This window comes from Oreochromis niloticus, linkage group LG6 (genome assembly GCF_001858045.2).
Source record: "Oreochromis niloticus isolate F11D_XX linkage group LG6, O_niloticus_UMD_NMBU, whole genome shotgun sequence".
NCBI lineage: Eukaryota > Metazoa > Chordata > Actinopteri > Cichliformes > Cichlidae > Oreochromis > Oreochromis niloticus.
In genome coordinates this window covers 15,252,797-15,396,975 of record NC_031971.2, presented here as the reverse complement: position 1 = coordinate 15,396,975, position 144,179 = coordinate 15,252,797, and the positions used below count along the sequence as shown (strand labels likewise).

The window sequence follows — 144,179 nt, the reverse complement described above, 5'->3', positions numbered from 1 at the left end:
CACATATATATATATATATATATATATATATATATATATATATATATATATGTATATATATATATGTTAGGATTGGCATCTGTCATTTGTTTACTATTAACTTTATTTTGTAATGTGATGACATAACTCTGTTTTTCTTGTTTTCTTCATTCTTTGTCTTTGTTTATTCCTTCTTGTGCATCTGTCTTTATGTCGCTCTCTTTTTTTTACCACCTATTCAGCCTTTTCTACAGAAGTCAGGGGAGGTGGACTGTAATGAGGGGTCTGTGGAGTTGCTCTTCCTCTAATCTGTGGAGGGAGGGTCTGCAGAGGAGTCTGCTCCACTGATGAGCGTTATTGACGTGTACTGTGAAACTCAAAACCCTCTGCTGACAGGGGGTTTTGTCTTCCTGCTAGATATAAAACAAAGAGCATTATTGTTATAAAAGTTGTTAATGTCAAGAACATCCTAAAAATATTCTTTGTTGTTATTGCAGATGTTATGGTGACAAACTGAAATGTTGAGATTTCAATTAAACAAAGATATTGGAAGACTGTGCAAACGTCTTGAGGCACTCCTGTTTTTTTTCTTCCTTTTTTTTCTAAGGAGTCAGACTATTTTATTTTTTTAAATGGTCTTGAGTTCTCCAGACTTTCTGAAGGTCTTTGAGCATTTTTCTTTGGACACTGGCTGCTTTTTCACTCATTTTCAGTCTAGTCCTTGTAGGTGACTATTTTCAGAGGAACTCTTCCCCTTTTTCTTTGTTAAGCCACTTAACACTGACCTAACAATGAACGAAAGTGGTGTGTGCGGACTGCAACTTACGAAAACACCAGCAATAAGAAAAACGGTGCAAAAACACACAAAACACAACGGAAATAGGAAAAACGGAAATGGAAACATGAAAAAAGAAAACAGAAATAGAACAAACAAAAATGGAAATAGGAAAAAACAGATTTCCAAAAGCACAAGGGAAGTGTTTCTGGGGAGACAATAACCCGACGGACCAGTTGCAGGAATCAAAATATGCTAAGAATTGCACTGGGAGACACTTAAAAGAAGTGGAGGATCCATCGATTTTGTGGGGAAAGAGAAGATGAGAGGTAAGTGTGTTAGCCTGACTATTAGCCTAAAAATCCATCATCAGTATTAAATGAATCATGAGATTAAAACACACTTACCTAGCATGTTTTGGTTCCTGCAACTGGTCCGTCGGGTTATTGTCTCCACAGAAACACTTCCCTTGTGCGTTTGGAAATCTGTTTTTTCCTATTTCCTGTTTTCTTTTCATAGAGTCGGCTTCTTTTTTTCTTTTTTCTTATTCATTTTTTAGCATGGCAATGCAACTGCTAATGCAGTACAAATCTGAATTAAAAAAAACACAAAGCAGAGCACCTACAGTCTTGGAGTGGACTCTTCAGAGTCTGAACTTCTACATTACTGAAAGGATCATCTTTGCAGAGAAGAGAACAAAAAGCAGCCAACATCCAGAGAAGAGCTTTGAATGTCCTTCAAGAAGCCTGGAGAACTATTCCTGAAGGCTACCTACAGAAATGACAAGTAAGCTGCCTAAGAGAGTTTAGTGTTGAATATTAAAGCTGGTCATACCAAATATTGACTTTCAAGCTTGTTAGAACTGCACAAACTCTGTTTTTCCCTTATAAACTATTTTCCATGTATATTTGTTTCAATAAAATGCTGCACCTATTTCCTATTTTCTTAGAATATAATACAAAGGGATGAGACTACCTCACAGTACTGTTTAATTAAAAGGAATAGGGAGAGTGTTAAAAAACAAAAACAATAATGTGCCATGTTTCTGGGGGCTAGTGTCCTTATCCTCGCTTTTCTCTTTTTGCTCCTCTAACTCTCTCGCTCTCTACCTCTAGTGCTCTGCTTTTCTCACCACCTACTCTTACACAGGTCCAGTGACTGGTTGGAGGTCTTGAGAGGCGTGCCTCCCAGCAGCTGCAGCGGGGGTGTTTGCCCACCTGTCTCCCAGCGTCTCATCACCACAACAGTATTCAGAGCAGGCTTTCCTTCTCCACTGTAGCTGGACTTTTTTTTTTTCATTTTTCACAATAGAAAACCTTGATGTGTGTCCTTATAGCTCAAAAAAAATCTTTTGTTTGGTTTTTTTTGGGGGGGGGGCAGTATGGCACCATGGTGGTCAGCACTGTTGCCTCACAGCGATAAGATCCTGGGTTCAAATCAAATTATATAGCTCCAAATCACAACAGCCGCCTCAAGGCACTTTATATTGTAAAGTAGACCCTGCAATTATACATACAGAGAAAAAAAACAACAATCATATGACCCCCTATGAGCAAGCACTTTGGCGACAGTGGGAAAGAAAAACTCCCTTCTAACAGGAAGAAACCTCCAGCAGAACAATTATCTGCTTAGTGATTCGTGGACTTCTTTGAAACTGCTTCCATTGTCTGAGTCTATGTTTGGGTCGTTCTGTCTTTGGTCAAACTGGGCAAAATAATAAGTTCAATGGACTGATCCAAATAGTCAGAGATCAGGGAAGTACTTTTTAAAAAGTAATTTAAAAACCATTTTGTGATGCAGCAGGAGAATATTTTTCCACCCAAAGAGTTTGGGGCTTTTTTTTCTTCCTGCCTTTTCTAAACATATTTGTAAGTTTTTCTTTTTCTTCTTAAAGTTACATTTTTATCAGATAGTGCATCCTGCATATGAGTCCTTTTTTGACCACTGATGAGGCTCACTTCAAAGTCTTTACTGAGGAAAGAAGGTTCAGAAAGAAGCAGAGGGATTGGGCTCAGGCAAAGCCTAAAAACGAAGCAATCAAAACACTAAGAGACTGAGACAGAATTATCAACAATGTGGCTGAGAACTAACGTTAAACACACGGCTTAAATACACAGGGGAGACAAGTAGACGCAGGTGAAACACTTTGGGTGGAGCAGGTAATCACACAGGAGGGAGACACAAGAAGGTGGTTTTAAAACAGAGGACAAGAGTAAGTAAAAAAAATTACACAAGTGTCTGACGGATGCTAGGATGGGCTTGGTGGAAGACTCAGATGACGGCTGGCTTCAGAATGTCCCTGTCCTCCCAGTATACAACCCCTCAACGTCAAACAGCCGGGAAACTCTTAGGGCCACCATCAATAACCCAACCAGGCAGCAGGGGTTTGGAACCGCTGGACTTTGAGTGGTTTTACCTCAGCCACATGGAAAGTAGGATGGACGTGCGTGGAACTGGGGAGCTCAAGCATCACAGGAACAGGATGGATCCCTTTGGAGATGGGAAAGAGACCCACAAATCGAATCCACCTGAAAAGGCAGATCCTTTGTGCGAGCTAGATCCCGTGGCCACCTTTGTAGGCAGGTGCTTAAATGTACTGAAGGTTCCTTGTGTAGAGTTTCATAAGAGAGATCCCACCAGCATGCAGCCAAGTGCAGCGGCAAGGACAAACCAATGCCTGCGTTGAAGGGACACTGACTTTTTATTCTAGATCTAGGGAGACGGGAGCTTATCTGCTTCCCTGGAAACGTCAGGGATCTCAATAATACCCTTTTTTACTCTTCCTAGTTATGTGAAGTGGAGATAACTTTGTAATACAGCGTGTTTTTCAAAGCTTTCCCTTTCCTGGAAATACAGGTGTTTGGCTTAGTGGCAGGGATGCAATCATAACAATAAGCAGCACAATTGTGGGCCAAGATTTAATCATCATCTGCTACAACAAATGCTTCCTTCTGCAAAACAACATACAGGTGTGTGTGTGTGTGTGTGTGCGTGCAGACACTTTCTTAAACACACAATGAAATTAATGATGCTGGCCCTCTTACCCGGGCCTCATGTCTTCAAATTGACCATCAATGTGGAAGCGGGTTTCCCTCAACAGATGGCTCATGCAGAGGTTCAGACAGATTCATTTGTTCCCCTAAACAAAGATGTCGCCATCAACTGCCAGACTGCTGACACCAGACCCCTATTAGTGTAGTTTAGTGGTCTGGGCGGGAGACTGAACGTGAACTGACGCAGCAAAACGAAGCGAAAGTACATCCATCTGTTCTGCCCCCCTTGCGCTACAGTGAGCGGATCCATCTATCCTTTCATCCATCCACCATGCTTTCAATTACTTATGAGACATTAGCTCTGTATGTAATTAATTGGTGCTGTTAATAGTGGATGCATCAAGTTAATGATTGTTAATTAAGGAGATGTTTTGGTGTTGTTGATTAGGCCTACGGGGCACATATCTGTTGTGGTTTATGTAAACCGTCAAGCCTCCTTTTGTCTGCGTTTAATGAGCTAAGTCATGGTTCGGGCTGCCATACTGCAGGTAATACAGCACGAGGGGCTGTTTAATCTGGCAGCAACAGCTCAGATTGGTGTGTATGCTGGAAGTGTTAGATGACGACCAGGACAAAGGAGATAATTCCCTGTCATGCGGCTTCAAAACAAGTGGAACAGACGATTAATTTCATAAACATCTGACAAACCCTGTGATGTCTGCTCGCTGCGGTGTACGTCTCCATTCTTTTTTCTTTTTTTTTTCACCCCACTCAACGTGATCGCTCTGACCTTTAGTAATGGACGGCCAAAAAAAAATATTCCACAAACACACAATGATGACTGTATTTCTCTTTCTTGTGTCTCCGGGGACAAATTGTCATTCTCTTGCCACAGATCAAAGATTCCTGTCAAGTACAGTCACTTCCACAGAGGATCTCTTTAACTTTTCTAATCTCGTAGCACAGGGAAGCATAAATCAAGGACCGACTCGTATCCGAGCAGAGGCGAGGCATCAATTAAGCTGGTTTACATGAGATTAATGATTTCACATCCTCAGGTCTGTTTAGCTTAGAGTGTTCTGTTTTCCTTGGGCTCATCTGAGAAGCTGGATCATAGAGTAAGCTGTGGGCTTTTCATCTGTGTCTCTGTGCTGTAGCTCGGTGTTCGCCTGCCTTTTTTTTTCTTATTTTTTTCCATCCCAGTGCAGCAGCAGTAGTAGAAGTAGCAGCCTGTATGAGGACAGTTGGTGCATATCAATCAGGACGCAGGGCGCTTTCTGATGAAGACCCCATCCTTCTGTGTCTTGCTATTGTTACATGCAGATGCACCACAGGGCTAAATGAGAGAATTTAGAGGCTGGTGTTGCTTTTACAAATAGACCGAAGGGAAGGAAGTGTACTGTAATTTTAGATGATAATAGCACTGTCAGCATGTGTGGGAGTAAAGTATTAGGGTTAGCTGGTGCAAAAGGCACCATCTTGTTGGTAAATGATGGTTTTGGATGGCGGCGTGGTTGTGGCCGGGAACAGTCAGCAGTTTCCAAAATGTTCTGTGGTGTTGGTCTGTGGAAGTGGATGCCTCAACTTCCACCACACCCTCGCGTGTGTGTGTGTCTGTGTCTGCTGGTCTGTGTGCCTTTTTAGCATCTGAGGAGCATCAATGTTTAACTCAAAGAGTGACTTTTTAAAAGCAAAAGCACATTTCTGTGAGCTCCGCTTTCATGCTTGAATATCTGCTTCTTGAATTATGCACCTGAGCCTCTAAAATGAGAGCTTATTTTGATCTACTTGCTGCGAGGGGACTCGAGGTGCCGTCTGTGCCAGCATGGCGGCGACTGTTTGTGCCCTAAGTGGTGGCCGTGGTGGGAAACCTTTCCACTGCTTTTGTGTCTGCGTGCGTCATTCAGAGCCCTGCATCATTCATGCTGCACCTCAAATGAGAGCCTTCTCTGGCTAAATAAAGGCTACCAAGTCTTATGCAACCAAAGTCCAAGCGTGCAATAACAGTATACTGAGCAGAAAGAAGAGACACAACTCGTTGCTCTGAAAATATCACAAGGGCGTCACGCTGACAAGTTTCACGTAGTTACAGGGTGATTTAACTCTTGCTTGTTCACAGGCACAGCTGTTTCTAAGTATAAATTCATAAAGTTCAGAATCTAAAATTAAAATTTCCACACAAGACCATTGCTAAACAAATCCTGAAGCTGTGCTCGTCTTTATCTACAGGCGAAAGAGCAGCTTTGTTAGTTGGAATCATCGTCACCAAGCTGGTGCCAGTGTTACTGCTGAGAAGCTAATGCTAAATGAGCGGCTAATGGGTCGTTGAACAACAAATGTAGCTGCAGGATGCTGGTTTAATGTGTTAATTTAGTGAAAGAGATAAATGAGGGGTAGCGGGCAGCAAAACCTGACCAGATCACACAGACAACAATTATAGCGCTTAACAAGATAAAAAGGCCAAGAAACAGAAAATGAGTTTAAACAGGCTGCCTGTTAAATCCATGACATTTTGTGTACACGCTGAGAAAATGGGCTCAAGGAAAGAAATGTTATGAAAGACACTGCCTTGCATATTTTCCTTTCCTTTTCACGTCAAACTCCATTTAGTTTTGACACCTCAAATTATTTTTGTGGTAAATGTATGGTGTTCTTTATGTGTGTTTCATATAAACACCTCTTTTTTTCTTTTTTGAGTTATAGAACCTTTAGTTACATTTCTAGAGAGGGGATTACCGTATACGTTACAATGTAGATTACAGTTCAGGTTATGGTGTAGATTAGGGTGTTGGTTGCGAAGTAAGTGACAGCGTAGATTAACTAATTGTATGTTACAAAAATCACTGATGCAAAACCCCAGTTCAAAGTGGCTGCATTTGGATGGTGGAGCGCTAAGTTAGAGGCTAACACTAACAATAGGTACTCCATAAGGCACCAGGACCACAGCTGGTGGGATATGTAGCAGACAGCTGATGAACGATTCAACACCCACCTGTCAGTAAAGGCATCTATACCTCTAAATTTTGAAACTGTAAATATTAATACAGTTTAAATGAATCATATTGCTGTAAACTGTAACCATGTTTATCTCTGCTGTAAAGAGAGACTAAGACTGACTCACTTTTAGAACCAGTCTCAAGTGGCCAATCAGGAAACTGCAGGTTTGACCACTTCATTTTAATTCATTTTTTTTGGACTTTTTGCATACAGCTGCCACTAACACGTGAACATATGTGTATGGATACATGTAAATGTTATATTTACAGCTTGCTCAGCTGCCCCCAACAGCTTAAACTAGTAAGATAAATGCCCCTTCATAAGTTTACAGTCAAGATTTTGACCAATAAAATCAGCACAGATCTCATAGAATCGGCTTAGCTACATTTACTTTTTCATACAAAACCAGTTAAGTTTTGTGTACTACTTCCGAGCTTTTTCAGTGTTTTTTACAGTCCAACTACTTTTTGAGCTCCCTCCCTACAAGAAAGATCCCTTCAAAATACCAATTTACTGTGACTTTAAACTGTCACTTTAATCCACTATCTCGTTGTTGACAGACTTTTTCTCCAGGCTTTGTTTTCCTCCTGCTTTGCTTTTCCCTTTCCTTCATCCACTTACAGTATTTTTCGGCATAACCTCACATGCACTTGAATCAGAGCAATTGCCCGCCTCCTCTGCTGTAATAACAATGGTTAAGACAGAAAACAAGCCCTTTCCCTCTTGCTGTCTTTCAGTTACGGGATCAAAGATTGCTCGAGAAGACGTGGATGGGAGCATCTCTGACAACGCCATGCACATAAAGGCCGAACTAACAGCTCTGCATGGTTACTGCTCGCTGTTATCTCATGAGGGGAGAGCAGCTCTGAGAACTTTAGTAGGTCCAGGAAAACTCTGTGCACCAAAAAACCAGCCTGATGACCTCTCAACTCTTGGAATGGGTTGCTGTCACCTGGGTAGTAATTACCTGCCAATCAGGGCAGTAGATGGACCTGCAAAGAAGATCGGGTCCAGTCGCCGGGATAGAAAGAGGAAGAAAAAAATATGAGAAAGACAGAGAGGCTCATAATGAGGCCTGTGAAACAGACACAGCTGTCAGAACAGCAGAGTGAAACAGAGACAGTCGGGTTAGAAACACACACCCTTGTTCCTCATCCATGGATGCCAATTTGGGGGCTTTTATCTGGGGACACCATTGTGTTCCATTTTAGGGCTCTGATACTGTACGTTTGCTATTGTATAAGACAAACTGCAAAGGGATACAGCAGTCCTGCCTGCCATCGAGCAGATGATTAAAAAGAAAAGGGGAATGCAGGAACAAAGACCGAAAAACTAGGCTATTTCTTGAAATAATGTTTTGCCACCAGAAGACTATTTTGGAAATATTCGAGGATATAATGAACGGCTATGGATGATTCATTGATTTCACAGTTTTATTTTTGCTGTATTTTTGGAACCATTTGCTGCTACACATTTTGTTCTTCTTCTGAATTCATTATTTAAACCTGACCATCAATATTGCATCAGCCACAGTTCCTGGAGCGCTGATCTCGACTGCACATCAACTTTGACTTTCAGGCACTGTCGCTGAGGTTGTGAGGGCTCATGTAGAGCTTGGAAGCTCTCTCTAGTATATTTTAAAACCAAGTTTGGTGCTACAAATGGTGCATCTAAGTCAGAAAACAAAGGGTCTCAAACCACTTATCAGTGTTGCAAAGTAGTATAATTCATGCTATGTGTTACTTCTAACGAACAGTAATTGGAGACTGATTTTTATGCCAGTAGTTATTGTTACCTTGTGCAGTGAAGGTGGGATCTCGTTGGCTTTGGAACGGAGGGGGAATCTGGACTGTTGGCGTCTTCAAAGCTACATCAAGGGGATAATAAAAATGCAATAAGGTGGAGTCAGTCTGCAGGGTCAAGTTGTTAATTACATACAATCTACTTGTGATATTACAACAGTTAACTATGAAAATCTGTTGCCATCTTTCTCATACATAGAAATTCACGTTAAGCATAAATTCTTACATTCAGAGTCCAGCCAGAACTCCATAGATCTGAAAAGGAACTTCACAAATATTGATGTAGCTACTGCAGGAAGGTGATTTCACTGCAAAATGATGTAGGTCTTCAGCAACCTTGGTTTTACATAGGAATATAACCACAATACAACCAGTTGAGTCCAGTGGAGTTAACAATCCAGGATACTCGGGATTTGAGAAACAGATCCATGACTGAACAGGATTAGGCAGGTCTCTGAAAATGTCACATTGACGGTTTCCTTAATCTTCTGTGTGCAATATTTTAAGGTAAACTGTGGACAAAGTCATGCCTCACAACATCCATCAGCAAAAAGGTGCAATGCTGGGGCTGATCTGCCAGATGTTGGCTCTTGAACAAGTTCGATTGGTGATTTTTGCTGATAATGGATTGCACAAAGGCAAAAGTTAAGCCAGGTTTAGCTGCTTTTTGCCAGAGCTTGCTGTATTTAGGCACATCACTCACTTTTGTTCTTCTTTTTTCTTTCCGCTTCCTCTTTTCTAATGGGCTTGTTTTCTTCTCCTTTATTTTTCTGATTTTTGCAAATGTCACCGTGAACTCAGATTCGGTCTACAAGGACTCAAAGCTGTGCCTCTGTGAATTCCCCTCGTGCTCCAGGGCCTGCTGGTTGACTTTTCGGGCCCTTTCACGACACATTCTGTAAGTCAGCGATTCTGCGGGCTTTCCTGTGGGAAGTACTCACAATTAACAGCGCTCTAAAACAGTGACATTTCACTCGGGCACTGATCATGAATGTCACATCAGATTCAGTCAGCGCTTAGGGCTTTGACTGGACACTGGAACCCCTTCACTGAGAAGGGATAAGGGGCGGCATTTTTTTCCCCCCCATGACCTGTTATTGTGGTGGAAAGAACTGCCTCATCTCTGCAGCCTTGAAGGAGGGCTTGCAGGTAGCAGGTGGAAGGAGTGAGGATCAGTGGCCTGTGACGGACTGTGGCAGAAGCTGCAAGCAAAAGAGAACGAAAGGCTTTGGAGGCACCACACACATCAGACCGAATCCAAAAGAGGAGTAATGACACAAAGGGAACAGGAAGGCTGGAAGCATAAGCACTGATTAAATTTATTTCTGTGCTGCAAATGAATAATTTCTCACCAGTGTTACAATAGCTGAAGGCAGTAACACTGGAGAAAATCAGCAACAGCGAGGCTCATTTCACCTCCCAGTTAATCACTCATCATTGTAAAATCCCCGAGACCGGTGGCCACTAGTTTAAGCAAATATCACATAACAACACGTCAGCAATGTGTTTGATCCTCATCAAATATCCACCAGGGTGGTAAGAGGCCATGTTTAATTCATAGTTTTTGTGAAGTGAAGTGTTAGAACAGTGCTCCAAATTGCTGTGAACATGGGCAGGCAACATGAGACGATGAAAACCTCGCTAATTGTCATTTCCTTTGTTTAAAGTTTATGATTTTCTTGCAGAAGCCCGGCCTTGTGAGGGATGACAGCACTTCATTTCAGGCTATTGGGGCTGTTTTGATCTTCTCACTCTGTCACTGCCATTTCTGTCCTCCGCTTTGTTATCGTCTATCTCATTATGACCGCTGTTCCTCCCTCCTTGTTCTGCTTGGCTTGCTGGCTGACAAGCTCAGCGTAATGGAGATGGGTAGGAAAGGCTCCAAACGTCGCCCCCGAGCACAGAGATATGAAAGAAAAAACTGAATGGCTGTTAGAATTATGGTAATAGATTCATTTGGACTTATGATAGTTTGAGCTGGCTGCTTCCCTCTACTCTCTTTTTCTTGTCGTTTTTTTTTTTTTCTTATTTCTCATCCTCTCTGGCAGGATGCCAACAGGATATTGGGGATGGAGATGAGCAATGACTCACCGTGATTTGGAAGATGTACAAGAAAACACTGTGAATCCATGTTGCCTCAATTTGGGATCTGTGTCGCTGCTTTTATAAGAAAGAAAAGGTCCAGCGAGCTGATGTGCACTGAAGCAGGAAATAATACTGTAGCTATACGACTAAGCTGTGTTCACAGTAATGAGCCATTGAGTTTTTGAAGAGCTCGTACACACAGGAGAGGATCCTGTGCATACAGCAGAATGACTGGTGTGTCTCATTAGGGCTTTAACATGTAAGTCTGCACCACCCTTGTCCGAGAAAAGTTGTTCTCAGTCAAAAAAAAGAGCCCACAGTAATCTCCTGCACTTCTTCACCTTCTTCTCTTGCTTCCCCTCCCTCAACACACGGGGTGATGTTTTTTCGACAAGCTTTCGCTTGCTGCAGTCTGTCACATACACACATGTGCAGCTGCTGCAAAGTGTTTACATTATAGATCGACAGAGGGGGAAAAAACAGCGGCGGTAGATACCTGGAGGTGATCATTGGGAAATTAATTTGAGGCGACACAGGCGAGTGGCAATTGATTGTTTGCCTCCTGTGTTGCTGTGATGCCCGAAGGAAGGCAGCTCGCCTTCATCTGGAGCACCTCTACAATAAAAAGCATGCATTCACATTCACACACATATATATATACATATATGTATGCACACACACACACACATACACACCTCAAAGCTACAGCACCAGCATGAGACATATGAGGAATACCAACAGAGCCTTGCTGGAGCTCGAGGGGAAAATAAAAGAATCCAGGCTGACATACTACTTTCATTACACTGAGGATTGTAGAACTCATGTTTCTGTGCAGGGAGACTAAGCAGACAGCAAAAAGAAGGAAGAAGAAGAAGAGGTGAACTCTGCCGTTTGTAGTGATTGGTAATTTAACAGGTATCTGGCCTCGGATCTTTCACCATTTTTCTAGGAGGACTGCATAAAATAGACTGCTCATTACATGTGTCCGCGGCTTTGAAAATAAGTGCTGAATTAACATTACGAACCGTGTTTATGGATCTTTGATTAATGATGCTCCTCCCCGGCCGTCTGCTCCCTAATGCAATATGTATGCATTGTTTTTCCTGCGGTTTCCTCTGTGACTCTGAATGGACTCCAACTAATTACATGCGCAGCAAAATCAAAAACACAAACTGCTTTTGTGCTTTCAATTTGCATCAAATCAGGCTTTAATGTCACTTCAGTTGAAGCCTGATAAAAATAAAAAATAAAATCTGGTTAAAAACCTCCTCATGAAGATCTGTTTCTATTGGGGGAGGTGTGCATGCGTGTGAAGATTCAAATGCCTGCGTCTTCGCTTTGTTCCGGGAGACGTGCTCGACGTGGAACCGGAGTCGAGTCGGAGTGCTGCAGCAGAGCTCGGCTGAACCTCATTATAACTTTTCAATTAGAGGCTGATTGAAGTCTGGGGCAACTACAGAATCAGAAACTCTCCAACCAATGGGAGCCTTTTTAATCATTCCCTTTGGTTCAAGGGGAAGCTATAAATGAGAGACAGTAATGAATGGTACTGCACTGCAACAGAAAAAGGGAGTGCTAAATTTGTGTTTTTGTTGAGGAAGTTAATGTTTTTGATCAATAGAAGCTGCTTCGGTTTGAAGCAACCGAAAATGTGAACAATGTCATTCATGCGCACGTTAAAAAAAAGAATCTCTTACTGTACAAATGTGAAGATGTGATGAAACATCCCGCTTTTTATTCATTTGGGAGACACGAGCTGCAGCGGCGGCATCATCATCTATCTATTCCCCTGATGCCATCTGCTCTGCGCCTGCCTCATAACTGTCAGAATAATTCGATAGAGCCTTCCAGAGACGAGGCAAAAAAAGGGTGGCCGTGGGTATCACAGGCTCCTGTCCTAATCTGATTGGCCACCCCTGGTGCTCCACCACCCATCCTGCCAGCATTCCTTCCTTTCTGCTGCTTTGTACTGAAGTTATAAAACAAAAATGTCGAGAAACAATATTTCTTGGATGGGAGGTCAATTTCACCCATCTGTCAAAATGCCTTTGAAGAGCTGGTGTTCAGTCTGACTGAACTCTCTGCAGAGTGCCCAATTTAAACAAAATGGGGAGACTGTGGCCTGTAGTCTGCAGGGCTTTACTCTCCAGGTTGGCTGGTTGGTTTGTTAATATGTGCTCCTTCAGCCAATGGGATGGGGCACTCTCACTGATGGGACAATTGCCAGTTTGCTTTTATACGAAAATTTGGACTTAGTGGAGATTTCAGCTGTAGGGCTGTGCGATACTGCACACACTGACACCAAGTATCGACACGGGGCCAGTAATGCCAATAATTATATTTTTAACCGATAAAAGCAGCTCATGTATGGGAGACCAGTGTGTCATGAGATGTTATGAGATGAGTCATTATTAATTTGCAAATTCAGATTTTAATGACCCTTCAGTTTTTCATGTATTTTGAAACTTGTTTTTTTGGAAGCCTGGAGTGTAAATGTGCCTGTCTCTAAAGCACTTTGGGTCAGCTTCTGTTGTTTAAATGTGCTACAGGCTATGAATAAAAAAAGATGTGACAGTCAACACAAAAAGATTCAGATATTTTTCACAGTGCATGTTTGGGGGATATTTTTTAATTAAAAAACATATTTCACACAGTTCTGTGAGCTGCATACTGAACTTAGAAGACAGAAACAAAGTATCCTATGGCACCAATATCAGCCTTGGAATTGATATCACTGATATTTAAACTGATAACTTATTAAATGTCTACCATGGTTTCTGGATTGAAGAAGTTGCCTTTTATCTAATAAAAAAGCAGCAGCTGCAGTTATTTCTCCTTCTCTCATCAAAATGCAAAAATTATATCACTTTTTGTTTATCATTTGCTCAGTTCCTGTGCTGAGTCACCATTTGATATCTTTCTGTTTTCCCATGAATATTGGCAAGTGCCCAGCCTGTGGAGCAGTCATGTTATTCCTTTATTTGTTTTCATATGCACAAAAAAAAAAAAAAAAAAAATCATAAGAAGCCAATTCTGGGTCGTGTGCTAGACAGGAGTGAAGATTGTGTTTGTGTGACCAAAAGAGCTCCTGTGTGTTGGATGTTCTCCCTCAGATGCTTTGGGACATTAGAGAGGAGCTATACGGTGAAAGTCTCAAGTTCCAAAAAAAAGGCGGAGCACGCTCCTGGTCTCGCTTCTCACCTGAGGCGCTGCCTGCAGGCTCGGAGTCGGTGTACTCTTCACCTGGAAGCTACTCTGCTGTTGCTCAAAGCTAAAACTCAGTTCTCACTTTCAACAATGATCCTTGACACGAAATTTGGGTCAACCTCGAACGAAGTTCATGTTCGCTCCCTGCATAAGTTCAAGGTCTGTGACGAAATCACTGAATTCACCCAGTGCAAGTGGTCATAATGGGAGCAATCTAAATGTTAGGGGCTGCACTGGAATCTGTCTGGACGTACCAGAGATGATGCTGAATGGTTTTCATAGGCTGATTCAGCTTTAAAATGCTGAGGGCTCACATTAACCAAAGTGATGAGGGCGGAGCATGAGCAACAAAAACTCAGGTTTCATGCTGGTTTAAGTCTTGGTTTGACTAGTAGGAGTAACCCTTGAAGCTCTTTTCTGAACCTAGTGGTTTCTGTCATATTTTAGGCCTTTTTGAGTCTTCATTGAATACAGAGGAGGTCATCAGATGTCATCTTAATGAGGGAAAGAGTTAAAAATGTAATTTTTTTCTATGTTTGGCTCTGTGTGATGTCAGTGAGAGGGGATATGCTTAATATGGTCATCTCAGGCACACAGAACCCCACCCACCTGCCATTGTGTTTGCAGGGGGCAGCCAATCAGAAGTAAGCTGGCCTAAAAGGAGACGTGGATAATTAATTACCATGTGTAAGGTATGTGACAAGCGCAGACTCAGGTGACCATGGCTGATTTAGGTCATCTAGAGATAACACTGACATGTTTTTCCCTGCTATCATTGGGTACAGCTTCAATAAACTAGAATTTTCTTTTACTCACTACAGCCCAAGTGGATCAAAGTTTGCAGTGAAGTGAGGGAACTCTTTTTTCATTGTTGGAGGTAAAGAGACACAAAATTACCAAAAACCAGATTAACAAAACAACAAATTGTGAGCCACCAGATGTGAAATTGTTCCAGAGTGATGCACAACACTACAATCTGTCCTGCACCGAAAAGCTTGTCTGCTTTTTGACAAAAAAAATTAAAAAATTCAAGTAAAACTTATGCGTGCACTCTGAGAAACAGCAAAACAGCCGAAATCAGGACACCGTTCTGCTGTTCCTCTGATTCTGACAAGATACAGTATGTTTGGTGATGTCAACTCATCTCGTGTGCTGGCAGATCGTCTCATCCCACTCACCGCCTGACTGACATCCCTCTGTACTGCTTCCTGTCTCTTAGGTAAGTGGCAGGCGACGCTGAGAAATCTAACACGTTTTAAGGACGAATGTTTTGCCATTACGTGTGGGTGTTTTTGTCTTTCCCGTTCCTTTCACACTAATGGGCCTCCTCTGCCTTCCTCCCCGCCCTCCCCTCGTGTGAACGAGTCGTCCTCCGGTGCAGTTGGTGTAAGAGCCGGGCTCAGACAACACAAGCCTGCCAACAGTCTGCTGCAGATTCCACCAATCCCTCTTCACAGTCTTCTTATCCCGGGCCTCATTATCCCAAGGCTCTGGCAGTCACCAGCTGCACAGAAAACATCCACAGAATCTGCTCTGAACAGGCCCGCAGCATCTATATTGTGTGTTGAGCAAACCAGTCACATACATCTCGGTCCACTGGGGGGAGTCCCTTATGGACGCCTTACTTCAGTGGGATTTGGAGGAGTCCTCCCTGAGAAATAAGAGAGCCTATTTCTGTAAAACACCAGCCTCGCACTCATGCGCTCATTTGCTGTTTCTATGGTGAAGCCACTTTCTTTATTTCTCTCACCCTCATTTCAAACATTAATCTTCACATTTCATATTTAGGGGCTTTGATCAGTTTTGTGTGCTGCACATCATCATGCAAGTCGTTTCACACAGCCGGGGGCTACCATCATTATTATCAATCAAAGTACAGTGCATAGCATTACAAAACGCCAGCAACCAGCCGCACTTTTCTTAATTATACATCACATGCAAAGTCCTGCAGGCTTCAAAGGGTGAGAGCGAGAGTTTGGACAGTGTACCGTGCGCTCTTCGTGAGTGGACTTGAGCACCCAGGTGTTTCCTTGAAAGTGTTTGAGGGCATCCGGCTTCCGATGAAGCCTTTATATTCTGCTCCCTCAGACGCCCTCGCCCTGCTCTCTGTTCTCACGCGTTACGCCCGCCTGTGTGTTTGCCGTCTCTCTCTTTTCTCATTCGCCCCTTTGAAGTCGGGCTTTCTCGACAGTCTGAGCTTTCCAGCACTTGTCATTAGCAGCAATGCTCCCCCTTCCTCCCCCTCGTGTATGTCTCATTTCACCCAGCCGGGGATGGGTGGGTAGGTGGGTTATAGTCTCACCTAGCGACAGGCTGGGGGTGGGGTGTTGGGGGAAAAAGTGAAATACTGCAGCACAGTCGTCTTCTTCATTAGTGCCTAATTACATTTCCTGCTTATAGACAGAGACTGCTTCTTTGATGTAAAACTAATTAATTCAGATTTCTAAAAAAAAAAAAAAAAATGAAAGAAAATACAGTAGAGGGATTAGCAGAAGCACCGTAGTTATTAAGGTTGTGATTATCTGCTCTCTAAAATAGTATTTTAACAATTTAGGTGATTAGACAAAACGAGAACAATGAGAATCAATGGTGATTACAGAGCGTTTCGGGCGATGTCAGCCTCTGAACCTATATAACACTGCTTGAGAAATCCATCACATGCTGCAGACTGACAGAAAACCATTGGGTAGCAGAACTAATGTAGCAGATCCCACAAGTACAATGACTGCAGGTCACAGCGAGGTCAGAGAGGGCTGAGATAATTTACTGCCCTACCGGTGATCATAAAGTCATCATAACAAACTGTTAAGCTGAGCATTAAGGTTTGACCTTGACCAAATAATTTTTATTCCACGTACTACTGAAGTGTATTCTGGCTCTTTTCACCACGTCTTGCCGACTTCAACAGCAGCTTCGAGTTGCTCGTGACCTGAAGTTGGATTTATACAAGGGGGTTCTGTAAGGGTTAACAGCAGAGCTTCAAAGCTTGACATCCAAATCACACCCTGTGGTGGCGCCAGTCCATCTTCTTCAGTATTACAGCGTTTCCTCCAATCACACTTTTTACTTTAAAAAATGCACTTTCAGGCTCCCTTTTTCAACTTTAATAAACTGCTGTAGCTGACACCCCGCAGCAGTAATCATACATGTATATTCAGCCTGAAAGAGGGGTTGTGCAAAGTTTATGCATTTGGCATGGTGGTGGAAGATACTTTAAATATTTGAACATCCTGACGTGTCGTTGTGATCCAATGGTTTTCTTGTTAATCTAAATGCTTTGCTCCTGCAAACGAGCGTCTGCTGCACATAATTTTTTTTTTTTTTTTATGTAGTGAAATCATTGGGAGCAAAGCGGCTGCACTCCGGAGTCCAGCAGCACTGAAAATGTTCCTAAAATAATATTTTTCTCTGTAGATTAGATTCTGGGAAATAATCAGAAAGCAGGAATTTCCAAAATTCTGGCTATCTGATGATTTTGCAGGAAAGACCACTATTATTTCCTGGCTTCCAGCATACCGATTAGATAGGCTGTTTCATCCACTGGCCATTGTTTGTGGATGCATTGTTGTAAAACAAATGGAAATAGAGAGCCAGTGCTTTCAAGAATGCATTTCATCAATCCCTCTTTTGCTCTTCTCAGGGACTGTTTTGCTACATGTTATCTGTCTGCTCAAGACTGACTGGTCAATACTACACTGCACTATTCACTTCTGTTCAGTTTCATTTATGTAGCACCAGTTCACAACAACAGCCATAAGGTGTCATAAGGTGCAGACCTTACAAACCTTATTAGAGAGAAAACATCAACACAAACTTGGCTACAGTGGGAAAGACGAACTCCCTTTTAACAGGAAGAAACCTTCAGCAGAAACATGATCAGGGAAGTGCAGCCATCTGGTTGAACTAGTTGGGGGAAGAGAGCAAAAAGAAAGACAGAGAAAGAGAAAGACAAAAACAAGTACAGGAGAGAGAAGACAAAAAGTTAGTGGCAAGATAGTGGCAGTGAAAAGATGTGGGTGGAGAAGAAACACTTGGGAAGTTCCTCAGCTGCCTGAACCTATAGCAGCACAACTAAGGAATGGTTCCAGGTAATGTGATCCAGCACTACCTATAAGCTTTATTAAAAGGAGCATTTGAAGCCCTATCTTAAAGGAAAAGAGAGTGTCTTCCTCCTGAATTCAAACAGAGACCTCGTACCACAGTAGAGGGTCCTGGAAACTGGAAGCTCTGCCTCCCTTTCTACTTTTAGAAAGTCTAGGAACCACAAGTGCAGTCTGAGAGCAAAGAGCTCTATTGGGATAATATGGTACAATGAGTGCTTTAGGATGTGACAGGGCCTGATTGTTCAAGACTTTGTATGTGAGGAGAAGGATTTTCAATTCAATTCTGGATTTAACAGGGAGCCAGTGAAGAGAAACTAATACAGGGGAAATATGATCTCTACATCTAGTCGCACTTAGCACTGGAGGCTTTTTAGGGAACAATCAAAACAACCTGATAACAATGAATTACTTTAGTCTATCCTGAAAGACAGGATGTTTCTAATTTTAACGATATTGCGCAGATGAGAGAAGGGATGTTAAGGACATATCAGTGGCAACCCGCCAGGACAAGCAAGGCAAGCAGTGCTTGCTTCTCATAGTCCTCTCTGTCTCTGAAGGCGTGTCCATCCACCGTCTCCCCTCAACACTGACTGAAGCTGAGGGGCCAGCAGCTTGTTTTATTCTGGATGAGCCAGTGGTCTGAGACTGTAAACTCATGGGAGATAAGCTGCCGCTGGTCTGCTTTCACTGTCTGACAAGCAAGCAAGTGAACAAACTTTAGCATCATAAGAGATGAGTGTCGTGTTGTAACCACCATTGGTCAACATGTGTGACGTGTAGGAGATGGAGTGAAAAAATAGTGGATAACTTACATTAGCAAGGAAAACTCTAACCATGATGGCAAGCAGCTCTGATCATGTCCATAAAACAAGACAACACATTTTAATATTTTAATTCTCTCCATAGATATTGACAGCAAATGTCACATGCTGATCAATCTTTTAAATTCAGCTAATTTTTTGGAATTAATATTTTAATACACTTTGAAAAAAATTGAGATGTAGACCTGCATTTCTGACCTTATAAACAACAGTTTTTTGTTTTGATTTGTCAAATATCCTCCCAGGACAGCTACTGCAAACATATGCTTTATAGAATATGATGCTGGACATTAAGCAGCATATAAATTATTTAAAATGAGCTCAGTCTTAAACATATGCAGCAATGATATTAATCCATTTAACACTGATGGAGGGAATTTTCCACAGATGAATTTTTTTTACTTTTGAAACTTTATGCACAATTTTCCATTATTTTATTTTATTTTAATTTTTTGAAATGATGATGAACAAGATGTTTTCATGGTATTTTATTGGTTCTTTTCCCAAAGGAATAGTTTAAAAGTTCCTCCACCGCTAGTCATTTTCAATTAATTGTAAAGAAGTTTTGGTAATATTTGGTAATATTTTAATTTTTGGTAGATATCCACAATAAGTATCTTGTTAGACATCACTAGAGGTTGAAAATTACTGGGCAACCAGGCCTTACTGTTTTTAAGATATACCTGTAGTTTAATTGATTTATTTGTGTTAGCTGTTTCATAGAAAAATATAGCCAGACATCATCTGCATAGCAATGAAAATGTATGATAAGTGTTCTAACAATTGGGGGAAGTGTGTATAATATGAAAGTACTGGTCCCAGCACAGAAGCCTATGGAAGTCCATGGCTAACCTTTGTGTAAGACTCCCCATTTGCATGAACAAACTGGAACCTATTAGATAGATATGAGCAGAGGAGCATATTTCCTTTAATAACAGTGTATTCTAATAAATACTGCATTGAAGTCTAGCATAGAGAGTAACTGTTAGAGGCTGTAAGAAGATCACTGGTAGCCTTCACTGGTGCTGTTTCTGTGCTATGATGAACTCTAAGTCCTCATTGGTTCCTGAATCCTGATTTATAACAACTTGTCATAACGCCTTATTTTTGTGTCACAAAAACCGAGTCGTGTCTGTCACTTTCTAAAACCTTTCCTCTTGCTACCAGTAGAAGTGACTCAAAGATGCTGCTTCTGGTCCATGAATCTCTTAATTGCCTGGAGCCAGATTACATGTCTGACATGCTTTCAATTTATCAACCCAACAGCTTTCTCAGGTCACTAGACAGATGTCTCCTTCAAATTCCCAGACCTCATTCTAAATCTGGCGATAGAGATCAGTGTTTATGCACCCAAAGCACAGAACAGCCTGCGCGCTTGTTTGAAGCTTGCAAAAACACTATCTTTACCTAATTAGCGTTTTACATATCTTTTTACTTGGAGTTGTCCATCTCTGTCTATTTATTTGGACACTTTTCATTGTTTTTCTGACACCTCTGAAAGCCCTTTGCACTACTTCTGTATATGATTGCATTTGTCAAATTAACACCAACGTGTGCACAGACTGACTCAAAGCTGCTGTGACCTCTAACGGGATAATTCTCATGTTATTACACTGCAACACCTAACAGCAGCCAAATGCAGGCTTGTATTGGTCCCAAGTTGGATGAAAGCGTTTTCTCCTGAGGAAAAGTGTGATCACGATGAAAGCCTAACAACATGGCAGTCTCGGGAATCACTGCTGCGCAATATTTTGCAGATGGTGAGTATAATTAGTGTCCTGGTATTAAAGGCACTTCCAGTAATGGTTCCTTCCTGCTCTCACTGGCTCAGGGTAGCATTTAACCCAGATAAAAGTTTAATTTCTTTTAATTATTTCACTCATAGTTGCAAGATTTGTACATCTTGCTTGGGTACTCAGGTATCAGGTGGCACTGTCCACTGAATAATCATGCTGATTTATTGAGACTGGATTTAAATAACTAATGAGCATGCCAGCTGTATCTAAAGTGTGCAGATGTGTGCACTTCTGACAAAAACTTGGTCGATCCCCTAGACGCACAACAAGCAGCAGGGAAATAAAAATGCCTTGCCGAAGCTGCTCGTGGTTTGCTACTCAGAAGTCGTCCAGCAGTAAAAAGCTGAGAAAGGTTCAGCTTAATGGCAGTTTCCTATAACAGTCTGGTGATACCCATTTGCACCTGTGCTTTTAACGTCTCTGGAAAAAGAGGCACAGATGTTTTCTACTGCAGATGTTTTCTACTGCAGCTCAGCTTAGTTTAAAAAAGAAAAACAACTTAAGGGAACGCAGGACGATCCAGTCTCCAGTCAGTGGTTTCATAGTTCACTGATATGACTGTAGCATTAAGCACATGGACATTTGGAGACACTGATGTGGGCTGAAAGTTTGTCCTTCTGCAGTCTGCATGCCAGTGTGTATCTACTAAAGTAACTTTTCATTAGTGTTTGTGTTTTTAGGTCCTTTTTTAGGCCTCCATGTCCCAGCTTCTCCTGGACCTATTATCCACTGGGAACAGAGGTGCCTCTGCCTCGGTGTCTCTTTAGATCCAGATCAAACTTCAACATCTTTGAAAGTGAAACAGTAGTAGTTTGAATAACAGTCTGGGTTATTTCCTTGGGAAAAGGAGCACATGGCCCTATCATCTGTTAATGTGTTGTGGTAATCATCTTTGGTCCAGATGTTTATCACACTGGTGAAAAAGAAATACTACAAATACTACAAAGCTGACAGGAGGTTGAGGATCACATGTGGTGCCAGAGCCCGACTGGTCAGTAACAGGATCCTTCAATCATGAGTCACATGATTTCACATGTCAGGCTTGTTTGGAAACTAATAATTATGACCCAAAGTGTCTGTCAACATGTCACAGTTTGCGTGCTTCAAACAGCACTTCCTGTTCCTGACCTGAATTCTCGCTGCAGATGTTCATGCATGTGTTCTGTACAATGAGCGAATTTTACCATAATTTCATGAGCTCATTTATTCCACCTACAAATATTTAGATACCCTGACATAGTAACAGCTGTGATGGACTGCAGTCCCACTTGATTAGCCTGAATGACTTCATACTCAGCACTTGCTCATGGACTGTTTTTTTTTTGTTTTTTTTGTTTTTTTAACCTGTCCCGTTTGGTTCTTTTGCCATCAGAATTATTGTCTAAAGGCGAAGAAAGATGCCCAACGGATTTACTTTACCAAATGGACCATCCCAGCCTTGCCGTAATGGTCCATTTGATTCACCTTTTATTGTTTATTTTATTTTCACTTGCTGAATACGGGACAGACTTGACTGGGGGAAGGAAAGGGGAGAAAGAAAGAGGGAAAGAAAAACAGCGGGGAAGAGGGACGGGGGAAAAGGGCAAAAAACCAAAAACCAACAAAATAAGCAGACAAAAAATACATATATCGATCACCTGGATCACCTGTTGAGAAAGAAAGAAGAAAGCAAGCAGAAGAAAACGAGAGTAATAAACATCATCACAATGATATATGGGAATATGACAGTAAATACTAAATATTAAACATTATTGTGCAGTACGTAAGATCGACAGCGCACAGTGTGCTTTGAGGTAAGAGCCAAAAAGGGTGTAGTTTGTGTGTGTGATCACCTGTGTGTACACCTGTGAGCATGGACGCGCTTGTTTTTTTTAAAAGGTTCCTTCATGTAATGATCGGCTAGAGGGTGTGGGGGGCCACTGCCCCGTCCTCCAGGGCATGACCCAGGTATGGAGGAGATCAAAACTCTAGACATCCAGAGGCCCCCAGAACACAAGAGACCAAGGAAGACCAACAGAGGGGCAGCCGCGTCACTATCCCAGAAAGAGCTGAGGAGAGTCCCAGATGAGGGGTCACTCAGCAGCCGCGGAGCAGAAGCCAGGGGGGGTTGCAGTGACGTGCCCGTGAGCTCCGCCGGCAGCCAGCTGTGCCTGAGTGACCGAGCTCTGGGCCAAGAGGCCGAGGGCACCCCGCCTCCGAAGTGGCCCGAGCGAGCCCCAAGCTCCAGGCCCCGATAAGCAGCCGCCAAGGAGTGAGCCGGTGTGTACCTGGGCGCCCACCCCCGGACACACAGAACCACCAATGCACCGATGTCTGAGGGCGTCCGCCACCGGCAGGGGAAGTGGTGGGGGAGATAGGCCTCCAAACCTTGGAGGGCCTGAGATGTCCCCAGAGAGGTGGCGTCTGATACCCAACCTGACATATAGACACAGACATACAGGCACACACAGATAGAAACATCCATTTCCACCCTCATGCTCTCATAAGCAATTATTCCACACTCAACCAACGTGGAGACAGACATAAAGAGACGCTGTACACACAATCCTCATGGACTGTTAAAAGGAACAGACTTATCTCTGTGGTCCAACTACCCTGCCACTCTGTTATACCTGGCAGCAACCTGTGCTCACTCCCAACTCTGCTGTTGCTCATTCACAAACCGCTGGCCTCACATTGTGATGCACTCCGTACCCTTTAGGTATTCTCCAACATGCCAGTCCGACAGAGTTCAACATGACATATACACACAATGTTATTACAGTTAAAAGTGCTCCAGTGGTGGCCACTCTTGTGGAATGTGTAACTGTAGTAACCAAGGGCACATTGATCCAGTTTGACCAAGTCCACATTTGCTTAGGTTCCCTCAGAGACTGGCACCTGTTGGTCTTTGAAGGATCATGGGGGAAATCTCCAAACAGTGTATTAGTAAAATAGCATGGGAGTGATCGTACATGGTATGTAAGGAACAGAGGTCGTACAGATGCCAGAGCATGCCTTGACATCTCTTTGTGGGCTGTGTATGTTCTCCCTGGGCGTGCATGGGTTTTCTCTGGGTTCTCTGGCTTCCTCTCACAATCCAAAGATGTGCTTTTTAGTTCATTGGTGAACCTAAATTGGCCATTTATGTGAGGTAGATAACTTATTTGAAGTATATAGTTAAAGTGCAACTTGTAGTTGAAAGTGCTTTGGGCACCTGAGATGCCATTTCAGCGAGTGTGGGAAAAAGCATGCACAACATTGCTTTGAATGCACAGACTAATATACAATAAGTATTTGCAATAAGTATTTGTAAGTGTTAAATAGTGTTGAATTAATGTTGATAATTATAGTTGTAGGGTTTTTTATGATATGGTGATATCATGATATGATATGATTGGTCTGGGTCACCATACCGTAAAATATGAACAGTGTGTAAGGGTTAATACATGATGAGAAGAGGTGGGAGGGCAGGTGGGACGATGGCCTCAGTTTTCTGATAAACCAGTGTGAATCCACCCACCCATTATTAACAGTTTCTTCAATTACAGGAAATAAGACTCAGTTCGTGGTAAACTGGACAGGTCCTTTAAACGGTTAAAATTGCTTTCAGCCCGGGACACGCGCATTTTCAGAATTGTGCAGGAGGTCAGGGCATCGGGGATTCGAGCTCTGTTGAGTCATAAGCGTGCTCCAGAAGGGTTTGTCATGCCTGAGCTCTGCCTGCGGCACTCTCCTGCTCAGGAGCTGTCAGCAGCAGCGTCTCCCTGCCAAGCCACAGCGGGCAGAGGCAGGCGCATGAAAGCACCAGCTCCAACCTCCACACACACAAACAGACGCACATAAGTGCTTAAACCGGGAGGAAAAAAAAGAGTGTAAATAAAACTCTATTCGTCTGACATCAAAAATCCGCTAAATCCTTGAAACTTCTGTTCCATATTCATGCAAACATAATAAATCTATCTCGCCGATGCTCACGCACTCTGTCCTCTGTTGCAGAAAATTGACCATATAATTAGCACTTGGGGTGAATTTGCTTACTCATCTCCTCTGCAGATAAATGAGAGCACACACCGTTGCACACCTTGTGCTCATCAGTTACCCGAGTGAGACAGGTGGTGCTGGATAGTCAGCGTGTGTGCCCTCTCCATAGCAGTATGTGCTGGCATCCTCCCCTGCCACACTTTCGCCGCCTACGCACACGAGCGTTGCAGATGGGCCCTGGTGTAGCGTGAATGCTCCTTCGCAGTCCTCCGTGCAAGGAAAACACAAAGTCACTTGCTCACCTTTAAAGCTTACAAAGTCAAGGTCAGTAGCACAGAGGTCATTTGCACAGTTTACTGGTCAATTAACCCATTAGTGAAAGAAAACAAATGTGATTCATGTTTGCTGACTGTTAATTAATTAAAGTCATTCATCAAATAAACATTTACAGCTTCCTAGATGAGAGGATTGGCAGGTTTTCCTTTGTATTATTTTGGTATTTTGGGTCCTAACCATTTTAAATATTTTATGAAAGATGCAAAAAACATTTAATTGATTTTGACAGTAATCAGTGGCAGCTCTTCATTGTTTAAAAGCATCCTTTTAACATGTGTAATTGAGTGATGGCTTGTACTCAAACGAGAGTTACCTGTTATTATAAGAGCGTAACACAGGCGGGTTAAATGTTGGTGACGTGCCTCTCAAACTTCCCCTTTTAATAGTTTGGATATGTTTAACTGCTCTTTTGCCGCAGCACATTTTTTTCAGGGTATTAACACAAATTGTTCAATGTGTTAAATGTTAATTTTTTAAACAAATGTGATTCTCATTTACCTGTAAAGTACAAATGCAGATAGTGTGGATAAACCTCGTCAGGAATGGCCAAGGTATCTTCACGACCAGTGTCGCAAAACAAGCTATACAGCCATGACAGCAAGGGTCATGGATGGGTCAAGCGCCTGGACAGAGTCCTGATCTCAACCTGATAAAACACCTTTGGGATGAATTAAGAGTGGAAACTGTGGCTACGTCCACACTAATGGGTTTTCGTTTGAAAACGCATCGTTTTCTCTCCGTTTTGGCCTCCTGTCCACAGCGTCTTCCCCAAGGAAAAACGCAGCGTTTTGAAAACGCTCTCGAAAACGAATAAATTTCAAAACGGAGCTGTCCCGTCGCAGTGTGGACACCCGAAAACGCAGACTTTCTAAAACAATGATGCATTTTAGTCATGTGATGCAGTCATGTGACCGATTAAACAAAGATAGCGGAGTGCATTATACAGTGGTTGTTTTGATTGCTCTCAATTTTGACAGCCCTAAAAAAGATGAATATCAGTTTGTACATGCTCCAGATAGCTTTCCTTCAAATTCTTTAATTTTCACTCGCTTTTGCGCATGCGCAGGACTGGAACGTAAGCGTTTTCGGCCGTTTCAATGTGGACGCACAAATCTGTGAAAACAACTGAAAACGAATAATTATGTCTATAACTTCTGTTCCCTGAAGGAGAGGAACGAGGTACAACACATAAGTATGGGATATCACGCCCTCGCGTGTCCTGGCTGAAGAAACCTTTATTCACGCCTTTAAGGCAGATGACATGTGATGACACGCGCACGGCCCCGCCTGCACATATAGCCGCTGTCATCACAGTCATCCCTCAGTTCGATAGCCGCTCTTCACCGAGCCAAACTGCTCAGTGGGGCCACCTTGTGTTGTACCTCGTTCCTCTCCTTCAGGGAACAGAAGTTATAGACATAACTATTCGTTCCCTTTCAGTCGATTCACTCGGTACAACACATAAGTATGGGATATATATACACGCCCCGCAGAGCAGCCACCGAACCGGAATCGGGCCACCACTTCCTTAGTGAGTGGTAGACCCAGCAGAAAGGACAGCATGAGCCACCGAAGGGGCTGTAACGTCCAACCGATAAAACTGCACAAAAGTGTGCGGTGATGCCCAACTAGCTGCCGCACAAATATCAGCTACAGGCACCCCTCTAAAAAGAGCCCATGAGGTTGCCATCCCCTTGGTGGAATGAGCTCTCACCCCGTGGGGCAAAGCAAGACCTCTGGTGCCGTATGCCAGTGAGATAGCTTCTATAATCCAGTGGGACAGCCTCTGTTTGGACAGAGATCTACCTCTATTTGGATTGGCGAAGCAGACAAACAGCTGATCACATAAACGCACATTCTGAGTGCGCTCAATGTAGGCGCGTAGCACACGCACTGGACAAAGAGAATGCATCCTCCTCTGCTCCTCAGATGCAAAAGGAGGGGAGCAAAAGCTCAGCAACTCAAACTCCATTGAGCTATAAGATGCAGGCATGATCTTGGGAAAATAGGCAGCATTTGGATGCAATACGGCCTTGTGGCCATCAGGAGAAAACTGTGTGCAGGCGGGATGCACGGACAGCGCATGAAGGTCACCCACTCGCTTTGCCGAAGCCAAAGCGAGAAGTAATGCAGTCTTATATGAAAGAAATTTCATATCCACAGACTCGATGGGTTAAAACGGGGGGCTACAAAGGGCCTCCAGCACCAAAGACAAGTCCCAAGCAGGGACACTGGACTTAAGCACGGGTCTCAGCCGGCGAACCCCTTTCAGAAAACGTATGGCGAGGGGATGTGCACCTGGTGTCACCCCGTCAAAGCCAATATGACAAGCAGATATAGCTGCTAAATAAACCTTAATTGTCGAAAATGAAAGGCCCTTATCCAGCAGCTCCTGCAGGAATGTCAAAACATCCACAATAGAGCACTGAAATGGGAGAGTGTGGCGGTCCTGGCACCATTGCTCGAAGGATCGCCATTTGTATGTGTGAATGTGTGTGTGAATGGGTGAATGACTGGATATGTAAAGCGCTTTGGGGCCCTTAGGGACTAGAAAGCGCTATATAAATACAGGCCATTTACCATTTTACCATTTGTAAGCGTACAAGCCTCTAGTAGATGAGGCCCTAGCGCTCTGAATTGTCGCTATCACACTAGGTGGCAAACCCTTAGCAATCAAGTTTAGCCTCTCAGCAGGTAAGCATGAAGGCGCCACAGATCTGGGCGCGGATGAAACACTTCTCCTCCTGCCTGAGAGAGGAGATCCCTGCGTAATAAGCTTCCGTGTGCTTCTTCCTCAGATCGAATCTAGCCTGAATGGCTTCAAGTGAATGTCCGAATAACCCAGCCGCAGACACTGGTGCGTCCAGATACACAGCTCTGTCCCTATCCGGGACGTCAGAGAGGGTCAGCCACAGGTGCCTCTGCGCCACTACTGTCGAAGCCATCCCTCTGCCCAGGGAGAGCGCTGCACAGCGAGACGCACGGAGGATGTAATCTGTGGCGACTCTGACCTCGTTAAGAAGAGATGCCAAAGGGCTGTCATCAGGAACCAGCGATCCGAGCTCCGCCAGGCACATTGCCTGGTACGTCTGGAGCATGGTGACGGAGCTCATGGCGCGAGCAGTGCCGGCCTGAGCCCGATAAATCTTCTCCAGCTGCGAAGCAGAGAATCTGCAGTGCTTGGACGGCAGAGTTGCGGGGCCGCCGACACCATGGTTATGGGACGGGGCCAGATAAGCAGCCAGAGACGGCTCCATAGGGGGTGGGTTAGCTAAGCCAGCCCCCTCGGCGCCGTCCAACTCCATATGCTGTCCATAGCCGGTAGACAGAGGTTTGTCCAATGATGCTGTTAGCTCGCAGAGAAAGTCTGGGAACATGGGAAGGCAGTTTTTGGCCGTTGCGGGCTCCGGTGGGAGGAAAAAACCCGCGAACCGCGACGGCTTCTGAGCTGGCGGAGGAGAGGGCCAGTCCACCTGCAGCTTCTCAGCAGCGCGGCGAAACAGGGAAAAAAGAGAGGTGTCATCATGGCCGACCGGCGCAGCAGCGGCGGCACATTGGGCCAACAATGAGCTCTCCTGCTCATCCTCCGACAAACCATGGATGTCCAGGCCGATGTCCAGCACGTCATCGTCTTCCTGGGGAGCGCTGGCGGGCTTCAACCCAGGCTGAAGCCCGTCAGCGCTCCTGCATGGTTCCGGCTCGTCATCGGCTAACCCGTCAACATATTCCATGTGGTCAGCCCAGCTAATTGCGGGGACATCGACCGGGAAATCCTCGTCTTCGGACTCGGACGAAGCCGGGGCTCCAGACTCTGACAGGAGAGGGTCATGCCGTGCGACAGCCGAGCGTCCCAGCACTTTTTCCACAAACGTCACCCGTCTTTCCAGGGTCGAGCGCCGGAGCTGGCGACAAAACGCACAGGCTTCGGGCTCCGTCAACGCTCTCCTAGCATGGACGATCCCCAGGCAGACAGGGCAGGCATCGTGCTGGTCGCTGTCGTGCAAACAGAAACCACATCCCTGAGGACAGGGCCGAACCGAAGATTTCTGCTTTGCTCGCTTCGGTTTGGAGTCCATTCCAAAACGCAAAGCGAAACGCTGCACAGGAAAAACTTGAAATTAGCGCTCCGCGGGCAGCCTACACACCAACTGGGCGGTGGAGGCTAACACCAACAGGGGCAGTTAAGCTAAGTTCAAGTCGGCAGACAACGGAGCTAACTAGCAGCAGCTAGCTAGCCCAACTCAGCAGAGGTGTTCTCAGCGAGGTGAAGAGCGTAAGAACTGAGGGATGACTGTGATGACAGCGGCTATATGTGCAGGCGGGGCCGTGCGCGTGTCATCACACGTCATCTGCCTTAAAGGCGTGAATAAAGGTTTCTTCAGCCAGGACACGCAAGGGCGTGATATCCCATACTTATGTGTTGTACCGAGTGAATCGACTGAAAGGGAACGCTAGCTCGGACGCGGAGCGTTTTCAGATTTATCCGGGCTAGTGTGGACGTAGCCTGTGAGCCAGGCCTTCTCATCCAAAATCAGTGGCCAAACGCTGGTCATAAATTCCTTTAAACACTCCTAAACCTCAAAAAGTCTTCCCAGAAGAGTTGAAGCTGTTGTAGCTGTGTGGACTGACATCAACTCTATGGATTAAGAATGGATGTCACTAAAGTTCATCGGTGTGTGAAAGCAGACGAGTGAATACTGTTGGCAATATAGTGTAAGATCTGATGGGCCAGAATTGGCCCGGCGAAAACAACAGCCCAGTCCACTGGACAGCTCTGAAAAATGTGAACTGTAAGTATCTGTGTCATTCTCTGAATGATAAAGACCTCCCCCATGGTCACTCATACTACACCAAAGTAACTAACTATTAGATAAGCAACTAAATGACAGAAAGATTCCAGTTTTTTCATTCTGGATTACAGAAAACTTTATTTTATAATTGCAGAATATTCTGGACAATCAGCCACCAGAACTGTTTCTGTAATTTCAGAGTGGTGCTGAGAGATTTCTTCCATCTGCAACAGCATAATTTCTTTATGTAGAAAAGCTGAGATGTACTGTTGAAATTGCACCTTCTTTTTCTTATATGAAGAAATCACAGAGATTAAATGTGTAGTTAAACTTCTTTACACTGACAGAAAGGGAGTTTCACCGGTCCGGCCCACTTGAGATCAAAGTGGGCTGTATGTGGCTCACAATGTAAAATGAGTTTGACATCCCTGCTCTGTGAAGTTTTGTAGATCAGTGGCAGGCTGAGCTCAGGTGTTGTAGATTAGAAACAAGCTGAAAGAAATGTGTGCGTAAGATTTTAGGATTTTATCATCTGGATAAACTGATTTTTATATCCATGTTCATTCATGTTTATATTCATAATCCTTATATACAAAAAGCCATTAAAGTCATGTAGAAGGGGCTCTTCTATAAGTCTCATGTTTTTCTAATAGGCACCAGGCTGGGCTTCCTCTCATTGTAGAAAGAAGTCTGTAAGAAAATCATCCTGTTTGTCTCAGTGAACATTTTCCTGCTGAATTTATGACCCGAATCATAGTTACAGATCTTATTTAACAAAACACGATGTTCACTTTGTAAATGAAAGTAAAATATAGGATAAAGCAAGCTCTACTGTGATTGATAAATCACCACCACACGTGTGCAGTGTGATCGGTTCTTCTGTCAGAGCCACACCTCACTCGTCTCATCGGGCCTCAAAAAACCCACGATGGAGAAGACTCAAGTTAAAACTTCCCGATAATGTGTGTCAGACTGTGTGACCTGCATTTGTGGCCTGTATAGAGTGAGGGTTAAATTAAAACAGATTAGAGGTACAGACCAGAATTTATTGATTTTTTTATTAGATTTCATTTGTTTGCTTGAAGAAAAGGTGAAGATGTCACAAGGGAAAGTTGGATTCAAGGTTACTAAAACTAAACTAAAACTTAAAATGAGACATTAAAAAAAACTTGGAACATTGAAAATGATGTTGTGAATTTGGAAAACTAAAACTAAAATTGAGATCATGAGTTTTAGTATTTGTTACTTTGGTAAAAAGTGAAAACTTGCCTGATGAAGATCTATTGAGACTCTGGACATCCTCAGGACTGCTTATTGTAATACATGTGCTCGTTTTCTGACATATACCCTCCATACAATAATAATAAAAAAGACTAAAGCTAACACAGAAACTAATAAAAACTAAACTGAAAGAAGGAAATCCACTCTGGAAACTGAAACTGCACTGATTTAAATAAATAAATACAAACATGGGATCTGACAAAAGAAAGACAGGCCTGTAAACACACATGAAGAAGTGCGTGGGGGTGGGACAAAAGTGAGAACAATGAAAACAGAGGTGAAACTAATGAGGACAAGGCAGACAAACAAAGGGAAAGATCAGAAGCCTGCACTACAAAGCAGGCAACTTCACTAGACTTCTTCCAGTTTTTGATTGGTCAGAGGCCACTAACGTTACCGCTGCACGGTAGCTTGATTGATGCACCCCGGGTTAACTTATTGACTTGATAATAACCTTTGCGTGACGGCTTATCCTGCCGTTGTGAGGCCAAATGAAGTCAGATAACGGAAATGAATCCTGGTGGTGAACCTGCTTCGAGCAAGACACACGAGAAAGTAACCTTCAAAGTGAAACTAATAACTAACACTGAGGCAGGAAGACAAAACAAGATGACAGAGACAGAAGGACACAGTGGAAACGAGAAACTTGGAACAAACCTTAAAAAAAATCTAACAGGCAAAACAGAACAAATACATTACAAAAAGCCGGGACAGTGACATGCCAAGGTGCCCCCTGGGGGATGGCCCTGAACTGCTCTGTGCAGGGGGCTAGAAAAGAAACACTGAATCACTGATAGTGTAATGACATCCTGACATCTCCCTCCTCGGGCAGTTTGCTACCAATTGACACAGTAACTCATGCGGCCCTGAACACTGATGACTGCCATGTCCCCTCATGATTAACACATGACTAACACATGACCTCAGTGACCCACAGGCAGGGATGGAAGCGGTAGTCGGATCCTTAAATTAAGCATCAAAAGGAAAAACCGGGAGAAAACATCAAAGGTTTAAAGCAGAATTAGGACTACAAATCAGACCACGTCTATCCACCCGAGTATTTATTCACTAATTTGTTTGGAGCTTTTTCTCAAGACAGCGTGAGGTTGCATAGGGTGGGCTTGATTACAGCAAGACTTGTGTCCATTTTTATCTTCCATCAGTAGCCACAGATACTAGAAAACACCTCTGTGTAGAGCTTGTGACCTGTAATAATGGATTATATAGTGTAAGTTGATCATTTGAGTGTGTAAAGACAAAGAAAATACTGATCCTGCGTATGTAACATTTAACAATCTATTGCTAACTGGCCAAGAACAAAGTTATGTAACAAGAAGTGTAATGCATTACTTTCTGCAGGCCATTTTTTAAGCTAATAGTTACTCTGATATGTTTGAGAGTAACAGGCCCAAAACTGGTGTGAAATAAGTGTTGCATGTGGTTTTGACTTTGCCATTGGATAAAACAGAAGTTTTTTCCATAATTTAAAATAACAATGTGTTGTTGAGGTCCATGGCTCCGGCGTCGATATGAATGACGCCTGTAGTTTTGCCTCAAACTGACAGGCTCTTGACACTGAATTAGCAGCAGCCAGGCATGAAAACCATCAGGGCAATCAAAGAGCCGCAGCAGATCTGATCTGCCTCGTATTCACCTGGGTCTTATTAACCGTGCCGGATTTTAAAGAGAGAGGAGAAAGAAAAAAAAAAAGGTGAGTGAATATTTCTGCTTCTGTCTCTCTCAAACCGGATTTTTGTGCTCAAGAATGCCTCTGACACATCTCATTAAGAAACACAAGATGTGATTTGGTGCACTGCTGAGCTGTGATTAAACACAGGAATCCATTCAAATTGCCAATTTTGCCACTGACAAACCTGGCATTTCAATAGGACTTTCAAGAACTTAACGCTTCCCCTTCAAAACCGTTAAGTTTTGAAGAAGGTCAGACGTGTCGAGCTCATACAAAAACCTTGGAGCCAGAGTAACAGGGAACGGGTGTACCTGCTGACCTCCCTGCCTTAAACGTACGTGCTTATCCAGAGGGCAAGCATCAAGATTAATGGCAGACATCAGCATCAGCTCCCTTAAGGAGACAAGGGTGTTGCAGATCTACCTATAGGTTTATGGATCATTGGTGAGCTCAAGTACTGTAACTCCATTCAGCATCATCCGCTGACAACAGGTTATGGTGATTAAGTACTCCTTTATCAGTTCTCAGCCTACAACAAAGTCCAAAATAGGATTAAGCACAGAAGTGGAACGCTACCACTGCTAATGCTACGGCCCTTTGAGAATCCGCTGGCAATGAGGAGAGCCACGACGCTGCAGGGCAGGATTACTGAACAAAGAGATGGAGGGATATGGAATGAGGTGCGAGAGCCCCTCTCCACCTCTTCTATCGCAACATCCCGACCCTTAAACGCTCAGCAGGGGAGAATCCTTCGCTCGTTTCCATCTCTCATGTCGGCGGCGTGTTGTTTGTCGCTGGATGAGTTAGTGCTGAGGGCAACGGCAGACGTGCTTCTTTTGAGTGGTGAGAGCACAGAGAGGGGTGTTCATTCATCAAGAGGAAGTGCAGTGCAATCGAGGCAGTAAGTGTAAAGTAGATAAATGGCTAATAACCTCAAGGAACGAGATGATTCATCACTTCCTAAAATTAAGTTCATTAAAGGACTGCCTGTGGAGATACATCAGCGTCTGCTCTTAAAGACAATCTTGTTTGTTACAGTATGTGAACCGTGAAACATTTTCTCCAAGAAAAATACGATTTTGAAAAGACAGAAAAATCTGCATTGCAACACAGCTGCGACTAATGTTTTATTATTAAAATGTTAATTACTTTAGCAGTGATGTTCTTGACATTTTAGAATTAGATATATTAAATTATTGCCTTTAAAATGCAGCATGGAAATAAGAATCTTAAATAAAAGATGTTGCTGTGCTTTCTGCCAAAATACAAGCTGGATCAGGCTGAGATCAGGTGACTGAGTCGACCATTGCAGAACATTTCCCAAAAGCTCTCGAGTTCTTTCACAGTGTGTCTCTGGTCACTGGTTCACCTGCCACAGTCTGAGCAGAAAGTAAAGATCTGTGCACTTCAGAGTTAACCTTACCTTCTCATCAGGATGCCCCAGTAACCTGCTGGCATCCAGACATGCCCATTACATCACGCTGCCTCCTCTGGCTGTTTCAACTGATGATCTGTGCTTTGGATCATGAACCATTACAAGCGTCCTTCATATTGTCTCTTTTAGTCATCTCACCTTTCCATTAATGAGATCATCATTTTCCATCTTGTGGTGAAACCTCTCTTTAGCCTAAAATGATGAGTAAGTGTCTTTCCTGGAGATTGTTCTTCACGTAGCTGGATGCTGGTAAGGGTTTTTCGGTAGCACTTTATAATGTCACACTATTAAGCATTAGTAAGGTATTAGTAGAATATCGTTTATAAATACAGTTGTGTTCATCTGTTGCGTTGATACCATGTGCATTTCTACTACATCACTGATAGTAATAATCATAATCATAATATATCTGTTTTTTAAATGGCATAATAAGGTGGAGTAATGGTATAAAAATGAATGAATTAAGGACTTACTAATACCTTAATAATGCTTAATAGTGTGGTACAAAGTGCAGCTTTTTCTTACCATGGAAAGGATCCTGTGATCATGCACCAGTTTTTGTTTAATGTTTATGTTGCTGAGCTCATAAGCTATACTTGAAACCAGCTCTGGACTTTTACCTTCCTAAACTTTGAAGAAATAATAAAAGGGGAAAAAATCATCTCTGTTCAATTTCCTTTTGAAAAGTATTGTGCCAAATCTTCCTCAAGATTTCCTCATATTTGGATGGAACAACACCAAATTTATTAACTGCAAATTGAATATGTCTTGGTAAGTCGCCTAAATAAAAATTGTGACCTCATTCTATCATCTGACATACCAATAAAGCTCTGAACTCTACTGAATATGCATCTGTTTTTTAAGCACTAAAAATTTGAAATGGGATCATCTGTCTATAGAAACAGGATGATGTCTCTACTCAGGCAAACTCAGCAAGCTGTTCTTTGAGCTCCCTCCTATTTCCTTTGCTATGTATTTCTCGATTGTCTCCCAGAAGGCAAACACAAGTATGATAGGCATACAGAGAGGGGCAGGTGCATCTCAGAGCCTCATATCTTCATACCGAGAGTTTTTAATATCATCTTGAAATTTGTGGATGTCAGGAAATAAAATGAATCTTACTGTTCCAGCCTTCATAAAAGAATCATTTTAAGGAGTCTGATAATCTCGTTTCCTCATTTATCTGAAGCAGAACTGTAGCTTGGAGATGGAGACAAAAAGAGACAAAGCAAGGGAGACAGAAGGTTTTGCTTTAGATTATTTATGTACTTCTATTGGGCTGCTAATATTCAGAAAATAACCTACTGGGTGTTACATGTAGGGGGTGGGAGGGCCTTCTGTGTTCCCTAATGGAGGAGCTCTAATGCCAGCCAATTACTTCAGAAGCCTCAGAGTGTAATCGGGATTCTCTGACCGAACATTACAACACAAATGACCAACCTGTAAAAATCTTTTTCATGATACACTCAAGACCACACAAAACTGGCTATGCATAACTGCCTGCTTCTAATCCAGTCATTTAGTCAACGTGCACATCTTGAGTTACCCCTCATTTCTACAGTTTTGTTACAAGCAGCAAGACTACCCCGGAATTTTTAAAGTGGTCATGAAGAATAGTTTCCCAGACTTTCTGAAGGTTTTTCACAGTTTTCTTTGGACATTGGCTGCTTTTTCACTCATTTTGAGTCCAGTCTTTGTACTGGACCAATTTCAGAGGAATGTCTTTGTGTTTGTTAAACACAGACTGATGAAGTACTCTGGCATTTAAAAAAGGCTTATCTAATGTATCATCTGAAATTGTCTCAGTGGAAGGGTTGTTGTCAAGAAGTAAACAGGAACTGGCTTGAAAATCAGTGTCAAGAGGTCTGATGATTCCAAATTTGCACATTTTTGGTTCAAATCATCGTCGCGTGTAAGGAGGTGGTCAGGAGATACACGAGGTACAACAGTGAGTGTCCACAGCCATCTGTAAAACACAGTGGAGGCTCTGTCATGGTTTGGGACGACACTGTAGCCAGTGGTGTTGGGAATCTTGTCAAAACTGATGAATTACGAACACAGAACAGTATTCTCAGATTTTGATCCAACGTCTGGAGAGTGTCTGATTGGCAACGGGTTCATTTTCAGCAATTGACCCAACACATGTGAGATGCAATCAGGCTCTAGCCACTTCTCGTTAGTTCTGGTCACGCCTGGCAGTGGGGCAGTTTTTAGGATATTTCTTTCACGTGTGGCTATGACATCACTCCAGACTCCATCACTGGCCCAGAACCATTCCTGAAAGTGTATCGTTTCCTAACTCAATACCAGCTGTAGCCTGTAGCGCAATAACCATGCTTAAATGGAAATCAACAGCATCCTTATCTCACACACAATGGATCACGGATGTCAGGTCTACCTCAAGCTGGGAAACTTGCACTCGAGTGAACATTGATCTGCCTTTGCTTTACACTGAAAATTTCTAAGATGCATCAACAAATTCTCCATTATTTTGAGAACTAATTTGCTTCAGATTAAATTTAGAAAGCAATCAAAGAGAACTTTAAGTTCATGATTAGTGTATCGACTCTTACAAATGTAATACAATATCTAGTTGGGGCATCTTGTCCTGTTTATTTGATTGTAAGTACACTCTGAACTCCTCAGATCAAGAAAGGCTCAACTCAAAGTTGTAGCAGAACCGTTTGTTTTTTTAATCCTTTCTTCAACCTTCAGATTTACAAAATGCTATATTAAAGTCAGTTGGCTCTGCTGCGATGACCCTGATATTTCCCATGTGCACTGTGAGTCTGTCTCAAACATGCGGAGAGTGCAAACAGTTTTTGGTTAAAATGACCTGACTTTCATATCCAGGGTGATCACTGGTAGAGAGATCTGGATCCAAGCCTGGGTCCCAGAAACCAAACAGGAGGTTTCAGTGGAAGTTCAGGGTTTCAAAGGTCAGCTGGTTGAAGCAGAGTTCTCCCATGATTGCCATTTTCCACAAACACGGCACTGCATGGGTGTTTTCGGTCATCGCAACACAACGGTTACTCGCCACATCTCACCTCTGAAACTTTGTTCTCTTCCTCAAAATCAAATTGAAATGTTGCACATTTAGCAAAGTGAAAGAGATCCAGCATGACTTGCAAATGCACAAGTGCACGTGACTCTAATGGGACAGACGAGAACTGCACAACCAGATGTCCCTCAAGGCGATTAAATTAAATGTACCCCACCCCGATCCTTTAGGGGTGGGGTGATACTTGAAGCCCACTTCGCATATTTGGTGCCCTTCTGCAGGCCTGAAACCCAGCAGGAAGCTACTGGATTTCCTAACCATGTGCCGATTCTGTGGTTTGTTTTAAACGGCTGCTGAAAAACGCATTTTCATAGGTTACCTTCTCCTTTCAACCATTATTCAGGCTGTGGTTCACATTGCTGACTGTATATTCGACTGTGTGTTTGTATGTACACTTATCTACTGGATGTTTAATCCAAACTGTGCATCACTTTGCAACTGTGTGTTTCAGTTTCAGTTAAAACAAACCTGACCGACTGTTCTCAGTGTAAAGTGCACTCGCTCCCTGATACATGAATAACAATAGGCTACAATGTGTCACTCAGGTTGTTTACTGTGCTCCAGAGCAGAGGGGCTGCTTGCACGCCACACAAGTGGATCCTGGAAACAAACTGCGCATAACGTAACCTTTTCAGTCGAAGTGGAAACGCCCCACATGTCCATTCATGTGAGGATGAACAGCCCTCACTGCTTCCTCACAATGCTGTTTATACTCCGAGTGGACACCGAGCTCTGAGGCCGGGCCAGACACGAACTATTGCTAGGCAACAGGCGGGAGGGAATCTGGAGCACAGCTAGACTGCAACTGCTGCCACACGAGCTGTACGGACTCATGACTGATAACGTTTTTTGGGGGGGCATCAAGTGGGTCGCGTTTAAATCGCTCCCCAGCTGCCATTCACGGTGCTTTTATATACAGGAGCGAGCAGAGCAGAAAGAACGCAAAATGCGAAGCTAAACTGCATGAATTATCTTCACAGGCTGAAAAATAATTAAAGACTAAACAGAAAACAAATAGCTCATTAGCATTTTCGAGTTGCAACACAACACTTTGATAAAATTACACTTAGTGGAAGTGTGAATAAGTGTTTTGTCTAACACTTCAGGCTATCTGGATTCAGTTCCTTTTGAATATGTTACATAAAAGGCTCCTTAAAAAAAAAGGCGACATAACAAAAAGTAAAACCGGACTTACAAGAAATTTAAGGCAGATAATCATGGGACACTTGGGCCGCATTTCTACATTTGGGCCCATTGGGTGTTCGGTTGCAGGCTGACTGCAAGCAAACTGCTGCAGATTCATTTTCTGTCAGCTGCTCACCACTGGGAACTGTAACCAGTGCATAAAATACTGATGTACCAAAAGAACAGAACTGGCATTAGTCTTTATAACGCCTGTCAACAAATCCCCAGAGAAAATCATTCTACTACCACTGAGGCCAAAGTCACACAGCTTCCTCCTCTGAGGAGATCCTTCACTGTCCAAAAACTATTTAAAAACACAACAAGAGTTGTCATGTTGTTAAGCTGGCAGGCACGTTGCTTCATCACAGTGAACTGGTGTTTTTCACCCTCCATATAGTCAAACCCTCCGAGATTTCGCTTCTGCTTGAGTGCTTCTGTCTGAGGAGAATTTCTCAGTGTTTTTAAAAATCAAACCATTTTCATTTTCTGTAGGAAAGAGTAGTGATGAGGTCAAGTACCTCATGGTACTGAGCTAAAAGGGGGAACGCAGGGGCAGCACCAAGGGAGGGGGCACCAGCCACCTCTCAAAATTTGCTGCACCAGCCAACTAGGCATATAGTTTTTTTTCCTGTGTTGTGCCACCCCATTGTTTTTAGTGGCCCCCATCTGAAAAAATTCTGCAGGCACCCCTGGGTGAATGGCAAATAAAACATGAGGGACAAAAAGTGGAAACGTGGTGGAAATGCAGAATTAAAAGTTTGAGTAGTGCATTAAGTTGAGGGGGGGTCAGTGCGTTTTGTCATTTTGTGGGATTTCTTGATAATGTGACTTCAACAATAAACAGGAAACATGGGAACTGCTGCTGAGCTGGAGATGCAACCTGTTGAGCAACAAGCACAATCAGGAAGTTTAGTGACTAAGGTCTAACTTTATATTATTTATTGATACTGCTAAAAATCCTTTAAGGTCATTTAATTGTCCAGTTCCTCTGGATAGCATGAAGATATCCTGATTGCCCTCGAGAAGTCCCTTTATGAACCTTGAATCTGCACGTTTATGATTTTAATACATACCTGAAAATCTTGCTTCACACTGAGAATGACTGCTCCTTGGTATAATAGCCAAACACAAAGTTGGGTGCCCGGGAGCATGCTTGTTACACTAACATAACCTCATGGCTTAAACATGATTGTGCACTGGTCCTCTGGAGAGCCTGTGGATGATTTTGAGGACAGTCATCTACATGTCTGTAGCTGCTTACGATCAAACAACCAAAAGCCTCCTGCCTGTGCCGTTATTCAAAGAAAAATGCTGGCAGTGCCCTCGGCCTCCTAGGAGCTGCACCCGTGGTAAAAATATAAAAACCCTAAGTGATTTTTCATTAAAGCTGAATGTTGACCTTGACTTTGAATTCAAAGTCACAGAGATTTAAACTCATCTGAGGTTTTTAGTAGATTCCCCCATTGTTATCAATTTGAAAATACTATGTTTTTCTAACTTATCGTATTCGCAAACTTGGATCCACACTATGCGCTCACCAGTGAAAGTCAAATTATAATGAAGGAATGATAAACTCCCATCTTAGCTGCTCTTTTCATCACCAACTGGACATAAAGTGACTACTGTAAATCTCGCATTAGTCGACAGATTTGGCTCTCTGATACTTTGTCCCCTTTCCCAAATAAAATGTAAATAAAATAAAACGCAAATGTGCGTGTTTTAAGTGGTCAGAAGGGGACTTCCAGGGAGTATACAGGAAATAGCAGGAGTGCTGGAAATGGTGCAGAGTGACACAAGAAGACCATCTTGAAGGGGAGACTAAACTGAAGTCAGATATCCATTTTTGCCTTTTGTGAAGGTGCTCTGATCACACCGGCGACGAAACTAAAAAACTAAGACTGCGCTGTGATTAATGTTTAAAATTATTCCCTTGTGGATGTAATTACCAAATAATTTGCTTTATTGAACACATAAGATGCCTTCATACAGGTAACAAAAACAGACAACTGTCAGCTTGAAATGAAAAAAGAAAAACCCACATTTTATTGCACTTAAGTTATAAGAAAATAAAATTCTAAGTGAATCAAACAAATACACAATCCCTTTAAGGTTTTTTCTGTCCGTTTTCTTTTTTTGCCAGGCAGTTTACATGAACTGGAAAAAAAACAAAGAAAAAAAAAAGAAATAAAAACACCTGCAACAAATCTGATTTCTCAAACCAGATCATAAATTAAAATCAGAGGGAGAAAACAACAAGAGGAGATAGAGCAAGATTGTTTTCTTTTTCTTTTTTTTTTTTTAATATACAGTGTTATACCACTTTCACAGTTCAGCTTGAGTTGTGACTCTTGGAGATTGGGACGGTTTTTGTTTGGCTACAATGTTTCTGTTCATGTTTTGTTGCCTTCGTGGGATTTTTTTGTTTTGTTAAAATTTTTCCCCCATGACGACCTGCGAGACCGCGGCCGCTTGGGCGATTTCAACTGCGACACATGTAACACTAAGACTCCCGGCAGCTCCGCCTGTCAGTTGATGCTTGTGATGGTCTCCTCTGTTGCAGACATCTTTGAACGGAACAACAATCACACGCACGGATATGGACAGTTCTTTCATTCACCTGTTAAAAATCGATACATCTGCTAGGATCATTTTTTTTTTAATATTTTCGCTTTTTTTGTCTTTGCCAGTCTGAACAGCATTTGTACATTTCCCCAAAGAACAGGCCGAAAGAGCTTTGTCCCAAGGAATGTGTTTACAAGTTGCCCATTAACACGCTAAACACACGCACTCATGCACACGCACGCACGCCAACAGTGTACATCCCCTTGTTTCCTCTCTGCGGGCGCTCCCCGCCGGTAACTGTCGGACACGCTCCCTCCTCTCGGCCTCGTAGAGGCACGTTTGGCTCAAGTTTCAGTGGCAAAAACAAAACAGAAAATAAAAAGCTGGATGTTACCTTTTTTTTCTCATATTTTGTTTCTGTAAGTCCAAACATATAGAGTTCAATTTGGAATTTCGCCTGGGACTAAAACGTCACAGCAAGTAAAAGTTCCATCTCTCTCTTTCTTTTTCCCCATTCATCTAGCAGCATAAATACAGTTTGGCCACTGGGGGGGGAAAACGGTAGAGGGGAAGGGAGGGGGACGAGTGGGGTTCAGGGGGGCATTAATCCACAGCGCTTAGAGCAAAGGACCTTTTCTTCCTCTCGTCACAGCACTGGCATTGAGGAAACCACCCCAGCTAGACTCTGGAAAAATCTGGACAGCATTGATGTTCATGTGGAGACGGCGCTCCGAACCCAGGTATGTAGAAAACAGAAAGGAAAAACCAGGAAGAAAACAAATCAAAACAAAATAAACCCCTGTGACAAAGATGGCAAACCTAAACAGGGCAGGTTTCTAATACTGGGATTTGTTGCTGTTGGCAACAGTGAGAAAAGGCGAAAAAAACAAAACCTTTCATATGATAAACCAAAGAGGTGTTGAAATTCACAGTTGTGTTTGTGTGCGGTACTTTAAAGAAATCAGACTACAGAAGGGGAGAAACAAACAGGAACAGAAATGGAGTGACGAGAAACTAGCCTGAACAGGCTACACCGAGCAGCTCTTTAGGTGCGACTGTGTGTGGAAAATCCACCTTTCTCAGCCTTAACCTACGGTCAACGTTTCCCACTTTCCGGTCGGCCTTTTGAGTGTATGTGTGTGTTTTTTCTTTTTGGGGGGGGCGCACACTGATGGGAGGGGGTTACAGGGGTGGGAGGGGCTTTTAAAAAATAATATATCTCTGTACATGTCAAAATCTGTCAGGCTTGAGCGAAACTAAGTCTCTGAGTGAAGCTGCCCCCAAACTGAAAGGATTGAGAGTCACTTCAAAAGAGTTCAGTCATTTTCGGCCGTTTCTCTCTCTTTTTTCCCCTCTTCCTCTTCTTTCTCACAGCCAATCAAGGGACAGACCAGTCGTGCTCCGCCCTCCTCGCCTCGTTTTCAACCCGATCCCCCTTTCGGCTCCACCTTGTGCTGGTGGAAGGGGCTCGAAAGCAGGGGCTGAACAGGTGAGGGTGTGTCTCTTTGTCAGTAACATTTGCCCAAAAAAGCAGGGGTGGGGGGAGGGGGGGACGTGGGAAGATGATGGTAGAGGACAGGACAGCCCACTGTTGGTGGTTGTGGTTCTAGCATTTGGATGTTGGCTCTCCAGTTTCCAGGTTGCCTCGTCTCCCATTCCCTCTCTACTCCTTCCTGTGCGGTTCGCTCTCTTCGTCCTTCCCCACCGCGTCCCCTCTCACTTCATATCTACGTCAAAGTCCAGCACCAGCAGCTTGGTCTCCTCTGTGCCGTTGCGGCTACCAACCGCGCACACCAGCTTGGTGTTGGAGGCCCGGATGCGCCACACCACACCGCCGCTGCCGCCACTTTCCAGAGTCACCAGGTTACGGATGAACTCGCCTGTCTTCAAGTCCCACAGTTTGACCGTGCCATCGTCCGAGCTGGTGATGACAAAGTTCTTGTTGAACTGGAGGCACGTCACGGCGCTCTGGTGCTTGTGAGGACCTGAAAACACAAAGATAATTATATTTAGTGGGATGAGGTAAAGAAAAGTCTTTTTTTCATGGCTTAAAACATTTACACTTAGATTAAAATTTCCAGTAAATGTGCCTGGATCTGTCAGGTCCTAAAACCTGTAACATAGGGGAATCCCTTTCTACCAAAGCTCATGGAAAATGTTGGTCAAAAGTGCTAGTCTACTGGCAAATAAAGAATGGGCAAATTTAAAAATAATGAAGAACCCAGATACAGGGAAAGATCTGAAAGCAAGATCTCTGTCAGCCTGTGAGGTGAAAGAAGAGCTCTTACTCCTGACGGAGCTGTGACAATGAGATCTTCGTACAGCTGGCAGGCTTTAGGACGAGCTGCCAGGGCTCAGGCCTGTCTGTCACAGACGCTAAGCAGCTTCAGCTACACCTTTGTCTGGTCTGTTTGGTGCCAGTACATACCGGTTAAAGTGTGTAGTGGCTGAAGTGAGTTTATTTGTGACTGTATGTGTGACTCCTTCAGGCTTGAAAATCATACCTTAATTAAATCAATTAGGGCGAAAACAAAAACGAGTGCAGAGTCGAGTGCAGGCAAATGAACTGATTTTGACTGAATTGTGAGCTCAGACGCATTTAACTTGTTTCTGGATACACAACCTTTCACAGATGAAACCTGCTGAAATCTCTGAACAAGCGTTTGCATCTTTTCTGTTTCCGTCTCTGATTAGTTCAAAGGCTGAGTTATTTACCCGGCTACACAATACTGCTCTGCACCAACCCCCAACTTGCCTGTCTCTCTCCTCCCTCCGCTCTCCCCATTACCACAACAAAGCACTCTGCTCCATCATTACCTATGCTCTCTCGAGCTGACAGTGACAGCCTTGTTGTCGGCCTATTGTCTTATCAAAACACACTAATGAATGGCAGAAATTGTCTGCTGACCCAATTATATGACCTACAAAGTTCCCCGGCCCTCAGTCTTTTACTGTAGTCACCCCTCTTCACCAGACAGACCCACAGTCTGCCTCCCTGCACGCCGTCCCTCCTGCTCTCTTAAGGCTCTTATACGACCATCCTTTTGTTGGGCTGCTGTGTGCGTCGTGGACGCGGCACCCGCATGTGGGGTTTGGAGTTTGCTAATGAGGGCGGTTAGGAGTGGGGCACTGCTGGTTGCCACTGCTATTCAGCCAAAGGATTCCCAACATCCTGTGAGGCACCAGTGCTGCTAATGGAGTTAGAACTATTCAGACACAAAGGAAATGAGACTGTAATCAGGACCAGCAGGCTTGCAAGGTGTTGGCTCAGTACTGCTCCACTTACACACACAAACAGGTAATTTAGATGGATTTTTAATTGGACTGTCAGTATCAAACAGAGTCCCATCTAACGTGTTTTTTGTTGTTGCTATCCTCCAAGGCTAGCATTGCCACTTTTCTACACTTAAAGTCATTTATTCATGGATCTATAAGTCTACATTTCAGTCTGCATGCAAGTTGTTTTGCAGCCACCTTGGATGTAGCTGCTTTGACTACAACATAACCAAGTCTAGTGGTATGAAAACACTGCTGCAGTAGCACATCAGGACAGGACAGAAAGTTAAGAGAGAAAGAAAATATAAGAGTTGCATCCCCAAAATCTCTGATGTAGTCTGGCTGTCCTGTCACATGAGACCTTCTGCCATGTTCAACACTGCTTTACTGATATTAAACATGGAAGAAGAATCACAGCAATTGGCCATTATGTTTAACAGTTTAAAAAAAGAAGAGCGACAAAACAAATCTAAGACCTTCAATTCTGGGATTTTTGGTAATCAAATTACAATTTCCAGTTTTCTCATTGCCTCAGATTAAGGAACCAATAATATATAAACAATTTTTGTTGTACTGATTTTTTACCGTAAGGTCTGCTCAGAAAACTCGCATCTGAAATTATTTTATCAGAATAAAATAGCTAAGAGTTTGGCGTCTGATCTCATGACTCCCAGCAAATAAACACAGAAATTTGGAAGTGATAAGCAAACATCCTCCAACAACACCCAAAAATGTTGGAGCCACTAAGGTCAAACTCTTCTGTGTGGGAGACAACGCACCAGCTGCTGTGTGAGTACTCAGCTGAATGCAGTACGAAGAACACTTTTATTCTTTTAGGGTTCATCCAAATAGCAGTAAATGTGCAGCAGTTTCTCGTATGTATCCTACAACATGTTTTGCCCATGTGTGGTGCTGGAGACTTCTACCTGCAGCTTTGCCAACATGATGGACTCAGAAAAGTGTGAGATGTAATCATGAAAAGTTAAACCTGCCATTAAAATTTAATTAGATTTCAATAACGGGTGTAGTCTGAGAGACAGCTGAGACAGCCTCTGGTTTTCCTGAAGTTTTACAGTAACTCTCACACTGTTCATACTTCACTTTCCTCACCTTGCAGTGTTTGGAGGCACTGGCCAGTCTTGATATCCCAGATCTTGACAGTGGAGTCTGCATTGCCTGAGACCAGGATGTTGTCTTTGAGCTCCATGCCACTGGTGAGGGACTGGTGCCCCGTTAGCGTGTGGATGCAGTTGCCCGTCTCCACGTCCCAAACCCTTATAGACGTATCCAATGAGCCGCTCACGACGTGGATCCCGTCGAACTGCAGAAACAATGAATAAGTTTAAATTGTCTGAAAATCAAACAGCCGCTTCTAGATAACCAAAACTGTCACTTGAAGTTGGAGTTGACGGCAAAAGCACCTTCCATTTCAACACCGCGTACTTTGTTTCTATTAACCTTAGATTAAACCCATTTAGAATGGATGCGCAGTATTGATCTGTTAAAGCTTTTCTGCTGGTTCCCAAATCTAGTTGGAGAGAACCAACACTTTAAAAGTCTATCAAAGCAGCACGGCACAAAAACCAATCTATCAGTGCAGTAATCAGCCTCCTCTGTGAGGGTTATGGCACCAGCTAAAGTGCTCTGTCATCACACAGAGTGGATGAGAAGAGAGGACATCTTAGAGGACAAACGGGTATAAACTTTTTTTTCCCCCCTTCCTCCAAACGAACAAACATCACACATATATGCTGGGATATAATAAATTAAGAATATAGAATTGCACATGAATATGAGAAAGATAAAGGACTAAAAAATGAACGCAAAAAGACAGATTTGTTGTTTTTGTGCACCACAGATTTAAAGCAATTGCCTGAGCCTAACAAGAAATATTTCACCCCACAAAAGTCCTTGGAGGACATGCGGCAGTGAACTTCCTACAGTTTAGGACAGTTAAGAGGAAAATTGTACAGTAAAAAGGCCCGTTTAGAAGCTCTTCCTTCATTTAAAATTAACCTGTGTACTCTTAATAGCACAAACTACTCTGGTGCATCAAACATATGACATCTGCCATGAGCATGAAAGTATCTTTATGACTGTTTAGGACTGTTTTCCCTCAAGTGTTACTGCTTACAAATACCTATGACGCAACATAGGTGACCAAAGATTGGGGATCAAAAAAGAAAATTTTGAGGTAATCAATTTACTGCTAATTGCACTGTTATTTCAAGATTTAAAGAACAGAAGGTCAAACCTAGTTTTGTATTTGACATAACTAGTTTTCAGGATTTTCTCCACTTGTTTTTAGCAGAAGGAGGCCTTAAAACATCCACTGTCAAGGCACACAGTGCTTAATTTGCTGGTGTAAATCAAAGACAGCCTGCAACTATCAACTTAAAGAAATTATGCATGCCCACTGTGCCAAAATGTCTTTCAGCCCTTCAATTTTTGGCTTGTGGCTCTTTTCAAGAAGTTAAGCAGAGCTTTGATGAACGTTTCCTTTCACACAGAGTTGTAAGGCGTCATGTAAGGCGTCTTTCCCTCATGACAAAAATCATGAAACTTTCAGATTAATGGCAGATTTTTTCATGTCAGGACCACGGACAGCGTTTCTGCAGTTTCTCCACTCAGACTGCTGTGGTCATTTTACGTTACTCTACACAGAGACCTGATTAGTTACACCTGTTGAACTATTCACACACAAATATCTAACCAGCAAATCACATGACAGAAACTAGATATGACAAAAATGACCTATTCAAACACAACATCAGAATGGGGACGAAACTTTGAACGTGGTATGGTTGTTGGTGCCAAATGGGCCATTACTAAGGTTTCCCTCGCCACAACAATCGATACAGTTTACAGAGAATAATCTGAAAAAGAAACTATCCAGTGAGCAGAAGCTCTCTGGGTGAAAATGCCACCCACAGAACTTCCACCAATAGTGTAGGAGAGGTGTCGCATTTGCAGAAAAGATTGGATACTGTAATTTTAAAATGTTTATTTAAATTTTTCCCCGATTCCTCCAGTACATCATTATTTCTACCACAGAAAACTTCCACTGTCTCTGGCCTATGCTGCCATGCTGAGAGAGAAATGCATGCGTAAAACTAACGACTGTATTATGTTTGACAAATTGTAAGCAACAAGCTGTGTTTTTAGTAGATCACTCAAACCCACATGTGTTTGCTTGCCACCTTAATCTGTACTACTCTCGTTAAGGCTGAGATGAACTGGTTGCTCATAAATTCTGGTAGAAAGTCACGCACACAACCTGCTTGCTTTATGCTGATTGAAGCCTTGTGCTATTTCTTTTAGATTAGTAAATCCGGCCCTTTGACAATAGTCAAACATGGTTAAAGCCTCTTTTATGCTCACATCAGTCTTATAGACAGCCCTTACAATAATGTAGTTAGACGAGTTCTTACATATATGGACCTAAAAACTACCAACTGCACCTGATTCATTGCTTCACAAACAAGGATGTTTTACAAATAACAGATACGTAATATCCTATGAATATGAGTTCTCAAAGACTCTACACTTTCTATTGTGTGCAGATAAAACAAAGTAACACGTACATTTCATTTGGCTCCAAGGTTAATATACCAATATACACACCAGGCTTTTCGTTAATGCTGTGGGAGGCCTCACCTGTAATGAGTACACTCTGTTTGTGTGGCCTTGCAGCGTGTGGAGGCAGGTCTCCATCTCGGGGTCCCAAACTTTCACCATGAAGTCGTAGGCACCGCTGACCACCCGTCGCCCGTCATACTGGACGCAGCGCACCGCCGCCACGTGGCCCATGAGGACGTGTAAACACTGACCTGAATCAATGTCCCAGACGCGCAGCGTGGCATCACGAGATCCACTGACCACCCTGCGTGACACAAACGCAGACGGTGAGGAAGGTAACCGTAGCAGAAAACAGATTTTCAGGAGAGATTCAGGAATGAATGTTGATGAGTACGGGTGCAGTAATCAGTTCAAACCACCGTGAATTCAATAGTTGCCTTTATGCTGAGCTGCTTTCCCACAGATGTAACGTGCATTTTAAGTCATCCATTCTCCAAGATTAAATTCAATACTGCTCATTCATAATATGGTAAATGCACTGACAGTGTAATGAGGCAGGTATGCACGGATCCTCACTCCTCTGACAATGAGTAACCCACAGCATCACATTCATGTTCATACATGAATGTACAAATAAACCCCCACACCTGTCTTTAACAGCCGCCCTGATCTGTGCATTCACCCTGAATGGAAAGATATATTACCGGTTACAGGAAGAGAAACTCCCTTTAGAGTGACAGTTACTCAAGTTGAACATTTTTCAGATTATCACACTTAAGGTCAATACTTTCATCAACTTCAAGACACTTCAGTAAGGACTAAGACGGGCATCTCTCCACATTTGACCTTAAATTTTCTACGGGCTATTTCAATTTAGCCAAAAATAAATAAATACAATTAAATAAAACATGCTGTAGATACACACAGCCCATTCTCTATTTATTAAACGCCTCACGGTGCTACACAGATAGAAATCACCAACATGTTATTCACCGTCTACCAGCAGCTCACAGCATTTCCACTGAGTGAGTAATCAAATGCTACACAAAAACCTTGGTGGGCCCTAAGGCGAAAAGAGCACTTCCAGTCTCCAGAGTGTGATACTGAGTGAATAAGTGAGCAGCAGTTCACTTAAGTCGCCTCACAGGGTCCATTTAATCACTATGAAACCACATGCTCTCTTTCATAGATGCTGTCCTCCTTTACTGTTGTACAGTTGCTCTTATTTACCAGATGGGATGGCTGTAAATTTGGGTATGATGAATCATAGGGAAAATTCAAGGATTAATCTATCCTGTGTTTCTTATTGCTGAAAGTTATATGGTTAACCTTTTGTTTTTACACCAATTAAAACAAATATTTATCCCACAGAGTACAGTAGAGCCAAAAAACATCTAAAACATGAGTTTGTGAGCTTTGGAGATGCTGCTGCACTGTTTCTGCAGTGTTTCTGCCAAGCCTTGCTAACTAGATGCTCCCTGTAGCCTTACATCTAATAAACAGACAAAAGAGCCACTGGTGCCTAATATGCTGTATGCATGCACAAAAAAAAAGCTTGTTCCTATCAAGAACTTTCAAAATAAAAGCTTAGACTGTAGTAGAGGGACTCTTATGGTTAAGCCACTGGGGAAAAAAAGACTGAAGTAAAATCTTATCTTCAGTTATACAAATTAGGGGGAAAAAAAGGTTTCATTTAATTCTCATTAGTGCTTGAAGCCAATTTTGAAATCCATGAACAAAGTCAGGCAACATGTTTGGACCTTTTTCTACAAAAGGATAAAAAAAAAAAGAAAAAAAAGTAAAGTCTGTACTCCTGTATAAAACTGAACGACACACACAGACATCACAAGCTAACCGGTACTCATTTCAGCACTTTGCTCATGTGCAGATCAACTTTGATTTCAGGCACAGATCAGGCAGAGCCAGCATCCCTACCAGCAAGAAAACAAGAGTATTAAACAAAACATGACAATTTCTTAAACAGGAAGGCGCACACAGTTTCACACAGCACTACACAATTGGCAAAGCTCACTACAAAACTAAAATTGACCTATTTAAAGATGCCACTAACAAAACCATTATTTTCAGAGATTGCTTTATCAATAGCACAAAACGCTTCTCTGTTTATCTAAAACTCAAAGAAAATCAGTTTAATATCACACACGAGCAAATAAAAGCAACAATTATTAGATTGGAAACTGGTAGGTATTTGATAAGTTTAGCTTGAAAAAAACCCTAAACCTTATTATGAAAAAGATTTTCTATTCATTTCAGCTCAAGACTAATCGGATAAATCTTCATGTCACCGAAAGCATCATAGAGCCATTTTCAAGCTTGGGCTTAAAGCACAGCAGTGAGCTGCTCCGTACCTTTTCTCATGTAGGTGCATGCAGCGCACTGTTGAGGTATGCCCATAGAGGGTGTGGATACATTCTCCCGTCTCTGCGTTCCAGACCTTGAGTGTGCGATCAGTCGAGCCGCTGATGATAATGTTGTCTCGCATCTGGGATGACCACACGCCCCCTGTGTGGCCCACCAATGTCCGCAGACACTGAAGAGGAGAAGAAGAAGAGTCTTGATCAGGATTCCTGATGGACAGTACAGACTTCCGATGTTAGAAAAGTTCATTTGAAAGGCATTTGGGGTGATGACATTCATACATATCAAAGCTCAGCTTAAGAATTCATAAAATCTCATTCGGGATTTTCTCTTCCTGCATGCCCTCTCGCTGCCTTCAGGGGGAAAAAAAGGAAAATTTAATTTGACATTTTATGGGAAGGAAAAACTGAGTCCACACTTACTGCTGCCGTGCTGGGACAAAACCTCCCAGAGCTCTGCACGAGCTTTAACGTAACTTTCAGAAAGTGGCCAAATCATTTGCAGAAAGGGTTGATGACAGTCTTCACTAAAATGTCTCCATTCATCCTCATTAGGGACAGGAGATTAGTTATTGATTACAGCACTTATGGAAATCTTTCTGATCAACTGAGTCTGTGTCCAAGCATTTTGTCCCATTTGAGCCTCCCAAACGCATTAAATTTAAATTCTTTTAGGGAGGAAAAAAATGTAGAAGTTGCAGCTGCTGTGCTCATGTCAGGTTCAGAGTGGAGTCTGCCACTGAAATTTAACCCCCCCAGAAAATCGCGTTGTATCTTGAGGATTACTTTCGGTGTTTGTGCACACATTTTAATTTCCATTAGTGATGAATGAGCGATACCGCTGCGTAACACTCAACTACAGGCCTGCAGTTTATTACATCACGCTGGGGATACAATAATGCAGGATTTTTCCCATAAATCAAAGCCTCCAAGAACGAGAATCGGAGTGTGATTAGAGCCTACTCAAACACTACGTGGGAAGAGAGAATATCTGAAATGAAGGGCTTAGGCATCTTTATCTGTCTGTGAAACAAACATAAAATAAGCTGGTTCCAAAGAATGAAAGAAGATTAGCGCTCGTTTAATGAATGTGTGAAGGCCTGCCTTTTTTTTCCCCTTTTTTAAATAGATGAGGGCTTTCATACAATGCTTTACATTTGCTTCAGATCTCCTCTTGGTTTAAAAACTGTGGCGGGGGAGTATTCGCTTTAGCAACCTGAGAGCTGGCCTCATTGAAAGACAAATGCAGGAGATTTCCCTTTGTATTGAACAGCCCACCTTTCACGACCTCAAATATGAGAAAATGTGGGCCAGATGTGGGGCTCAACTTGGGGTTCAGCTAATGCTTAGCAAAGGTTAAAATAAACTGGCTCAGGTGAAGCCATCAGATAATTATAGCCTGATACCAGATGATTAAGAGATTACTGCGGCTATAGTTTCATTTCCATACTTGACTGTTTGACAGTAGAGGAACGAGAGGTTACAAATGTCTCAAGATAGACTATGAAACACATAACCAAAGCGGCAGGCTGACAGAGTCTTACTAATGTGTTCTTCCTGTTTCTTCCCCTCTTATTTGCCTTTTCCATGTCTTGTGTTGATGATTTGATGACATGGTTTTGATCTACTGTTTGTCTCCAAGTACTAAGTGGATAATACAGATGTGTCACATAAGTATGGGTAATCACACTGTGCTTCCTCCACAGAAAGAGAGAGAGAGGGAGAGAGAGAAAAAAAAAGAGGCTTCATCATGAATGCACAATATTCAATCAGCTGAGGATAAGAATCTTGATACAGGTTGATCTACATGGAGAAATAATCCATACTTTCATTTAAATAATGATTTCAGATGCTCGCTAATCAGTCTGTTAACCGTTCCAAAAGCCTCCTCTAATCTGTGGATCTCCCCTTGTTTTCAGTTAAAATCAGGAGACGTGTGTCGATGCGGCTAAAGCGTTTCGCAGAGGACACCTCTCCCTGAATACGACGGTAGTCCGCAGGTCTGCCATCTTAAATCTGCCTGACAGCTGAGGCTGCCTCTGACAGGCACCACCAAGGACACGCTCTGCTCTGTTAAGCACCAGGCAGCCACCTTTGAAGCAGCAAGATGTGTTTGTTTGTGTGCCTGGATGGAAGATTGACGTCCCCGGCTGAAGCTGGAGACAAGCAAAGACAAAGGTCCATCCAGCCAAAGACGGAGCCTTCAAGAACCGTCTACGCAACCGTTTCTTCAGCAGGAAAAAGAAGCTTTTTGAAGATCTGCTAGACCACACGTCTCCAAGATCCAGCAGATAATCTTATATTGTTTAAGCTTTAAGCACTTTTTGTTTGCTTCTTGCAGTACAAAAATAAAACCCACTGTCTAACCTGATTACTAGCTAGCAACCCAGTTTTGTTCCAGGTGTGGAAGTCTTTATATAAAATATGCTCATATAATAATTCCCTGATTACCTCACAGGGTTCAAGTCGCTGTGTTTTACATAACAAGATGAATCGAGGGGCAGGACAAAACTAGCTGCAAAGATGAAACGGCAAATGCTGGTTGTGGTGTTTGTTAAAGCTCTAGCTGTGCTGGAGTAACTGCATCTGATGAATATTTGTTGAGCAATTAAAAATTTAGGCCATGCTCATGCAAATGAGGCTTATTAATATAATGCATACTTTCTATGCTAAAAAAAATACCTAATGAGTTTGAAAAATACATAATTCACAAACAAATCTGGGAGAGAAGAGGGTATTGTCAACAGATTCATTAAACAGCTGATGGAAACATCTGATGGGATGCAGTATTCGGTGTAAAGACAACACAGAACATTTTGAATGTGGCAGCCTTTGAGTCACCCCACAGTATCCCATCACAGGGGAACTGTACCGATGCCTCTAAAGTGGAGGCAATGTTTCTGAGGCAGAGGAGCACAAACAGGAGGGAAGCGTTAATAGTGGTCGCTCTTTGGCACAAATTGTCTACGCAGTGACCAATTTCTTTTCCCATCCCGTCTTTTTAAATCATCCACCTGCAAAGCAAGCTGTTGCAGGTGGATCTCTGCATTCTCCTGGAGAAAAGGTAACCACGCTGATCTCTGAGCCAATTTACTTTTGTAATCTATAATCAGTCACCAAACTCATTACTGATTTGAGGGACTACTTCTGACCCCAAATCAAACATACCATCCTTTCAGAGCATGACGGGAAAAAAAGTATAACACAATCCCAGTTTCTCATCTCAGCTGATCACCATGCTGCAGTCTCTTATTGATCCAGGTCTCAGTAAGAGTTAAGTGGCAGGGCTGTAGAAGTAGAGACTGGGTGACGGTGCTTTGCTGAAGTTGAAGGATTTGTTTACAAAAAGGTGCCCGAAATTCAAATAAATCACTACAAAAAAATTACAGAGAAAAGATAATGGCTACAATCTTGGGAGACGTGCAATATGAAGACACCCCCCCCCAAAAAAAAACAAAAAGTACAAGAGAAATGATATTGATATGCACACTGGGAGTCACAGCAGCCATTGTAAGCTGTGTAACACTTCAAGATCACTGACAGCCACTTTACAGACCTGCATCTCAGAGACAGACTGAGGAAAAAGTAGCAATCAAGTCTTCAAATAAGCTGGCAAAGACTATAAAGAATTCTGACAGCAGGGAGAAAAAACAAATCCAGGGGCCGGTAATCTCATTGTATTTTTACTTTACAGTTTTACTGGCATCGACAGCCACTTCACCGAAATGGTCGATTCGGCTTAACTGGCCGTTCTTCTCCAGTGAGGGATTCACACTCTGTGGTGCTGAGAGCTAAGGAGGCAAAGAGATGAAATCCACAGAGGGGATGTGTGCTCTGAATACAGCAACCAAACATGGATTTAGGCTCATCTCGCCTTCATGACTAATGTAAACAAACAATCCTGAGGCAGATTAGCATTGTAGAAAGCGCATACAATAACCTCTGTCTGTGATGTCATTCTGAATGCAGGGTGGGTAGAGGAGGGGGGGGAAAAAAGCTTTAGAGCCTGCTGGTGATGTGACTCATCACAGGCTTCCACCACCAATATGGAGCTACTGCAGCTGTAATTCAGCAACCTGTCATCCAGATATTAGTCTTTGGGTGTAGGAGAGCCAAACTGTGCTCCATGCCTATCGGATGACCTTGGTGAGATCTGTTCAGATCAGCAAATGTGACTGTGACTGATATGCATGTAATCACCAGTTGGGGGAGAGCCAACTTTACTTTATGTGTTCGGCCGAATCTCCGCAGCAATGAAAAGCAAACTCAACTCTTTTACATGCGAAAGAAAGGCCGAAACGGCCACAGTGTGATCATGCAGAACATCTTTTTTTCCCCCTTTGAGAGGTTTTGCTTTGAAAGTTTTCATTTTTAAACACCAAGTTCAAGCCCAGCCTTATGTCATTTATCTGAGTAAAAAAGCAGAAGGGACCGACTGGGAAGAGAAATAATCAAGGACTTCTTGTGAAAACTTCTTTTGAGAAAGGAGTCCAGCATTGAGGCATGAAAGTGTTGTGATTTACCACGATCTGTAAAGCGCTCTCCAATATCACAGAGCAACAACTGCCTTTCTTTTTAATACACAGCGTAAAGCTGCAGCACAACGCCTGTGTGTCTGCACCAGCTTCAGCTATGAATACTAACACCGCGTGTGGACATGGGCTGTGTTACAAGTCTGCGAAAAAGATAAATATAAGAGAGGAGAGACTGGAACAGAGAGCAGTCTTCCCAGGAAGATTTTTGTGTGGTAGTGTAACGCAAAATTATATCAGTGGGAGCACTAAAGATACAGGATTTAAATCAATGCAACACAGTTGTTTCCTTCACTTCAAATCAATGAGTGTAAAAAGTAGTATGACTAACCAAACAGCCTATTATTCATATTAGTGCCTGCCTTCCTTTTCTTCTGCTCTAGGTTTAAAGCGTACTCCCAAAATGTAACAGTATTCAACTCTTACCTTTCCTGTGATAGCTGACCAGACTTTCAGCGTGTTGTCGTCAGAGCCGCTGACGATGCGATTGCCACAGAACTGGAGGCAGGTGATCACGTGGTCATCGTGGCCTTTGAGCACCTTTAAATGGGACACATGAAAAGAGATGAAGCGGGTAGGGCACGGAGGAAGAGTTGATGTGGAATGACAACGCAAATAATGATGCTGACAGTAACACTTCTTATGCATCAAAGTGAAAATGTCATCAAGCGCTGCAGGTGTACACAGCCCTTTAAGCAGTGCTGCATACATTCAGTCTCAGCTAGTGGGTCACAGGACTGCGAGCTCAGCAACTGACAGGGCACACTGCATATGCAAAGGACTATGACGAGCGTGGGGAACTAATTTATGCCAGTCGCGGCCTAAAATGACCTGCAGCTGTTTCACAAACAGCTACAGCGTACAAGGTCCATTAAGGATGAGCTTCAGCATGCTGGTCATGCTCTATGAGAAGCTTCTGAACAGGTAAAAGAGACGGCGAGTCTTTAATGTGAAGGAGAATAAGATTTTCCTGTGCTCCAGCTCAATTAATATTCCAAACAAATACCCGGGTGCACAGACCTGACCGTTCACTAACTTTCCATCAGTTTAACACTTCAGACTCTTATTGAACCATCGTTCTGTGCCTCAAGGCCATTTGATCAGATCTATAAAACTCCTCTAACCTGTGGGGAATTCAAGTTTGAAAGAAAAGCTACCTTAGGTGATTTGAGGTCCCCTCTCCTCCAGTTAGTGTCTATTCTGTGCTGCCTGATGTAGGCACTCTTCCAGGGGCTGTGAGTGAAGCCAGGCTTGACAATTTTTCTCTTCTTCAGGGTAAGGGGCTCATCGATACCTGTGAGAAGGGAGAAAAGAAGCCAGTTGGACTAAAATGTCCTTGTTTTTCAATAAAAGTGCATTTTTCCCAAATAGGAATAACCACAATTTTAAGCACAGCAGTTGCTTCAGACTGCTCCCGCTGGGCGACTGCATGGTGTCTGTCTGCCTGCATCTGTTGCAAACAGTTAGGCTCACCCTCTTCCCTGCATTTCTCCCTCCACAGCAGGTTGTCTTCTGCAAGGGTGCGCCAGTAGCGACACGTCTGTGCTGCTTGGAGGAGGTCCTTCGGTTCCAGGAATGACAGCACGTATAAAGCCAGCTGTTGAAAGACAAGGACGAGCAATGTGAAAGGTGTAAAGCAGTAATGGGGGGAGGAAAAAGAAGCTATAACTTTCTACAGTTGATGTAAACAACAGTTTAAGGTGACATACATGTCATACATTTTCAATAACCTAATGGTCAATATATGATGTACATTTACAATGTACATCATATATTGACCATTAGGTAAACTGGGCATGTGTGTGCCATGACAAACAGGAAACAAAGAGGGTCTGATATGAGAAAAAAAAAAAAATACTATGAACATTTGTCACTACTAAGAATGACAAATGCCAAAATGACCAACAATTTCTTCATTTTGACTGACGATTAAAAACAGACAGTAAAAAGTAACAGATGAGCCTGGGCGGTAAGAACAGACTAACAGTTTACAGCTTGACCAGGAGAGACAGGATTAGAAATGAGTGCATTAGAGAGACAGCTCAGGTTCAGCTGTTTGGAGACAAAGAGAGAGGCAAAGCTGAGACGGTTTGGACATGTGCAGTGGAGGGATAGTGGACATACTGGACAAAGGATGTGGAAGATTGCCAGGTAGGAGGATAAGAGGAAGAACGCAAAAAAGGTTCATGGATGTAGTGAAGGAGAACATGTAGGAGGTGGTGTGACAGAAGAGGATGCTAGGGATAAGATGAGATTGAAGCTAATGGGATTAGCCAAAAGCAGAAGATGACAGGTCTACTTTTTTGTCTTGTGAGATGAAAACCTGGATGATTGTTTCCAGAAGTCCCGTTTCTGCCCATCCAAACTCAAATGTATGAGTTTTCAAACTAAAACTGGTCTAACAGCACCCCTCAAAATTCCATTTCATGGATTAAAGTTGTGACGTGGTGTGGGTTCTAGGCATAAACGCAGCACACATGATAAAATTAAAGTGTTTTAGTGTGGATGTGCTGAACAAGTTAACTGAATAAAAAAAAAATCTAAGAAAACAAATGTAGGATAATTAGTGCAGCTTGTACAGCAGTCATTAAGATGAGTCAACATGTTTGTAGAAGCCTTAAAAAAAGATTTTACATTGAGCTTCTCAGCGCAGGTAATAATGCTACAGCTCATTGAACCAAATGAGCATAAACCAGAAAGACAATCACCTGCTTTTTCGTTCCACTAACATATTCAAATACATATATATTTGCACAAAAACAATGAGCTGGATCACCTGTTAGGTCAAGAGATTGTTGTGCATCTGCATAAAAAAGGATTACGGGTTCATTTGACAGTATGAGGCGTAAGCTGCTGTGTAAATATTGTCCTTTCATTATCCAACAACAATACGAGATGACAGCGACCCCACGACAGAGTAACAAATTCAGGTGCGCTGCCACGAACATCAGCATGGAGTCAAATTACTTAGGATGGTATCCAGCTGTCAATTATTATTGATCTGAAAAGTTTAGAGAAAAATTTATAGACATCATATATAATTTCTGACAGCTCAGAGTGATGTACTCGTATTGCTTTTCCATCACAGTCAATTAATCAGTTCTTCTCCATTTTAATTAATGATGGATCCATAATAGTGACTGAGAATCTGTCTATACTATATTCAGCTATAGTGAATTAATATGCTAGATTCATCCACACAAAATTAATTAGTCAAAAGTTCAATCATCTCTTCTCCTTGGTTTAAATGTGTTACAGTACACAGTTAGGTCTACTTCAAGTCATCGTTATACCTGAATCACCCCAAAGCCCATCTAAGCCGGCCATCATTACAGGCCGGAGGATATTTTAATAGTTTTATAAATCAATCTCAAATTGCTTTTAAAGTCTGACACTCAGCCTTCTGCAGAATCTGTTCATAGTTTCAATTTCGACTTTATCTCAAGTGTAACCCACAGGGACCGTCCTGCTAAAATTACCTGACAGCCACACCTAATATTTTTCCTGGAGCTGGATCTAAGAGGAGAGGTGGGATTATCAAAAGAAGTCAAAGCTGCTGGTTGTTGTTGTTGTTTGGTTTCTTTGCTCATTTTTCTTTTAAGGAGCAACAGAATGAAAGGAGAGCTGTCCTGTACCGGTGCAAACACACATAAAGCTGTTTGTATATTTGGCTTTAGAGCAAGTGACACAGACACCTTGAAATGTTGCATCCTATTGCCTCACTCTCCACACTACCCCCACCCACCCCCAATCCTGACACCTGCCAGACAAGGTGTGAAGTCTCTGATCTGCTACACAAGCTTCAGCAAATTGAGGCCGATTTGTTAAGAATCCCCTATGTGACATTATCAGCGTGCCACTTTACATTGTTTGTTTTGTCAGTTATGATGTAGAGCAAAAAACAAGACACCCACTATGGATGCCCTAAAATGATGCGGGAAGACCGCGACAGACCATCAAGGCTGAGACGACTGCCTTGTGTCTTTTTCCAGGTGTGTTCATTCGAGAACAAATATAAAAGCTTCTTGTGGGAGTTCGGGTCAGAATACAGAGGACGCAGAGGAGACGAGGTGCGTGAGGGGTACTCACTTCTTTGGGCAGCAGGGAGATGAAGTCTCGCTGAAACTGCGGCTCGATCACCTGCATCATATGCTTTACTTGTGTGGGCTCACAGCTGTCAATCAACTCATCCAGCGCCAGCAGCTTCTCTGGGCCAGTCCAGCTCTGGAATACACACACATACACACACAAGGAGAGAGAAAATTGAAATTATTCAAATGACTTTACTTTGAAGAGGGGAACCATTAAATGTGGCTGTTTCAAAGTGGAAGCCTGGGTCAATGGGGAAAAAAGGGCCAATTTAATAGAAAACACCAGAGGTGCAATGGTGTCAGTCATGTACAGAACATCACAGCAAAATTTAATGTTATTTTAGATCAAAACTTTCTCCTTCGCCGCTGCATTATATATTGTGCTTGGGAAAAAAATGCACGACAAGATGTTAATTTTAAATCTAGGGTTTACAGAGCTTCTAGCCGGATTTAATGACTTTGCAGCAACATAAAAAAAAAGAGGTGCTTTATGGAGTTTTCTTGTAATTTACCTTGAAGCCTAATGAATGTGGTGAATGCATTTGGTTTCCCATAAAACAGATGCAAAGCTTTTCTTCCTTCAATTTAAATATAGGATTGTGTCTCGTGTGTGCATGAGGAGAGGAAAGAAAACAGTGACCCACTTGTAAAAACATTTCTTTGCTGCCAAAGCTATGAGGCAAGTTAAGAGATTAGCCAGAGGAACCGAAGGTTTATGTTAAAATAATATGACTTTAAAGTGATTTTATGAAACTTTGCTTTTATTTATCCAACCACAATAACGTCCCTGCGACTTTTACAAAGATTACAGGTACCTTCCCTGCTTTTATTGTGGTCTGTTCCTCTGAAATGTGTGCTTTTTTCTTTGTCTGGTTGCTCTAAACCACCTGGCAGTGGACTAATTTAACACCATCAGCAGCATATTTGGTATACATCCACAAGTAGCACAAATTGAAAACAGCATTGGGGCATTGTGGGAACAGAATGACGCCTACGTGTTCTTGTGTAAGTTTTTCTTCCAAGTCTGAACTTGGATTGGAGCGCCTTGGAAGCATCCTTCCTTGTGCAGGATGTCTGACACCTTAATGTTCCCTACGTGCCCTCCACTGCAGCACCGGATTGCTCGAGGCACCTGCATATTTCCAGCAGTGGAAAATGTGAATACGGGGAACTAGACTCCATCAAGACCATTATTAGTAGTCAGCATGCTTATTTCTTCTGCTTGAACATTCAGTTACTGCTGAGCAGCTCTCTAACCGTATGTTGGACCCCACAGTCACAGTTGTTTTCCCCTCTGTGGCGCGCTGAAATCCAGACAATGATTACAGGCTACGAGGCAGGGTGGAAAATCTGGCATACGCAAACCACCTGTAATTTGGCAGCTAAAAGCTTTAGCCAGAGGTGTTGGTTCTAAAGCTAATCAGGCAGTTAAGAGACCCCCTCCCTGACAGAGGGGGGACTGTGCAACAGCTACTTATGTGTTTTCACAACTGATAATTTGCACTCCAACAGAAACCTGAATACCAGAGCTCCACAGTTCCCAACCAGAGCTGAGAACCTTTTTGTCCAGTAAACTTTCAAACTACAGCCTGCAGTGTTTTTCAAAGATCCTTTTTTTTTTTAATTTAAAGCTTGACAAAGTTTTTTTTTCTTAAAAAGGAAAACAGTCCGTAGACCAGACCTGGGCAACATAAACTCCCAGGCGACTCAAAAAAACAGTCCAAGCTTCTCATATAGCCCCTCAAACTAAGCGCTTTCACTTTCTTTAAAAAACAAAAAATAAAAACTGCGAACAAAACAGATCACAACAAGGAGGATTTCTACAAGCTATAAAGACTAAGGAGGCAATCATGTCATCTCTTACACCAGTTCTAATGACAATAACAATTAACACTGAGGCCCATTGTTTTTACACTTCTGCTCGAGTATAAATTAAACAAAGGAGATATGCTAATGAATAAGCTTTAGACATTAGTAGGTGGATTTTGTTACCTTTAACACAGTCATCTTAAGAGTTTCCCTTTGTTGCCACTCTTTCTGCAAAGCTAATGTAATTAGCCACTTGCTGCATCTTTATATTTCATCTAAAGACATGAGTGGCAGCAGTTTCCTCATTTAACTCGCCAAAAAGGAGAAATAAGCCCATTTCTAAAAATCTCCAACTAATCCCGGGGTGCGATATGCAAGGTTTCGGTGATCGTGCACGTATGTAAGAGGTGTTTCTCACTAACGGGAGCTACATGCAGGCTTGGACTGGACTGGGGAATGTACAGAATGTGAGCTTGAGGTTTATCTCCCTGTAGCTTCAGTTGTACGATTAAAGAGAGCAGACTGATGTTCTGGCCTGAGGACTAATATATGTAAAACAAACACCAAGGTGTCACGGGTTCACCCTGCTGTTCAAAGATAATAGGTTTAAACTCTTAGGTAATGAAATCCATGGCAACCCATTATATAGAAAATCAGAGAGGCCCAATCCAGGCTAATATGTTTAAATGACATCCTATTTCCTTGAAGTCATTAGCGCTTAAGTTTAACATGAAAGAAATGACTATTAGGTTGTATCCATCAGACAATGACAACATAGGAAATTTACCATAAATAGGGGGTAAACTATAATATTACATCATGTCTTTGCTAGTCTCTAGAGTAAATGACACTTAATTACTTAAGTGGCTAAAAAGAGGACAAAAGTTTTTATGCCAACTTTGCTCAAGGAAGACATTCACACTGAAGTAACGTCTCCATTTCAGAGGATCACAGAGGAAAAAAAGAAGAAGAAGAAAGCACAGGCCATAACTTCCTTTAAAGGGATTTTAATCCCAGCGGGAGTTCCTGGTTAAATAAAGGTTAAATAAGAAGTCTAGAGCAGACTAATGTGATCTTATAACTCTGCTTTTCAGTCTGAACAGGTACGGCTAATCCCAATTCCACGCTACAGTGCCTATGGTAATGTGCTGGGCCACAACAACAAGGCAGCAATTATCTCTGAGACTAAGTGAACATTGATTGGACGCAACATCTGCTTTGTGATGAGCTTTTCCTCGAGGGTTCAGAGTCGCCCAAGAGTGGGGAAAAAGAAAGAAAAAGAAAAAGACTCCAGAGCGCTCACCTGAAATGTTCGGAGCCATTCCTGGAGACCCGTGGGTGGCTGAATTGAGGTGATACGTCGTCTCTGTTGCCCCTGACCATTGGCTGTTCTGATGTGGCCAAATGTGGTGGGTGTGGCCGGACATGGGACAATTCCCGTCGGGCTGTAATTTAAAAAGGGAGGAAACAAAGCACCTTGAAGACCAATGCTGATATGAGACCTTTAAAGACAAATAGAGTAACTAAATTGCAGTCTAAGTAGGGGTGTGGAGGCTGTAAAAGCACTGCTGTCACTGCAATTAAGAAAAACACATGTAAATATTACAGATCCCAGCATATTCTTAATGAGAATAACAGGAAGCACATTATGAAGGAGCTTTTTAAATAAGCTTTGCTGCAAACTCTGCTAAATCAAATCAGGCATGGACAAAAAAAACCTTTTTACACTCAACTTCCTGGAATCTTTTGTGTTATCTCTGACAATTATGACAGCAATCAAGCCCAAGCTTTTATTTTGCAGGCAAATTTAATTTTAATTTTTAATTTTTTTGCTTTAGTGCACTTTTCTTAATTAAATCCGTTCTTAGTTATTATTGGCAAGTCATAGGTTAAATCAATTAAACTGACATTTACTTTAAAAATGATTATTCTTTTCAAGCTAATCAGCAACTCTACAAGTAGATTTGGGCATCTTTATCACATTATTACTTTCAGAAAAAAATAATTATTTGCAGTAAGAAAAAGTTAGTCTTCACAAAAGCATTGCAATTAAAAAAAAAAAAAAACAAACAGTTGTCCACCTTGTCTGTGTGAATTAGCGCCGACTGATTAACACAAGGCCTCTCTGTATAATGCAATGCAATTCATCACCATTCAGCAGCACAAGCTACAACCTCCAGAATGTGCATTACAATGAATCAACACCTCTTTAAAACCATTTCAACAAAAACTGATCAATACAACCTTCACGGAGATGGGATTTATTGCAGAGGTGCATTTGTTCTCGCTATGTATACTTAATAAAATGGCAAGTCTTATTTCTGACTCAGACTTCAAAGTGTGCACAGTCCCACATATTTCTATTCAGGCCCAGAGTCTCCTGCTGTATCTGGATGCGGAAGGCAGCACAGGACTTCAAAGTGTACCCATGTAGCCTTGTAATGTAAGGGCAGCAGCAGAAGCCATCCACTGGGCACCCTCGATGCCTCACATTCTGCTTGCTGACAGCAAAATGGGAAGCTGGGGGTCGATTTCATTATTGATTCATTTTTAATGGGATAGGAAGCTGAGACGGAGCGAGTTACATAGCAACATTTACAGTTAAGTGGCTGTGTTCAGTTTGAATTTTAATGGAGCTACACGTGAACACGGGCATTAAATATTCAGGGTAAGAGAAACATCTGGGACCACTGGCTGGTTGGATGGTGCAGACAGAATGGAAGAGGGAGCATTCCTCTGTTTACACATATACAATGCAAACCTTTGTTCATGCCTCCTGGCATTTTTTACTCCTCGCCTTGGTAGTCCCAATTATAACATGTTCAGCATTAAAACAATGGAGGAAGAATTTTTATTTTATAATTTCTACCATAATATTTTTGATCCTAAGGTGATAAACAAAAGTACAAGGGAAAATGAGTCTCTGTGGATAGCTGGGGTGCCTTATGAGAGAAAAATCTCTTACCTCGGATACTCTGGACCTTTGCAGGGCTTTTTTCCTGAAGGGAAAGATCGGACCTCGGGACCATGGTCCAACTTTCTCTTCATCTGAGGAAGAACAAGGGGAGAAACAAAAACCTTAGTAACAATGAAAGCACAAAAGTGGGAAATTCTGTATTTAAAAGCTAGAGGCAACCTTTTGGACATGAATTCAACTCCATTCTGGTAACTTTCCTTTAGAAACAAAATCTAAACCAATTTAGTTCTAAGACACTAGCCCTTGAAAAGGAAATCAAGAAGGGACACGGGTCAGGGAGCTTTTTATTATTTTTTTTTTTAAACTGTGCTGGAAGCAGAAAATGACTCCTGCAAGTTACAGACTTTGTTAGCATAACGTCTGAATTTTTGCATATTAAAATACAGACAGCACAGTCTTGCAAAAGCTTTATGCAAATGGAAAATTAAACTTTTATGCATGGGCTGGAGATTCAATAATTAACATGTGCCATAACAAAGCACAGAGACATGACCAATCTGTCCGTGGCACAGCTCAGCATACACTCTGAGATGGCACATCACAGAAAAGGTTTGTTTTTCAGTGCTGTGTTTAATTTTGATTGAGAGAACTGAGCAACCAGAAATCCAATAATATGCAATAATAGGAAACCGCATTCACACCCAAACTCAAAGGATAAAGCATGCCTGTACGCACAAAATAACCACAAAGTATAACAAGTTTCTCAAGCAGGTATTAGGGTTTATTCTTTGAAATGCGCCAATACTTCAGCAGGAAAAGAAAAAACAAGCAAGTCAGTTCTTTATTATTCTCCATCACCTCCACGTACGCAACACCACCCAGTCCCTGTTACCACCTACCCTACCGTGCAAACAAAGGAGCCTGTGTAGAGGCCCGGGCAAGCCAATTTTCCTCATCCCATGCCTGCCACTTTCTTTGGCAAGGCTTCTCAACACACATGCAAGTGATCACCATCTCATCTCCAGTCCCTCATGAATAAACAATCTAGCTGAATAAATGAACACTGATTTTTAGTGTCTGGCCAAAACAATATACAATCTAACAGCCTGGCCTTGTTCTTCTTAATATTTAAATATATTTCATATTTCAGTGAAGGCTTTTGTAGATTTAAAAGTAAACCCATGGATTCAAAACCAAATCCTTTCCCGATCCTTATCCTTGTAGCCCAGCTCCTTTGTAATATCAGCAAAAGTATGATGTAAAAAAAAAAAATTAAAAAAAAATATATATGCATCAAGTCTGCAAGAAACAAGTATTTTCATTATCAGTTTATAAGCTTATTATTTTCTCAACTTATTTTCCATTAATTTTCTTTTATATTATTCATTAAAAACAATAAATAAAGTGTGTTAGTTTCCCAACTTTTTAACATCAACTACCTATCGATGGTACCGAAACCCAGTATTAAACACGTCCTGGGGCTAATTTGCTAAGGAACGGAATATCAGTAAGCCCTGTTGTCATCAGTATGGTTTTCAATAGTGGAAATTAAGAAAATATATTATTGGTACAAAAATTATGTTATAAATTTTACCTGCCCAGTTGCATTACTGACTGAGACATTAAGCTATGATGCAGTTCCACTAGTTCCCATGCAGAAGAGGATTCTCTGTATCTTCCTGAGAGCCTGCACGCAAAGGGTGGGTGCAGCTCCGTCTCACCCATTCATACACAGACACTGATCTTTGTGAGGATGGTAGGGAGAATCAAACACTCAAAAGTGTGGCCGCACTTCGCTGATGGTGCTTGTTGCCACAAATGCAGCAGAACTTTTTCTTGTAAAGGCAGAAACACAAACAGCCTGTCGAAACATTTAGTGAAAATCCATCACATTCAGGCGAGGGGATTCAGCTGGAGGTTAGTGATGTAATCTCTGCCTATACAGCTTACTAGAGCTACCCTTGGAAAACATGTAACACATTGTAATGATCGTCAAACTACATCTATATTGATATTAACTGGGGTGTCAACTCATCGTCGTTATGGGGGGAAATAGTTATGTTATATACTAATAAACAATATCTTGTTCTTAATTTGACTCATCTCCAATAAAGTATTGACAATGGAAGCACCATAAAGATAAGCAGTGCAGCTAAGAGTTATAGTACTGTTAAAATCTCAAGGATACCACCAGCTCAGGGTTAGGGGTCACGTTAGGTCAACACTGGCGAACGGTAATGCTTAAAAAAGGGGGGGAAAAACTAAACAAAAAACTGCAAGGCCAACAGCACAAGAGACTTCATTTAAAAGGTAATAAATTCTAACCTCTGAAAAGGTATTTGTTCAGCATGTGGCTGAAACACATCCAAAACCCATCCCCGAATATTTGTCAGGGATCTGATGGGTGTAAAGATGTTGGAACCAAATGCTAATGTGTGTTTTGTTCACTCAGCCATCCAAAAGCATTAAAAAACAAAACAAACCCTGAAATTGAAACAAATGACAGGTGTGGGGTGATTGTTTTCTTATGGTAAAGTAAAAATGGCAATCCATCTCCTAACCCTACTATTGAACTCATCACTGCAGTTCTAACATAAATGATTTTCTCACAAGATTATAGTACTTGTGGCGCAGCAGTTTAGGGTCAAAGGTATTTAGCAACAGTTTGTTTACAGTTACAGTCCAGCCTGTTGTGCTCCAAACACACAACCTGAAAGTTTGCTCCTTGAACCCTTCTGCGACTGTATAATCGGACGATTATGCGTAGAAGCCAGAAACCAAAAGTAAATTTAACTTTTTTCCCCTTTGACACAAACAATGCATTTTTTTGGGTGTATTATTGTAGTTCATATGCGACACAGGAAAACACCACTGGACATTTGACTCCATACTGTCTGGCGCTACTGTGGCATGATTACATGCTTCTCTTCAAGATGTGTGTTTTTTTGTTTATCACTATAATTTTGTGTGTGTGTGTGTGTGTGTGTGTGTGTGTGTGTGTGTGTGTGTGTGTGTGTTGATGTTCACTGTGTTTTAAATGTGAGGGTTGCTCATGTGAATGTTGAGAACAGCAACCAAGAAAAAGAATGTGGAAGCAACATTTGCCTACAACTTGAGAAATGCTGAATAACGAGCAGCACATCTGCACTGGCAGCCATGGACTTCTGATCGATACGGGATTCCTACCTTAGTTTTTAATGAGCTTTACAGACTCTGTGCCTTGAAACTTCCGACAGGCAACCAAAGTCTGAGCTTATACAACACATGCGCATGATTAGCACATCAATGTGCACTGCAGGTAAGGTGCCTGCTGGACACCACACTGTGATCTGACCAATGATTTGTGATTCTTTCCTCACAACTCAGCTCATGCGTGAAGCCGCTGAAAGCTCCAAGGGAGGACCCATAAAAACCTGAAGTAATTCATGAGGGGGAAGTACAGAAAAGGCACTCGAAAATTTGGCAACAAGAATGCAAACGTAGTCCAAGCTAGGCAGGTACATAGCTTGTGTTACATTTGTCTACATTTATAGCTTGTGTGATTGCTGAATAATATAAAAAGGGGTTTATAAGATATTCAGGGTTGTTAAGACCGGGCTCTTAAACCTAACTGCCTTGTTCCTAAAGTGGTGATCTCACTGCAATGGCAGTTCAGTAGCCAAGGAGAGCCTGGGTGTGTGAATGCATGCAGAGGGTGTGTGTGTGTGTGTGTGTGCGCGCGTATGTTTTTTGTGTGTGTGATTCCGAGTGTGAGAGAAGAGAGGGGAGTGCTGGCTAGCTTTGAGTGTGTACGCACACATGTAAGAAAACCTCAAACTAAATGCGGGCATGAAAAAATAATGTGTAACCAGCCTGTTCTGCAGCTTCAGCCTGGGAAAAGGTAACCAGAGAACACAGCGTTTGTAAATCACTACCAATCAGCCGTCCCCCTCCTTCCTCTGGCTTCCCCACCACCCCCACTTCCCTATCTGGCCAAAAGCACGACAGATGGATATGCAGAGAGTTAATGATATTTTAAAGACAGCGATCATTCTTACATAATGTGTTGATTCATTTTAACGGCGACTACATCCTGCAGCATCAGTCACGAGAAAAGGCTTTTCTCATTTTTCAAATAGTGTTTTCAAGCACTCGTCAAAGAGTTTCTCCTCATTTCAATCAGCATTGTTTGAGGCACGGAAACGCTTGCGATCTGAGAGCTAGTTGAAGGAGTTTTTCAGGACCAAAACTGCAATCAAGTCAGAAAGACGGGTTTGAATTCATCCTCAAAAATGAGAGTCTGCCACTACGAGCCCCGCAAGCAGCACTAATATATTTGCGCTCTGCAGGATGACTTGAAAATCCTGATACATCTGAGAATGAGTACATCCTTAAAAAATGGATGGAGAATACAAATGAGCATGAACATTCAAATCAATGAAGCGCTATTCATCTATTAACAACACTCTCGCGCAATTATTAGGATTAACTGGATAAAAATCCCCCACCACAAGGGATATTTTGAGCCACGTTTTAAAATTATACACGATTAACAAATTTGTTTACATTGTCTGAATTATAAATTCTCTTTCATGCTTTTTTTTTGTTTGTTTTCCCGCGTTTGTTTGTACTCTGCATTTTCCAGCTAAGGGAGGACGATTTTTATGGCTGCAATCCAGCATAATACACCCAACATCCTTGAGGATATTCCACCTCACGCTGTCTGACACAGTGACCCATTATCTGTAGTTGAAGCCTGAGGCAAGTGCACAGTGTCAGGGAATTGGCTACTCCAACAGGCAAATGCAGGCAGACTGATGCATGCATGCATCTCAAGCAGTTACTTTGGTCAGTGGGAGATAGCCACTGCTGCATAATGTACAATAATAACAACCCTGCAAACTGGGCAGGACTGCAGGGGAACCTGGGCGTCTTTGAGCTTGAAGCCCTTATTTCTGAATGTACCTAAGCATACATGGTGCTCCATCAGCGCTGTATTATGTAAAATGTGTAATTGCTCAAGCATCTACTAGGGTCTGTGAAAGGGAGGACCCACAGTTGATGTACAGGTGCACAGCATCTTACCAACACTGCTGGGAGGTAAGGTGGAAAAATACATTAAAAAAATAAAATGGGGGCTTCGTTACATTCAGGAGTGTATAACGCCTAATTATAAACACATTTTTATCGGGGATTGTAGAATTAAGCACCCCCAAAGCAACAACAAATTCACCAACGCGATGAATGTCACCCGGAACCGCGGCGGTGGCGGCGTTTATTTACACAGCCGAAGTTACTATGACGGAAAGGACGTCAAACGGCTTGGTAGCATATTAAAAGATTTTAACGCAACGCTAACACAACATTACGGCCTGAGCAATTAAAGAGGCGTCTCTGGGGGTCTGCTACAAGGCTGTCCATCCTCCGCAGTGGCCGTACGATCTGCCGCGAGAGGCGCGTCAAAGATAATGTGGGCGACAGAGCGAGCCAAACACACGGAGAGAAGATGAGGATGTGCCGGAGGTGACACGGCGGATAATACGAGCATAAATCCTACTCACTTTGTAGAAAATCATCTTTAAAGTGCCGTAGAACCCCATCCTTGTAATCCGGTGTGTTTCCCCCCTTTTTCCTTTGCTTCTCAGTGACAATCGGTGAAGTCCAAATCTGCGTGCGCGGCGGCGAGATCGCTCTGACAGTGTGAGGGCAGTGTACTCTCAGGTAAATCCGACGCTGGCTCTGATGTGAACATGCTCGGGCACGTCACCGGACTGGCGTGCATGCAGTAGATTCCACCGGTAAAGACATTAGCAGGGGAAAAGAAAAAAAGAAGTAGTAGAAGAAAGAGAGAGAGGGGGGAAAGCTCCGTCGTATCACGTCGACTTAAAGGGGCTAGGTCGATGGGTGAACAATGCACTGCGACGATTCCGGAGGCTTGTGCGCCGCCGAGCAGGGAGTGAACAGATGAGGGGGAGAAAGAGGGTGATACTCAGCAGAAAGGGGGAGGAGTGCAGGAAGAGAAGCGTCAGAGCGCAGAGCAGTGCCCTCTTCCTCTTCGCAGGCTGCACGACGGCTCCTCCGAACGGGATCGGATTACAGCCTCCCCGCTGGAGACGACAGGAATGGTGCAGTCCAGCATTCAACACTGTGCGCAGCGCATCCCTCCGCGAGCGGAGCACCCGGGGACATATGCGTAGCAGGCGACAGGCAGCACACACACAGAGACCAGGTGGGATACGGACTTGTCTTCACTCGTCGCGTCAAAGGCGGACCCCCCGTCAAACACACACACACACACACACACACTTGTTGCAAGCTCCAAAACACACACAGGAGGTATCCTCTGCGTCAAATTATACTAAAGATGACATTTATGACGCACTGATGGAAAGTCAAAGTCCTCTCACTTCCCATAACTAAAAACTGTTTTAATTTTTATTTTATTTTATTTTTAAATTAAACGTAACAAAATCTGTTTATTAAATATTAGCGCTGTAAATGATCTGGCTATTTTTAGGTTATTCTAATATTTTAAAATATCAGAAAGTGCAAAAGCTGACCCGTGACAATTTTCCGGGCTTCCTTTAATGCAGGGGTGCCCAATCCCAGTCCTCGAGAGCTACTGTCCTGCAGCTTTTAGATGCATCCCTACTCCAACACAGCTGAATCAAATAGTTGGATTACCAACTCGGCATGCCATCAAGTCTGGCAAAGGCCTGATAACGAGCCATTCATTTGATTCAGGTGTGCTGGAACAAGGACGCATCTAAAAGCTGCAGGGCAGTAGCTCTCGAGGACTGGGATTGGGCACCCCTGCTTTAATGTATCGTTTTATTCCACTCACAGCACAAAGCCAACATGTATTTCACTGTCATGTGAGAAAACTTAAAAGTTGAGAGCTTAATTGGCTGTTTCTGCCTAGAAAAAGTGACCCAAGTGATTGATATATTAGTACTACCCAAAGGTATACATTATAAAAGACGAACAAATTAGCTAAATATTGGCAGTTCAATTCTCACTAGGCACTCAGACCGCACACCTCTGCCAAAGCCGATGCACAGTATTGCCATTTTAAAAGAGCAATTTGGATTTTTACAGGAATTTAACATATTCTTTCCACATGCTCTAGCTCTATGAAGGGTTTACACAGATACTGCACCGGACTGCTGCATTAAAATGACTGTCAACAGATCACATGACAGAAAACAGTCAGCCATTAAAACCAATCAGGCAATATGTGAATGGCTCTATATCTGCTGCACCTGCTTCCTGCAGGACAGTATTTGCATTTCAGGATGGCAGATAATAGCCAACTGCACCTGTCCAGTTACAAACACTATGTACTGCTGATAGCTTTACAACTCTGATTAGAGATGGGAAAATCCACAACCTCAAAATGGGAGCTTTAGTTTGAGCAGGTAAAGATAATCTGTCAAAACACATTCAATGTTCCAGTGAGATTTCTGCTCACTGGAACACTGAACCAAGTAAACAAACCAATGACTATGCTCCTCTGCTTAGCCGGTCACGATAAACACATTCAAGTGCATTTGTTTGAGTAATTCGGACAACATGACTGGTCACAACAATCCTTTCTGATTTCTCAACATTTTCTCCTACAAAAAGGTTTTTGACACTCGGTGCAGAGTTTGTACTACACCATTTGTTTCAAGTGGTATCCAACATTTGCAACGCTTGACCTCATACGACATCAGCCTCAGATCATCGAAACTGCGGAGACAATGAAGGGTCATGGGATGGGCTCTATTCACAGGTGACTGAGCACTGAGATCTGGCAGCCTTTCAGACTCTCCTGGCTTACACCTGTAATTACAGAGTGACCTAGCACAGGTGGGAATTTTAAAGCTGGCAAAGAAGAGATGCCTGGTAAAAATCTACCACAATCCGAGTTAGATCTTGAGGCTTATTTTGCATTGTAATGTGCCTAAAGGGTACTGTACGATACATGATTTATTGTTTTATACAAGGTATACTGGGACTTGGCTAATCTAAGCATTACAGACACTAGGACACCACAGCAATACCGACACAAAGGATTTCAAATCAGTGGACGTCAGGGTGCATGAGACAAAGCGGTTAGGAGCTGTGTGTGTGTGTGTGTGTGTGTGTGTGTGTGTGTGTGTGTGTGTGTGTGTGTGTGTGTGTGTGTGTGTGTGTGTGTGTTTTTAAGGTGGCTCTCATGAGAAAGGCTCTCTCGATGCTATCGGCCGGCCCAACCTTTACACAGCACATTGGAATGCTTGGTATGCGAGCGGGGTTGCACGGTGGCCTTTGAATGGTCCGTGGCCTCCTTTGTCGCTCTCCTTCTGCCAGTTGGTAAAGCATTAACAGGCCCCTTCCCTGCTGATACCAGTCTCCTGCTTATCAAAACCAAAATCCTGCACAAAGCATGTGTCGTCTTCTCAAAGCAAACTGCATTTTAAAAATCTTGTTCATTATAATCAACAAATGACAGCCAGGTTACAGCCCTCCCATCAGCCAGTTGCTGATGGGAGGGCTGGAATATTTAAACAGAGGAAGATGTACAAAAATAGTAATTTCGTTTTAGCACAGCATGCTTGTGGGTAAATGCAAATGCTGTGTTATTCGACTGTGCATAAATAGACAACTTCGGTGCCAAGCTTTTAGCACACTGCCTCAGATATTGTACAACTCTGCAGGTAAGATGAGCATCCTCGGATTGGCTACCTAGTCTGATCTTCCCGTCAATCTAGTTTTTGATAATCTTTGGATTAGTATATACCTAATATATGCATTAAAATATACAGATTTTAGAAGCAAGGCCATAATACTGACATTTAAAATGATGTCAGACATTGCCTTAAGTCCTAAACAATTACTAGATTAATCATAAAGTACAGAATTAAGGAACAGCCATCAAAGCCCTCTAGCTGTGGCCTCTCAAATACAAAGTTTTTTATTGTTCTGTCAGCTAACTGTAAATATCTCTGGCTGTTAGGCTGCTGGTCACTCAAACTAAACTTTTGAAACTATCTGTACAACTTGGGCTTAAAAAGGAAATGGAAAATGTACACCAGAAACCAAACAATTAAGCAGAAAATAAGAAAATTTGAGAAAAATAATCCTTAATTAGGAAGCTGTCACAATAATTAAATTGCTGCACTTTGTGATAAGTGAAACACTGACTAATTAGAGGAGTAATAAGTAAAGCCTCACAGCTGTTTTCGCAGGATTGGTGACTGGAACGATTTCCAATCAACAGATGTTGGTGGGAAAAAAGCCGAACTACAGGAGAAAGGGGCTTTCTTGAGAAAATGTTTAATGTGAGGTGGTGAACTTGAAGGAGGCAAATACTTCTTGGGCAGCGATGCATCACTAAATAGGGTCATGTCATTGTGCGATTGTCATCTCTGGACAACAACAAAAAAAAAAAAAAATGAGAAGCAGGGGGTCTGCATTCAATAGATTTTCCTCAAATGGGTTAAATGTGATCCCCATGCCAGACTGGACAGATGCAATCCGTGTGGGGGAGGTTTAATGAATAAGGAAATCATGGATCATGGCATTCTGTGGTGGATAATAATGGCATCATCTGCATGGAGTTGAATTAACATATCCTACAGCCACCCACGCGACTGAGACATTCAAGTTTGAAGGGGTCAGGTCAAAAAGAAAAAAATTAAAGCAAGAGGATGAGGCATCTCCCCTGTGACATCAATAGGCTTAAATAAAAATAAATGGAGAACAGAGGTCAGTATTTGCAGTTATCAGCAATTATTTAGAAAGTGGAAGTGGATGCAGATGCAGCGTTTTAAAATGTATAGAAGTAGAGGAGCTCTGAGAAAATAACAGGCAAAGGTCATCACAATGAACATGAAGACAAATATATATTACAGCTCCAACACTAAAGTGAGAATGATTACATTCAAAGAACAGTATCCAGTGTTTGTCCCTCAGAGGCACATGTACATGCACTATAAAGGCTGAAGACATAAGAGCAAATACTGGCCAAAAATAACACTGCATTTTACTTGGTATTCACCACTTAACAGAACCAAAACAGGAATTTCTCCCTTGTTGATGAAGTTAGCATAACCTGGTCAGCAGAAGACATGTAAAAGTTTCATATTTTTGTACTTGGCACAAAAAGGAAAAATTGTCTTCTGTGGTGTTTGCAGTAAAAAGTAGATAAAGATAAAGCATGCATCACAAAGGAAAGCTTCCTGAATATAGTGACCATTCTTTTATTCAAAAGAAGTTCAGACTTCCTGTGCACTTCTGCTCTCGTTCGGTAACTACAAAGATAAACCTGTGATGGTGCTACATCTCATGCAGAACTGGGATGTCCAGATCTGTTCAGCCTCCATGTTGTCATAAAACAATATTATTGGAAACAACAGCCATAATGTCTCCTCCCTTTGTGTACAACTGACACTGACCACAGAAGCAATCGCAGGGAAATAGCAGACGCAGCTAATTTCCCCATAGAAAACATTGTGGTCTAGTGTGGGTGCTTAGGTAAAATGACAATGTGGCCTCAACACGTACCCAGAATAGATGGAAGTCTGCAGACTGAAACCCAAAATGCGTAACAATTGTTCACACTTTATAAATGAGTTGACCAGTAGCCTTTCTTAATTCACAGCTTTGCAAATCTCTGAAAGAATGGCAACATAACCCAAAATCTGGGGCATAATGACATCTGATAAGAAATAATAAATCTACACATACTGCTTTTCTATTTTTCCTCTAAATCCCCCATTCAGACTTCTAAAATTGAGACTTGGCACATTTTAACTGTGTGTATACTGTGGTAATTTTAGCGCCAGAAAAAGCATTATCAGCTAATCTCTTTCATGTATAAAATAAAGCAAAAGTACAGTTCTGAAGTTTGAAAATGACAGACGCAGAAAAATGCACGTCCTGGCAAACTACAGCTTCTATAACTTTAGATGGACTCAGTTTCATTGGTTCTCCCAAAGGGTTCATTTTATAGGAGCACAGGCAATGAAGACAAAGTAATCAATGACTGAAATTGTGTCGCTTTGCCACTTAATGATGCTCTCAGTCATTATGTTGTCCAATCAAAGGCATCATAGCTAAACCCTGAGGCCATCAGAGTGCCCAAAGCACATCAGTAGCAATCAGTGAATATCCCAAGCTTCAGCCAGCGGGTGGAGGAATTGGTGATTGCTGACATGGTTCGAGTAGGACGCGCATCTTTCAGCTTAATTAGAGGCATTTTTTTTTAATGATCCTGACTTTTATTACCTCGTTTTGTTGTCTGAAAAAGATTATACTCATACTGTATGTTACAGAATATGGAAAATCTCTGCAAGAGAAAAAGGTGACAGAGTCTTTCTTACACGGCACACAGTCTCCTCTTTGGGAAAAATCACCAAAACAACACTGCACATGTGCAGACAGTTCATTCACAGGTGATACTGCCCGTTTCTCTGCCACTCCCTGTACAGAGTGCCGCAGAGAGAAAATGTCTGAGGCAGGAGAGCAAAATCTTGTGGAGTTGTTGCTAGGCAAGTTTTGAAAAAAAAAAAAAAAGTTATTAAAGGGGTATGAACAGTCAGTAAATCTAGCTACAAAGTTAACAAGGCAACAGTGAGATGAACTGAAATATACTGAGCAAGATGCCCAGCACCAAAGGTGAGATTGTATATATTTACAGTTAAAAAAAACCTGAATCCCAAAATTAAAAACTAAATGTCAAACCAAAAGACCTGAAAATTTGGGTAAAGCTCTAGATGATAATGGTAGCTGGTAAGTGTCAACATTTATTTAGGGATGCTTTAAAATAGCTTTTGGCTCTATTCATTTGAAGGAATTAAACTTATCCGTCCAATAACTTTCTAATAAAAAAGTGCCCTTAAGTTGTATATGTCTGTGCATACTTGTGAAGGCAAACTGTACAGGAAAAAGGTCAGTATTACTGTTGCCCTCTCTTTTTAATCCTCTTCCAATGATAGGCCTATGTGGGTTTTGCATGTGGATACAGCCTGGACTGTCATATCTCATTGACAAATGAAAGAATGTTATGGAAATGTGAGAGATGAGCCAGGTGAAACTTGGCCAGGGCTGGCATCAACATTTACACAGAGCGAATAAACCTCTTTAATCATCCAGAATTATCACTCTCCTATCCTAGATGAAGCAGAGAGCGCCAATTTGTGCTGCCTGTCATCTGAGGATCCCCAAATATGCTTGAGAAGGTGGCGGCAAACTGTGTGGGGGATATTCTCACAGTGGCTCGGTTGCTTGCCTTGACCTGAACTTGCTACACAAACTTGCTCATCAAGCTGGCTTTGGTACTTCCCCTCATCTGATACTGATCTCATCTGGAACACAGTCTACACATACTACTCTTTATCTCTTCAACAAAGCAGTAATTTGCTTCTTTGCCGTTCCAAATAAAAGGTTTCAGAAGGAAATGTGCATGTGAAACATCTGAAGTGAGATTTAACCTTTATCTAAGCGGATCAGAGATCAGAGATTAGAGGATGCTATTGAACCGTCTGGTATAACCAGTGAATTAAGCACAAATAATGAACATTTACCCTTCTTTTAAGCATTAGCGTCAAGATTTAATAGGCAAGGTAGCAGCGCGGCTCTCTGTATGGCAATGCTGATTTTAACAAAATATGGATGGAGTTACGAGAAGATGAACTTTTCTTCTAGCACATCTAGAATGTAAAGTGTTACTTAAAAAGTCAAAAGTACCAAATGGATTGAAATTACATTTAGTACAAACAGTCATCACATGCACACCAACTCACTGTGGCTCCATAAACATGCCTTTTATTCAGCCACACTGTGTATATTACAGGTGGGCAATATGGCCTCAAAGTTATATGATTTATGATGACATTAAAAGAAAACGACTGAACAATGTTTCATCAGTGGTTACAGTAATAAATACTGCTGCCTGCCAGATGCAAACAAAATGAAGGGCACTTTCCATCCTCCTTTTACAAGGAGCTACTGTCATTGATGACAGGCTACCTATTCGAGTGCGAATGTACTGCTACCAGGTGCCAGCAGCATTACAATGCAATAGCAGTGACACAGCATAAGTAAAATATAAGCAAAACAGTAGCCTAGGCCGCACTCTCTTGGGAAATTCGAAATAAAAAAAAATAATACAACTGTTTAACACTTTAGCAAAAACTACTGTAACTTAGCCTTGTAACTGCAGGAGCTGCACATTAGTGAGACAAACTGAAATACATTTTCTACCTGGCATGTCAAGTCGTTTAACCAGCTGGTTTTAAATCACTCCTTTACCACCATGTTAACAACATCAACTGCTGTAGAACTCGCAACTATGGTGCAGCGATGCTAACCCTAACCCCAAATCATCATCAAATGCTGACACCTGTTCTCACCCCTTATTTTGTATATTTTTATATATAATATATTTATATTATTTGCATTCATATTTAAAAATATAAAAGCTTTTTTACAAGCCATTGAAAAAAATAAAATAAAATATTGGCCAATAAAATGCTAAGCCACTGACCTGAAGTTTGTTAGGTTGGACACAGAGTTATCACTATTAATTAACCATCATAACGTCTTGTTTTCAGCAGCATCAAAGCACAGGGCAGTCTTCAGAATGCTGATATGCTCACTTCTCTTCACTGCAGCCACCACATTCTCCTTTAAAGGCTTACAGACACACTCATTCAATTGCACACTTTAACACAAAGACACATGTACAAAAACTCACAACGCCTTCGAGGAAGACAGTAAAGCTACATTTTTTTGCTTTAGTTTAGACTGCATACATATCTTATGTTATTTGACTTTGACTGTACTTGAGTGTATTTAGATAGCTTTGCACTTAAGGAAATACTTTGTTTAAAAAATACATACATTAAAAGTACACTTTTATCATGGCAGGTAAATACAATACGTTTGGTTGACAGATGAACCAAAACACACTGCAGTTTCTAAAATGGAAACCTATGAGCAGTTCATTTTGAAAGACATTTATGTTTTCACTTTTGAATATTAGTTATTGCTGATTCATGAGATTTCTAATCTGATTAATTGCTGGAATATTTGATAGATTACTCGATTACTAAAATAATTGATAGCTGCAGCTCTATTACAAACTGTAACATCTTCATCGTAACAATCAGAAAAAAGAACAAAGATTGCATGGCAGCTTTCTCACACTGCCATTGTCTGGAGGACAAGGTGTAGCTCCAGCCTCTGCCTTTTCTGAGAATCAAACTAAGGCGAGTCCTTCTGGCAGGTGAGCCTGACTGATGAGCTAATCTGGAAAAAATGCAGGCCGAACATCTTTCAAGTTTGCTCAGCTGAAAGTTTCAAACACAGCCTTTGTTTGGTCAGTCTTATTCAAGCTAGCCGAGGTTAGTGGAGAGGTGAACAAAATAAACATTTGATAGCAGTGAACTACGTGACTCCCATTTTGATGCGCAATACAGTTTGCGATAAGTGGTGGGTACATTTGATCTTGTTTAGATGTGTCCACCGGCCATGTTGCGAAAGCCAAGGCTCTTGTCTAAAGTGTCTGTTCGGGATTACCGTTATCTGTGATGGGCCACCAGCAGAGTGGGTGACAGCAACCTTTTTATTGCTAGACTTGACTGCTATCAACTCTCATGTCTGATGCCACAAAGTGAGATTCAAATGACTTTATTTGGAAAGAGAGAGATCAAACAGGCAGCACATGAACATTTAGACATTCTGACATGGGCCTCTGTTGGTTAATAAGAATGACGCAACATAAAAGCAATGCAGCTGAATGCAGAGTGTGGAGTGGACATGGCCTCAAATATCAATGACTAAAGCAAGCATGTTTTTGTGATTGCTATACTGCTGTAAAAGCAGGTTTTTACAGGACTGGCATGCTGAACGACAAGCATATTACTTTAATTTATGCACAATTTTTAATAAATCTGGTTAAATGTATCCTACCTACCTACCTTATCTAGACTTGTTCCACAGAAATTTATTCCCTCCCCTATTCTATGTCCTACAAATTATAAACAGGAAAATCAATGAATGATTGAGATCAATTCCTTTAAGGAAATTATTTTCCTCTGTATTAACCTGCTATTGTTTCTGTCAAATTCTACTAAGGGTGTACCGCAACTCAGAAATGGTAGTCAAATGTTTCCTGTAACGCTTCACATTAACAAAAAACCCCACACAAGAACAGTGATCGCAAAGGACATGGGACTATTACTTAACAAAACAGCCTGAGGCAAACTAAAAAAGTGCTCCAGGATGAAGAATGCACGAGTAGACAATCACAAGGAAAGCAATGATTCAGGAAGTATACGAGCTATGGGATCGTATTCACCATTTAATTTGCCGTACTGGTAGCACTGAGGATTGAGTGACCTTTATGGCTCAGGCAATGCAAGTTAAGAAAAGAAATGTTGGTTAGATATTTTATATATTAGGGAAACACTGGACCTTACTGTTTTCAAAAAGATCTGGTCATGCTATAATGCATTAAAAGAGGAAACTGATGAATTTTTTGGAGCAAGATAGATAGATGATAGCAAAACAGAGATGTCTCCCAAGATTTGAAAGGCTATACAGAATGACAAGGATCAAGGGTCATAAATGTTTCATTTCAGGAAGGGAAGAGGAGCTGTGAACCATGAAGGGCTTTGCAAGCCTATTTGTATCCCCTCCCCTATAATGCAAAAGCAGACAAATATCAAACTATTGTAGTACCTTTAAACAAGAGATGCAATGATTATTGACATATGCATTGTTCAGTCAATCCAACAAATAAAGATCACAGATAGAAAATTATGGTAAGATCTTCAAAAACTAGAAGTGGAAGAAAAAAAAAAAAACTACTGCAGCAAAAAAGACAGAAAACAAACAATTAACACAAACTGGAAGCTTAGTGTAAGAGACAAATGTGACAGTTTTAAAACTTGCTGGGGAACAGGCACACAAATTTTTTAGTTGGTTATTAGAAATACTGAATAAAATTTTAGGGCCAGTGTTAGAGGTTTTGCCATATACCCAGTAAAAGCTGGGATGGAAAGACTGGAGTTGCAACACGTGCTGAACAACACAGAGACAGAAAGGTGATGAAGAAACGAGCAGCGGATCTTGAGTTGATGGACACCTATTTCATACTTCTATTGGTTAGGGATTTGTGCTAAAAGATTACATTTTGCCATGTCAGTTGGCAAAACACTAGCCAAACTAATTACTGATATTAATGTAAAGCACCTGCTGTAAACACATTACATAACACCAGCTGTACAATAATAACATGTACAGCAGCACCCCTGTCTCTGCGTAACAGGATGTTGTGAACAAGAAAAGTGGTGCGACAAAAGAGAGGGAGAGAGCGGACAGCCCTGTGAGCCAGCGTGATTCTGCAGTATTTTTATCTAGAGAATGAACGGCACCGTCAGAGTAATCTAGCATATAACCAGCTGATCAATATGAAACCACATTTCCCACAGGCATGCAGACATTAAACGGCAAGAGAACAAGGGTGACGTTAGCCACGCTTGGCACAGTAATCTGAGATTATGTCTGAGAATTCTTTTAATTGTCATTGAAACCAGTGAAGAACCCGAGAAACTATTTTAAAAGGCTCTTGTATAAAAATGCAATATTTGTATGGACACTCACTAGAATGTGCATAATCTTGCGTGTTTTCTCACTTCTAGAAGTTCAGTTGTTCCCTTTAATTTAGTCTCTTTCAGGCAGCTAGGAAATTGGATGTATGGAACATCCTTAGTATTTCTACTAAATCCACTACTAAAATTTCCATTTTAATGATGATGTCCTGAGTTACTGGATCTGTAGCCACATGAGCTGTTATTCAGACAACATATTTAGCGCATTTTCATATATATATTTCACATTTCATCAGCACAAATTTCAACAACATAGCTCAAAAGTAAGAATCCAGACCCTTAAACTGCTGAGCAGCTGAAATCCTTTACCAAGTAAATATTTTGCTTTCAAAATTACAAAAAGGTTGGAGACTGGACGTGGTTTAAGCTCACTGATTCGGTTCAGCCTTTGTTGCAGTCTTTTCCCACTGCCGCCTCCAACTCAAACAGCTTCTGACATTTCTTCTAATACTTGTAGATCCCGCCTACACACCAAAACTACACAAGCAACACCACTTTTCTACTTCCTAGTTTGCACAGAATAAATAGGAAAATGCTGTACAGGTCATATGGAAAGGCACCTCAAGCAGCTGTAGTACGTGTTTTTTTTCCCGATTTATGTGCTAATGTGTGGTGTTCATGCCATACATAATGAATATCATCAAAGTCCCCAAGAGCACCTACAACAACAAAATATAATGCATACACTCATACATCAGGCAGCGCAGTGCAAGTTCCAGGTTTGGGTTGATTAAAAAAAAAAAAAAAGAAGAAGCTGCACAGCTTGTTTCACTTTTTGGCTTCATCAGCCACGTACTTTGTAGGCACTTCTCAATATTAACACAGTACATGTTATTAGCATTTTGATCGTATTATATTTGCTGTTCTGAAATAATTGGGCCTAGATTATATGCCTAAACCTTTTGCTGATGAATTCTGTGTAGAGATGCAGATGGCCTGGATTATCAATAGACAACCATCCTGCTAGTAACTGCACTGTAAACAGGGTTGTTGGATTAACTTGAATACTTGGGGTCAAACTACAAACATGCGAAATTTAACCAGCCATGATGGACGTGCATCGTTCATTCAAGCTGTCCCACACACTCAAATGTATATGAGATGATATAAAATCATCATCTCACCTGAGAGAAGCAAGTGAAAGCAGAGCAGAATCTGCAGACACAGAGGCAACAGATGGCATGACAAAAGTAAATATGCCTTCCTGTTTTAATAGTGCAAGCACTCCCGAAGCCAAGAAGCAAGCGCAAACAGTTTAAAGTTTAAAATATTGTTTTTAATTTTGCTATTCATGTCGGGATTGTTAAAACACAGCTAAAAAGCTTGTATATATCGAAATGGCATAGCAGCAGGCGACCATAATGTGCTTTAGAGACACAATCAGGGGACTTTGGTCTCTGTCGAAGGGGCATACTCATTACAGATTTCCAGCTGCCATCATTACCACACAATCTTCTACCTCTTATGTTGGGTAGACAGTTGACACTTCTTTATTTTAGAGGTTTAGTTGACATGTCATGCTGTCACTTCTTTTCCTCTACTTTTCCCCACAAAGAGCCGACACTGCCAACGGCCCAGTCAATGAAATGAGCACAAAAGTGGAAACTGGAAGTGAGGTTGGAACAATTTCCCAAAAATAGACTTCTCTGCGCGCACAGCGTCATACTCGCACACCGCAAATAGCATGGGTGGCTTTCTTTTTTTCTTTTTTCTCCGCTGCTAAGAAACCACGCCATCTTCTTTAAGGGATGTTGCCCTGCATTTCAAAAATAGAGGCACACAGCTGGGGGTTGGGGGGGTCAGTACCACACAGAGGAAAAAGTGAACTGAACTAGCACAACTAACAGAGTTGGTTATCCAAGCCTCTCAGTCTACGTGGTGCCTGAATGTTTCCCAGGAGCAGACATCTGACGGGTGTTGACAAAACTAATTTGGTTTATTCAGAGTAAATGAAATGAACTTAAAAATTAATACAAGATCGCGATCTGAAGTTCATGAACCCTCAGCTAAACTGAGCATCCTAAGCAAAGGATGTTCAAGTCAAAGGGCATTATTATTCCAGTCAATTTCTATTCTGTCTTCCATGTTTCATGACCTTTAAGTAAAATTCAACCTGAAACTCATGACTTCAAATGTCAAGGAAGGGGAGCAGCTGCTTAGAAAATGGTTCCTAAGAAGTGACGGTTGAGCATTTGTTGTGATCCGTGTTACAGCAGTATTTTGTTTGAAACCAAGCAGTTGGGGATATATGAGGCTGAAATGAATGTCTTATTCAGAATGTAGACGACAATTTATTTTACACTTTCACTGATGACAACACATTATGCAAAGAGTGCCTTCAAGGTAAACTGACATTTTAGTTCTGAAATAATGCATACTGAAAAGTGCTTTGCCCACATTCTTTTTGCATCTCCTTTATCAGTCATTTAATATTACGTTGGCTGCACATTTGTTCTTACCCAACTTCCACTTCAAGGCTTCCCATCAACTATAAAACAAACCTTACAGGGGTCTTTAATGACTTTTCCCTTATTGTCAAAACCTCAACTCTTGGTACTTTCTGTCATGTCCAACCTTTCTAATCCTACAGTCAGGTTGGGAAAACAGTGGTTGGAGACCACAGGACGACCAACATTACTGTGACTGTGTGCAATGAACTTGCAACTTTGAAATGGCTCCGTCAAAGATGGGGGACTAGCTCTGCAACCACTCTCAATCAATAGCCATCTTCAACTTTGATGCATCAAGATGTCAATAAAAGAGCAATAAGATGGATACTGTCTGCTACGACACAAGTTGGCAGTGACATGCAATTCATTTGTGATGATACTGATAAAGTGGTGAAAATCACGAATCTGTTGCCATCTGCATACACACAAATTCACATCAACTACTTTCAGAAAGCAGAAAGAACCTCAGACATTAAACAGAAATCCAGAAATTCCTACACAAATAGTGATAAAGCACCATCCTACAGAAACTGTAACTGCAAAGTGATATAAGCACTTTGAAACCTTGCTATACAACCAGAATACAACAAAAATTGGTCCCCTATTGCAAAGAGACAACGCACGTGAGTTGTACTCGTTGGCGTACATCACAACCTGTTGACTGCAGTTATTTGCGAACCTTTGCCATACACATTGCCTCCAAAAGGTGGCCTGTACAATCGCCTTGCAAATGAAAGTATTTGCTGTAACTATTTGTGGTCAGTTTCTGACCGCAAATTGAAAAAATAAATTCAATGCAACCACCGCACAGCCATCTATTTTTCTGAGTCGCATGAAGGTTGTTGTCCTACTGTTTACTTAAGTGTGACTGTGCCACAAATTCTCATGTTCATACTTTTCTTTTTAAGATTGAAATCCTTACAGATCACAAAAATACAGCTTCATTAAATAACACCTCACTAATTATTTTTTTTTTTAAATACACACCCAGGTAGAATATAGAACTCAGGATAAATCCACAGCTGTTTCAGTAAACTTCAGCGCAAGCTTTTCAAAGAAACATTCAAGCCACTGCAGATTTCTACAGACCAGTAAGTAAAATGTCACACACTGTAAGGATTAAAAATATATATTTATTTTTAAATTATTAATTTTTTAAATGTATTTTTATCATTTTAGTTATTTATAGTATTAAGTAGTTGTACAATGTAGCTGATGGAGAAAACTAAACCTACTCCTCCTGTGTGTTACTGGCACTCTTGCATCCCCTCAGCAAGCAGCACTGATCAATGTTCCTGACAAGCCAAAAAGCGATCATTAGCAAAACCTTCATCAATACAGTTCATTTATAACAGGCGGGGCTCATCACAGCCATTCAGCCTTGACCCTATAGATGACCTTTAACATTCACAATAGGCAGCCCACAATAGCTGCCATGTGCCGATTGGTTTAATCTCCCCAGCCCATCTGCTGCTGCTGCTGGCTGTCACTTGAATCGGGGGAGAGGAGAGGGAGTGCCCAACTTCCCTCTGAAGCTCCTGGGTGTCTGTCTCACTACATCCTGTGGGACAGCTGTATGTTAATGTGCACAAGAGGCCGGGGACAGCAGCAGTCACTGGGATTGCCAGGCAGACACAGAACAAGGAACCCCTTCTCAGTGGGCAGCCAAAGGCATGAACTTGGCAGATTAGACATTCAGGAAACAAATAAGGCTCAATCACAGAAGGACACCTCAAACAGCCACCACCAAACACACAAGACTACAGACAGCCACCCACTCCTCCCCCCTCCAAAAAAAAAAAAAAAAAAAAAAAAAAAAATCTAAAGTGAGTGATGAGACTGAAGACGTCTTCCTGCTGCTTTGTTGTGTTTTCCTTTTGAAAACTAAATACATGCAGTAATGGGCACACAACAGAAATCCCAGTCCTCCTATCCCTTCACGGTAAAAGAATACTAAAGAAAGCAAAAATAAGCATCTATTTTTTAAGCCAATAAAACTGTTGTAAAGTATTTTCCTCTCTAGTGGACTGTGTTTCTGAAAAAGAAGCAGACAGTGACAGGAGACAGGAGTGTTCAGGTTGGACCTGCACAGTAAAACGTTGATGCCTGGGCGAAATCGAATCAATAATTCAAGGCTAGGCAAGTTGCAGACCCAATCCTGACGTGACGATGACGCAGGGGTTTGAGCAGCCATGGAGGACCCCGGTAATAGCTCCCCCCTTTGCCTGTAAACTGTTGCCTGGCAACAGGATTCGCTCTGGCTGGCCTTCAGGCTGCAGTGTGCTGCCTCTGGCCTTGTCCAGGAATAAGGCTCTTGTTTGCTATTACAGTCAACCAATTCTGGCAAAGGGCGCACGGCTCGCTACTCATTTTTGAATTCAGCAGAGGTTCATAATGAGGTTGACAATAAAAGCTTCAATTTCCAAAGAATAAGGTCAGCTTCATAACTCTTATGACAGAAATTTTCTGAAAAAGCTCAGTAAGCAAGTTTCTTGCATAGATGTGATGACTGTCAGCTAACAATGCCATGACGCACAAGACGTCGCAAACAATCATCTTTAAAAAGGAAACGGCCCAACTTCCAGAGTTTCATTTCTTTTATCGGCCATGCCATACGTCTCTGATGCAATTACCGACAGCGTTGCTTCCAACAAATGGATTGATACTAAGCAGCCAGTCTCTCAAACAGCCATCAGTCATTGTTTTTTCCCCCTGTACTATGCTTTAAGGCTTAAAATGTGCGTCATGATTAAGATAATGTCACAAAATGGTAAAATGCTTTAAAAAAATTGATACAAAGATAAAAGTTACTGGAAGATGAGGCAGAAAGAAGGTGGTGTGTTCAGCAGTATCAGGGAAGACAGCGTGCTCACTGGGGCAGAAAAAGGGAAAAAGACAGTTTGAACTTTTGGCCTCGCAGACTCACGTAAGATGCACCTGAAATAAACCATGTGCACTTTACCTGCCGGCAAAATACTTTCCGTAAGTAAAAGTAAGTGAATAGGTAAAAGTCATACAGTTTTCCCAGAGGAAAAGCATTCCTGAAGCGTCTTTGAAAATTAGGTGGGCGTGTAAATCTCACATAAATCACTGTCACTTAATGGATTCATGCACCAAATTGCACTCTAGAGCCCCATATGCAGTCTTTAATATAGTGCAAGTGAAATTATGGGCTTGATTCACCTAACCTTTGAGAGGAAAATCTTTTTCTTTTTTTTTTTAAAGTAACAAATGGGGAAATCTGTACAAATATAAAACTTTGAAGATATCTACTTAAAATCTGTGACGATTACTGGTTTTCCTCCTTTCTCCATAAACAAGGACTGGATTCATTTTAAAGTTCACATCGGTACCTGCAAAATTACTAAAGACATTACAAATTAAAGACACACTCTGAACCTTTGACCCTGTAGCGATGGGATCCAGGCCCTTTTTGTTGTCATGGTTTTAGTCATCTTGTCCCTATTGAAGTAACGGTCACTACGAGTGAACACCTTTATCCTAGTGTGGTGAGCTCTTCCAAGAAACAGATGCCCCCATACATAACACAAGGATTCACTCAGTGGTTCTATGACTATAAAAAGGATGTGAATCATGGACTTCAGCTTCTGAGACTTTGGACCAAAGTGTTTAGGCTCCCTCATTAACAAATAAAAGAATATGTTTTAGAAGAAGAGTGATCGATTAGTTTCCAGAATCAATTCCAAAGTGCACTGAAGCAGTTCTGGCAGCATGACACATCGTACTTACCCACTTTATTGCATCCTAAATGACTTAATTCTTGTTTTCACATCATCTACGTAAGAAAACAACACATTTTGGGGCTTTTAGTATTTTTTTTTAAATCCTAAAACAGCTCCAGGGACAAGAAGAAAGACAATTTCCTCATAATTACAAACGGTAAAACAAACAGATGCACGCATATTAAAATCTGAAAGATAATATGGCTATAGTTCTTTGCGACCGACCAGCAGTATGTGTGTACATACGCATCTTGTGTTTAAAACTTTATCTGAGTATTTATGTTTTTTGGAAGAATTTAATTTTGTATGTGTTCAATAACCTCTTTGCGAGATTTTCACTTATTAGAATATCACTGACTTTTTTGTGATCTTGCCCTCAACTTTCTGCAATCTCTGCAAACTTTTGTAACTCTTTAAAATTTAGGATGAAACTGAAAGGTAAGACCATCTGGACTCTTCTGCCCTCAGTCTGCCATCTTCATGTAATCTTCAGTAATACAAGACAATTCTTCACATTACTGGATGTTAGCTTTAACGTTTGCTTCTTAAATTCCCATTTTTCTTTAATAAGTACTGAAGACAAACATTGTACTTTGTTACTGCCACTGCACAAAAACAAATACTGTGAAATTAAATGTCTTTTGTGATTACTTTGAAAAAACCCCAAGGTTTTACAACATAGTTTCCTGTTTCACGGTTTGTTAAAGGTCCATAAATGACAAAATGCTATAAAAGCCTGGCAGCTCTAAAGGTTGTAAAAGCTTGAACTGTAAAACTTAAATTTGTACACTGGCACAAGTTGGGAGCTCAGCTTGAAAGATGAAAAGACAAAGTAATATAGCCTAATAGTAAATAAAGGTCAGCTGATATGCATTACCTTCACATTAAAGGCTGATTTTACCGGCAGCACCCAATAAAAGCGACATTTTCATATCTCTACACACATAAAAAGGCAAATTCGATTCAAACTGTGCTTCTCTTAGTGGTGGTGAGAACTTTGTAGCTGGCGCTGACTTGGCAGATGAACGCTGTTTGTAGATTACAGCTCAGCATTCAACACCATCGTTCCCTCGAAGCTGGACAGGAAACTGCAGGATCTAGGACTGAGCAGCTCCCTCTGCAGCTGGATCCTTAACTTCCTGTCTGACAGACGCCAAGTGGTCAGACTGGGCAGCACCACCTCATCCCCCATCACACTGAACACTGGTGCTCCACAGGGGTGTGTACTGAGCCCTCTCCTGTACTCACTCTACACCTACGACTGCACGGCCACTAACAACTCCAACATCATTGTGAAGTTTGCGGACGACACTACAGTGGTGGGTCTTATCACCAACGGTGATGAGACGGCCTACAGGGAGGAGGTCAGCGCCCTGACCCACTGGTGTCAAGACAACCATCTCACCCTCAACGTCGCAAAGACAAAGGAGCTGATAGTGGACTTCCGGAGGTGCAGAGGAGTACACACCCCCATCACCATCAACGGCGCCGCTGTGGAGAGAGTGAGCAGCTTCCGCTTCCTTGGTGTACATCTGGCTGAGGATCTTACGTGGTCAGTACACATAAACAAGACAGTGAAGAAGGCGCAGCAGCGCCTCTTCTTTCTCAGGAGACTGAAAAGATTCGGCATGAGCCCCCGCATCCTCAGGACCTTCTATCGCTGTGCCATTGAGAGCATCCTCACTGGATGCATCACCACCTGGTATGGCAACACCACCGCTTACAACCGCAAAGCTCTCCAGAGAGTAGTGCGGTGTGCTGAACGGATAATTGGAGGTGAGCTTCCCTCCCTCCAAGACATCTACAGGAAGCGGTGCCTGAGGAAAGCGGGGAGGATCATCAAGGACTCCAGTCACCCCAGCCATAAACTCTTCAGACTACTTCCATCAGGAAGGAGGTTCTGCAGCATCCGGTCCCGTACCAGCAGACTGAGAGACAGCTTTTTCCACCAGGCCATCAGACTGCTGAACACGTCATAGACACCTCACCCTCACTACTGGAACTTCAACATTATGCACTCCATACTGTACATTAATGCCACTGTTTTGCACATACCTACCTCTGTATATTTTATATTTTATATATCTTATTTTATTGTTTACTCTATTTCATTTGTAAAACATGTATATACACACTCACACACACACACACACACACACACACACACACACACACACACACGTAGAAAAACATATTTAGTACACACATTCAGTAATGTATATACCTTTATATATGGTACATATATTTATTACTTTTTAGATTAACCATTTTTATATTTTGCTTGTTGCACGTTATTGTATTTTGCACAACTCTGTTGCTTGTGAAGCTTGCACACAAGAATTTCACTCGCATGTACTGTACCAGTGTACCTGCACATGTGATGTGACAATAAAGGTGATTTGATTTGATTTTGATTTGATTTGATTTGAACCTACAGCTGGCTAGGGGGATGGAGCGGCAGCACAACCTGGCCACAAGGCGCACTGGGCTCCCGGTGGGGTCCTACTCTCCCACACTCATCACAAATTAAAGAGGCCAGTCGGACCAAATCAGCACTTTCTGAGATCCACTGTAGCATGCTGATCTGAGGAGGTGTGGAGAGAGGCCCTGGGAAGATCAGGGGAGATGAAGCATGAAGCACACAATGTGGGTAGCAATAGCCTTAAGCGACTGCACTATATCAAACTTCATCTCCACTGACTTTTATATGCATGAAAACTTTGTGGATTTAATATTGTGCATTTTCTGGCTGAAGGATTCAATCTGACATTTTGCAATCTGAATGTTCAGAAAAATGCTCCAGTAGGATTATAACGTAGATGGTCTAATTTCTCAGCTCTAAATACACTTTTTTCGCACATTTTGATTGACTACATGTGCCAGTGGTGACAGAAATGATAAGCATGTCGTGCAAATCCCGGTTCCTATATCCATCAGCCTGAGGCACAGTTATCGTTCTTGTCTTACGGTTTTAAGAGAGTAATCAGGTTTAATTGTTTTGTTTAATTGTGTTCAGGCTGATCAGTTCATGAGAGGGATAATTCCAACCAAGTAATATTTCAGTTTGGGCCTATTTATTCTGATTAAGGTGTAGGTGAATTTAATATTGCCCAATCAAGCTTTTTAGGGTGGATATTAGGTATAAATTTAAAAGGACCCTGGGGGACTAAAAGTAGCCCAATCGACAATATCTTGATTTCCTCCACTAAGGAATTTTAGCTATTAAAAACATGATTCAGGTTTTTGTTATGGCCTTTGCAAATGTCTTATGAGGAACAGAAAAGAATTCAGTGCGTTTGCAGGATCACAAGAATCACATTTAAAAATACTTAAAGCATTGTACTCATTTTGATAAAATACAACCCACAACCTAGAGTATTTTATATAAGCCACAATACAGTATATTATAATATAAGCCAAAGGGTTTCGTCTTTTGTTTTTTTTGTGGGGTTTGTTTTTGTTTCGTATTTTTTAAATTGGGCAGGGTATCTGAGTAGAGCAGGTTAGACCCCTGGCTGCTCCAGTCTGCGTGCCCAAGTATTCCTGCGCCCCTGAACCAAGTGTAGATGTGCAGAAAGTATTTTGTATAACATGCCTCAGTACACCAAAATACTTTGAGTGCTCAAGTAGAGTACAAAAGCGCTACATAAGAACCAGTCCATCTACCATAATATAATGCAGTATATTCCCAATTATTTTTTGTGTAATTTCAGAGTAACGTAAATTTGGATAACCTGGAAGGTTGCCCCATTATGGCCGTGTTTTTCCATTTTGTTAATGGTAAACAAAGTGGGAGCGGTAAGAAAGAGGAATGACGCAGCACTAATTACATCAGATCTCTGTTTAAATGAAAGGCCACAGATGTTGCTGCCCAGTTAGGAAACACAGTTGGAAAATCTAATGTAACCATAGAATCCCCTCCACTGCCATCCATCACAATAATATAGCAGACCGCTAACACAGTTCCAGCGGGTCAGCGCCCATGTGCATCACTGTGTGCGTTTCTGCATGCGAGGAACCCATCATTGATTTTCCATTCTGTATTAGTAAATTAATCTCAACAACGTGCTCCCTCTATTCTCATCAGAGAGGAGAGGATATTGATTGGTTTGTTATACTGCCTTAAGGAGGTCTTGAATTGCTAATCAAAATTCACATTCAGCAGGGAACTGCATCAGGATAAATATTCAATTCCTGGCCATGCAAAAAAAAAACCCCAAAAACAAACAAACTGAGCTAAACTGTTGGGAGACTGAGAAACACAGTACAGTCACAAGTTGTGACCTTGTGTAATTAGTTTTCATTCAAGTGTTCGTTTGGAGTCGTAACTTCTAAGCTTATGAAATTAAACAAACATGATTGTTTTGGTTTGGTTTTTTTTAGGTTTTTTTTTTTAAAGATCTAGTTTTGAATCAAAATCCTTAGGGGAGGGGTGCTAGATATAAGGCCAAGAGGCCAGAATCTGTCCCACTGGCCTGCTTTGGCAAGTGTGATAAAGCAAACACTGTTGTTCTTTCAACAGGATTTTCATACATTTTACAGTTTACCCTATTGATAAAGTTTACCCTATTTGCCATGCCTATTCATAATACACAAAAAGTAACTGCCATTTGTTTAACTATAACCTCATTACAGTTAAATAAATCCCCCCCCTCCAAAAAAAAAAAAGTTTTCTATGAATTAGAATGACATGCCAGAAGCTTTTCTATAATTTTACAATTTAGGCCCAAATAGCCATGCTGACAGATTTTTTACATTTACTACAGCAGAATTTCTTTATCTTTATCAAAGGGGAGTTTCACTGGTCTGGCCCACTTAAGATCAAAATAGGCTGTATGTGGACCACGATGTAAAATGCATTTGACATCCCTGTCCTAGGGGAACAACCACTGATCACTAGCATGAATCTATAATTTTCAGGATAATACTCCTTTAATTGCTCTCTTTATCTAATAAACACTCCAAACCTTTAATCTACTAATCACTCACTAGCCACTTGTTTGGCCTTTACAGGTCATCTTGACCTAAATACATTTAGTTGCTGCCATGTGACTGGCTGAGACACTTGAGGAGCGTTTGAACAGGTAAATGTAGCAAAGCAGCTGTTGCGTGTATATTTTGTTGTCCATCATACAAGACCAAAGCAGGAAAACAGCAACTCCTCATAAGAGATGAAGAAAGGGGAAATATTAAATCAGTTTAAAAGTTTAACTCATCTGCAAAAGCTAAGTAAATTTAATACCATCACAAGTTCAAAGGTTTGGTAATACTCCAGCTCATATATCAAGAAAGAGGTTTTGCAGTGTTGGTTCAAATAACTTGTTTTTATGTGCAATGGTTTAGGTTTTCAGTGGCTGAGAATTCTCAATTAAAACGGTCATTTCTCAAAAAAAAAAAAAAAAACACAACCAAAACACATTACATAACTGTTACTGTCACTGGGAATCTAAACTGTGCTGTAAAATGGGCGAGAAATTCTAATTATAATAAGAAACTGAACACCATCTTGGTGGAAGAATACACAAAATAATTAATTGTGACATGCTTTTTGGGTCTATGGTCTAATTTCTGAGCAATATGAGAGGGTGATAACATCCGAGAGAATAGTGGAGGGTTTCAAGTAGTGCTGTTACACACCATTATTGTGCCACAGCAGCAAAATAATTTTCTTTCATGCCAAGATAAAGTGTGTATACTCTGGCATATGCCCTCAGGCAGCTGGGTGAATATAAGAATCGATATGAGAAGCTGAAATGAGATTCTTACTCTTCTCTACATGGACAATGCTTTTATTAAACGTGTGGTGAAAGCAGTCCTGAGCAGTAAGAATATGTATGGGGGGGGGGATTGGATTAAGTTTTTTGTGTTTTCTCACCTTCTTATTTAATCAGAAATCACATGCGCGCACACACACGCACACACACACACAATCAATCAGGCTATTCATGATTTGAGTATTTTGTGTAGTCTGATATGACCTCAGCATCACTGCAGAAAGTCTGTCTGGTTATGCTTAATGACACCTTGTTAGTATACTTGTACTGACAAGTGTCAGTGTTGCACATAACTTAAAACATATTGGAAGTTTCAACATGAAGGATACATTTACAAAGAGCTTCAGGACACACCACGAGGTAAGTGGCTGAATATAGAGCTGCATCAAGTGTCAGATGAGGCTATACGGTGCTGTGCAAAAGTCTTGAGCCCTCATATATTGATAGTAAAATTCGAAAGTAAAATTTCAACAACAACACCATTTGTTGTTGTTGGTGGTGGTGGTGGTTACAGCATGTAAGGGGAAACGTTCGTACAACTAAGTCACCTTTATTTTTCAACACAGCCTGAACACTCTCAGGCAAATTTTCTTCTAATTTCTTTAAGTAGTCTTCAGGAATAGTTCTTCAGGTTTCTTCAAGGACACTCAAAGCTCTTCTTTGGATGTTGGCTGCCTTTTGTTCTGTTCTCTGTCAAGATGATCCCACACTGCTTCAATAATGTTGAAGTCTGGGCTCTGGGGAGTCAAATCCATGACCGATGGTGTTCTATTGTGTGTTTTTCTATCCAGGTATGCTTTTACTGCACTGGCAATGTGTCTGAGGTCATTCCTATACTTTGGTATTTCATGGTGGCTCAACATGTGATCGTATTTTTCTGCATTTATAATTCCATCAATTTTACAGATGGCTGTAGACGTTCACTGTTGGACCTCAATCCTAACCACCTGACAACAACGTAAACCTAAATTTTCAAATGTGGACTTGTCACTCTAGAAGAGCTGTTTTCCCGTGACTTTCGGTCCAGGTCTCGTGTAATTTGGAGTGCCTGACATTTGATAACCAAACAAAAAAAAAAAAAAAAAAAAACTGACTCGGAAGCACAATATAAAGAAATGAGGGGTGGTTAAAGACTTTGGCACAATGCTGTATAATACAAGCTACACTTATGTAGAAAAGAAAAAAGAAAAGAAAAGAAAAGCTGCCCGACAGAGTTCAGGCTGTGTTGAAAAATAAAGGTGGTCACACCAAATATTGACTTGTTAGTTGTACAAACGTTTCCCCTTACATACTCTAACCACCACCAACAACAACAAATAAGACTGTTTCATTTGAATATTACATTAACAAAAAAAAAAAAAAAAGGTTTTCATGGATTATAAATAAAGCAAGAAACCTGAGCAGCTTCCCAATCAGTGTCCCTGATGGGAAACCGTGTCCCTATCAAAAGACAAATTAGCTATGATTAATCTTTCTTATGAGTAGCACTATCCATTTTTTTTTTTACTCATGAGCAGAAAATGAGTTAATTTTATTTGAAACGGGCGACTAAACATTGCAAAAAATCTCAATAAAGGGAGAAGAACTATGACACACTGATAACCCTTGTGAGGCAGAGGCTTTTGAAAAACAGAGATTCAAGTTTTAACCCAAATTGAAAGAGTAGTTTCACCAATGTGAACCAGGTCCCCAGCTATCTGGGCACCACTACATGCTCAGTTGTACAGATTACAGCCACTTTGCATCTCATGTCTCACACCCCACCAAACTCTTGAACACCCAAGCGAATATTTCCAAAAGTCTAAGTCTACTTTGTCACTTTAGGAAAATTAAGACCGCAAATTACTGTAGACTGATAAATGCAAAGCAAAGCAGTCAGCAGTGCCCATGAGCTTAAATGAACCAGTTGTTGCCAACAAGATGTAAAATTTAGACAAGCTGTAGTCATGAAAGTGTAGAAATCCTGCATTTTTTCCCAGATTAGTCTGAACTATTAACAGAACTATTTGAATGGATTGTTGGCATTTTACCTTTTATTTTGCTGTCAAATGTAAGTCGTTTCTCAAACCAAAACTCTAATGAACGCAAATCAACCTTTTAGTACCGACCTTGCTGGGAAACATTTCCCAAGAAATTTTCCGAGTTTTTTGGGGGCCGAATAACCGCTGAATTACAGCTACAGAGATGTGCAACACTGTGAACAAGAGCTTCTTTAAACTGTTAATGTAGTATTGAGTGTTGCACTCATAGTCATCATAAAAACCTGAACATTTATTGAAGCTCTTAGCCGGTAATGTCTGCCTGTGGAAAATGAGTGAAGAAGAGAGAGAGAGAATTGGTGCTTGAAAGACAGCGGACGCTACCCTGTGGGGCACATGCACTGCTTCTGCATATTAATTCTCATAAAATGAAGATATGGGTGCAAAAAAATGAAACCAGTCATTTAATATTAATGCACAACAGAGGTGACTGACAAGTGCCCATGATTTCACAACTAAACCATAACCATGGAGAGCCACTAAGATACAAAACCAACTGCAGAAACAACAGCGAGGACTCAGAGTTTGCTGCACTCTTTCCACAAAGCACAACCAACACACTCACCAAAGCAAGGCAAGGTTAATCCAACAGATGCTAATTAAGCTGCAGCTTTAATGCACAAATTGTCTAAGCGATGTCTGGACATGGGACAGAACTCCTAAAGCTGCCACAGCAACCATTTAACATTTAGTTGATGCTGCCCCCTAGAGGCAGCAGAGCAGCATTCCGAGTTGTTTCAGAACAAAAGCACATTGGGATACTATTACTTAATTTCAGTTGCATATGATGGAAATAGCAGCACTAATAACCAGACAGAAATGAATAAAGACGACTTCTTCTTTTTTTTTTAAAAAAGGACTTTTGTCTTACCTGAATGTTAACAGCAAATCATGAGGAGGAGGACAGACATGGAAGAAAAGAAAAAACACAAAACTGTATTAGTGAAAGTGCTGTTTTTAAAAACAGATATAGAAGATACACATTTTTGGTTTTTAGAGTGTAAAGCCACTGCAGAGAAAAAAAAAACAAAATTTGGGGGGGGGAGAGACAACATACTTCTCAAACTCCTTCTCCAACTCCTGCTGCAAATAAATTAAGTATCTTTTATCTAATAAATGAAAATCAACCAGACTTTCAATAAAATTACTTTTATTGGGCAGCTGTTTGGGCAGGATGTTTGATGTTAACCCAAAAGAGTCCGCTGAGGGGCAGGCAACCTGTCCTGTAACCAACCGGACAGATGAAAATCCAACAGCAGTGACCAAATGAAGTTTCTAGGGACTCGTTAGTGAAATAAATTGCCATGAGCAGTTTTTGGTTAAACTACTTTGTACCGATGCTTTGAAACAAGATAAAATTTGCATCAAAACTTGTGTATCTGCAGCACAGAATCTTAGTTCAACCAGTTCTTAAAACAAGCAGGACCTTTAAGAAAGTATCTAGGTATTGGTCCAGAAATAAGTCTATTCTGATTTGAGCTGATTTGAGCTGATGAATGCACCAGCAGCTACAATTAAAGTGAAAAAAGTGGATAAAATGTTAGGCTTGTGAACAACATTAAAAAAAATATAAAAATTTAAAAAAAAATCTATAAAACATAGATTAATGAAGTCCAGGCCTTATTTAGCCCATAGACAATAAAGAAAATGCTACAATTTTTACTTTTACACCAACCACTGGTTGGAAACAACATCCCATCAGAGTTCTTGTTAGCGCTGTGGATGCCAAACTGAAGAAGGTAGTTACCCTCAGGTCAGATTTATACTAGTTTGCCAATGCAAATCTTTTTGGAGTCATTCTGAAGGATGCAGGGTTAGTTTGAGCATTGCATTTTAGTGTCACAACATATGCTCAGAGCCTCGTGCTCATCCTTTGATGACAACGTTAAACCACATCGACCTTGCCACACTCCTGGATGCAGAAAGTACTAACACCCACGTCAGTGTCCCCAGAGCTGTTCAATCTGAAAGCCCCATCAACTCACCTAATTTAGAGCCAAGAGCAAGTGAGGCCACAAACAGTTGCATTTCTAGATAAGACTGCATGTAATTCAGAATAATACTTTGTGGGTGGACTGAGCCTTATATAGAGTAGGGTTGTTACTAAGATGATTACTACATTATGACATAATTACACAAGTTTTGAGTACAAAAGGTTCTGATCACAGCCATCTAACTCTGCTTACGATTTGATCTCAACCACACTAAGGTTTTTTGATTGTATAGTGTCCGCAAATACCCACACAAATGCCTCCCAATGCAATCAAAGACTCCTTTATTATAATAATATGTTACGGACCTAAGGAAATGTTTGTGTGGGTATTCAAAAAAAAAAAAAAAAAAAAAGACCTGCCTGGCTTTTGTGAGGCTGTATTGCAAATACTACAAAATAGTGGGTTTCACACCTCTATAATAAAGGTGTGTGTAGTGGGTGTCTGATGCAATATTGTGAAGGTGATGAAGCAATACTCTTTTGGCTCATCGCAATCGATTTTGGTTTCTTAGTTTCTTCACCAATTGTTCAGAACAGCATCGACAGAAATGGACTCGGCACTGAGCCTTTACTGCACCGACCGCTGAAAGGTAAAAGCAATTTCTGTGTTTGGCTTAAAAGCAACAAACCAGAGCTGAAACAATCAAGAACAGTGCTACTGTGGAGTAGTCTGAAAGCAAGCCGTGCAAACTACAACTCCCACGCAGAAGTCATAGAGGTCTGCATGCTGTGAGAAGACCAAGGCATCTAGTCACAGAAATGAAATTGCAATTATTTTTCACTTTCTCCCCCCACCCCCACTTTACTTTTAAATCATTATTTATCTTTTACTTTTGTCACCCCACTGATTCTGTTTAAAGCTCAACTTCTATACTTTGCAAACATTCAAGCTGAAAGATAATATCATAATTACCAAAATACTTTAAATCCAAACACTTTCTCAAAAGCAAATCAAGACTTTTTAATTAACAGAAATCAGCCCAAAGACTTCACCAACAACTCAATCCAGTGTCACTATGACTCAGCCACTCCCTGCTTTGTTAGCGGGTTGCTAATGCTTAATATTTTGTTCAGTGGCTATACAGTTTTAGCAGCTGAGGTCTTATCTGTATTGTAGGCACATGCAGTTCTATGTCAGCATTGAAACAACTCCATTTTTAATGCAGTGTAGGTATCCCTCCATCAGAAGCAGAGCGAAGTAAAGCAGTTTTGCTGATGTGTTCTATTAAACAAAAACAATTTGTGCATTTTTTTAATTTATTTATTTTTCTTTAATAATAAGCAGATGCTGAACAATCCTCCTTTTTGAAACCAAGATTTGCAATGACAATTTTATTCAAAATGATGCAAAACAACCATAAGCTCATTGGTAAGCTCATGTTTACAGGGACGAGAAGCCAACCACAACTATCACCATCTGGTGGCCTTCAGACAAAATGCAGCTTCGCTTTTCCGACCTGGAAGCAACATCCATATTTAAAACCATCTATGGAATGAGAACTCAAGGATACTGCACAATCATAGGGTAGCAACTTGTCAGACACAAAGCATACCATGTTTTCATGTCTTTTAGTCTAATGGGTCTGTAATTTACAAAACAAACATCAAGGTTAAAAAAAAAAAAAAAGGAGGGGGAATAACCAATGCAACAACCCAAAAAAATTTTAAAGAGTGATTTTTTTGGGGTTCACATCACTGTTTGATTACTGTTTGTTTACTACATGAGGGACTATAGAACAACTCCAACAGATTTTGTCCTTAATGTAATAGCAAGCTGACAATTTCAATCTGCTTAACCGATAAAAATAAACAAAAGTAGTGATTCTGACCGGTTGCGCAGCTGTGTTTTTATCTACTATTTATCTATAATAATGCCTTGATAGCTGTGCAGTAGGTCACCAAACTTTAATGTCAGTTATCAATAGCCAAACGTATAGAAGATAAAGTTAAATGTCCCCCCCCCCAAAAAGTATGAAGCTACATCAAACCTCCCAGGAATCTGCCTCCTTCCCCATCTTAAACCTAGGATCTTTGACGTGTTAAGCGAATGCATCAACCACTACCTCAAAAATGTTCAATATTTTCTTACCTTTGCCCGTCTGTGCAAGGCTTACACTTGTTGCAATGACACTCTTTGGGGAAATTCTCACTTATAAGAAACCATTTCTACTGAAACGCAATGACTTCATTTATTTAGAACAATAAGAAGCCCATCCAGTGTAAAGAGTGACGGTCTAGGCTCTGCTGCTCAGAGATAAGGCCAGGCTTCACCTTTCCTGATGGAAGAATAACTGAATATATGAATGAATGAGAGGGGAAAAAAGACTGCAGCAAGAGAATTATGAAAGTGATATAAGGTAGGCAGAGCGTGAGTAGATGTTTTATGAACAGCGAAATCAGTACTCTGCCAGGCATGCACTCATCCTCCTTCTGTTCTGTGCCCACAGAGGGCAAACTGAAAAAGGTGCAGTAATTTCCACTTTGCTATAGTGTTAATGACATAAAGGAGAGCCATGTCCTTGGAAGAGTAGAGATGCTTCTCTATAGCACAGGAAGGATTCATATTATCCACAGTCATGAACATGAAAGTCAAATTAAAGTATGAATGCCACAGTGAAAAGGCCATAAAAATCAAACAAGCCTGATTATGACTGACAGCAACATGTCATAAACAAAGGTCCTCTGCTACAACGGGCTATATTTGTCAGGCCAATACAGACAAGTGCGCGCTCCTGAAGTTACTTTGTAACGTCAACTGTGTTAATTCTATTGTTTACCTCATGAACATTGTGACTGAAGATCAAACGACAACCATCGTGATCACACCGGAGATAAACAACCCTTCCCTGGTGCGGCATTTAGCGATGTGATAAGCCTTCAAACTCACTGATGTTCTCCTGAAACTAAACCTCTTAGATCATATTTCATTTTCTCACTGTACCTGTAGCAATGTGGCCCCTTGTGGTTTTTACAGAATGCTATTTTTGGCCTGAACTTGGCCTTAGATGTCAGACCTGGAGGTACAATACATCACAGCGAAGGTCATTTATAAACTGAGCAAATTATAAACATGGATGTCATGGCCGAAACCTGGCAGTCATCCATCATCGCTCACGCTGTACATACTGCTAATCAATGTCAGATGATGAATCAAGTCACATGGGTTTAATATGGACACTTTGCCACAGGCAGCTATTGTATGTCTCAGAGGGTATTGTGTTCATTTCAATTCTGGTGTTATACCTGAACATCACGAAGCATTATACAGAGATTAGAGCTGCACGGTGTATTAGAGAAATATTAGGCGTTCTTTTAGGCGCTGAGAAAATTCTACTTCTTTAAGAGAGCTCCGAAAAAGAACATGATCTTCACTTAAAGTATAAAATGCAGGATCTTTTAGTGATTTATAGTTTGGTTAAAATAAAAATTTGTTTCTTTGTTTTTTTGAAAAGAGGTTCGCCTGTGTTAGTTTCTGATTTATCTGAAAAAGTCCAAAAATCAAACCAGGGTGTTGTGAAAAATGACTTCAGCTGAACTGCTCCACTACATCACCACAACTTTTATTCATCCGTCCTTCTATCCTATCTTATAAAGGCCGACTGCTCGCCTTGCCCTGCTAGAGACCTTGTGTTCCTCAGAGAGTGTAATCCTCTTGTTGCTGAGCAAATATTCAAATTTCTTCTCAATCTCTGAACAACAGACCCCTCTGGCACCTGGTAAGGTATGGACATGCATACCTCACCTTACCCTACAATACTATGCCTGCAATTATAAAAGTTGGATCTGATTTATCAACTGTAGGTTAATTTATTTATTTATTTTTTTTAAAAGACCCAAGTTCAGTGTTATTTGCCCTTACAAATACTCCATATGAAACTCTTCAGGGTGTAAAACAGACCTGACTTTTACTGTCCTTTCTTTGAGTTTTACAAACCTCTCAAAGAAACCTCCCTCACAAAGTAAATGTCAGATTACAGATAACGCTTTACACAGCGTAGCAAAAATAAGGAAAAGCCCACAAAGCTGACATTAGACACTGACATTTTTGCAGCAGTTTGACAGTATGGGGAGTCACAGTCTGTAATGTCCAGACTGCACTGCAGCACATCACAAGTGCACATTAAAGCAGGGCGACCACACACTGACTCAGACAGCAGGGTTCATACACAGATTAGACGAACTATGCAGACGGTCGCATCAGTTACTGCCAGTCAGTTATCCGTTCACAGTCTGTCTTCACTGATGTCCAGATTACAGCGAGCAGGACGCTGTGAAAGGCACAGCAGCGGCTCGCTGAAGGTCAGTGATGAGAAATGCTGATACTCAGACAGGGGTAAGACACCAGACAGCTAAGGCCCTGTCATTTCGAAACACTGTTTTAAAATTAAAATCGGGGTTAACACCACTGACGCCAAAAACAAAACACAGTCAGCATGGTTACAACCATCATCTGAATTCTACACCTTATACTTTGCCCACTGAAGTCAGACACTGTTATGTAGGCAGTAAGACGGTAAGTCTGTTCAGAAAAAGTAACACCAGTTCAATGGCACAAAATAATGTGCACTTATTTATACATCATCAATGATGCAACACTGCAGCAAACATGCCACTGCACACTTGACATGAAATTCAACATGACCAATAAAAAAATACTTTCAATATTTTTTTTGCCACTGTACAATTTTTAATTAAACGTAGGGTTCAACTGATCTGCAAACCATTGTACAGTTTCAATTTCAAGGAGAAAAACACTCATTTTTAAGTGGTCTTGAGCAACAGTTCTCCAAGCTTCCTGAAGGATGTTCAAAGCTTTTCAGTGGACATTGGCTGCTTTTTCACTCAGTTTCAGTCCTCATACTTTACAAGAAGATACTTTAAAAAAGATGACGATCCCAAACACCCTGTTTAATGCAGTAAAGCACAGCTGGATAGTAAAACACACTGGAGCACTATCAGTCATGGATTGGCCTCCCCAGAGACCAGACTTCAACATTATTGAAGCAGTGTGGAATCATCTTGACAGAACAGAACAAAAGACAGCCAACATCCAGAGAAGACCTTTGAATGTCCTTCAAGAACCCTGCACAACTTTTCCTGAAGACTGCTTAAAGAAAACAACAAGAAAGGTGCCTAAACTGACTTCCAAGCTCATAATTGTAAACATTCTGTTTTTACCTTATATACATTGTATTTAAAATTATGTTTTTCTGTTCAATAACTTGGACTTATTTCTCATCTTCCTAGCCAAATATAGTGGAATTGGTAGTGATTAAAGACTTTTGCACAGCACTGTATATTTCTTAACATTTTCCAGAGTTACATTTATAGTGAAAACGTTTGAAAATCAATTAGTATAGTTCTGTATTTGTATTGAATCTTTATTTTGAACATGTTAAAATAGTGCCATTTATTATATTCACCCAACCTACCAAAGCAGGTTCAATTAGCAATTGTAACAATCCAGAGATTTCTAACCTGCTGACAGTCTTATAACGAAGACTACTGCAGAAAGATATTAAAACATAGCACTCTGAAAAATGATTTAATTCATTTACGTTTCATTTTTTTCTAAAATTTAATCCAAACTACACTTCAAAAGGACCAGTGTGAGACGAGTAAACCACTCTGTAGACCACAAGAAATGTTTGATAAGCTCAACACTGGATAATTGACAAGTGGGTTGTACTTAAAAAATAAATGGTTGGGGTGATAAAGAACTTGGTGCAGGGGTTAAAAACAAACTAGAGTTGGCTCGGATTTAAGGCTATGGAGCATCCAATTGTGCTGAATTATGAAAGAGGAATGTGTTCCATACACCACAACTCAGATGAATTATTTAACCAGTAAAGAGACGTGGGTGTGCATTTGTGTGAAAGAAAGTGTTTGAGGTTTTATTTTGCTTCATGTTTTCAGTTTTAAAAGGCGATGTTTAGGAGCTGGGACACTAAAAGGCACAGTTTATCTCTTCTCGGCTCCTGTCTAACAGCGTGGGAAATGTCAGAGCCTTCAGGCAGCCCTGTGGCAGGTGGAGGCACATTGCTATGCAGCACGCTCTGTATGTAAAGCACCACAACACTACAACACTGTACACCAGCAACTTGAACTCGAGAGGTATTTGGTTCAGGCTCAAGTTAACCGATCAGCTATCATTAAGGGCAACTTGACATTGGAAATTACATGCAAAATAAAATTAAGAAGAACAACATTTTCCTTTTCATTTCACGTTTCCCCCACAAAGTCATAATATTTAAAAACGCCCAAGCAGACTTAATTTAGTCACAAGCAAACCACATAGGCAGTTTCCTGCCGCAGTGTTGAGTCTGCTTCACACGGGTAAACAAAAGTGTTTGGCTGATGTGAGTAGTGGGTAGCTATCCGACTGGATCTGTATACTCCCTGGAATGGGACTCCTTCTCAGAATAGCCAATGGCAGATGCCTTCCCTCTGTTATTTGCAGCGAAGGGCAATAGAATCCACTCTCCTGCAATGCACTGTGGTTTGGACCTTAGTTCAGGAGAGAGCGCTTGAAATTTGGAGCACAAAAATCAGTCAACTTTCAATTATTACTTCATGTGAGAACTCAGTTTTAAAAAAGCTTTAAAGAAGTCCAACAACTGTGCAGCAAGCAGATACTTCTGACTTTAGGCATTAACACAGTACAGCAACATGTGCAAATGCATGCTACTGCACAACAGACCATTTAAATTTAGACTGTTAATAGTCTAAATTAACAAATTAATTAACTAAATTAATTTTGCTCCATCTAACAGCTAAACAGCACTTCAACTGAAAACCTAGTTCCAGACCGTTTGCATCTTTGGCTACAGAATGACTAAGTCAACATAATAAACAAGATCTCTTGAACATAGCTTTGGTTTTAGAAGAAATGCACAGTTCAGTTTTTTTCTGCTTTTCGGGGTTACTGCTGTAAGATCCAAACAGAAAACTCAAATACCTAACATGCCATGAAGTACATATCCATGTACGTTTGCAAGTGCTCGAGCACTTTCATCAACCAGTTCAATAGCAACACCAAACAAAGAGGGGGCTCTCTCTGGAGCTTCATGCCAACCTCCCTCCAGTATGTTACAACGCATTGCATCAGTAATAGAAAGGAAAGAAGAAGGAACAAAAATAAAGGATGCAAACTTCAAAAGATTAATTAGCTTCTTATCCTGTCAAACACAATATTCTGTATTTGGCTATCTGCAAACAGGACGAAAATGGTTAAGATGCCCGACTGATGCCGTTTGTGGAACTGCATGATGCTGTCAGAAGGGCTTTAGTTTATTTAAAATGCTTAAGCCGTTTCTTGCGGGCAGGCAGTGATAAGGTGATACACAGAGTACCACTGAACAAAGAAGTCTGGTAGCAACTTTTAAGGTGAAAAAAGAAAGTTTAAAATTAAATTATTCCACATATGCTGGGCACTCAGAATAATTTAGCTTACTTAAAGTGAGCAGTGCATAATAAAGATCAATTAAATGGTCTTGCTGATCTTGTTAACAGAGTCCGTATTTTTAAATCAGGCAATTTAAGTGTTGCTATAGTTGTGTTTTTGCTGTGGCCGTTTCTCATTATAAAAGCAGCAGAGAACGGCATTTTGCTCCTGTTACACCTTCTTGTAAATAGTACATCTAGTGCGTACCATCAAACATTTAATTGGGAAGCCAAGTTCTGTCCTCCTCTGCTAAAAATAAGCAAGCACAGTCAAAACACTGCAGTTAGCTGAGGTGAAATCAAGGTTTCAGAACGGAAAACAGTTGACTAAAGACAAATAACACTTGAGCCTCCATCAGATCATCTGACCTCCAAGGAGCAGGATCCGGTGTGTATATCATGTCACCCTAGTTGTCACGTACCGGTCAGGGACACACGACTCGAATCGAAAGTGAGCGCGGCCTCAGTGTCTCCAGGCACATGTTCTCAAAAATAGACAGGAAACTAGATTTACCGACCTGCGCATGTATGCCATCACCAACTAGTCACGCTAGAGTTTAATTCTATGCATGTCCGCAGTCATAATACACACAATGAAGAATCGTGTCTATTATGACCAATTCTGTATCTGACTACATATAAAATATGACTACAATCACACCCGATGTTCCTAAACTATATGTATCATCATAAAGCTGATGACACATAGTCTCACAGCGCCCAAGGGAACTAGGAGAGAAGGCTATAGAGATACAACCTGAAAAACAAGCATCAGATCATTGCCACCATAACCACCATAAAGGTTTTTCATAACTGTAGCAGGTTTGTAGTTTTTCTAGAAGAGAGCAGTTAAAATGACAACAACGCTATCTGACTGGAAAAGTCTCAAACCAATTAACCACTGGTATAATTAAAATTCACAATCCTAACAAACAGTCTAAGGCAGGCCAAGAAATAGATCTGTATCACTATTGAACTTATGGACAACTTACAGGAGACTGAGGTGTGAGAAACCCGCTAAAGAAAGTTGTAACATGCCCGGAGCACCTGCTCAAACCACAGATGCTTCTTGCTGATAGCCGTTGATGCAGGCATAGCTGCTATGGGCAAGAATAGATTGCCTTACTCAACAGCCCTGCAGTGCAGGGTGTGGTGGCTGAGAAAATTAATACCCCAACTAAAATGTCCTGCTGTTAATGTTCTATATCGTGACTGTGTTTCCGGCAGCCAGAATAGATATCCAGCTGTTGGAGGAGATGGCAGTGCGGATTCCCCATGTCACCTTAATACTGGAATAATTCAAGACTATTTTTATCAGCACAGCAGTGGCTCCAAAGTTTAGTGGTTTATATGTTTGCCTCACAAGTGAAAGATCTCAGGTTTGATCCCGGGAGGAGACAAATCCCTTTGGGGTGTGTCAGAAAGGGCATCTGGTGTTTAAAAAAAAACAAAACAAAAAAAACAAAACCAACATGTGGAGCTACCCGCTGTGGAGACCTCTTCTTAATAAGGGAGCAACTAAAAGTAGTTTCATTTTTAATCAGCAGAGTATGAGAAGGCTTAGAGCATGGGTGCAACCCTCTGAGACACTCAGCAGACATATAGATGCAAGAAATAACCTCTTTAACAAGTGAAAAAAAAATTAACTCTAAGAAAACATTTTGTGAGCAACGAAGCAGGAACTACAAGCTTAAAATGCGTTCATACTCCCAGGTTATACTAAACCACAGAGACCGTAAGAAACCCCTGCTATGCCATTCACTGACAGCTGTCACATGTGCAGCATAGTCCACGTGGCAAATGCTCTACATGCGGCAGTATAAGCAAGAACCGGCCTTGTGGGACCTTCCATTTAGTTCTTCCTCCAAAGTAAACAACATGGAAGCTCAAGATTCTTTTCAGACATACGTGTGTATGTTAAACCAACGAAATAGTAAAACAAAAGCATTCTTAAACAAAGCACATATGCTTTGGTATTTCCAATGCCGAGTCCGCTGCATAAACGGTGATGAAGATAGCAGAGTTTCATCCTTTGACTTTACCTCTTCGATCATTTTTGCAGTTTTCTTGCTTAATGCTTGAAAGCCAAGTGTACCATATTTGATGCACGAGTTCTAGATTTCTACATCTGTGTCATTTTGTTTCTCCTGAAAAACCTAAATAAAATTGCACAATACAATTTTAAGCAATAAACTGCAAATAAATAAATGATGATGTGGAAGATATAATTCAGATTTGGAAAAATGGCTAATCAACTTTTCTTTATTAGGGTAGTTGCTAACAAAGAGAATAAAAGGTAAGGTGTGGCAACCCATCATTAAAATATAATTCAATGCATGCTTAAAAACCAATGACATTTGATGTTTTCTCTTTTTTAGCAGTTTTATTGTATTTTATTTTGTTTCATTTAATTTGCTGAGCTATTTGAACTTTTACACGCTGCTACTATACTACATTCACCTTAGAATGTGTTTTATTGTATTTTATTGACATTTTTAAGTCAGCACGAAAAGTACAGGCTATATTCATACATAGTAATTAGAGATAATAAAACACTTTGCGTAAAACAAAGTGCAATGGTTTGAACTCTGTTAGAACACACTGCTTTATTTACTCAACCTGTTCCTGTTTAAACCGAAGAAACTGCCTGTTGTGACGTACCACAGTTTATCCTTTTAACGTATGATACAGCCATTATATAAAAGGCACAAATCATTTTAACAGATATTTCGTTTAAAAAATCGAATCAACAAAGCAGCTTGCTTTGTTCTGGAAGAAAACCCAAGAAGAAAAGGACAAGCCGACCCTCCCCAGTGACTGTCACGTCTATTCTCATTTCTATTTCAGTCCATATTTCACAACCTCTCTCTTCACCATCAGACTCCTCTTCAGACTTTTGTGGCAGATCCAGTGGTGACATTTTTGTCTAGTCTATCTATAACTCCAATCACAGCACACAGATAATTGGTGAAAGGTCACCAGGAAAATTATGGCTCTATAAAAGCATCTGCAGTCGCTGCTCTAAGATATTACAGTTGTAATATTTAAGTTCCCCACCAAATCAGATTCTTTAAAAGGAAGCAGGAGCGTGAGTACAATGTTGCTCCTGGTCCATAACTTCAGACCAGGGTATTTATTTTAAAATCACATATAAAGGATAAGAAAGCTTTCCAGCTAATGAAGTTGATTTTAAATAACATTTTAAGGGGAAAAAACAAAACCAAACAAAAAACAAAACAACAACAACAACAACAGAAAAAAAAAAAACCAACAAAAAAAACAAAAACAAAAACGCACACATTCCTTCTTACCGACAATTTAAAAAAACGTTTGACAAAATAAGATGACTAAGTTAATGCCTGTATTAGTCGCTTTATTGCAAAATTGTGAAAATGAAACCAACCCTCAACCGTGTTACAGACTTTAAATTGTACTTTTGTGCATTTAATCTGACAATAAGGAGGTCTTAAAGTGTTTTTTGGTTTCATTTGGGAAGCTGATTTCTGGCAATCTGATTTCATTAATTTCCAATCACATTAAATTATCACACCGATTCCAGTGAGCACATGTGTCAAAGTAAAGTTTCAATACGAGCAGTGTTACCATTACAGGCAACTTAACTAATGTCGTAATTAAGTATTAACGTAATTTTATGGCTTCAACCCACTGCTTTCTACATTAAAATAAAAAATTTTTTAAAAACCCAAATGCAAACGTATTTGCCAATTAACAAAAAAGAAAAGAAAAAAGTCCAACAAAACAAATGTCATAGAAGGCAGGATCAGTTGCTCTACAGCCTATCATCAGTCAACAGCTGAAGACACTTTTGTTTTAAGGTTTTCCATTTAATCAATACTTTATCCAAAAACTTCCCCTAAAAATAGGCTCATAGGTTACGGCCTTTTTAAGGCTATAAGCTGGTGTCCGTCCCCTGCCATGGGTGGAGCTGGGGCACGCGAAGCTTGTATCAGCGCATAGTGAGATGACAAAAGGACAAATTTCTATTTACGTTTGTCATTTTTAACTATTCATGTCACTACCAATCAATCAACGTACTGTGGAAACAGAAAGAAGAAATGTAAAAAAGGGAAAAAAAGAGAGGGGGGATTAGGTCAAGATTTTTAATTTATCTGTAGCATGTAACAAAAAAAAAGTTGATTACGTTTAAAATTCATCAGTAAAACATTTGCTTAACTCAGTTATAACCCTGTCAATGCAAACTATTACTACAGTGGTAATGAACGAAAATGACACAGCAGCCCTTTTTTTTTTTTTTTTTTTTTAATTTTCTGTTTTCTATAAACAGGCAGCTATAAAAGCAACACCAACCAAGGTGAAAAGGGGTAAGCGTGTTCGATGACCTCTGGCATTTCAGGATCGGCAGTTAAACCAAACCCAAACTGCGCGACTGGCAGAATTTGTACAACACTCACCCGTCTACGATAGAAAGGCAAACCCTGAGCAATGATGTTGATGCTGAATATCTTGAGTACTTTCTGAGGAGGTAGCGATTCCGTGGCAATGTCTTTAGAATCAGCCGGGTTGAGTGCCTGGCTCTCCGGAGGGACGTGTAGAGTCTTGTCTTTGTTACAGGAAACATTCGGCATCTTTCTCTGAGCACCGGATGACGAGAAACGGGGAATAGGGCAATGCCGCAGCATTGCAAGAAACAAGAAACAGAAAAGGAAAGAAAGAGCTGTCTAACGGATCATTTCCCACTAAGGGGCTCTGAAAACCGACCAACTTGCAAGTAGATACTTTTTCTTACACCACTGCTGGATCTCCCTCGGATCTCTCGAACATTGTGCAGCAGATGTGTTAGAACTGCACTTGTCGAGCTCCTACCTACTCAGAGCTCATCCCCCTGCTGACTGGCACCCTTTAAAATATCTCCGGGGTGTGAGGTCACTGTTGCGCCCAAGCCAGGCAGAGCAGCTGCTGCCGGGGCCTGAAAAGAGGATGGACCCGGCAGCCTCTCCCCCCTCAGACAGGCACCGTGGAATCTGCTCTCATGACCCCTCTGTGGTGGAATGTGTACCAAGAGTCGTCCGTTGCAGCACGTGTATCCAGGGAACTTCCTCATTGTAGTCATTCTCCGAGCCCTTCCTGGTCCTCCCACCTCTGTGGCCTACATCATCATTTAGCCCATTTAACTTGAACACATGAAAATTGTAAGCATACGACAAAAAGCCAGATATCTCTATTGGAATCAGATGTCAACATGCCTGTGGAAGTGAGGATTTGTTTTACACCAACCTTCTCTGGTTTATCCCTGAACCGCGATGTTAGGGAATGTCAGTAACTTTGTCAGCAAAGAGGCTGAGGATATTTCAGGAGGCGACACAGTTGTCCAATGTCAGTATGTGTGACACATGCATTTAAACAAGGATTCACTTAATCAGTGAGGGATGCACTTTGAAGTCTAGTGCATGTGTTTTCACATGAAGCTATGAAAGAGAAGCAGCAGCAGCAGCAGGATGTGAGGGTTTTTAATTAAACCATGCACCACACGAACAGTGTCAGAGATGTAAAGGAATAGTGATGTGAAGGTCCAAAAGACAGAACGAGAGAAGGGGCAGAGAAAATGGATATGTACATTCTGTACGTACGCTTTTATGCCAACTTACAAAAAAGAAAATTAATATGCAGTAGAAAAAACCTTTCATAATTGGTAGCGAATACAAATGAATCTCCAGTTCGAGTGAGTGGCAAAACACAACTATCCCTCTGTGCATTTAAATGCCTGAGCACATGGTAACAAAAGACCTACAGGGCTTAACCTCTCTTCTATTCTCACATCCACTATTGTTTGAGGAGGATTACAGGGCCTGAGCATCCGACAGTACGCCGAGGGCCCCGACACACCACTCTGACAGTCAGCCGCTGGACGCCATTGAGTGTTGTAGGCAGACCAACACCCATGGCTTTTAACAGTATGTTTAGCACAATTGGAAGAAGTTGGCAACTCAACCTGCTAGACTAAAAATGGCGACCACATTCAATAGATTCAAGGTATCTTTAATTTAAAAAAAATAAAATAAATACATTTAAAAGTTGATTACTACATTTTCTTTGGATTCCAAAGTGTTTGCCTACAATAAGATTATGAAATGGAGGGTTATCAATCATGTACACAAATACTGATTTGATGTATTACTGATTACTTTTCCTGAAAGTAATGGAGTATTTCAATCAATTACTTACCAGAGAAAGTAACTCACTACACTACTCGCTACTATAGCAACTGCAAGGTGAGATGCTCGTCCTTTCATACATTAAAAATAAAAGTAATGTCCATATCTCGAATACTTAAAAGATGTCTCCACTTGCTTTTTCTATAGGTCAACTGATCACGACTAGGAACCCCAGGAATAAGACCGACCACCACTCTCCAGTCGGTGCATCATCCTCCAGCCTGTCACTCACTCCCTAAACACTGGATGCAAGAACTGGTGCCTGTTGTCAACCAAAAACCATGGTCATCCACCACAAGCTTGCATTTCTAGGTGGCGTCAGCTCTGGAGTTACAGCCACATAGATGTTGGAGAAGGTCTGGACGTCAAGAAAAACAAAGCAAGCACTCTATAAAGCCGTGGTTCTTCCTATACACCTCTGGCAGTGAGATCTGGGCAAACCTAGAGGACTGAGGTCTTCCACTAACAATCACTCAGGCTGATCATGATCATCAGATGATTGCAACAAGTTTCCAATCAAGAGGTCCTGTCCAGAGGATGTATCATCACAGTGGAAACAATCAGAGGAAATTGTCTAAGAACTTTGGAACAATTGGTTTTCAGCCAAAAGTAGAATGGCTAACAAGGCAGATGAATGACAACCTCCAACACGTCAACAACTTCAACAACTGAAAGTACCAGAAGACTGCAAATGGAGACAAATGCCAATAAAACCTGCAACTCTGCAGAGTCTCTTCAGTTGTGCAGGTTGCAGCCCATGCAGAGAAACAAAGGCATCAGAGTGTCCCTGGGTAATAAGTTAGATTAAATAATAATAACAACAACAACAATCATTATCTTCAGTGACCTGACAGGCACTGTAGGGACTGCCAATTAGACTTGCCAAAATAAACAAGAAAGGCTTGAATTTGTTTTTTATGTGTTCCTCAAAAGTCAAAGAGACACAAGGTGAATACTCAAATTGAGGAAATGTGATGTAAAACAAACAATAAAATAAAAATGTCAAAAGAAAAAAAAAAAGTTAAAATGTGCTATACTCCAAAACAACTAATGTTGCCTGTTAAAAGCTCAGTCAATTGTTTGTTGGCACAAGGCATCAAAGTTTAGCTTGGTGTGCCAAGACACGGGCACACCAATCCTCTGAGACAATAGATACAGAGTGTCGCCTTACACATATGCACCAAATAATATTGTCTGATGACTATTGACTACTCTGAAAAGATGGATGTCCTATTTCTCCACTTATCTGAAATGATGAACGGGACCATTTAGTTTTCCCATAGAGAAAATAACCACTACTATTAGTCCACATCCAATGTGTCCTAACCAGTGAGGCACCAGTGAGCGGCCGCTTTTTTCTGATATGGTTCAGGCCTTGTGGAGGTTACTTGAGCTTTCAGACTAATCTTAGGCCAACAAGCTATGTGAAAGACACGCTGTTCCAGTCTGCTACAACATGATCACCCCAAAGTAAGTTGTTAAACTGCAAGTCATGCAGGTGTTGTCTTTTTGGCTTGTTCTTCTTTCATTATAGAACAATTTCACATAATCCAGAAACCCTGAAAGTTCTCAATAAATATCCGTTTGCTTTGTCCATGACCAGGAAACCCACTGGGAAATCTAAAGATTATCCTTCCAATGAAAAATGCATTTTAAGTTCCCACAGTTTGCTATGTGGTGGAAAGTGGCCTGGGGTTATGCACCATCATAACAGGGCAAAAAAATATCCCTGGCACAAAGTAGACAGACACATGCATCCCACCAAGCTTAAAAATAATCAAGAGCTAGTCAAACGGGAACAATTAAAAGAAACCTCATACCATTTTAATAGATACCCACAATATGCCATGGCCTCCAAGTTTACAAACATTTATCTCTTTTTTTTTTTTCTTTTTTTTTGTTAAATTACTTCGCCTCACTGTTACTAATGGCTCAGAGGGGTTGCAATCCCTGAAAAGACACCAAGACTGCTGGAGGCCAGAGGCCAAGAATGTTTGGCTTTGAGTAACTCTCAACATCATTATATGGGTCACTCCCAGCTTTTCAAAGTGACTGATGTGACGGAATAAAAACGCGGGTTGTGTGTGAGGGGCAAAGAGTGGGAGTGCCATGTCATTATTTTCTTTATTTTCAACTGCTCCTGGAAAAGGAGCCAAGCAATGACATGGTCTGAGGCACCCCTTCAGATTCATGAGTAGTACACATTGGTCCGGCTATTAAACTGGTTCGGGCCGAGCATAAATTCTGCCAAACTACCTTCATATCCCATCACAGCAGTTTTGGAGAACTTGAGGTGATTGTGAAAAGTAAATCTCTACAGACTCAGATGAAATATAGATGAATCAAGGTGTTCCAAAACTATAATATATAATGAAGTGGATAAAGGCAGCACTCTGCTATTATCTTTAAACACCTGCATGGTGTGTGTGTGTCTAAAATACATATATATATATATATATATATATATATAATTAAAGTGAAAGTTTCTGGAGGGAAAATTGTGGTTTGAGGAGGGGGGAAGAAAAAAGGAAAAAAAAAAAACTACGTCACTCTTTCTGCTCCTCTGCATCGGCAATCTGAGCTGAGCCGCAGAAAGCCAAACACCACCTGTGGGTCATGGATCATGTATGAACATGACCCTCACACCACTGCCTCCCTCTGGTGTCAAGGTCTGGGACAATGTGCTGCACTGCAAAAGCTACATCTAAAATCTTTTGTGATACAACGCACTGCTTACATGATCTTCATCCAAGAACTGGGTTTTGCAGGTGCTTGTTTGAACCCTGCAGTACACTAGTACATCAGTACAGTATACTATACATCATCTGATATTTGCTATGCTGTTTTTACTGCACTGAGTAAGCCATTTCATATTCTGTTTTTCCTTTCTTGATTTTTGATTATTTTATTTTGTTGTTTATTAAAAATTTCCATTACTAGTGATTTAAATTTCAGATTTTCATTGTTTTTTATTTTATTGAGCCACACAGCATTATATATATTTAAGCTAAGCTGGTTACTTAATATTTGTTTTGTTACTTGAACTTTTCAGCTGCCGTTATAAAGGAATACCCTTGACTTTGGGATAAACAGTATAAACACCCCTCAATAAGAGAGGGGTGAATAAAAATGAAAGTTAAATTCTCTTATTGAGTTGCAAGAATGCAAGTGTTAGTTAATGGGAAGCAACTGAGAGTTTTATGTTGCTGAAACAGTGACTTGCTGTGGTTGGTTTGGGTATGTTCAAACAGGGGCTCAAGAAAGCCCAGGTTAAAAAAAACAAAACAAAACAAAAAAAAAAACAACAGAAGTCCAGCTCGCAAAAAGACCTGCATGAAGAAAATGAGAATTATGACAAACCCGGAATTTATATGCAGAGTAACCCCAAAACAAGAATCAGCTGAAGGTGGCTGTAATGAATGCCAGGAATGGTTCAGAAAGGCGCAACGTGAGAATTGGTTAATTATCAGAGCAGTCACTGAAATTTCTTTGTGGGAGTTAACTACCTTAATTAGCCAAACTAAACTATTTTTAAATAGAGTTATTTGTGTTATTTATGTAGACACACACACACACACACACACACACACACACACACAAAAAAGAACAATTCAGCAGGCCAGTGGAGGTGTATTAGTTTATAATGAGGGCCTCTGTGAAAGTAAACCGTCATCAATATATGTCGGTAATGACTCAAACTAGTTGCTTTCATGTGGGAGGCTGAGAACACTGGTCCTTTGTGGCTCATTCCTGCCTGTGTGATAAGGCCAGTGTGTGGGAGATGCCACCTACAATAAGCAGGCTGCCTTCCTCTTTGGAAATATATTTAATTGGTGGCAGCGAGTGTGTGTGTGTGTGTGTGTGTGTGTGTGTGTGTGTGTGTGTGTGTGTGTGTGTGTGTGTGTGTGTGTGTGTGTGTGTGTGTGTGTGTGTTAAAAATTGTGTCCAAGTTTGTTAAGAAGTTATTAGTCATTCCATCTAAAACAATATAAAAACTTTGCTTGCGTACAGAGCCGACTGCAGTTTAATGCACATTATGAATGTAAGCATTCGTCATCGTGTTATTCATAAACACAGATTTAAATACGTTCCTATGGAAACGGGGATACCGTGAGAAATATTTTGACCTGACTGGACTCAATGCCACCAAAGTCATGAGCAGAAGCAGCTCCTAACATGTCCTTTTGTAATTACTCAGAAAGATAAAGAAAATCCAATTATGTGGTTTCTGAAAGAGTTTGCTCGACTTTGATTAATCTCTGTATCATCCATTGTAGCTCAGATATTATTCCTTTTTTTCTTCTGATAGCTTCTCAGATTTTCAAACAAGTTCCCCACCCACCTTTATCCTCAGATGTAAATTTCTGCAGATTTCATCGAACTTATTACACAGACAGCTGGACTGTGGTCGGGATAACGTACAGTAGTTTCTTTTTCTCCCCCCCCCCCCTTTTTTTTTTTAGTTAAGGCAAAATTATTTAACAGACCTGCACATAACAGCACTGACAGTTTATTTCCATCTTCTTTGAATCCAAATAATTCAATACTTTATTCTATCACAGTGGGGGTCAGCACCCTCTCCCCTTATCGTACCTTCCTGTTTTGCCTTATCATGGCTCTGCAGATCCACTTGCCACCAAAGGTCTCTGATGAGTCATTATGAGACATCTAATCCTGTAAGATCACATAATGCCTTATTCATGAGTGATATGTTAAAATTAATTCTAAGATGGACAGGCAGCAGTGTACTGTAGTGAGAATAAAATGGGTATATTATGTTCCTGCTTATTTAAAAACTGTTTAAAAGTGTAATTAAGATGCAATTAGACTGGATTTTGCTTTCAGGTTTTGGCGATGCGCTTTCCCATTTGAATTGTACTCTTAAAATACCGTAAAACATTCAATGTTTGTTTTTGTGATGGTGATTTGCATCAAAGGGTTTCAAATTCAAGAGTTACAGTAGTAGATATAATAGATCATTCTGCAGAGAAAGAGAAAACAGTAAAACATAAAACATTTTTTATTTGCACCTTGACACCTTGCACCTGTAAAAACTATTGTAATAAATCTGTAGTGCCAAATTAAAACATCCTTAAACATTTATATAAACTGCCTTCCCGTCGACTAATTTATATGAGACATTGTACTGAGATACACCTGCTACAGCCAAGCGGGCTCATGTTACCCCAACACCATATATTCATTTAAGTTATTTAATACATGAACATGTGTTCTGCATGCCCTTTTAGTTCACATACCTTTGAACAGGAAGCAGTGTGTTTAAAATGTAAATCTGAGTTATGTTTTCAGTTGAATCCAGACCATCTTTGCTCTTTAGACCTTCAGGAATCTTAATGCACAGTCTGTATATAGATTCATAAAGCTCTTAATGTATTTAGAAGGTTAACTGATGAGCATGACCCGAAGTCTCACCTCGTTCGCACGAGATCACAAGATGGGAGTGTCGAGTAAGAGGAGAGGGTGAAGGTTCTCATTTGGGCGACTTGAGCCTACGGCACCTGGGACCCAGGAACACAATCTGTGCACACAGGACATGCCGGGACATGCAGAGTGCTGAATATTTTTCAAGTTTAGAATTTTACAGAGCTGCTTGAATTTTCATACATCTAAATATATTATAGATTTTTAAGTTTGCAAACTTTAGCAACATGACCCAACCACACACGTGCTGATCTTCCACTGTTGACACACATGTATCCTGAAGCAGTTAAAATGCACATCAGAACTGCACATTTTCTATCCGAACTACAAGAACAAACCATGCTGTCATGTAATATCAGGTTCTCAAGCTCTAATCAAGCACATTAACTCTGGTTCTCCAACGTGATAAAATATTTTTAAGCTTTAAACGAACGAACATCACAGATTGCAAATATATACTCTCTTGTAGCTCTTAAATAGTCTAAATTAGCAGATTTATATTTCAAGTGAAATATTTGTCTTCATGGAGTCTTTAAAACCAACCTGAATTATTTTAAGAACGAATGACTCAGTAAATAGACACGGACGGGCTGCTGGTCACTTTAAATAAGGGATTAAATTCAAATATAGCTCAAGCAGCAATGAGGGGGCCGAGTAGTGCATCAGCACAAAGTCACCATGGTAACTTGATGTGATCAACTTCAAAAAGCGTGGGTGTGAGGACTGACACGGAAGGAAACATTTTTGCTCGTAGGTGCACCTGCAGCTCTCAAATTTTTGGAGACTAACTCAGAAAGGGGTGAAGCAGTGCTGAGAGATAGCATCACTTTGTGTTTGCCGGCTCTACAGCAGAGAGATGGAGAAATGAACACCTAAAAACCATCTGGTAGATTTGGTCTTTATATCCCAACTTTGGTGACTATTAGGGTAACGTATAAATTAGCTGCAGTACCCATAGAGATCAAAAGTTCAAGTCAAGATCCAATTCCTTTTGTCTTCTGGCATACTGACTACTCAATTGCTATCCATCCTCAGCTCCTCATATTTAAAGGTTTACAGCTTACCCACATGGCTCAAAATCGTGCTCATGTTTACACCTAATGCCAATCACCAGTTAACTTAGTATGCATGTAAGTGGGACTGCAGGAACCCCCCAGCCTTTCCGTGTGCAATCTCTACACAAAAAGACCAGGGATTGAAAACATGGACCTCCTTCCTGAATGGAAACAGTGGACCAAAGTTTAGACCTTTACACACCAGATGCATAAATTCTGTCTGAATTTTTAATGTGGTTTCTACTCACCTAATCTTAATGCAGTTGTAAATAGCGGCTGTGCAATTTCTTAGGCATTTATTTTTCTATGGTCCCGACTTCTTTTGTCAGTGTCTAAAAGAACGAGGTCGATACAAGTGGAGGAGGAAATGAGCTTTCTCTAAAGCAGGGTTGGGGAAGTCCTGCAGGTTTTAGTTATCACCCTGGGTCAACACACCTGAATTAAATGATTAGTTCATAGGAGCTAGGAGCTTCAAGGAGCTTATTTAGCCATTTAAATCAGCTGTGTTGGATCAAAGACGCATCTAAAACCTGCAGGACACCGGCACTTGAGGCCTGAAGTTCCCCCACCCCTGCTTTAAAGGGTGGCTGCCTTCTCCCTTAAGAGACAGGGTGAGGAGCTCAGCCAGCCAAGAGTGGCTCCTGGGTGAGGTGTTTAGGGCATATCCCACCGCAGACCCAGGATATGCTGGAGAGATTACATCTCGGGGAACACCTCTGTGTTCCCCTGGATAAGCTGGAGGAGGTAGGAGGTCTGGGTATCCTTGCTTAGCCTGTTGCCTGCCCCTGCGACCCATCCCCAGAAAAGCAAAAGAAATTTTCTGCAGAATCGCAACACGGGCAATGAGCATTTACATTACACAACAAGTTCACATCTGAAAAATTCACAGTTTCATGTAGCTTTTTCACAATGTGCTCAGTGCGAAACAAAGGTGAATGGACTGGTAGGAATTGTCTTAAAGCACCGGAACCAGTTCTATCCCTGTATCACAATCGCTCTGCTTTCAAACCGAAGCTAATGTGGTTATTTTTACAACCCAGCTCCTTTCTTTGTGTTCTGCATTTACATCTTGGTTCCTCCTACCCACCTTTGTTATTTTACCACATACATCATGATGTGTTTCTATTTTACTCCTCTGATCACATCAGTTTTTTAATATTGTATTCACAGAGTTCTGAAATTAAGTTTTCAAGGTTTTTTGAGGGTGGGGGGGACTGCTCCTCGGGTATCAAATAAAACTAAATTCAGCTCAGTAACAATACATGTGTGACTGTGATGAATGACTTACACAAGCTTCTTCTTCTGAGCTTCACTTTCTCACTTGAACTAATGATAAATGTCAAAGCAGTCCTCCTGCACCACCTCCTAATTCCAAGCATACAGCATCCACTGCTGAAATAAATGTGTTCATCAACATCAAAGCCAGCTGGCCCACTACACTGACTGAGACCCTGAAAAACATATCTGACAGCTGTGTCAGATGGTGAGAGGCACAGGAGGAGCAAATTCAGACTAACGGCTATATTTAAGATAATATAAGCAAGGGCAATATCAGCATCAAAGGCTCTGACACTAAACCTCACACTACACCAACTCTGGTATGACATACAGGAAACAATGCCACATGTTCTTCAACACCCATACTAAAACTTCTTGAGTGTGTCGCTCAAAGAGATTTTAGAGAGCAAAACAACAAAGACTACAGAGCTATTTAAAAAAAAATCCATAACTTCAGTCACTGCAGGCCGCTGAGATGAGAGTTTTGTCTCTGATGTCCTCCACGTTGCTCCGAGAGTATATTAAAAAAGGAAGGAATAATGTGACAAAATAGTATGAAACGTTGGACAGCCAATGGAAATTATAAGTCAAAGTTAAAACAAACAAAGGAGATTTGTGGTAGAAGTTTAATTTCCGGGGTGGGGGGGGATATGTATTTTCATGTCCCAGTGATATTAAAGTTAAATTAGATAATGCCTCAAAATAAGTGGCCGATGAAGTCTCAGGATGTCTGCCAAAATGGAACTAAGAACTAGACAAATATTGGATTAAGATGCTCAAAATTTAAATATACACTACAAATATGTGCAAAGTGAAAATTTGTTGTTAGCATTTTAATTTCAATAAAAACTGTAGGGGTGTAGAAGTTTTTTATCCTCAGCAGCCATCTGCTTAACAGATCCTGCTACAGAAATTGTTAAACAATGACGTTTGGATGGAGACCTAAACACTTATACAACCTCTCACTAAGCCTTCGGTAATAAAAGCTGTCAGCCACAGATTTACTACTTTGCTCGTTCCATCCAAATTACTAAACAAAAATATGATTGTCACGCTGAGCCTCTCGAAAACTTCCCGACCAGCTCGATTTCTGGCTTTTAAATATAGGTGCTGTGAAGGCCACACTGAAACACTCATCACTGAAACAAGACACCAGTGTTACTGTTGAAGCACTGGTGCATCAGAGCCTTTTGAATTAGTTTTAGAACATCAAGCGCTGCCTCGCTTCCAGCTACAATCATTACACATCATGTCAGACATCAATCAGTGAGGCATGAAGGTGCTTTTACCAGCTCCTAAAACAGCGCCTGGATATTGCACATATGAATGAAATACTGTCTCCGGGAGCAGGCTGTGGGCGTGTGTAGTACGCGGTTATTCCTTTACTGCAAAAGCCAGTACAAAATGTTCCTGGAGTAGAGCGAAAGTGGAGAAAGAAAATGGTACTTGCTTTATGCTCAGGATTAACCTGCCATGACAAAATTAGTATGCATGTGTGACACGGGGGGAAAAAAAAATACCTTGAAAAGTCTCAGTAAAGTGCAAGTATCAAACTGCATCAAGCAAAGACAGTATACTAGTAAATACACATCTCCAGTATGAGCATTTTATCTAAGTCACAACAGAAAGCATCAGCAAAGCAGCGACTTTGCTCTTTTTAAACAGTTTTTCTCAACATATTTCAGGAGGAGTCTTCACATCAGTTTCCTCAAGTCGCAACAAGCTTCACAAGCATTAGCAGCCACCTTTACATTGATTGTAATCATGCAGCTCAAGGCAGGACTTGTCACTCAAACTTGCAAGCGCGGAGTAGCCGGAAACTAAATTCGTTATGAGCTGTTGTGACGAACATGTTGGCACACGATCTCGCTCAAGTGTTCAGTTGATTTGAACACTGAAGGTTCACATCACTTTCAAATATATGATGGGCTCTGCCACTCTAAGAAACAACTTCCAACAGGGTGACAATGTTTGGGAGGCATAAAGCCGTATTCTTTGCAGTAACCTTTGATTTGCACCTGCAGGTACTGACATGTCAGGATTTTCATAAAAGTTCAGTAATTGATATGACTGAGCAGCCACTATAAGGAAAACTCTTAGCACTGTCCACAGAAGTCTCTCTATCATTACTCCAGCCAGCACTGAGTGGCAAGGAGGGTCCACTCTACTGTCGGGGATGTCAAAGTTTATGTCATGGGCCACATACAGCTCCCTATGACCTTACGTGGGCTGGGCCGGTGAAACTTCCTTATGTTTGTGTGTTTACCTTATGTTTGACACCCCTGGTCTATGCAATAGCAAAAGGTGGGGCTTTCTGATATACTTATGAGTACAGGGGGAAATGTGCCTTCAAGTCTTCCATACACGTCAGACCATGCCCAGATTTAAACCCAAATCCCAGCTGTATTCTCTTCTGAAACGACTCATAGAAACTTTACTGAATTTCCTCAGTCTTGAGCCAAAACTGCCATTAACAAATGCAATTTCAGCACTTAAAACAATGCTTTCATACTTTTCATCTACTCAGCCATTCAAGTTAATCTTTGTAATTTTTCAACAATGTTTACTTGTCCTACCAAATATATAATGCAGTTCCAGTACCCAATTATTTCCAAGCAGATGGTTCAGCTCCTGCAATAACAAGCGTTTTCCACAAGAGGGTGCTACCATCTTAAATATGGACCACGTAGGCGCAAGTGCAACACATTCAACAGTTTCAGACAGAGATGTATAAATGATATAAACAAGTTTTTCTGGAGTTGCAGTGAAATCCTTAATGGTGATGTTCACAGCACCGAAAAATATCCTGCACACATTTAAACAGTTTACACTGGAACTACTTTCATCACTGAAAAGTAGTTCCAGTGTTAACTGTTCAATACAAATAGCTTTGCTTACCTTTTTGTTGGAAGAGCTTTGGCGTGTACATCCCGAGTCCTCGTTATTATTGGGGGCAGACACACTGTTCCTGAGAGAGAGAGAGCCTTCCTCCTCTTCCTCCTCCCTCCCGCTCTCCGCTGAATGTTCAAAGTCATCACTATCTTGGTCCATCTCTTCCTCATCCTCATCCTCCTCTTCCTCCTCCTCACCCTCTTCCCTCTCCTCCTCTTCCCTCCCCTGCTCCTCCCCTCCCTCTGTCCTCTCCTCTGCCTCCTCCTCCTCTTGGTGGGTGCTGCTGTTGTTGTTGTTCTCCTCCTCTTCCTCTTCCTCCTCCTCTTCAGCAGCAAGCGGCTGCCCTCGAAGTTGTCGCTGCTCTGCCCCCCACATCCACCGGGCTCCTTTCTCGCCTCCGTTCACTCCATTTGGCAGGCCCTCTTCGTCTTCCTCCCCTTCCCCGTCCTCCCGAGGGCCGTCGCTGGCTCCGGACTCGCTCGGCGCCCATGGTTGTTCTCTCTCGCCATCAACCTGCGACGCCTCGGGCTGTGAAGAGCCAGAAAAACAAAATACAATATCAGTGAGGAATGATCTCGTGAGAAACTCAATCTGTTGCATGTGATCTTGCACAGAGGCTCTTGCCTGGTCACCAAACTGTGAATCTAACGCAAACTTCGATGTTTAGGTTACATAACTTAAGTCTACTTACGCAAGTTCATATTTCCACAGACACCAACTTGGCCATTTTTCTCTGTAATCAACTTTCAAATCACAAATTTCTTAAATGTCAGTTTGCCTCACCCTCTGCGGCAGCTGCTCTTCCTCCTCAACCACCCGGTTCATGTGTTCATCCTCATCGCCCTCCTCTGCCGCCTGCTGGGGTGCCCGAGCCGTGGAGGAGGCGTTACCTCGCACTGCCGGGCCCCCAGGCCCCCGACTCCGCCCGCCGCTGCTGCTGCTGCCCCCCGACAGCAGTTCCTGGTTCATTTCCAAAAGCCAGCTTGCTACCTCCTGGACCTTCGCTAGGCTGTCTGAGGAGGAGAAGGGCTTGACATTCTGCAGACAGACACAAAAATATATGTGAGCATTAACCCAGATGATAAACATTTAGTGATTGTTTTCTACGGTCCTCAGACAGTCAGTCAGGCAAAATGCTCATCAGGAGGGAACATGTCTGTGTTATACATGTTCCTTTGTTTTATCCAAATTAAAATAACTGTTATTAGACATTCGCTCGTTGAGACGCACTGATGCTGCTCAGCAGCAGACGAGGAAAAATGCGGGAGTGATTGTACTTGGCTTCAGATCACACAGCAGTGGATGCTCAAATGCAGATGGATGGGCAGAACAGCCTTGAGTGCTACTAGTGTTCTTACTTCCAACAAAGCCAATGTGAAGAAGAAAAGAAAATCCAATCCACTGAACACAAAAGCCACACTGCATTAATGTACCTGAAGCCTTTAAAAACCGCTCTTCAGTCTACAGAAAAGACAGTTGTGTGTTCCTACAAAGAATTTACTGGTTTGTGTCTAAATAAACACAAGTTGCACTGGTTGCTTTTGAAATATCTGAAATTATATATGGAACTGAAGGACAGTTTTGCCTAGTTTTGACACCACCTCACTCTTCGAGTGACAGGGGCAGCAATACACAAAGCTGAGCGCAGCTCAATACTAAAAATGTGCGAAATACAATAGTTGTTATTCATTTAAGTGTAGTGTGTTTATTCTTATGTGTAAATAAAAGTCAGGCTGTTTGAAATATGAAAATATAGGACACCATTAATGCAAGGAAAATGTAAAAGTTTATCCAAGAACAGCACAGCTTACTCAGACGGAGCTGGGTTCAAAGCAACATGAGTAAGAAATCACCGAACAAATAAAGCAGTACGTGAAAATTCATAAAGCTCAGCAGCTGTTACAGGTACAGAAAAAGACATATTACCAATGACAAACTCCTCAATCACCGTTTACACAATCTTGCTTTGAAAAGACAGTGAAAAGCATTACTGAGTCACTGAACTATTATCTATGAATACTGGTGTGACGAGGAACGTTGGATGAGGTCAACGTTTACAGATTGTGTTCAAAAATGAAAAACATACAGAACAGCAAAAAAAATGCAACTTTAGGCTTGACAGGAACATGACAAGAAGTCTGAAGACTATCAGCACCACTTTCTTTGACCAAATGAAATAAAAATGCATTTGGATCACACAGGGTAAACCTGGCTAGAACTACTATTGCACTTGATGCCTAGAAGTGGGACAAAACATCAGCATTACAATATGTCATAATGCTTTCTGTTATGATGGGGCTATTGACAGGCTGGCTCCATGTATCGATAATTTTATTAAAACATGCAAGCACTAAATGGATTTCCCTGTTAGTCTGACCTACCAGAGCAAATACCTCATAATAATTCTTGACAGATCCCATCAAATGAAAGATGGTAAAGTGACTAAAGTTATTAAAGATGCCGTAAGGAAGAAACTCGGTGGGAAAACAGACTAATAAATTGAATGTTCATGTTAAAAGTGAACAAAATTTTAGGACACTGACAGCACCATGAAATGATTAAATTCATCATATCTGTATTTTTATACCTCTTTAAAGCCATTATTATGTTATGACACTAATTCAACTTTTTCTGTTGTGTCTGTACTTTTACCGATTATTCTTCTATGTACGTTCTTCCATTTAGAGCTTGAGGTTCATCTTTGTTTATCGTAAACAACCATTCACCCTCACATTCAAACCTAGGTCTAATTCAAAATCACCAAATAACCTAACCAACCTAACTGCATGTCTTTGGACTGTGGCAGTACCTGATCTGAAACCACCCACGCGCACAAAGAGAGAATCCATAGACGCCGTACAGAAAGGTCCCAGGCAGATAGATAGTGGATTCCCACCCACTGTACTGCCCTTTTTACTTGATTAACCATTTCAAAAAATAAAAATGTAAAGAAGTCAGTGCAACAGCATCACCAAACCTGTGAGTTAATTTTATTTATTTTTTTTAAAGAAAATCTTATTGAAGTTACTTTCACTTTGTATTTGATTATCCTTAATATAAAAGTGGCTACATGCCCTGCCAGTAGGGACTGCTGTGCAGTTTATCTAATACTGCTGAATCACTGCATGAATAACCATCACAGGCATTGCATACATTTGTTTACATCTGGTAATGACTGTGAGAAATAGAGTATAAGTGCAGTGTATGTTGTGGTAAAAGTGGTGTATACCACCAGCCAAGGCTTCCCCTTTAAAATGACGTCCTTCTGGGACCTTGTTCTCTCTCCCTGTTGCAAGAGTCTGAGAACCATGAAGCTGCTGTGAAGCACATGCCAGTGACCGTGATCGAATTCCAGGAAGATGTGTAGACGGTTCCAAGATGACAGTTTAAATTTAAGACAAGATCTGCTTTTTGGCTAAATTATACTGACAAAATCATTAAATAAAAGTTGTGTTATGTGAGTGATTTAAAGGATGACTGGTTAAAAACAGTTAAAGGAATTGCACTGGCCCTGCGGTAGCCGGTCCCGAAGCTGTCCCACCTCTTACCCAGTGACATCATATCTGTATTTATGATATCCAGTTCAGGATTTGAAGACTAAGAGGTTAGGAGGATGTGTGGATGGATAAAATAGAATTAGGACAACAATTACTGGAAACAATGACTGTACATTGTGAAAGAATAACTTGGTAAATGAACAAAGAAGGACAGCAAAGCAACTGCAGAAGAGGCTCCTGAGATAAACCATTAGTTAGCTTTCAAAATAAAACAAAAACAAGATGCAGTAATGGGTGAAATGAGCTTTTAGAGCTTGAGCTGAGGTGACAAACTTTCTGCATGGGCCACCAAATGAACACCTACAGTAGAGGCGAATTAAAATCAGATTATGGATCATGATTACACCCCAAAAGATCAACAACCTTTTGACCAGATTCAACCTACCTCATTTCATAACTTGAAAACAATGACTGGCTCTTTATTTTTATAATAACTCAGATCACTTACATTCAAGTATTCAAGGTAAACTAACGCAACAAACAAATTTTACTGTGACTAAACATTTGTGTGGTAAGAAAGGATACAAGTAAAGGTAAGTGGGATGTGTTACTCGTGGATTTGTCCAATCCAAGTGGCAGTAGGTTGAGTAGGTAGCATGCAAATCAGCCCCAATCTTTAGACCTTAATGTCAGTGATACGTGTTCTGAGACAAACTGCAAGTTTATTCTTGCAAACGCACAAACTGTGCATGCATTAAAAGGTAGGCGTGAACAAGACAAAGTAAAAAGAAAGGCAAGTATAAGGTACTCGCAAGTTTATCATGAAGCAATTAAAATATAGCTACTTTCCTGGTAAAAAGCACCATATATTTTAATTTACTTTCCGCTGGTTGTGCTGCTACAAATACAATAGAGTTAAAGATATCATGCACAACCACAGAGGGAAAACGGGTCAGTTACAAGCTGTTACAAGCTGACATATGAGGTCCTCCCCTACTGACACTACACAGTCTAAAAGGAAGTTTTTATTTTGTTAAATGGCACATAAGCTTTGTTAATGTAGCCTAAACTGTACCAACAGTCCTTCTATATGCCCACGAGGCCTCTAGCTAATCTTAAGTGTGACAAATTAAGAATCAGCAATGCATACTGCACTTCCAAATCTTCTCAATGCGCAAAACGAGCGATGAGAAGTATTTTGTGGGCGCTCACATGCTTTATCTGCTTCAGTTCATACCAACTGCTTTGACCTTGAGGAAAAAGTCACTGGTCCCTTTTCTCTTCCTCTTTGCTGCATAGTCCCAGCGCTGTGGTGGGAAGCATTAGACCTATCTCAGATTGCACAGCCCACCCCACACACACACACCCCGTGGGACTGCCAGTTCATTGCTGTGAGCTCAGAAGAGGAAGGCTATGAATAGCTGAAGTTGTTCCTGCCTTTTACCGGAATGGCCAAGATTCAGCAATTAGTGTCTAACTTGAAATTGGTTATGGAAGTGACAAAGGCTGACAGGAAGACTAGGGAGGGAAATAAAGATGAGATGTGGTAAATATATGGTTTATTTATTACCTAGAAGTTTCAGTTCTTGTTCAAAAAGCTTAAATATACATAGAAGACATGATGAGGCCTGCAACTTCTACAGTTAAAGTGTGTGAAGTGGTGTTTCAGTGCAGGTAACAGAGCAGAGAAAGCAGTAACACTTGTAGTGAGCAAAGACTTGCCAAATGGCCTTTCGTATTCACACACAAGTTTCATTCATCAGTTGCTATTCTTAGTCCAGCAAAGCTGTGAAATGGACAAAAATAGCTCTGGGAAACTAGAGAGGGCAGGTGTGAATTTGTGTCTCCTGATACAAAGCCTCTGAGAGCAAACATACAGAATAGTATCAAGGTTGTTATGAGTTTATAATCACAAAAACACACGCTTGGTTTAGAGACAGATAAACAGCTTTGTTCATCATTTAAAAGCCACCTAACAAGCCCCAAACTTTCCTAGAGTGAAACATCATCATTTGGTGCATCACAGTCTTATCGTCTCAGACCAAAGAGATAATTAAAGATAATCTTAGGAGTCCCTCTTTCACACAACTCCTTTGAGCTTTAGCCACAACGATGCAGTTCTATGAGACGCTATGGACCATTTTAGCATCATTTAGCTCACAGTTTGTCCTCCAGCCTTCAAACCCCACTAATCTGACACAGCAGCTAGTTTCTTCAACAACAAAAAAGAGGGGGGGGGGGCAAAGATAAGCACACCACTGGCAGATGAACAACATTTTTCCCTCCCTCTCTTAATCTGTTAAGACCCAAAAGACAGGTAAGAAGTCAGTATTGTCTGCTGGCGTTGTTTTGCTATGAGTGGATGTGAACTGTTTGATTACACATAATATGTAGGAAGAAAACAACGTTATCTGATGGCCTCAAGTGGAAGGATATCCTGTCTGTATTTACTGCTATTGCCATCTATTGTGTGGTGTGCCACTTAAGACAGCATCTATTTAATTGGGCCCTAAAGCACGTTACTTTAGAGACTGATATTCTTGCATCATTTCCCATTTCAGCATTGCAGATATAAATTACTGTAAATCGTGATGCATTTAAAACTTTCTTCTGTAAGTTTCTTAAGTGCCATTTCCTGAGCTAAGATAAATGCTGCGACTGAGACTGTCTATAGTCTGACAGACCTTATTTTGTTTACCTTGTTCCATATTCATGCGAGACTGAGAAACAGTATCGCATTAAAAGTTAAAAACAAACAAATAGGTTTCAGTGTGGTTAGTAGAGGTCCACAAGTATGCAGTGAGATTTTAAAAAGGAAATCAAAAAACCATGTTTCTATTTGTTGTATGACATTATAAACAATCTCAAGAGTGATGAAATGTACTTGGACTTAGTTTTAGATGTTTTATACATCTTGCTTATGTCCAATTATACATTTGTTTGAAAAGATGATTATTCCATTTCATGTACACATTTCATAATTTCTCTCTGACTGCGGTGCAAATAAAGTAAATTACTAAATTTAATTTCAATCCTACTTTTATGGAAAATGATTCCTCCGTTTGTTATAAGGCTTACAATGTGTGTTTGCAGGAAAATGTTTATTTGATCACCTGCTGAATTTATAACTTTGGTCACTTTCAAAGAAATTGAGGGTTTAATTTTTATGGTAGTTTCATTGTATGCTGTTCCAAGTTGACACCACATAGATAAAGCTTCAGCTGTGGTACACACAGACATTACTTGAGTCTGAGTGCACAAACTCAACATTTAGACTCAACAGTAAAGGCATGCCATCTTCTCCTGGATGGATTTGGACCATTCTCTAGCTCCTGTGATGGGGTAGACAGGTATGTATTAACTTTCTGTCAGTGCAGCCAGCCAACACTCCTGCCCCGCCACACAGCCTGCATCTAAACTCGTTTCCTCCGGCTATAGAAATAAACCAAGAACACACTGAAACCTTGTGTTTGAGCTACATTATAACAGCCGAGTGTTGTGTGTTAAAACAGCTACAGCATTCAAATGACTGCCGAATCAAACTGAAAACCCCAAAGCAGACTGAGCTGCAGTCCAATCACAGTTCTAATATGTGGGTGCCAGAAGTAGGAAATTTGAAATTGGCAGAAAATTTCAAATTGGCTGTAAATTTATTTTCTCAATAATTTCTAGGGTAGTCCCAGGCCAATATGCAAAGTAAGTTAAATAAATGCATGTTCACTACTCATTAGGCCTGAATGTCCTTTGAGTAGTCTTTATAAAAAAAAAAAAAAAATGTAAAAAGAAAGTTGTAGGTCTTTAATTGTTGTCCAGTGTTAATTAAAGAAAAATACATTACATTTCAAAAATACAGTTCATGCTCTTTAAAACCAAAGAAATATTCAGAGTTGATATATCCTTAGCAGGTATGTAACTTCTAAACTAAATAGCAGGGTAAGCCTCAAAATGCTACTTTAGCTGCAGAAAAGTGTATTTTGTTCCGCAGTCTTTACAAATTTAATAAGTTGAATATTCAATAAGAATGACATAATTTATGATAACTCGCACAGAGTATATTTGTGTTTGATAAAGGTTTTGAAATCTAAAAACAGTGAATTATTTCCAGTTCTGATAAAGTGAAAAATCTGTCCTAAGGTGGGGGGACAATTATTTCAACACCAGTAGATTTATCTATGAGACAAACCATGTTGGGAATAACGAAACAACATTAGAGGACTGAGCTCAACTTCAAATTGGAGCAATAAATCACACTGAGTTAGAGTGTCAGGGAAATATTGGTTGTTGAGACAACATCGCAGATATAGCTGAAGATCTAGCAAAATGTGACACTGCATAGTGACTTTGCCCAAATTAAACTGCATTAACAGAAGGAGATTAGCAAAGATGGATCAGACCAGTATTATAAAGCTGAAGGACACATTCTTCCTCTAGACTGCAACATGTAACACAAAACCTTGTGAGCCTTAAAACGACTGACATTTCCAATTATTAATCCTTTGAGATAAGAAACGCAATATTTGGGATGGTTTCTTGTAATCCTATAAATACACAGCTTGTGAAACATCTTTCCCCTTCAGTTCGATGCAGAAGCAATTAATCAATGTCTCTATTTTGAGCCGGTGCCCTGTGATGTCTCTGAGGAAAAAGTGAAACTCAAGTCCTTGAGCTGCTAGATAGGAGGGACATCATCTCCCCACATTCATTTCCACAGCAAAATGCTTCATTTTATGTCAATGCCTTCCTCCGGAAAACAATGACTTCTGTTCAACATAAGGGATATTAAGGCTTTGTCTATAAGCACTGCACGTCCTCTAAAACCGTCACTCATTACTTCTTTTTCATTTGAATTGTTGCCATGCAACAGCTCAATAATACCACAACATTTTCCTTTGTGGATTTTTTTTTTTTTTTTTTTTTTTTTTTTTTTAAATCATTACTCATGAGAGCATAAATCATCTTGGAAACCAAGAGAATCAATCTCCTCTGCTTGTGAGAATGGCCAACTGCCAGGAAGACTCTGGAAGTGGCTAAAAATCCCATTCAGTGCCAGCCTACTACTAAAACAGTCGTGTGCACAACAAGCAGGGAAGCAGAGGGAACCCTAGAAGCTACAGCCATGCGACAGAAACCTGCGTTAAAGTAAAGTCAAACACTCATTCACACACAGACAAATGCAAACGGGCACTCAGACGTGTGCACAGTCTTGTTTGGCTTTTTATTTGTTCCATTAGAAAAAGCTTTTTCTCCAACAGAGAGGGGGGGGTAGCAGCAATCACTGTAAACCACATGCAGACTGAAGGCATCCATTTAAATGACTGTGCACCCTGCTAGCAAGTCTACTGTTGTCAAGGCAGCGAGACATCCATTAAATCACCTGGTTCCATTAGAGAATCAATTACTGTGCCGCTCTCCTTGGTTGCACAGTTCTTATACCTGAAAAATCATTTCAGACAACCAAAGCAGATACACAAGGACACTACCCTTCACCACCCTCATATGCTGCCAGGACCTATATGGTTCTTGAATTGCTCACAAAGAGCACAATTCCAGTGTCTCCGGACACATGATGTGGCTGTGTCACTGGAAGCTGGCACACTATTACCTTTGGTCGAGGTGGGCAAGCAGTGGCCAGTCGCTGCAGCTGTTCTGAAGTGTGGCTGCAGGAGAGCAGATCTGAGCAGCAAGCTGTGCGGCCCAGTCTCTTCATCAGAGAGGAGATGATGCTGCAGCCACAGCCACACATCGACTTGCTCATTAGTAGCCTGGCTGTTCTGGGGTGTGGAGAAAAGAGACTAGCTGTGAGCCGCAGTCACTTCCTGGTCCTTTCTGAATCCCCTCAGTTGTCCTCAAAGCTGATGCCTTTGCTGTACTGTGTTCCACATGGTGCTAATCCACAGGTACTCCCGCCAGAGATGGGGCTGGTTTTAGTAAAAATACAGATGCTGTGGCTCACCTTAATCCACAGTGAATGTACTTGAGTTGGGAAGTACAGTTTGTCGGTCCATTTCCCTTGTGATTGCTTCCCACTTACTCCACTCCCTCTGCTGTACTTCTATCTCTGAACAACACGCCTCCTGCTGTAGTCTCCCTCCCCCTTTTTTTTTTTTTTGGCCAAACTCACTTCCATCCACAGAACACCTTCTTTTGGCTGCAAATAATACACCGGACGCAGTGTCTGCCACTACTCCCCTCTGTCTCTCACAATTTCCATCCGTTTCTTTCCATTCCCTTCACTGCCTTCGACTGCTGTGCAATGAGGATGCTATCCCCGACAAGGCTGTTGCCACCACTGTGCACCCCACCACCACCACCACCTCCTCCAGCGGTAAGCCACTCAGACTGAGCTCCTCCAACTTGCCGATTAAAATGTTTTTCCTCATATGACATTCGAGCTCCGAGTTGCTCCATTAATTGAGGAAGCAGTGGACTGAATATTATAAGAAATCCAAGCCACTCAGCAAGCACCAGGAGGACTGATAAGCAGGATACAGTCAGGATGCGGTGGGGGAGGGGTCCAGCATTTAGGAGACAATAACAGTGCAGGCAGGATTATTATGGTGATAAACTGTCACTGTGGTCAGCACGCTGCTGATGATCACTGTAACAATCAAGGAAATCAAGAGCTGAAAATCTTCAGTGTGACAGTTACTTTAATTGATGAAGAAAAACTAAAGAGGAACTCTGCAGTCTGTTGTTATTTTGCTCCACTGCAGTAATTTACAGTTATTAAGCAACTAATAGAGCACAATTTTACACGGCACATGCCACCTGCACGTGTGCTAGTTTAAACAACTGCAGCATATTCAATATACATCCTTTTTAATTCCCTTGTGTCTCATCATGTCCCAGCTTTGTTGAACCCACACATTCCCCGCTCACCTCATCACAGATGCTCAACCTGTGGAATCTGTGCTCAGGGACAACCTGCACATTATTCAGCACTCAAGCTAATAGTTATCAGAGCTCATAAAGCCTGAGCGCCTTGAAAGTGGGAAAAACAACGAGTGGGAGGGGCGGTAAGAACAGCAAGACAAAGATAGATGCACAATAAAATGAGACTGGGCCCCTTTTGAAGGACCAACAATAGCTTTCTATTAATGGCACACATAATGTTATACAACTAGAAATCACCAACATCAAAGACAGTGAAAGAGGGAGAAATTCGTCAAGCCAAGAATATGCTAATAATGACCACCAAGAGTAGTTATGCTTAAGTGCCAACACATGTCAACACAGGCTGCTGCAGCCCATAGCTGTCCAAGCTTCACATCAGCTAATTAAAGGAACTGAACTGGACCTCTCAAACGTTTATATGTTGGTAGGGATTTTTGAATCTGAATATTTTATGAATCCTAGGAGTAAACAGCTTTGCTACATATGACAGGAAGTTTCAATATTTTTAATTAAAAAAAAAGGAAAAAAAAAGAAAGAAAAACATTTAAGTTGTCAAACATGTTAGGGATGGACCAGACCATGCCCGTGGCATATGACTGTTCAGCACATGCCAAGGGCATGAAGTGTGTTTTTAGCTTAGTAAAAGCAAAAAGAGAGCGCCATTGTTCATATTTACCAGCAGATCTCAGTTCTGTCTGATAACTAACACCGAACATTTGGTACAATCACTGGCAGAAAACGTTAATGAAAGAAAGCAAAAAATGTGTAGCCATAAAAATAACATTTCATATTCAGTAACGACAAATAATATGCAAAGGCTGCACTCTTGGAATAAATGAGAATGGGTTTTATGCGTTTCATATTAAAACCCACGAGCAGGAAGAAAATACAAATTCATGACATTCCATCTCCCCGGCTAACCTCAGTCATAACCAATGACTACTAATGCCTTTGAGTTTTGTTGTTATTTCAATTTTAATCAGATGTAAATGTATCTTAGTTGTGTGTAGTCAATATCCTCAAGTGGAAGTTTTCTCCTCTCAAATCATCACCATCGTCGTCGTCGTCATGGTTAACACAACAACCAGCAAAGCAGTAACCAAAAGATTACTCCATCATTTTTGGTGCCTCAGTCAAAGCAGTCACACATGTATTACATCACCACGGGCATGCTGTGGATCATTCCTGTATTCATTCCCCTACCTTCCTTCTTGTGGTTGATTAGTGAAATCAAAACAAGTATGGCAGACTCTCGTTTGTTATATAAAACACACACAGCCACACGCTGAACAGACTTGACATCAAAATTTAGCAGGGGGTGACGCTTCATCATCGTGTCCAATGTCAACTCTCAGTTTGTGCACTGAGCAGTTTTATTTTCAGTGCAAGCAGAACAATTCTGTCCTTCACTTTGTATTGCATTTCAACACACCTTGAAGTATTGCAAACTAGACTTCACCACAGAGCCCTTAATTTAGTGATGCACAGATCCACTCTACAAATGACTGTTAGTCTCATTTCGTGGGAATACTCCAAAAATGTAAAACACTTCCATCTGTTTATTCAATGAGGTGCATCACATTTGATGTACAGCTGTGACCAAGTACGAGCTGTGCCTAACATAAAAAGTTGCTGCAAAGAGAAATGATGAAGCACTTAAAGCAGTTATCAGTGCTCACTGGCACATCTCTGGGCTGTTGATGGGAATGATACTACATAAGACAGCTCACTGTGATTCAATGGCGCAGCTTTCCTCAATCACCGGGTTGCCATCCATCCAAAAACAAACGGCCCATCAGGAGAGAAATGAAACACTCCAAACACAAAAGGCTTTATCTGCAATCATCAGAGACAATCTGTACAGAAAGGTATAACACCATCAGCCCGGAACAAGGAAGCAGGAAAGCGTGCCAACACTTAATGCAGTCACCAACACTGAGGCAGTGTCTGGCAAAATGTAAGCCAAATACATGTGTTTATACTTTTGTTCTTTTCTTGCCCAGGAGTGACAGACAGGGCAGGGTGAAAGGGGTGCTCTGTTCATTATTTATGAATATTGCTTTTCACTGTGTCAGCTCACTGCCTCAGTATTGATCTATAAAAGGAGGGTGGCTGCACCGCAGCCCAGAATCTCAGACGAAGACATAACGACAGAAAGCCTACACGCTGCAGCTTTATAGAGCATCTAACTGGCACGCCAGCAGGTCACGGAGCTTTGCATATAACCTGGCATGCATTTCATGGTTATATTTATCCAAAGAATAAATGAATACAGTAATTACCAAGAAGACTCTATACTGTACAGAGTGTCATCACATCCTGCATTGGTGAATCTCCATTCATTTATCTTAATCCAAACCAATCTGCACTCTTAAGTCACATACAATGAAGTGGTATGAGTTTTTTATACTTTAAGGTATAAAGTATGAGCTATAAAAATCTTAAATGCCAGGTCAGCCAGGAATGCCATAAGTCTAAAAAAAATAAAAAATAAATAAACAGGCCTTACTGGGAATTTACACTTCAGTGAGAAATCTACATTTCTAGGGAGACGCACATTAGGTTACGGTGTAGACTAAGGTGTAGGGTTTCAGGGGGGTAGCTATAGTAACTACACGTTGCATCAACACAGCTCGCAATTACTGTGATTGGACTATTGAGAACCATTGATTCCTCCAGTGTATTTCGAGGTACTTTTTCACGTCAGCTGTTGAATTCATCAGTGAGAAAAACAAACATTCATTGTCTCATATCAGGAATAATAATCATATCAATATAAGGACTCACAAATGTCAGCATGTTTTTCAAGGGAGACTGCTGAAACTATCAGAATGGATATGAGGGAATGTACAAAGTAGAAACACTTGAAAGAAAAATGTATTTGCCCCAGCTGCGTTCTATTTCTTTTTTTTTTTTTTTTTTTTTTTTTTTTGCATTTTAATTCACAATAAATTAGCTATTGTATACAGATGGCATATTTACAAAATAGTGACATGCTCTACCCATTTACCAAGCTGCTAAAATTGGATTTTGTAATACTGAGGTCATCTGATCATCTCATAATTCACATTTGTCACATACAACAACTGTGCTGAGAATTTGGCATTTGAAAGTAAAGTGAGCGCTCAGAGAGAAAGATAGCTGCTCCCACTGGCCGCTTCTCGCTGTAACTCACTAACCTCTACCTGAAAGTAACGGGTCTGAATTCAAACTCCAAACTCTGAAAGAGTCCATTAGAAGTGTTGCATAAAACCAAGGGTATGCAGACAGGTCCAAAAACAAAAAAAACAAGCGATGTGATGTTTTTGTTGAAACTCAGGTGTTCACGGAGCATACGTGAGATACATTATGTATGTAAACTAAAGTCTTTTAAAAGCTAATTACTGTATTCTTTTTTTTCTCTAATTCAGCTTCAACATTTTTACAAAATGCTGTCTTCTGTGAGGTCAAACACACTTCGAGAGCAGTCTGACCGTTAAATGTAAACACTCTACACTAATGTGGTGTAGACGTTAATGAAGAAACCTAAAGGGTAAAACAAAGACTCCAAAATAATGAAAAACTAAACATTACTCATGCATTCATGCAACATTATTCATAATACTCAGTGACCAGTCTGAATGATTTAAATCTCTAGGAGTGTACACACACACGCCCTTTAAAAGATCAAATTTGTTGACTAATTATTTCAGTGGTTAATCAAGTGGCAAATATGTGATAATTAACATGCTGCCATTAATCTCTTCAAACCAATTAGTGAAACATTTAAGTGGGCTTGCAAATGATGTCCTTAATTATCTTGCAGTATCCAAATGTTGGCACGCTGAGGAAAAAATAAATAAATAAATTTACACTGATGAAGTCAATCTATACAATGTAGAACCGACGCTCATGCTGAGTTTAGGCATCCACACGTCTATGTGTGTGTCTCTATAGGTAATGTGATAATACCGTACAACAAGCATATCTGACTGAGGCTGCAGGCAGTCCTTTTTCCTCTGAGTAGGCTGCACTCTAGTGGGCAAAGCCTGAAAATATCCAACAGTTGCTGATAAAAAAGGCTGATTTAGGATCATTTCTCACTACTTGAGGCTGTGCAAACGCAAACACAAACCCACACCCCATTAACAACATTCATTCACTCTAGGACAAAGAAAACAGACACAGAAAAGTTACAACTTCCTGTCTCCAACACAGGGACATAGGACTTCCTGTTTTGAACAAGGAGTCAAAAGCATGAATAACTGATCAAGAGTTAACCACACCCTGCAACAGTTAACAGACCCTTATATCAACACCTACTGGTGTTACACATTTCTACACTGAAGACAAAACAGCACACCAGCAGCTGATTTGTTCATGAACCAGCAAACAGGTTTGAGGTATAAGCTTAATGGGTTACTTAAGTTTTATCAATACTTTTATTACAGTTTTACCATGTCTTGATGGAAATGAATAAATCATCTAAAACTAATAATCCCCATACATAATCATACAGAACTCTTAAACAACTGGCAAGATTTCTCAACACCACCCATAATCACCTCTAACTAAAATCATCTCCAAATTATAAGAAAAAAAAAATGAGACGTTAGTCATGTTACAAGATGTTAGCTAAATGGATCAATATACATCTAATTCAACATCGACTGCATGGACAAATGTATCAGGACACCTTTAGGAAGTTTTTTTTTTTAAACTCGTTTCATGAAAACAAACAACATCATCACTTAAGAAAAGTAGCATATAGCTCTTATTTTATTTCTCTCAAGACTTTGTTGCAGACCAGAGATTAAACTTTGGTGGTTTAGGCAATGTTAGTTTTAGTCAAATTGGTAACGGGTATGAAAATAAACAGCGAGTCTGGCCTCATAAAATAGTGACCCATATTACTGTAACACCAAGTTTATCATATTTGATTCATGACTTTGAGGTTTTGAGACCAATGATCATTTGGGGGCAATGATAAATTGCCCCCAAATGCTGGATTTAGCAACACTGATTCAAATTCAAACTAATCTGTCAGAAGGTTCAATAAACACTTCAGCTTCAAAAACTCTCATGGTTCAGCCTTTACAGGGTTTAACATATTAGACAGAGTGAGTCTCTTCTTTAATGTGAAAAATGAGAGCATTTATTTAAAGATCCAACTGAATCCTTTCTGCTACACTTCCACTGGTGTTTTATTGGACCTGTGTGACTATCCACAGATACGCACAAAGCCAATTACCAGCAGTGGGTCTCGATTTAAAATGTCACAGCCATTTAAACTTTCTGCATTTCTGAAATGTGCATTAGCAGCAATTTTTACTATCCCTGGCCATCCTTCATCATCAATGTGAGAATGCTCTTCTCTGAAGTAGGCAAAAGGCTGTTCTGAATTATTTACAGAGAATGAGTGGGTGAGAGGTGTGGGACTGATTAGGGAGAGACACACACAGGATAGTGAAATCTCAGTCCTTCAGTCTGCTTAGGACGCAGTTTTGCATTTAAATTTAAAGAACCTTTTCAGAAAATGACAGCAGTGTGCCTCCTACAGATATTCAGCTGTATAAGGTCAGCTTTTGATGGGAGGCTATTCTTTAATATGCTCAACATAAAAGGCAAAAACTAGCAGGAAAACGCACAGCTCAGTGACTGTTCTACCATCAGAAATAACGTTACATCTTTCTTCTGCAGAAATATTTGTCATTTCAGAGTCAAGTTCCTCCTTGATAACAATTCCATCATTCATGAAAAGAGGAAGAGTGTCACATTATTGCACCCATGCACTGATATTTATACAATAAACCATTTCGTTACCATCACTCAGGCAATCACCACATATTAAATATACATATGGTTGTTTTATTGTTTTCTCAAAGGTCACCATAGCAAGCATTCACGTCTGGAACAAAAAAAATAAATAAATCACCAAGTGGCAATACAATGACAAAGTTAAACTTGAAAGAAAATCCAATCCCAGACCATCAACCTGAATTATTCAAACTCCCTATCAAATGTCCTTTATCCGGTCCATGAGAGCAGAGCAACAGTTTTAGGAGGAAAGACAACGTTAACATTTGGACATTTGAGTGCCAATCCACACTTTAAAAATGCAGCAGTGAGCCAAGCAAGCCTCTGCTATGTGCTATCACTTTACCTTTAATTCACCAGCGTGTGTATGGGATGAATAATTCATGCCTTGCACCACACTCTTGGCTTTATGGAAGAGTCACCCGTACAGCTCAACGCAGAAAACACATTAACTGGGAGCACTGTGCTAAACGCATTTTTTTTTTTTTTTTTTTTATTAAGTAAAAAAAGTCACACTTAAATGGAGATCAAGGTACAAAATGAACAATATTTGCATATCTGAAGTATTGTTTACTATGACTCAAAAAAAGAATGTCTCACAAAAAACACATTTTTCTGATCATCTGACAAGTTTGCCAATGCCGTTTCTTTTGATTGGGAAAGTTTCCAATAGCCAGAAAGCTTTGACGTGCCAAGCAAACATCAAGTTACTCTGAATTTAAAGGATTTTTTATATGAAAGTTTAAGTTATAATACTTGATAATTTAAAAAACGAAAAAACCAAAAACAAAAGACACTGACCACCAGACGCTTGGCCTTGGGCACCCTCCACGGGCCGGGCTCCAGGGCCGGGCTCCAGGGCGGGGCCCCGGTAACTCCATCCCGGGCAGGGTGAAATGTTCTCTTGATCGTGCACTCACAGGAGTCTTCTGAATGGCTTTTTGTATGGTCCCTTACCCAGGACCAATTTGCCATGGAAGACCCTACCAGGGGGCAAAAGCCCAAGGACAACAAAGTCCTTGGGATCCCTGGGATACACAAACCCCTCCACCACGATAAGGTAGCGATTCGCAGAGGGCCCTGTATCTCGGGGTCTTGTTCTAGAGTGATGGGAGAATGTAGCGGGAGATCGACAGAGGGATTAGTGCAGCGGCTGCAGTGATGTTGACGCTGTACCGGTCCGTCGTGGTGAAGAGAGCTGAGCGTAATAGCAAAGCTCTCAATTTCACGAGCTCTGGGTAGTGACCAAAAGAACGAGATTGCGGATACAAGCGGCAGAAATGAACTTCCTCCGAAGGGTAGCTGGCCTCTCCCTTAGAGATAGGGTGAGAAGTTCAGCCATCCGGGAGGGGCTCAGTGTAGAGCCACTGCTCCTCCACATCGAAAGGAGCCAGTTGAGGGGATTCAGGCATTTGATAAGGATGCCACCTGGGCACCTCCTGGGTGAGGTATTCCGGGCATGTCCCACTGGGAGGCAGCCCTGGGGCACACCCAGGACACGCTGGAGAAATTAAATCTCTCGGCCGGCCTGGGAACGCCTTGGTGTTCCCCCGGACAAGCTGGAGGAGGTTGCTGGAGAGAGGGAGGTCTGGCTTCTCTGCTTAGGCTGCTGCCCCTGCAACCCGGACTCAGATAAGCAGAAGAAAAAGGATGGATGGATAGCAAATGCAATATAATGGGAGATATTTTTTTTTTCCCCCTTTCAGACACAAGAAACAAATGGATTTCTCTAAGATTTGTTATGCATAGAAAAATGTTTTGTTTTATTGTCAACAAAAGTCAATGCACAATAAGTGGTGGATTAGTCATTTAAGCTCCGTGCAACTCTGTTCGCATAGCTGGTTCTTGTGTTTGTGGCCTTCCAAACATGCACTGTCAATAAGGAAGTTGCAAAGTGCCCTTTGATTAACACCACCACCAATGCTATGGGGGTAGAATATGCAAATATCATAATTTGCATAGTGCCCTTTGCCTATCAATTATCATTCCCTCAGTCATCACCTCCAGCCCCCTTCGAACACAAAGTACTTCCATAGCTGACTATTCCTCAGTAATGCTAATCGCTGCACCTGCGCTAATCGCAATCTTCCACATGTAATTTTTCCTGTCCTTGTGGGTTTCTTTCTTCAACATGTAAGAATAGAATAGAACATGTGTAGCCAAATGTTACCCACCTATATTGCTGCCTCAGCACATACACTGCCTAAGGTACCAAAGAAAAATACTGGTGGCCAGTGCTACTCCTCAGCTTCCTAGCCTAGTAGCTACACCTATGGTATCAATTTCAAAATCCTTCATCGCCTTGTTCTCAAGTTTTTGGATTTACAAGATTTAGAGAAAACCTGACCTCTGTCCCAGCTTCAAACTCATCCGAGATTTTAGTAGATACAACAATGGTATCAAATTGAAACTACTCCTATGCTTAGGAGTTATTGCATTCACAGACTTGTTTGCTGTCCTTTCCCATCAGCCTTTTACAGCTGAGGGGTAAAAACTGATTACTGTTGCATTTTGGTAACAAATGGTAGTGTTAATATTGGTTCAGAACTTATAAGCAGACAGACTGAGCAATTTGACTTGTTAACTTGAGCTCTGACCAACTATAACTTGGACATTTTCACTACCTCAAATATATGTTTACATATATTACATACATTTTATAATTTAATTTAAATTTTTAGCACTTAATTAAGAAAGGTAGAGATGTGACAGTATTCACATCATTATGCATAAAGTCTCTTATAGATTCAAAAAGGGAGCATCGCTAAATCTCAACATTATCCAAGCTTGTAATCAATAATTAATCCTTCATATTTTCAAATCATTAAATTGTGTTTCCTATAGGCTGAGAACTTATTTATGGTATTTGATAACACCGTGAAGTAGGAATGAACTCACTTGATAACAGACACTTTCATGGGAAATCTGTTGCTAGGAAACAACTGGGCTCAAGCTTACATCCCATCAGCTGCCGACAACAACAAACAGCATAAACTTGAGCCCATTTATAATGTTTGTGGATGTGATTTGCAGCATTTCTGAAAATAAGAAACTGCAAAATGGTCTATACATAAGCAGAGAGGCGACCACAGGCACAGCAGATTTCATAATGTGCTTGTTTATGTTGTTCAGTTTGTCAATGCTGTAACACGTGACATACGCCATAATTCAGCATTACATATATTTCTGTAACAGTAATTTGTTTTGTTTCTCCCTTGTTACACATCTGCAGTAATGTGTGTTTCTATATGTTGATCCCCCCCCCCAAAAAAAATCCATATCAAGAATCAGATTTACTATAACACACATACATTCTCACCCATTTATTGTCAAAAAACCCCCCAAAAAACAAAAAACACAACCCACATCCCACTATGCAGTAAGCACTTTACCAAGCAGCATTTACTTACAGTTCTCTCTGCGTCTCTTAGTTTAGGCCACAACTGGTCTTCTCCCCCGCCAAGTCTGACTCCAAGAGCTGATTCTTTCTGTGGACAAAGAGTGAGCAGTCAGTACAGCAATCTCAGGGATCAAAGAGTTAACAAACCATGGGGCTGTCTGGAATATGAGAGGAGAAAACAAGAGTAGTGAGGTAAGAATGATGGGATTTCAGTTTCTCCTGTAAACCCCAGACAGAGCACGTCAACTCTTCAACAAGGTTTACCAAAGAACAATTCAACCACCTGGCACAACATACAACACCTGCATCAGCATGTACCAGTGAGTCACTATCATAGATGCGTCAGTTCTTCCCGTCTAGTCTGATGGGAAGTGAACAGAGCTTCTGGCAGCTCCCACAAAAACATGTTACTTTAAAGTTGAGCTGAAATTAAAAATGTCTTCAGGAAATCATAGATGTAATGATGCTACAATTACATGGCATGTTTTTTGTTTTTTTTTCCCCTCATTTCAAAAAGAAGCTAAAAATATTTTGGGGGGAAACTGCATCTTGGTTTCAAGCCTCTGGTTGGGTGTTTCCTTTGGCCAACATCTGAGAACCAGCATTACCAACACAATCTCTACATGGCACATGTTAGCAAAGTAGCAGCAACAGCTGTTGCTTCAGCCTTCCATCTGTGTGCATACAAGATGAGCTCAGCGACAATACTGACTGTAGGTCACCTGCAGCTTGGCAGTAATCAGAGTACTACAGTCACTGTAGCTGTACATTAAGAAAAGAGGAATAGATTTAGTTTTAGGTTAAAGAGTGAGTAAAATGTTAGTCATTACCTGACTAAATTAAACTGATGAAATAAAACAAAGAGGTAACTGATCCTTCAGACAACTTTTAAAGGAGGCAGCTTAAACACCTACTGCCCAGACAAGTTGGCCAGCCTCTTTGATGAATGGTAACTGACTTTTTCCTTCCCCTTAGGACCTGCTATGGCAATATCGCAGGTCCTAAAAAGACAGACTTTAACTTTAATATTTCATACTGCCCCAGAAATAACACTCCACCATAATAAGTGTTCATGAAGTATATAGGGTAGGGGAGCCTAGCTCTAGGCCCAGGTTTGAGGATAGCAAGTAATCAAGTAGTCAAAACTTAAGTCAGCAAGTATTCTTGTAACCCAAGCACTCAAGACATTACACCATGAGTCAAAGTATGACATAGGGAAAGGGTTGGGCAACTGGATGAATGTGTCAGCTATCAAAATTTAATTTAATTTGTTTAACAAGCCAAAACGAAACAAGGGAGGCGTTTCAATCTGAGAAATTGTTCCTGCTACACTCCCCAGCACACTCCCAGGCTGAGAGCGAAAATGATAGTTCATGTAAATAAAATGAGATATTGACACTGAGTTGTGGGAAATGAACAGCTGCCAAGAGAGGGTTTCCAGCTGTTTGACACTTGATAACTGTGAGACAGAAAAGTTGCAGTAAGACCAGCTTCACAATTCAGGAATTTCACAGGCTTTATCTGTAATGACGTGCAGCATCGAAGTTGCACAGAAGGAAATCATTCACCGTGTAATGATGTCACGGACAGCTACTGTTGGACCTGTCCAGATATGAGAGGTTTTGAGCAACAAAAATTCCTATAAATATCAATTTTAGACAAAAAGTGATTTCTCCTTCAGGAAAGTGGATTTTGTGAGGAATGTTAAAGGAGAGAGGAGATAATGACATGTGCTCTCTCCCTCTCTCATGTTTGTTGCATATTACAAAGCAAAGTGTGAATATCTGACTGTACGACTATTCTTCTTTGTTTAAAGTGTTAATTTCATGCATAAATCCAGACTCGGGAAGGGGGGGGGGACAAAAACAACAACAACAACAACAACCACAACCACACAACCTCACATTGCAAAAACATGAAGCCTTATGAACTTCACTGAAAACTATGAAGATGAGTTCAAAAGAGTGATATGATGTGGATGAAAGTTTATTGGAGACAATGCACTTCTGTTTTTAAGCAGAGCAGCATTTGCAACCATTTTTCCCACTTTGTGACAGTGAGGAACTTCTGGCAAAGAGGGTCCTACTCTAGAAATCCCCTTGCGATGGTCTCAGTCGCCCATAGGTTGCATGGGAGACCCCAACTTGTGAATAAACATATGTCAACTGCTCACTGAGCTGTAGTAAAACATGGAAGTGCAACTCAAACTGGAAACACAGAATATTCACCTTCAAGATTTCAAAAGGTGCAACTTATTTTCGTGTTTGCGGACAGGTCAGCCGCTTCCATGCAAACTGTGGGCAACAGTGGAAATTTCCCAGCAACCAGTTGGGAAATGGACTTCCCTAGACAGTCTCTAGGTCTGTGTTCAAAGGCATCACCCATACATGCACACAAACAAATAATCAAATATCGTTTACGGTACAGCTGAGAAAACAACACTTGTAATTTTATTTATGAGCCAAAAAAGTTTGAGAGCTCCCTCAAAGGCGCAGTTATCATCTGAACTTCAAAACAAATAACCATTAAATAATGTAAGGTGATTAGACAACAGTTAGTCTACTATTGACAAGAGTGAGGGTGAGTAACAATTTGCACAAAGGTCTGTTACTTCTGTGTAGCCCAAGATACAGGGTGCATGTTAGCAAACTCTTGTATTCAGAAACCAATTAAGTTAACCTTTGACTCCATTTAAAAGGGAGTCAGTCCAGAGCTTACTAGGAAACATTCTGAAAGTTTCTCAGAGGGCTACGACTCAATTGAACACAGAGGTCATGGGTGCCTGCAACTTCAGGCCTGTCATACGCATCTAGATGCCAAAGAAAATGAGCTCACGTGTAGGAATGCAACTGCTGTGTTTCCTGGCCTTCATTCACTCTGACTAACTCTGGTCAAAGTTTGAGACAGACGCACGAGTTATGCAACAGTCTTAAATTTACCAAAACCTCTGAAATACTTCAAAAAATAAATAAATAAAATAAAATAAATAAATAAATAAATAAATAAATAAATAGAAAATGTCCTCACTGAAGAAATAAGAAATCATGTTCCAAGTACTTCAATTTGTATGATATAAATTTAAAGGAAACGTCACATCATCAGTCTCTCTTACAGGTTGATGAATGCCACAACTCTTTCATATTACAATGTTATGTTACAAATTAGCAAAAGTTACACAACCACAGCAGCTCCGAGTTCTTACACAAATGTAGATAATTGCATTACAGGACTCTTCAGAACAGCCTTCCTACTTTTGGATAATATTCATAAATTTATGCAAAATCAGATTTGGGGAACAAAAAAAAACAAAAACAAAAAAACCCAAAAACAAAAAAAACCCAAAAAAAACCCAGTAAATTAAAAGCAGCCAAAGTGGGGGAAAAAAAAGGAGGCTCAGTTTGCAAACAGTGCTTCAGTAAGGATGGGCACTTATGACAGTCTGAACTCTTGACTTCATTATGAAACACTTTTGAGACCAAGCAAGGAAATTTAATAAACAATCACTGCTCCATCTTTAAAATCTTAATATAACTTATAGAAATCAACCACCATTACCTGCATGTAAGTACTGGCTAATCCAACTTCATACTGCAAACTTAATGCAACTCATTCCACTGCAATCGAATTAATTTACTGATACTGTAAAAAGTCTTCAGTGCACTGACAGGTGTTGAAGGAAAGTCTTTAATTCCTGTTGTGAACTTTGAGCCTAGTGTGATTAACATGTTCTCGCACAGCAGCGCGCTACAGACGCACAGAGATTATTAATAAAACGGGTCTCATCTAGTCATACTGGTCCAGGCTTAAGACGTGACTCATTGTGTAGTTGTTCTGCATTTAGTTTCAGTTCCAAGCTTTGTGGTCTACACCAGAGCTTCATTTGGGATATTTATTTGGTGAATGAAAACCACAGATGATGTCTTAGTGAAAAGCAAAAAGGAAGGAGGTTAAAATAAAAAGGAAAAAAGTCAAACCTACGGGAGGATCTTTAACTTTGCCACATTTACTTCCTCAAACCACATGGGCTTTGGTTATGTGGCAACATATGACTGGCTTTGAACATGTAAGCTGAGATGGATACAGCTCTACTGAAGTCAGTGACAGCGTCTGGAGCAGCTGCAAAGTAGCCACTAGTACAAAGAGAATAAAGACACTTCATAAATCATGGCTGGAATGCAGCCTCATTTCCTATCTGACCCCACCTCCAACAGCAATAGTTTTTTC

At 41.1% G+C, this 144,179-nt stretch overlaps 2 protein-coding genes across 4 annotated transcripts; both read right to left on the bottom strand.

Annotated features, from left to right (window-relative positions):
- Positions 1–40,241: 40,241 nt before the first annotated feature.
- fbxw7 (F-box and WD repeat domain containing 7) lies at positions 40,242–108,322 on the bottom strand. Of its 3 annotated transcripts, none has more exons than XM_005469839.4 (11): positions 69,983–70,076; positions 63,492–63,574; positions 61,830–61,971; positions 58,716–58,850; positions 56,100–56,223; positions 55,784–55,920; positions 55,053–55,166; positions 50,086–50,267; positions 47,795–48,020; positions 45,248–45,458; positions 40,242–42,846 (listed from the first exon to the last, which is right to left on the bottom strand). In XM_005469839.4, exons 2-11 carry the CDS (start codon positions 63,572–63,574, stop codon positions 42,578–42,580), a joined length of 1,623 nt encoding a protein of 540 aa, XP_005469896.1. In that variant the 5' UTR covers positions 69,983–70,076; the 3' UTR covers positions 40,242–42,577. The 3 variants fall into 3 exon arrangements, with proteins under 3 accessions (XP_005469896.1, XP_003449727.1, XP_005469895.1); XM_003449679.5 differs by lacking the exon at positions 69,983–70,076 and adding an exon at positions 68,984–69,617; XM_005469838.3 differs by lacking the exon at positions 69,983–70,076 and adding an exon at positions 107,941–108,322 and having other exon boundaries at positions 40,314–42,846.
- Positions 108,323–114,474: 6,152 nt separating this feature from the next.
- On the bottom strand, positions 114,475–130,171 carry LOC109202484 (cilia- and flagella-associated protein 251). Its single transcript, XM_025907674.1, has 4 exons — positions 129,468–130,171; positions 121,152–121,406; positions 120,375–120,896; positions 114,475–115,240 (listed from the first exon to the last, which is right to left on the bottom strand). Exons 1-4 carry the CDS (start codon positions 129,618–129,620, stop codon positions 115,193–115,195), a joined length of 978 nt encoding a protein of 325 aa, XP_025763459.1. The 5' UTR covers positions 129,621–130,171; the 3' UTR covers positions 114,475–115,192.
- Positions 130,172–144,179: the final 14,008 nt, after the last annotated feature.

Excerpts from the sequence above, each read along its gene's own strand:
- LOC109202484 (XM_025907674.1), bottom strand. The coding sequence starts at position 129,620 with ATGAGCAAGTCGATGTGTGGCTGTGGCTGCAGCATCATCTCCTCTCTG. Across the intron at positions 120,897-121,151 it reads AAGAGCAGCTGCCGCAGAGG|CCCGAGGCGTCGCAGGTTGA; the intron begins GTGAGGCAAACT and ends GGCTCTTCACAG. Across the intron at positions 115,241-120,374 it reads AAAGCTCTTCCAACAAAAAG|ATTGTGTTCCTGGGTCCCAG; the intron begins GTAAGCAAAGCT and ends CTGTGTGCACAG.
- fbxw7 (XM_005469838.3), bottom strand. The coding sequence starts at position 108,168 with ATGCTGCGGCATTGCCCTATTCCCCGTTTCTCGTCATCCGGTGCTCAG. Across the intron at positions 63,575-107,940 it reads TGCCTTTCTATCGTAGACGG|ATGAAGAGAAAGTTGGACCA; the intron begins GTGAGTGTTGTA and ends GTTCTTCCTCAG. Across the intron at positions 56,224-58,715 it reads TCTCCCTGCTGCCCAAAGAA|CTGGCTTTATACGTGCTGTC; the intron begins GTGAGTACCCCT and ends GTCTTTCAACAG.